Source organism: Ochotona curzoniae, unplaced genomic scaffold (genome assembly GCF_017591425.1).
Source record: "Ochotona curzoniae isolate NIBS_2020 unplaced genomic scaffold, NIBS_Ocur_1.0 contig_48, whole genome shotgun sequence".
NCBI classification, from domain to species: domain Eukaryota; kingdom Metazoa; phylum Chordata; class Mammalia; order Lagomorpha; family Ochotonidae; genus Ochotona; species Ochotona curzoniae.
The window spans coordinates 1,483,713-1,625,178 of record NW_024466391.1 but is presented as its reverse complement, the minus strand read 5'-3'; the positions used below and the strand labels follow the sequence as shown (position 1 = coordinate 1,625,178).

At 50.2% G+C, this 141,466-nt stretch overlaps 3 protein-coding genes and 1 long non-coding RNA gene across 6 annotated transcripts; 2 read left to right on the top strand and 2 right to left on the bottom strand.

Moving 5' to 3' along the window:
- Positions 1-28,791: 28,791 nt before the first annotated feature.
- Positions 28,792-29,151, bottom strand: LOC121161631. The gene is made up of 3 exons (XR_005884705.1): positions 29,118-29,151; positions 28,848-28,925; positions 28,792-28,809 (listed from the first exon to the last, which is right to left on the bottom strand). It is a non-coding gene; the product is annotated as an uncharacterized LOC121161631 (long non-coding RNA).
- A 35,715-nt stretch (positions 29,152-64,866) lies between these two features.
- FAM217B (family with sequence similarity 217 member B) lies at positions 64,867-72,688 on the bottom strand. 3 transcript variants are annotated; one of them, XR_005884709.1, is made up of 3 exons: positions 70,744-72,688; positions 66,364-69,398; positions 64,867-65,526 (listed from the first exon to the last, which is right to left on the bottom strand). XR_005884709.1 is itself a non-coding variant. In XM_040988239.1 (3 exons), exon 3 carries the CDS (start codon positions 69,392-69,394, stop codon positions 67,874-67,876), a length of 1,521 nt encoding a protein of 506 aa, XP_040844173.1. In that variant the 5' UTR covers positions 69,395-69,398; positions 70,744-70,829; positions 70,911-72,688; the 3' UTR covers positions 67,132-67,873. The 3 variants fall into 3 exon arrangements, 2 of the variants coding, with proteins under 2 accessions (XP_040844173.1, XP_040844174.1); XM_040988239.1 differs by lacking the exon at positions 64,867-65,526 and having other exon boundaries at positions 67,132-69,398; positions 70,744-70,829; positions 70,911-72,688; XM_040988240.1 differs by lacking the exon at positions 64,867-65,526 and having other exon boundaries at positions 67,132-69,398; positions 70,744-71,024; positions 72,470-72,688.
- A 193-nt stretch (positions 72,689-72,881) lies between these two features.
- PPP1R3D (protein phosphatase 1 regulatory subunit 3D) lies at positions 72,882-76,159 on the top strand. Its single transcript, XM_040988241.1, has one exon. It carries the CDS (start codon positions 73,268-73,270, stop codon positions 74,168-74,170), a length of 903 nt encoding a protein of 300 aa, XP_040844175.1. The 5' UTR covers positions 72,882-73,267; the 3' UTR covers positions 74,171-76,159.
- Positions 76,160-77,124: 965 nt separating this feature from the next.
- Positions 77,125-141,065, top strand: SYCP2 (synaptonemal complex protein 2). The gene is made up of 42 exons (XM_040988237.1): positions 77,125-77,346; positions 88,204-88,262; positions 89,452-89,595; positions 91,319-91,447; positions 92,248-92,352; positions 92,583-92,607; positions 94,607-94,692; positions 95,309-95,394; positions 95,628-95,662; positions 96,986-97,128; positions 97,211-97,263; positions 98,387-98,432; positions 99,323-99,418; positions 102,903-102,963; positions 108,506-108,654; positions 110,293-110,367; positions 110,761-110,904; positions 113,933-114,032; positions 114,761-114,912; positions 116,212-116,281; positions 116,571-116,628; positions 117,078-117,205; positions 117,314-117,720; positions 121,708-121,835; positions 123,217-123,253; positions 125,136-125,206; positions 125,297-125,354; positions 125,741-125,790; positions 126,530-126,587; positions 127,010-127,163; positions 129,274-129,323; positions 131,630-131,828; positions 134,084-134,280; positions 136,747-136,831; positions 137,029-137,166; positions 137,603-137,700; positions 138,525-138,619; positions 138,794-138,893; positions 139,227-139,285; positions 139,392-139,470; positions 139,580-139,636; positions 140,337-141,065. The coding sequence occupies exons 1-42, from the start codon at positions 77,313-77,315 to the stop codon at positions 140,403-140,405; spliced, it is 4,167 nt and encodes a 1,388-aa protein (XP_040844171.1). The 5' UTR covers positions 77,125-77,312; the 3' UTR covers positions 140,406-141,065.
- The last annotated feature ends 401 nt before the right edge of the window (positions 141,066-141,466 follow it).

Below are 141,466 nucleotides of genomic sequence, written 5' to 3'. Positions count from 1 at the left end.
GGAGCAGGCCCGGTGCCTGCGTCCCTACCTGCTTTGAAGCCCTGTGAGACAGCGATTAGGGCCCCACAGGCAGCGGGGGAGACAAGGGCCATTTCCTGTCTTCTGCCAGCAGAGTGGGCATATCCAAAGTGCACGGATTAAGCCAGCAAAGTGGAGTCTCCTGCGTCAGTGGAGGGTGTGGGGCTGGATTGAGAGCAGGGTCATGAGACGAACACTCACTTTAAAAGCCTGGGCCGATCCTCTCAGCAGCTGGCCTCAGTGGGCCCAGCTGGGAGGGCGAGGGGAAAAGCCGCCCTGGCAATGCCAGGACAACAAGGGCAAGGCCAGCTCCCAGGGTGCCCCTGCACCTGCAGACCCAGCACAGAGGGGGCCCAGCCCTGCCCTCCCCTGTGTCCTGTGTGGTTTTCCTCTTACCTCCCTCTGCACCAGGAGTCCCTGCTCTCAAAGCCGACTTTCAGGCCTGCTTGGGGCTGGGCCTGCAGGGAGCTTTAACGGGGGACTTGGGCCACCCCCAGTCCCCAGGAAGCTTCTCCCACTGTCTCCTGCTCCCAGTATCTCCCTAATCACTCGGCGGGGGGAGGTTGTTGTGAGGCCATGGGGGACTGACTTGGCCTTGTGTACTGTTCAGACCCTTCCTGTCCTCCAATCCAGCAGGGGAAGGGTGGCTGGGCCGTCCCAGGCTTCTCTGCCTGTGAACCAAGCAAGGCAAGGAACTGCTGGCCTTCTTATTCTCTCTCTTCTACCCTGCCCCTCCCTTCTGTCCCTCCTGTCCTCTCTCCCCTCCCCCTCCTCCCCTCCCCCTCCTCCCCTCCCTGCTCTTCCCTTCCCAATTGAGTCGCTGGAAAAACTTCTATGTCCTATTCCCTCCTCCCCCGCAAAACCCCTCCCTAGAGTTTATCTAACACCAAAGATATCCCCCCACTGCAAAACTCTCCCTCCCATTCTGGCGCCCTGAGGATACTGCTGTTTTTTCGAGAACGCCGGACCAACAGGCAGCCTCTGATACCCCAGGACCTCTGGACTCATTTCTGTCTTGTGCCCGCGTAAGGCTCTGTCAGAATCTGCTCCTCGGATGCCGTTTTTGCAGGCATGTGCGTCCTATGAACCCTCCCTGGGGAGGCCAGACCCTGGTCCCGAGCTGCCCACCGGGGCCTTCCTTGTCAGGTGCGTCTCAGCCTCCTCCTGCGTCTGCCTCTACCTGCTGGGGCGCAGACACTGTCTGAACCCCTCGCAGCACCCTTGTGATGGGGCCCCGGGATGTGGCTGCCACGCTCGGCTCCGCCTCAGCGCTGCACACTGGCTGGACAGCTCACCGGCTGTGGGGTGAGGTTTACCAGATGTTTACCAGAGGTGATGTTTACCTGCCGGCCTTGCCATGGATTCTGCAAGGATCAAAACTAATTACTTTGCAAAGTTCATTTCCAACTTCCGGTGTTTTCTTTGCCGCTGATTAAATATTTCGTCAGCGGAGACCTCGGAGGCCACTCGCTTATTTTGCTTTGCAAGCTGATTGCTTTTGCTTCTTCTTTTTTTTGTAATTAGCCCGCGTGCCCGTATGGCAGATGTCACCTCATAGAACAGGCGTCTCCACGGCAAGTCCAGCGAGTGTCCCCACAGAATGCTGGAGATGCACTGGCCAGAGCAGAGATGTGGCTGCACATGCTCACGTCATCATTTGTGGATCCTGGGCCGGCTGTGCCAGCCACTGGGAATCAGCATTTGTTCCTGCATTTCTGGGACCTAGTTATGGGTTCCCCAGGCAACTCAGGAGATACAAGCCCAAGTTTGCGGACTAGCTCATTAGAAAGACAGTCTGCTGAGATGGCACGTATGCCACGGGCCCGCTGAGGGCTGGCAGGGACGTCAGTGTATCAAGTGGCACCTCTACACACCCTGACTGCATGCAAACAAGCCGGGCAACTGTGGGAAGCGCCTGCCACGTTTTACCCAGCTGGCAACCCATGATGCCCACGTAAGGTAGACACTGAGGAAGTGGCCTTGGGCGCAAGGTGCCTGAAGCGGACATGCATGGCTTCTGGTTCCTGGAGCCCGGCCAGCCCACACCTTCCTGTCTGATGGACATCTAGGTGTCCTCAGGATGCCTGCCCCTTCACAGTCCACAGGGTTAGTGTGCGTCAAGCAAAGACAACAGGCTTGGGGTGCACACAGAGCAAGGGGGGACCCGAGTGGGCCAGAAATAAATACATGAAAGAGGCCAACTGAGCCCAGGGCCGGCTGGGCTGCATCCCATGCAGAATCTGCCCCAGCTGGGCTGTACCCTGTGCAGGATCTGTCCCGGCTGCCACCAAGCTGACCACAATTCATTTCCTCTGTGCTTCCCAGACATGCAATGGCTTCTGTCCACCGCGGCCAAGAACCTGCTAATGACCCTGACCTGGGAGGACCAGCATGGACCAAAGCCTCTCTCACTGGAGCTGCTCCCATCCTAGCCCTGGTGATCAGCAGACTCCTCACCCTCTGCAGTCACCACCACTGTTGGAGTGAGCACTGGTCTGGTCTTATCCATCCTCGTGGTACCCTCGCCATGTAAATTCATCCCTCTGGGAAGGAGTGTCCCAGATGGCTAGCTGGGCACCGGCCATGGGCAAGGCAGCCCTGGCTTTTAACCCGAGCCTGTGCAACAGCAGACACAGCCTGCTCAGCACCTGGAGGCAGCAGACACCATTGCTGTCCACTCAGCCTGCTCAGCACCTGGAGGAAGTGCATTTGTCTCCCTTGGAGACAGTTGTGCTCAGCGTGTCCGTGAACTGCAGTCGCGTGTTCTGCTCTGCAAAAGCACAATTTGGCATCTCGGAGCCGAAAACCTTGGAACAAGCCTGGAAGGAAGGCAAGGCTGCTCCCGGGGCCGCCTCCCCAAAAGGGGCGTCCAGCCCTGGCCACGCCCCAGGGCTCTGAATCTACAAAAGGGGCATCCAGCCCCAGCCACGCCCCAGGGCTCTGAACCTACAAAAGCTGATGCTGTGTCAAGTTAGAACCAGGGGCCCCCAGGTCCCTCAGAGGCTCAGACACCCACACACATAGCGGGGCCGCTCAGACTTGCGCCCGTATCAGCTCGCTGGCTGAGCGTTCCTGCCCATCTGCTGGGGACCTGCACACTCAGTGCAATGGGCCCTCCTCTGGGCCTCTCCAGTCCTGTCTGGGGATGCCAGGGGAAGTTTAGCACAGCTCCCTAGAGGCTCACTGTGAGCTTGGAATCCACCATGAGATTCATGTGGGAGCTGGGAGCTACGGGCAGCAGTGCTGTGCAGAGCGGCCCCTGCCCCCCAGAGGAGGCTCCTGGACTAGAACCACGATGCTGTTCAACCCTGGTGCTCACACAGCAGCCAGCTCACCAAGGGCATATGCATGACCTGGCTTCCTTTCAGAATTCTCTAAGCTGGGGCAAGCCGAGAGTTGTGGAATTTTCCCACACTTGTCCACATTGCACCCAGAGCCCATCCCAGCTCCTGTTGATGCCATTTGGGGTCGTAAATGCTGGGTGTGTCTGAAAAGCCACCACCAAGGACACCAGGAATTTGTGGTGTGTGTGTGTTTTTCTCTGAGAATCAGATGTCTTCGCGCCAACTTTGCCCACAAAGACAGAGGCAGACCACCCCTTCCTCCCTCCCACCAAGCTGGCCATAAGCTCCCGTCTGCATCCTGCCTCCAGCAGGGTCTCGGGCTGGCGGTTGGTGGGCCATTCCCTCCTGCCCTCAGAGGGTTTGGCACCTAGAGCAGGTCCTGTGCTCTCAAGGATCCAGAAAAACCATCTTGGGGCAGGCTGGGGGTTGGCCAAGGGAGACCTCGCTCAGCTCAGGGATTCTCCACTTGACCTGGGCCGTGCTGTGCTGGCAGCCTTTGGGCCTCACAGGATATCAGTAACACCCCAGCCTCCACCTGCCCTGGCCAAGATGCAACAGCCCAAGTGTCCCCAATGCCACCAGTTCATCCTCCGCCAGGCGCTCATGGTCTCTAACTGCAGCTCCCTCTGGGGCTCCCCCAGGCTCCCAGAGCCCATGGTAGAGGCCTCTCAACTCAGCTCCAAGGTCACATGGTCAGCAGGTACAGACCGAGTCAGTTCTAAAAGACAACAAAGAATGTGCATGAGGCTGCTGGGGTACAGTGACAGTCGCTGCTGCAGCACCCCCTGTCCCTGGCGCCTCCCTCTCCCCCTCCCTCCCTCTGCGCCAGCACTTCTAAGTGCACAGTCAGCGGGCCAGCGCCCATGGCTTCTAAATGCACTGTCAGCTGTCCAGCCAGAAATAAAAGGTTTATGTGGGGTTGTTGCAGGGACTCTTGCAGCCATAACATTCAAAGCCTTTTACTGGGACATAAAGTGCAAGCTAAAATGTCACCAGCTTTTATTAGACAATCTAAACTTAACTGCAAATAAGTTGATGTACTCGTAAAAGGTGATATAAGGCCGCCATCCACCCAGCCAGGCAGGGACCTGCCAGGCACACAAGACGACAGCAGTGCCACCTTGTCCTCCACCTGGACAAGCACAACTTGTCTGCAGCACAAAGAGTGAGGAATTATGCTGGCAGGAAGCGACATTATTACTTAATAACCATAACACAGGGAGCCCGGGGTGCAGGAGGTCACTGCCAACCACGCTGCAGGACCATTGGCTCGGGAATAAAATTTCCATAAAGAGTGCGTGGTCTTATTTATGGCCAGTGAGGACGTCCCTGGGAACGAAGGGTGGATCTGAAATGGTAAGGCTTTCTTCTGCGGCAGAGCGAGGCCTCTGAGCAGGTGCTGGCTGGGATGGTGCAGAGGGCTCAGGCCTCCCAGACCAGCCCCTCCCTGCTCCTCACTGGGCCCGACTCACTCTGGACAGCAGAGACCAACAGCAGTCCACTCTCACGGGCGTCTTTGGTTTTTCAGATAAAGCCTGCGTACTGTGAGCACAGCTGTCGAGACTGGGACCCTGTGTGTCAGCCAGCTTCACCCGGGACGGCGAAGCGAGGGGACTTCTCGTGGGAGTTGGCATGCTCATCACTTCGGTCTCAGGCATTTTCCTGAGTTTGATCAATGGATTTTCACCAATTTCCTAGGTTACTGTGACAAATGACAAAGACATCAAGGTTTAGATCAGCATGGCTTCTTTCTCTGAAGCGGGAAGGAGTGGGTAGAGCCACGTGCCAGCATCTGGCGACACCCGGTGCCAAGCAGGTCCAGGCCTGCCCAGGTCTGCTCAGGTCTGCCCCTCTGTCTGCAGTTCCCTCTTCTCCTCAGAACAGCAGGCGTTGTGTGCAGTGCACGGAGCCTGCAGCCCAGCAAGGCCTCCTGCGGGCTGGGGAGGAGCGGCCAGGAGCAGCCAGCTGGGACCCAGTCCTTTCCAGTCCCTGAGCCCTGCTGCTGTGAACAGCAACAGCACCACAGCTCAGGTGAGCCACCCCAGGCCCCGCAGGAGCGGATGGCATCATCAGCAACGGCGGCCCCTACAGGTGCTCCACAAGCCTGGGGCTTGCACCGTGGTCCCCAGAGGGCGAGGCCAGGACAGTGAGTCAGGTGCTAGGGCCCTCGCTGCCCAGCCTCGGGGTGGCGAATGGCTGATTGGATAAGGTCTGTTTCCAGACAGGTAATTGGATTTCGTTCCAGGATCATCATCAGCATAAATTAGTGACTTCTTTCAGCGGTGTTTATTCTCTTAGCAAGTAAATTGGGTTAAATCATCGCTAAATTCTGCTACTTGGCACATATGATATTTATGTGGTTAATGGCTTCGTTAGAGACGTTGCTGGGAGTCTATTACCAAGCAGGCCTATAGCTCACTGGGTAATAAATTTAGAGAAGTCTCCTTAGCATCCATCTAATTTGGCTGTCGCTTTAATTAAGCGCTTCAGCTAATGATTCCCATTTATGTTCAATAAAATTTATTGTGTGAAAATAAGTTATCAAACTCCAGCTTCTCCAGGTCCGAAGTGGCGAGGCCGCCCCGTGTCGGCAGAGGCCGGCTGACAAGCCGTTTTTGCTGGCAGGCTGACAGCTGCGGGGAAGCGCATGGGCAGGGTGCAGATCACTGCACACGCACGGGGCTGTGGACGCGGCCACGAAACACGGCCATGCCCGAACGCCATGGCACTTGCCCCACACTCGCTGGCACCAACATCTCCACCCCCTCCAAATCCAGCAAGCCTGCTGGCTGCTGGTTGGATCATGCTTCAAGGCCACAGGCCCAGGATGGCTGCTTGGGCTTGCTCCTTCAGTATGCAGGCCCTGGCAGCTCTGGGCTGTTCCCTCAATCCTGGAGTGCCCCTCAGAGCCTGCCCCAAGCCCAGGCTGCTGGGAAAAGCTGATGGTAGCCCCCCAAATCACCATACCCTCCACCTGTCCCCAGGAATACAGAGTCAGCCAGGGTCACACCGCTCCCCAGGCAGCCCAGTGGCCACTGCTACAGGAACCAGGCCTGAGGTCCAACCGGCCAGCTCAGACAGCCCACTTCCCAGACCGCCATGGGTGCTGCATCACAGCCAGGGCCCCTCTGTCCAGCCTCACGGCCTCCACTGCACTGAATGGGGCCGAAAGAGGATCCCAAGGTCCACCAGGCCCTGGGGAGTGGAAAGGGTGCCCGGGGCCTGTCGCCACGGAAGTCACCAGAGGGACACATTCTGGTGCCAACAGAGTGTCCTCCCCATTTCCTCGAGGGCCTCTCCTGGGCGCAGGGGTGAGCCCTGCCAGGGAGCGGGCTCACAGGCTGGAAGCCAAGGCGGCTGGAGCCCCTGCGGAAGCACTCCCTGTTAGAACACGTTTGCAGATGGACAGCTCAATGAAGCATTAATTGCCTTTCTGCAACGCGGGGCCTTCTAACATAATTTTCTCTGGAATGGATGGCTGGGGCCCGTTAGGAGGATGCGAGGAAGAAATGCCTCAGAAACCCCTGGGCCCCTCGGAGTGTCTTCTTTGCTCTTCAATTAGAGGAAAATAATTGGGTTACTTAGAAAAAGAAGGCAAGCCGCAAAACTGTGTGTAATCCACGAGGCCAAGCTGTTAGCAATTTGTGAGAACCGTCAGAAAGCGTAGCCCTAAACCTTCTGATTTTCTTATTAGAAATTTTCCATTACACTGGTGGTTGCTAAGAGATGAACAGAGCTGGGGTCCATCCGTGCCTATTCTCATTCTCGCAGACAATTTTTTTCTTTTAATTCACGGCCACTTTTAATGCCAACTTATATTTAAGAACATCACCGGGTCCAAAAACATAGCGCAAAGCACAGAATAATTTTCACAGCGGAAATGAAGCAGACACCGTGCGTCTGAGACCGGCCAAGCGCAGAGAGCGGCCTGAGGCCACCCACACAGAGGGCAGTGACGGTGCAGGGGGCGTGACGTGCGGCCAGCTCAGCCAAATTCCTTGCTAAACACAGCCGTAATGTCCTTCCGGCACCGGCCTTTGCGGCCCAGGGGCCAGTGCCCAATGGTATGAGAGCGGACAGCTTCTGTGCAGCGCACAACCAGAAGCCGAGTCCAGCCTGGGACTAGAACGCGTGACCCTGAGCTGACCCGCCAGCGCACACCTCTGCCCACTGATTGGCTCGGAGTTGGGCATCCGACCAGTGGCTTGCAGACAAGTTGCTCCTGGGACAAGTGCCGGGAATGCTGGCACCCTGCCTCTGCGTGGGCCGTGAAGCCACGGGTCCCCTCTGCGACCAGCAGCGTCCTGGTGACCGTGAGGAGAACTGTGTGAAAGACAGGAAAATGCTGCTGAGCTTGGCGCGAGAAGAAAACGGCTGCACACAGCATCTTTCATTTTTAAGATTTATTTATTTTTATTGGAAAGACAGATCAGTTTTACAGAGAGGAGAGACAGATCTTCCATCCATTTGTTCACTCTCCAAGTGGCTGCAGCAGCCAGAGCTGAGCCAATCCGAAGCCAGGATCCAGGAACTTCCTGCTTGTCTCCCACATGGGGTCAGGATCCCAAGCACTAGGCCATCCTCTGCTTCCCAGGCCACAAGCAGGGAGCTGGACGGGAAGTGGAGCAACCGGGGCTTGAACCAACAGCCAGGTGGAATCCTGGTATTTGCAAGGTGAAGATTTAGCCACTGAGCCATCATATTGGGACCTGGTATCATCTTTTTAAGCCCATGTGGCAAGATCTCCCATTTTGTGATTCCGTGTAATTTGTATTTAATCTGAGTCGGGTTTTGTCACTGCCCGCTGAGAGCCCGTCTGCCTGAAATCCCCGTGGTCACGAAGGGCTCTGCCTCTACGATGTGTATGCATGCCAATCGGTAATGACAATTACCATGTTTAAAAAGATTCCCTTATTTTTCTCAAAAGTCAGAGAGAGACCTTCCATCCAGTGTTTCGCTGTCCACAGGCCGCAGCAGCCAGTGCTCGGCCAATCCAGAGCCCAGAGCTTCTCCCAGGTCTCACGTGGGGAGAGCAGGGCCACGTACTGGGCCAGCTTCCGCTGTTTTCCCAGGCCACAAGCAGGGAGCTGGGTTGGAAAGGAAGTGGCTGGGAGTTGAGGAACCGATGCCTATGCAGCATGGTGGCATCATATGCTGCCTCTGCAACCCGCTGCACCACAGCTCTTTGAACCACTACGGAATCACTGCTCACTAAAGACTCGCTATCTTAAATGCTCGTGTCAACTGCCCCATGAACCCCATTTCTAGGAAGTTCATCCTGTAGAACACCTCACTAATCCAGCAGAGCCTCTCTCAGGGGCCTCTCAGTGCTGTGTGACAGCAAAGAGCCAGGCGGGGCCTCTCCGGCACCGTCAGCTGGGGAAGTCAGCTGTGGCCGTTTCCTCGTGTGGAGGGACAAGGCCAAGTGCAGAAGAACCCTGGGGAGGGCATGTGTGCCTTAGGGTTGAGGAAAACCAGCCAGTTGCCCAGGCATGTTCCAGCTCGGGCTCACCTGGGTAAACGGAGAGAAAACGCAGCCAGAGGTTTGGCAGATTCAACACTGACACTTTGGCCTCCCCACGTCCGGACACCCAAATGTGCGGAGAGCTGCTGAGGACGGATCGCCTCCACACTGGGAACAAAAACGGGCCTCTAGATGCTGAAGTGCACGCTTGGCCTCCAGGTGTCTGACCGTCAGTACCTCTGACACAGCATTAAATAAAGCATCCCACAGCCGCTGTCTGCTGTCCTAACCGTGCCCCTGCTGGCTCTCGCAGGATCAGGAGCCGGTGTGACGGCCTTCCCAGGCACCCCTGAGTTAACAAGCTCAGAGGGCTGGAGTGCCTCCTCAGGATCTGTTGGTAAATGGGGGCATGGCCTGTATCATTCATTTTCACATGAAGACGTCGTTGGAAAATGGAACTGAGGGATACAACAGAAGGATGCAAACACGTTGCAATGCAAGCCCAGAGCTGCCACGGCGCATTCCCCACGGCCTCGTGCACACACTGGGGCTGCAAGCCCAGAGCTGCCACGGCGCATTCCCCACGGCCTCATGCACACACTGGGGCTGCAAGCCCAGAGCTGCCACACGGCACATTCCCCACGGCCTCGTGCACACACTGGGGCTGCAAGCCCAGAGCCGCCACGGCGCATTCCCCACGGCCTCGTGCACACACTGGGGCTGCAAGCCCAGAGCCGCCACGGCGCATTCCCCACGGCCTCGTGCACACACTGGGGCTGCAAGCCCAGAGCCGCCACGGCCCATTCCCCACGGCCTCGTGCACACACTGGGGCTGCAAGCCCAGAGCCGCCACGGCACATTCCCCACGGCCTCGTGCACACACTGGGGCTGCAAGCCCAGAGCCGCCACGGCCCATTCCCCACGGCCTCGTGCACACACTGGGGCTGCAAGCCCAGAGCCGCCACGGCGCATTCCCCACGGCCTCGTGCACACACTGGGGCTGCAAGCCCAGAGCCGCCACGGCGCATTCCCCACGGCCTCGTGCACACACTGGGGCTGCAAGCCCAGAGCCGCCACGGCGCATTCCCCACGGCCTCGTGCACACACTGGGGCTGCAAGCCCAGAGCCGCCACGGCGCATTCCCCACGGCCTCGTGCACACACTGGGGCTGCAAGCCCAGAGCCGCCACGGCCCATTCCCCACGGCCTCGTGCACACACTGGGGCTGCAAGCCCAGAGCCGCCACGGCCCATTCCCCACGGCCTCGTGCACACACTGGGGCTGCAAGCCCAGAGCCGCCACGGCACATTCCCCACGGCCTCGTGCACACACTGGGGCTGCAAGCCCAGAGCCGCCACGGCACAGTTCCCCACGGCCTCGTGCACACACTGGGGCTGCAAGCCCAGAGCTGCCACGGGGCATTCCCCACGGCCTCGTGCACACACTGGGGCTGCAAGCCCAGAGCTGCCATGGTGCATTCCCCACGGCCTCGTGCACACACTGGGGCTGCAAGCCCAGAGCTGCCACGGGGCATTCCCCACGGCCTTGTGCACACACTGGGTCTGCATGCTTAGAGCTGCCACGGCGCAGGCACACTGGGCTGAGTGGCTTTACCGGGCCTGCCTGGGACACCCTTTTGGGCACGCACACCCGGGGCTGCCCTCCTGGGGCCCCACAGAGCAGAAGCAAAGGGCCTAACCCTGGGTGAGGCTGACACTGCCATCCCTGGGGGAGACGTGGTCTGGGACCTTGGCTGTAGCAGGTGGATGTACACGCCCATTTGCACCCCTGACCAGCATGGCCAGGTGGCCTGGGAGCATCTGCTGTGTCCTGCAGGCCTTGTCCCTGGGTGTGGCTGCCCCTGCCCGCTGCCAGGGCGACTGCTCTCAGCTCCCGTCCCGCTGCCCTCGGCGTGCACAGTTCAGTTTCAGGTGAATTCCATCCGGGCTTACAGGTAGCTCAGAGACCTGTTCATCTCCGCAAAGCACGTCCTGCTTTAGGGAAAGGCTCTACACTAGTTATGGTTGACAACATGCAAACATTTATAAACTTGGGCAAGAAAATGAGGCGCAGCTGCGTCTTCCTCCAACAAACAAGAGGGAGGGTGTGCTGGGCTCTAGCGTCTTCCCTCTGGGAGGACACAAAACCTTCATTTTCCACGGGGCTCTGATTTCCACGGAGATGCAGCGTTAATCAGATCACCCTCTGATCCTCGGCAAGTTAAATTTAGCCAAGCTGGTGAACAGACAGCGTGGGGTTGTCTCCATGAGTCATCTCTCAACCTGCGGGCCTCGTGCACACGGCCAGGGCAAGCTTCCTGCTCTCCGTGCCCAAACTGCAAGCTGCCAATCAATGCCCAGTGAAGGAGAAGACCTAGCTTCTCCAGCAAGCCGGCCACAAACGGAAATCACCCCAAATCCTAGTTACTCACCTGTGACCCAGCCCAGGAGCACCATGAAATTCCTAAAGCCTCAAAATTATGAACATAAAATCGCGGGCTCCTGCGAGGCGACGCGGGCCGCCAGGGCTCAGCACTGCGGACCACCTGGGACACCCCAGATGGCCGGCTCTGCTTTAATGCCCTCTTTATTTACATCTCTGAGTCCCGAGTGGAAGGAGCAGCTGGGAGCACACTGCCCATAGCCCTTAAGCCAGAGCTAATCCTTGGTCAATCAGCTACATTTGCCCTTTATGAAGCAAAGAGAAGGGTTGTGAAGTTCCTCTGTGGGCCCACCTGACCTGCAGGAGACCTTCAGCTTCCCTTCAGCTTCCCCTGAGAGCAGGCTCTTACCCGCTACAACGCAGCAAGAACTGGGACGTCCTCTCTCTTCCAGGTTCTCTTCAATTCCACACAGATCTGTCCTATGGTTCTTGAATGAAAACTCCCTTTCAGCTCCTCTGACTGGAAGAAAAAGTGCTTAATGCTCGCTGTGCAAAGCCGGTCCCAGACACAAGACTCAGCCACGCCGTGGTCTCTCGGAGCAAACGTGAGCGTGTACGGTCAAGCTCGGTGTTAACACTTCTGGGAGAGCAGCAGCTGGTGGCCCAGCATGCACACATACAGGAGACTCGGGCGGAGGCCCTGGCAGCTGGCTTTGGCCCAGGCCCTCCCAGCTGCTGTCGCCATTTGGGGAGTAAACAAGCCAAGAGATCTTTCTCCATCTCTCCCTCTCTGGATAAATCTTTACCGAATGTGCCCTCTGGGAGGCAGCAGATAATGGTCAAGTCTCCCAGGCCACTGGGAGAGCTGGATGGGAATTCCAGGTTCCTGGCTTCCATCCCAGCCCCAGCTGCTGTCGGCACCGGGGAGTGAATCAGCAGGTGGGATGCTTCTAGCTCTGTTTCTCTGCTTTCCAGATGGACCACAAACCTTTAACAAGTGTTGTATTAACTTTACAAGTCTCTTTAAAGTGACAACATAAATGATAAACTCCAAAAAATATGATATATAGAGAAAATCAAATGGAAATTTCAGAACTGAAAAATACACATGGTCATTGGATCAGGGCAAAAGCAGAATAGACAAGAGAATGATTCAGAAAAATTGAAGACAAACAGGAATGATCCAGTGTGAGAGTAAAGGGCCGAAAGGTGGAGGCCTGGGACCATCAGCAGACACCTGGGGCCAATAGCAGAAGCCTGGGGCCATCAGCAGACACCTGGGGCCATCAGCAGAGGCCTGGGGCCAACTTCAGAGGCCTGGGGCCAATAGCAGAAGCCTGGGGCCATCAACAACAGAGGCCTGGGGCCAATAGCAGAGGCCTGGGGCCAACAGCAGACACCTGGGGCCATCAGCAGAGGCCTAGGGCCATCAGCAGAGGCCTGGGACCAATAGCAGAAGCCTGGGGCCATCAACAGCAGAGGCCTGGGGCCATTAGCAGATGTCCACTCTGACTTTTACCTTGTCAGAGTGCCAAGCAAGGGCAGGAGTGCAGAGTGGAGCAATTATTCAAGGAAATGACAGAAACATCCCAAATTACAAAACCATGCTCAGACAACTGCAGATGGGATTAGGCCCAAGATATTCACACCCAGACACTTGTGGTCTAGCTGGGAGCAGCCATCCATCGTCTGCACGGGAAAGGTAAGAGTGACCACAGATCCTTGTGGGGAACCACGGAGACTGGGAGGAAGAAGTAGCTACTGGATCAGCGTGGCTGAGACAAGCAAGGATCCAGCGAGAATCCCACTCCCTGAGGAACACGCTTCAGGAATAAAGTCAACATGTCCTCCCACGCAGGAAAACTAAGAGAAATCATCAGCATATCTGCACCTTCAACAAACAGAAACGTTGGAATAAACGGGTACAAAGAAGGCTGCAGTCCGTGTAGATGCAACGGACCGCGCTTCTCTGGAGGTTTTCAATGATGCTGGAAGATAGCAGGGCAACAGTGACCACTTCCGATGGGCTTCCTGTGTTCAGTAAGGCACAAGACAAGTGCAGGCAAAGACCCGGGAGGGCCAGATGGGACAGCACAGCAGGCCGAGGACAGACCACATCAAAAGGTCGGTCCAAGGCCCAACCGATCCACTTCCAGTCCAGCTTCCTGCGAATGTGCCGGGGAGGCAGCAGAGGGTGGCCAGGATACCGACAGGCTTGCAGAGCCGACTTCGTCCTGGCAGCGCGCTGGTTATTGCGGCCAGCTGGGGGATGAGCTGGCCCATGGCAGGGCTCTCTAAACTCCCCCTGTTGTTCAAGTACATAAACAGATACTTTAAATAACGAGGGGGGAATGGACTCCGAATTCTGAGCGCATTAGATACCCTGCTCTGAGGCAAGTGCCCCGTGTGCTGCCCCGTACCCCATGCTGGGCAAGAGGGAGATGCTAACAGAGCAGGCTTGGTTCACCCAGACTCCACAGGCCGTGACTCAAAGCCCAGGCCCTACCCCAGGGATTCAGCCCAGGCACCTCCTGACTCAGGCCTCTTGGCACTGGGGAAAGTTTGGCGAGAGCCCTGTGGGGTCCCATGGGTGCAGGATGCCTGGGGCTCCTCCTGCCCTTTCAATCATTTGTGGGAGTTGGGTTTGTGCATTCTACAGCAGATTACACATTAGAGCTTCTCGTTCATAGACTGACAGAGACGCAGAGATGGGCAGTGCTACACAGAGGGGACAGGCAACGGCGCAGCCATGCGCCAGGCGCAGATGCAGTTCCTGAGGCCTCAGCCTGCTCCAGCCCCGGCTCCTGCAGCCATTTGAGGAGTGAGTCAGCAGATGAAAGATCTCTCTCCACCTCCTTTCCTCTGTCTCTCTCCTCCCTCCTTCCCTCAATAGGCAAACTATAAATAATAGTTGCTAGATGATAAGTAGACATGTGACAGAAGAGAGACCAATGTGCCTGAGACAGAGACAAGGAGAGCGTGTTTGTGGCCAGCTGTTGCTGCTCTCATGAGCCGAGCAGCACCGGGTTTGCTCTGCAGGAGCCCTGGGGCCAACCTGCTCCATTTCCAGCGGAGCCTTGGTCTTTCTCCCCACAGAAAATTTTCTCCTCGCTGAGCTAGCAGCAGCAATAAATGATGTGATTTGCAATCTCTGCTTTGCTCCTGGGACTGTAAATGCAGCTGTAGTCTATGATACAGGGCTGGGCTGTTCCCTGCCGCCCAAGCCAGCAGCTACCCAAGGCTGTAATTTCACTTTATCTCTCTCCCATTAAAAGGCAAGTGAAAGTGAACCGAGGAGAATGAGGGCTGTCTCCACTTCTGGGTCCCCTGATCAGGGCTGAGCCTCGGCTGGCGGAGAAACACGCAGCAGATGCAACAGGATCACAGCAGTGCTTCCATGGAGAGCCTGGGCTCCAGGCTTCGTGCCAAGGACCACGAGTCCATGACCTTGCTGACCCTGGGATGGGAGTTCACTTGCTGGAGGAGGAGCAGAGTGAGGTCCCAGTGCGTGAGCCTGGGAGCCAGGAGGTGACCCTGGCTCTGTCGGCCTCCCCATGAGCTGCTGCCCCGAGAGCCTGCTTCCTGCTTCTGCAGTTCCAGAGCCCCATGGGCGTTTCAGTTGCAGATGACACAGGCAGCTCAGCTGACCACGCTGTCCTTGAGCCATTCAGGGCCCACCTCTCCCTCACAAGTTCTCTCTTCACACCATGTTTGCCAAAAGCCAGGGCTCTCGGGTTTTGCTAAAGCTGGCCCTGCAGTCTCCCCACAGAGTGACCCCTGACAGACTGTGGCAACACCTGGGTTTCAGAGGCTGGGAAGGAACCATTTGAAGCTGAGGGCTGGCAGCCAGCATCAGTGTACCTGGCAGAGACAGACACGGGGCATTGGAGCTGCAGGCAGAAGCAGGAATGCCACACCCCCATCCCGTGGCCCCAGACGGGAGGACGGAGGACCATCAGGGCATCCGTGTTGGATGCAGCATGGGCGCTTCAGCTGGCGAGGCTGTGTTCTCAGTTGGAGTGAGGGCAAGTGCCCGTGCACTCAGTGGGCATTGTGAAGGCCCAAGGAAAAGCGTCCATAAAGTGTTCCACGCGGTGGATGGAAACCGCAACCCAGTGACGCAGGGTGCAGGCCATCGGTGCACCCCCGCAGGGGTAACAGGAAGGGGTGCTGGTCCCGTCCGGGGGCTCCGTCCTTCTCCCCCTCCAGGGCTTATGAAACACGGCAGTGGCCTCGCTCCCGAGGACACAGCTCCAAGTGGATTTCTTTGTGTGTGATTGAATGCAAATGCTTGCTGAACTGTTTTAACTACTCCAAGGATGGGGAGAGGTGGGGGCGCTGAGACAAGCCAGCACCGAGCACCACCACGCCTGAACTGGTATGTCCATGGGGTCCTTGATGTGTTCCTCCTGTCATGGGGCAGTGGGGGCAGACAAGTCCACTTGTCTCACTCCACAGGAGCAGGTGGCGTGTTCAAGGTGGGACAAGGCCCGTCTTCCTGCCACAACCTCCTGCTCTCCCCACAGTGCCCTGTTGCTCGAGTCATTCCTGCCTTGTGTGGGCTGTCAAAGCTGAGCCCGAACTGGTTCGTGTTTATGTGAGAAGCGGGGGTAATGGTTGGCCTGGCAGCAAATCTATTTTCAGGACGGGCAAGCCCAGATGCTGCAGCAGCAGCAGGAGCTGCTGGCCCTGTGGGTCCCACACCTGGCTGGACCAAGGGAGGCAGCATCTGCTCCATTCCAGCAAAGGACTTGAAGTTGAGTCCCCCTGTTCCTGGCGGGCTTGCTGGAATCAGCCATGGCAGCTAGGAGGGGCCTGGGGTTCTCAGACGGTGAGGCCTGGTTCACACACTCACCAGCCAGAGGCAGATCAGGCACGGGAGAGCACCTGCTGGGGAGTCCTTGCCACCTGGCTCTGGGCAGGTCCAGCTGGAGGTGAGCAGGAGTCCTCTCAAGGTTGGGCCCCTTCCCCAACACCTGTATGAAGAACCCCAGGACTAAGGAAGAAAACAGAAGAGCTGGTATCTCCAGAACACAGAAGCCAAGACCACCCTGCAGGAGACTGAGTCATGGTGGGCAGGGTGTGGGGGCGTGCCGGCTAGGAGTGCACCCTGCGGGGCAGGAGGCCAGACAAAGGCTCCCTGGCTTCTGTCCTTCTCCCTCCTCTGGCCTCCCATCATGCATTACATCAGCTAAAGACAGCTGCAAGGGATGCTGGGAGGCGTAGTTTCCTATAATGCAGATGCCAAGAAGAAGGGGAGCTGAGGGGGCACATGGCCAGAACTGCAGAGTGGGGTGCGCGTGGTCCCCAAGGCAAGCCAGGGGCTTCACCAGGAGGGCCCTGGACACAGCTCTTCCCCATCACACAGAGCCCAGCATGCTAAGAAAGTGCCAGGGCACCCCAGGGGTTCCTGTCCAGAACATAGCTCTGAGGCTTGGAGCTGGCTGTCTCTCTCAACAACCCATGTCATTGGGATGGGCCAGCTCCTCTGGCACAAGGGGCTTCAGGGAAAGGGGGAAGAGAGGGGCTCGACCCCGCTCCCCAAGCTCACGGCCCGCCTTGCCTGCCCCCATTGCCTGGACCCCTCCCCGAGCACACGGCCCGCCTTGCCTGCCCCCGTGTGACTGTGCACCTGCCCCATCACAACCCCATAGCTTGTCCTCGCCTCTCCTTGCAGGGTAACTGAAAGAACGATACCAAAGTCTGGAATCCTGTGATCTGTCTTGTCGATGACAACATCGTGTTCTATAAATAAGACCAGGCCACTGGCACAAGGCCAGCTGTGGCATGAGGAAGTGCCTGCTGCCCGTGGTCACAGCCTAGGACCCCTCAGTACCTCGCCAGAGAGATGCAGGTCAGAGGGAAGAAGACTTAGGGGCCACAGAGGGTCTCACATTTCTCAGCCTTAACACACGAAGCGGCAGCCACCGCGGCCAGAAGCCCGGCCAGCGTCTTTCCTGCAAGAGGCACAGGAACAAAGCAACCCAGAGCTGCAAGTGAGGACATCGAGTCCGGGCAGGACGTCACACAGCTCACCGTCTGCAGGGCAGGACATCACACACAGCTCACCGTCTGCAGGACAATCGCCCCGCGCTCCGCCCTGTCCCTGCTCCCCCCACCGTGCCCTGCTGAGCTCTGGGGCTGGCTGACTTGGTGGGAGGCCAAGGGCCACGAGCCCGGGTCTTGTGCCTTCTAGCAGCATCTCCTGAGCAGCACACGATGCACATAGCATCTGTGGCCCCAGTATGTTTTCTGTACAGATCTTGACAGGAAGCCAAGGATTCAACGGGAAGGGGGGAGCATCTTAGGAAATAACCAAAGGACAAGGCAAAGTGACATAACATAGTGGGCGATGAGGTGTCCAGCCCTGCTCTGGGCCACAGAGCAAGCCTGGCCTTGGGGTCATGCTGCTTGGTCGGTCAGTGCCCAGGACACACGTTTGGCATCACACAGGCGCTTGGTGCACCAAACATCAGACACAGCTGCTGGCCATGAGTCAGCTTGAACACCGGGGAGTATAACTGGCCCCATGCGGATTTCCAGGCCGCAGGCTGTACCAGCAGGAGGAGGCAGCGCCAGGTGCCCCACATGGTGAAGAAAACCCCGGCCAGAGCCTGGGACCCTGCTATCTTCCATCGTGATGGCTCCAACCCCCTCCACTGTGTCTCAGGGCTGTGGTGAGGACGGCCCTGGCTGATGAGGTTAACACGCCTGGAGGAGGGCCTGGGGAACTCTGGCACCAGGAGTTGAGCCTGCAGCTGGCGGTGCCATCTTGGGCTTTGCTGCAGGACAAACATCCTCCAAGGTCCTTGTCTGCTCTGGTCGCGTGGCACCCACAGGGCTAGCTGATCTGGTGGTTGCTTCTGGGGAGTTTGAACCTGGAGTAGTTAACACAAGAGCTGCTGAAATCCTGCTGGGCAAGGCCTCTTAGTGCTGGGTCAGCCACCACTCCAGCAGGGCCTGCTGCTAGAGACGCATGACTTCCCTGCTTTCATTAGTGTCCATTCACCAAAGCCGCCTGGTGGACGCCCCGTGAGCTTGCCGGTAGGACACTGAGCAACTTTCCTCACTTCCTGGTGTGACAGACAGATCCCATTAAAGAATCCAGAAGCCTGAAGCTGTTCCCCCCACTCCCACCACCCCCGCCAAGAAGTAAAAGAGGGTGATGATTAAAAATTACAAGCTATCCTCCACTCTCCCATCTCCCAAACTTCATTTCACAATGGCTGCTGACATCAATAATGTCAGACAGGATAATCAAGTTTGCAATAATGTGGCGGCTCTCCCAGGATCACTCTATACCAACACCCCTCCCTGCATGGAGAGAGGCGAGGCTGCCGCCCTCAGACGGAGATGAGAGGCCTGTATGCTGTGGATCGAGCCTCGCTCGTCGCAGGCCACACATGCTCCCCTCGGCCAGGAAAGCTGACTTCAGACCCACTTTGGATCCCTTCTTAGCCAGGACCACAGGCAAGCCATTCAATCAACTCAGGGGTATTATTTTTTAATGTAAATATAATATAATATAATATAATATAATATAATATAATATAATATAATATAATATAATATAATAATCAGCAGGAATGAAAAAGAGGAAGAGGGAGTAGGAGAGAGAACCTTCCATCTCCTGGCTCACCGTCCAAGTGGCTGCCACATCTAGGTCCAGAGGGAACTCGGGCACTGGGAGCTCCATCCAGGTCTCCCTCACGCATCGCATTTTCCAGGCGCATGAGCAGGGTCGTGGGGCAGCAGAGCCAGCATCCTGGGACAGGAGCCATGCATGAGCAGGGTCGTGGGGCAGCAGAGCCAGCGTCCTGGGACAGGAGCCATGCATGAGCAGGGTCGTGGGGCAGCAGAGCCAGCGTCCTGGGACAGGAGCCATGCATGAGCAGGGTCGTGGGGCAGCAGAGCCAGCGTCCTGGGACAGGAGCCATGCATGAGCAGGGTCGTGGGGCAGCAGCAGAGCCAGGGGCTCAATACAGGACGCTCGCTTTGCCAAGAGCAGCTTAACCTGTGGCACACTGGCCAACTCTGGGGTATTCTAGAAGAGTCTAGATGTTAGATGTCACATGCATGCTACATTGTTGTTGGAAAAGCAATCTTAAAACAGAGAGCTGAACAATCCCTGATCCCAAGAACAGTTCTGTGCAGGTGTGTGGACAGACTCCAAGCTCCCCTCCTCCTGCTCGGCCTGCCCCCTTCGGATGCAACCCTTTCTGTGTGTGTTACGTGAAGCCCAGGGCACTGCCCAGCCATCAAGAAGCCCATGGCCATTGTTCTTGCATCCTCGCTTCTGAGTGTCCCAGGAGGGAGCATGGCCCTGCCTGGCATCAGCCCCCTCCCCCTGCTCGGCCTGCAACAGCCCCCTCCCCCTGCTCAGCCTGGCGTCTGCCCCCTCCCCCTGCTCGGCTCTAAGGTTGACCAGGCCTTTCCTTTCCATCCCGGCTCTGCGCCTGCACCAGAATGCTCCCCCTCTGCCCACACATGTGTTGCTTTGTTCTTAACTCTTTCCCAGATGAACATATTCAGGCTCAGGTCAGTTAAAGTGACCGAGCAAGTGGGGGATAACAGTGAGACCTCCAAACAGCCTGCAGGCCTGCACTCTCACGCCAGCGCTCCTTACACAGCACACACGTGACAGTGGTTGGGCATGGCACGCTGCTAGTTTGTCCCAAGACGAAGGAGGATTTATGGGTTCTCAGGACTAAGGCCATATAAACCTGGCATTGACCCCGGTGTGATGAACTGAAATTTCCAAGTATTTAACCACTATGACAACTTCCCCCTCTATGGCAAAATAACAACAGGTGCTTCTTGCTCTCCTCTGCTTTGGGCACAGAGTTCTTGAAATATTAACAAATATTTTTAAATGTATCTGTTGCAATCCTTCTAAGCAGTGCCCGAGGACAGCGGCCTCCCCTCCGTGTGTGCATGGTTCTTTCCCGACGGCGGCCTCTCTGTACCTTGCACACTGGTGCCACTTCCTGACAGTTCCGCTGCCTGCAGCTCACAGCAGGCTGCCAGGGCACACCCTCACGTCTCCAGGTGGGAGCCACGGGCACCTGCAGCAATAACACCAAGTCAAGTTCAAGATCATGAACATTCCCAAATGGCTTCATTCTCATTTATTTTGCTAAGCCTCAGATGTACTTTGAAAAGTTCATGGGAAATGAAATGAAAAGATGAATCTATTTTGACACTAAAGATGCTGCTATCTGCACATGTGAAGGTTTTCGTAAATGTCTAGAAAATGCATACTATAAAAATACGACAGATTTCTCTTAATTTCATTTTTCCGTGCCCTTCTCTCTCATGCCCAGCTTTTTGGGGCAGCACCCCAGGCCAGGCGGTTGGGCAGTGGGTTCCCTCCCACCTCTCAGTGATGGCCCCTGGAGTTGGAAGGACCAGGGTTCAAAGCCCTGCTCTGCCCTGGTGCCCTGCCGAGCCTCAGAGCAGCTGTGCCTCTTCAAGAGGGTTTGGAGGCTGGTCTCTCGGTCAGCTGCCCCTTGCCCTCGTCAGCAGAGGCCGGCACCAAGCTCGCGGGGAATGGGGGAGGCCACTGAGCCAAATCCAAAAGTCTCCTTTGCCATGAATTGTTTCCGCATGCTTGCTTTCCTGAACGCTGTAGGCCCCTCTCAGCTCTGCTTCCCAGCGCCCCTCTCCGAGTTCCATTGTGCCTCTGCCATAGACCTCTCTGAAGAGGCAAGAACTTTCTCCTATCTGAAGGGGAGGAATGGGGGCGGGTGGGCGAGGATGTAACATCTTCAGTCCGGATGCCGCCTGCAGGGTCGCCCAGGGCACAGCCTTGGCTCTGGGACCAGGGTTCTGCATGCTAACTGGCCAAGAGGCGCTTTTCCCACACATTTGCTTGGACAAAAAGACCTTCCTTTCTCTTCTCGCCCTTTAGGAAGAAGCTAATTTTAACACACCACCAGAGATATTTAAAGAGCTGAGCAATCCACAGGCAAATGTGCCAATTATGCCTTTGGGCATTGCAGGTGACTGCATAATGAGGGGTCCTTTCATGGGGCCGAGCCCCCCCACTGTCCCTGAGGGTCGGCCTTCCTTGTTCTGGAGTTCTGAATCGTAGATACCCCACCCGTGCAGGCAGGGACCCGGAGGCTTGCAGAGCAAATTGGCACAGACAAGTAAAGTAGATGTAAAAGTGCCAGGTCTGGGGAAAAGGCAGCCCATGCTGGACCCAAATCAAGGCCCCTTCTCGGCCGCTCCCTCGTGTCTCAGCAGCCAGGGTCCCCTGCCCTGGAGCCGTGGGGCAAGGGGCAGGCTCTGGATCCCTGCCACAGACCTTGGGGAAGGGGGCTCAGGAGGGACAGGCACTGGAGGTGGAAAGGCCCTGATCTTCACCCCCACACCGACTGCATCTTCAGCTGCACTCCAGCGGCCTCTGATCCCTCATGGCTCTGCACTGGTCTCAGCTGGGGCCCCCAGTGACAGCCAGGGACAGGCACACGTTCTGGAGACGGGGAGGGGTGCTACGCATGCCCTCTGGTGCCCAGATAGTCACCGCAACAAGGACAGCAGGTTTGGGAAACCACTGAGCTGTGCACCGCATCTCTTAGGGAGGATCTGCCTTTAGTGCACTGTGGATCCGCTCCGTTCCCACAGGACAAACACGCCTCTGGTCCCAGCTAAGACTCGCAGTGAGCAGCGTGTCGGCGTCCTGACCGTCCTCTCGGCCCTCTAAGACTGGAGGGCAGGCGTTAGTGTTATATCCGCCTCACAGATGAAGAGGTTACGGACTTTATGGGGATCGCATCGCTGAACCCCCAAATGCTCTCAGTCCAGGAGCCCACAGAAACCAAGTGGAAAATGACCCAAGAGCCCTGGCCCTGCTCCCCAGGTGAGAGACCAGGGTGGCGCTCCTGGCTCCTGGCTCCGGCTCAGACCTGGCCGCTGTGGCCACATGGGGAGCAAACCAGTGAATGAGAACCAGCTCCCTGTTTCTGTATCTTTGTTTCCCAAATTAAAATATACATAAATACATATATATTTTCTCCAAAAATCCAACCAGGTTACATTCTGGATCTAAAACAACAACAAAAAATCAGTAATAGCATCAGTTGTAAACAACATACAACAATCAATTGCTTTCTCATATGTAAATTATAACAAGAACTGTGATTGAGAGAATCATTTGCGGTAGACGCTAAGCCCTGTCACTTGGATATGACTAAAACAACGTGCGGGACACTCGGCAAGGCAGACAAGGGGGAAGCTCATTCTCAGTATTTCATTAAAAAGACGGACACGAGGTTTGCTGTGATGGAGACATGGTTTTCCCTGTTAGTTTATAAATCTGTTGTGACAGTAATGTGAAGCGCTTTTTAACTTTTTGGAAAATAAAGAGAGATTCTGAAGTTTTTCTGGAAGAATAAATACCTTGTACTAGCCAGGGAAAGGTTTTAGGCGAGGGCATTGGAGAGCCTGTCTTACCTGACATCAAAAATGTATTTGATCATGACAGTTCAGAAAGCGCCATGGTTTAGCAACGGAATCAGAAGGTCGCTCAAAGCAACAGAAATTGACCTACAGGAGCAGTGCGGGCACAGATTCCGGCGCGTGGCGTAGTGGTCATCTGTACTGCATGGCGGGTGGAGGGCAAGCAGCTGAGTGGCCGCTGGGCAGCCTGGCCTCACAGGAGCAATGTGGGCACAGAGATTCCGGCGCGTGGTGCAGTGGTCATCTACTGCATGGCGGGTGGAGGGCACGCAGCTGAGTGGCCATTGGGCAGCCTGGCCTCACAGGAGCAGTGCGGGCACAGATTCCGGCGCGTGGCACAGTGGTCATCTACTGCATGGCAGGTGGAGGGCACGCAGCTGAGTGGCCGCTGGGCAGCCTGGACCCAGAGCAAAGCGAACCTGGGGAGAACAAAGGCCTGTGTGCAGAGGAAAAAGGAAGAAAACAGCATGTAGAAAAGCATGTCAGTGGCTACGCCGAGCATCCCAAAGCGGAGGCAGCGGGCCGTCCGAAGCAAAGAGATTCAGGAAGGCACGAAATGAAAGAGGCACATTTAACAATGGGAAAATTTACAGCATCTGGCTGGCTTGAAATGCCATAAATAAAACCAGAGGAAACAATTCATAGTCCATATCGTCAAAGGCTAGCATCCCTAATCCATCAAAAGCTCTTACAAGTCAATAAGAAAGCAAATTCATACCTCCAAAGAAAAATGGGAAGGAATCTGAACAGTTGTGAGAGGCTAAGTGGCCACGATCAACCCAGGAAGCCCTGAGCCAGGGAAGCCCTGAGCACCTGCCCGGAGCAGCCCCGCAGCAGGGACGGAGCTGTGCCCCACCCCCAGAAGTCCCTTCCCTGTTATTGCAGAAAACCATGAAAGGCTCTCACCTTTGGACCCAACAGTCCTGTTTCCAAGAAATCCATTTGAGAAGACACAAAACGAGACCAATGCATGCACGGGATAACTGTCTGTTTTCAGCAAGGGTGCTAGGTGAGGGAAAACGGGGCGTGAGTGGGCACGTGGAGGTGGCAATGGGACACACAGGCGTGGCTCCGTAAGGTGGCATGCAGAAAGCAGGTGCCAGCATGCACTGTCCATCCGTGACCATTATGCAAACCTATCTCTCTGTCTATGATATGCCGACGGCGTCCTGGTCTTGCTTGTTCCTGAGCCCTGCGACGTCACTCGAAGGCCTTTCCTGGTGTGGTCCGCAATGCTTGTTAGCAGCTCTTGTGAGGGGCTGCGCTTGCTTCATGTTCCTGTTGAGCCCAGCAGGAGCCTGGTGCAAAGGCTCTGCCTCGCACCTTCCTGTTGCTTCCAGGCAGTGTTTCTCAGGCTTCCGGCTCCATTAGAGGTGAGAGCTCAGGGTGTGGCCGAAGCCACGCACGGGCGGGAGCTTGGGAGACCTGGGGTTTCACGGACGCCGGATCTGTGAATGTTGTGCTTCAAGATGAGTGTGCTGCCAGAGGGCCCGGCTGCCCCATCACCCCAGCTGCCACTCACACAACAGAAAGTGGAGGCGTGTCCTGAGCCAGGAGCCTGGCCAGGAAGGCGTGCGGGAGCCCGTCACGGGGACAGTGCCACTGGCCAGGGAGGCGTGAGGGGACAGTGTCACTGGCCAGGGAGGCGTGTGGGGACAGTGCCACTGGCCAGGGAGGCGTGTGGGGACAGTGCCGCTGGCCAGGGGAGGCGTGCAGTCTCCCTCTGGCCCTGGGATCCCAAGGGCTTCATTCTCTCCTGGGAATCAGGGCCCAAGGCCAGCCGCGTCCTCTGCGTTCCACTGGAGGTTGTAGGTGGGACCAAGCCGGTCACAGAAGGAGAGGACAGGGGCCTTCGTTCTGGAGCATTCTGTGAACACCCAGGGCTTCTTCCTGCTGGAGGGAGACACCCTGATGGTGCCCTGATGGTTCCTTCCTAGGAAACAACAGGAAGAAGATCTGGGAAGCATTCCAGAAGAAGCTCAACATAAATTTCAGAGAAATTTCCTCTCTGAGCTGCCAGAAATGTGTGGTACCTGAGTGCCCGGGGCCCCACGCTGGGCTCCACAAGGCAGGTGGGGCTCTCCAGGGCAGGCAGGGCTCCAGGCTGCTCCTAGCCCACAGCAGGCAGTGCTGCAAAGGCAGAGGATGGGGGCTCTGTCTGCACCAAAGCCTCCAGCCGCACCATGGGCCAGGCATCGGTTTCCATGGCAACCCCAGACTTTCCCCTGCTCAGTCTCTTTCTTTGGGATTTAAATGGGTGGCTGAAGGATGGAGGAGGGTGGAGGGTGGTTTCCACTGACATGGATGGTAGCCCGATACTTGCACCGCTCCTCTTGAAGGTTACGCCTTCCCAGCCCCAGGGAACAGGGGCTTCCCTGCACTAGGCCAGAGCCCGGCACCCCTAACCTCCTGCCGAGAGCCCAGCTGCTCCCAGCCCCCGCAGAGCCCGGGCCTGCACAGTCCAGAGGCCCCTGGCTCCCCTGGAGCCCCTCACTCCAGAGCTGTCGTGGGACGCTGCCAGCCCCTGTCTGCCAGCACAGCAGTGCTGTGGGCCAGAAGACACACACAAGAGAAATGGCTAGGTGGATTCCAGAAGCAGCCACTCCCCCGTCGCTGCCAGCACCTCACAATGAAAAAGCTGGGGCCTGGAATGAGCCCGTGCAGAGCTGGCCGGCTGGCCGCGCTGGGCTCACAGATGCCAAGGTCAGCAAAGCTTCCTCTCCGCACTTTCAGCTTTGTCCAAGTAAGCCTCGCTTTCTCCTCCCTGCCCCTGGGCTCCAGCAGACAGATGAGGCTTCCCGCGTCCCTGCTCCGCAGCCAGGCCCCGAGTTAACTACATTAAATTACACCGAGTTCCTCTGCACTTGGCTGATCTTCCTGCTCGGCCTGATCCCTCTGACCACCTGCAAAACCAGATTTCTATTAAGGAAAATGACTTCGGGCTTTTAAAGTTTCTTCCTGCCCTGGGTCCTGGGATTTTAATTAACAGCATCACCGAGTGACCATCCTGGCAGACAGCGTGAGCAGTGCAGAGCTGCTGAGCCCAGTCGTGGAGCAGCCATGAGCCTCTGTTGCCTTCACTCTCCTGCCAGCATGGAGACTGCAGCTCCAGGCACAGGGCTGCAAAATGGGCTTTGGAGCACCTGTGGGCAGCATCATGTGGCGGCGGCAGGAGCTGCCAAGGCACACAGCAGGTGCACCTGCCAGATGCAGCAGGGGGCAGGTGGGACACAGCCACCTGGCATCCCGGGCCCCCTCGTGTCATGCAGGAAAGGCTGCGGAGTGACCTGGTTTCACACAGGACAGACAGACTACCTACTGGCTGGCTCCCGCCACCCTGGCGCCTGGCCTGAGTGCCAGCCTTGGGCAAGCCCATCAGCTGCGGCTCTAATTAATTACCAGTTCTGCTCACCCGTATCTGGCACCATGCAAGATACAAAGTGGCGCGTTCCAGCCAGGCACACCAGTAGTACGACCAGCCTTCTGTGGCAAGAGGCAGCCAAAGTCCTCTGCATGGGGCATCGGGGAGAGACAGGATTCCCAGCAGTCTCTGCTGGGGTGGGTCTGTCCCTGCTAGAGTGGGTCTGTCCCTGCTGAGGTGGGTCTGCAGTCTCTGCTGGGGTGGGTCTGTCCCTGCTAGGGTGGGTCTGTCCCTGCTGAGGTGGGTCTGTCCCTGCTGGGGTGGGTCTGCAGTCTCTGCTGGGGTGGGTCTGTCCTTTTGCTGTCAGTGGCAGGAGGATGCACAAGTTCCATCCGAAGTCCGTCCTCACCCAGGGGCAGGGAACTGTCCCCTCCCTTGCAGCTTACATGAAGCCAAATGCAGACCCCTCTTTTCCCCAGCACCTCAGTGCCCTGAGAGCAAGGTCCCAGTCCCAGGACTTCCTGCCCCTCAGACTGCCCAGAAGCCCCAGGGCGTTTCCCAGATGTCCCCAACACTGGGTAAAACACGACACAGGAAGTGTTGAAGACAGCTGCTTCCTGTGAGGGCCCAGACTGAGTCCTGGGTGGCCCTGTTTACGTCCAGGGCTAGCCTCCACTGAGCACACATCACATACAAAATGCAATTGCACAGTGAGGTCATGGCATACGTGAGGAGGGAGAGTGGACCCAGGTGGGGGGGTCTGGGCGTCCCCCCACTCCTGCACATGCCAAGAGCAACTGCAGAGCCCCCAGGAAGGGAGTGAGGGCAGGTGCAGACACTGCAGAGTGCGCCTGAGCAGTGAGCTGGGAATGGCAGGCCCCAGACGGGCTGCAGTGGCCTGTCCCTTGCCAGGACAGCACGTGCCTTGGCCTCCCCTGGCAGGGCCGTGACGGCGATGTTCCGATTCTGCGAGGGAACGGGGGTGAGAGTTGACAAGTCATTAAGAGGATGTTCAAGCCAAGGAAGCCGGGTGGCAGAGCTCAGTGCCTGGTCTCCTCTCCCGCAAGTTAATTGGGTAATAAGTCTGGGTGACAGGGACAAATGCACACGGCAGGCGCTCGTGCCGTCCTCTCCCCACACCACCAAAGAAAAGGTGACCTTCCCTGTCCCGTGTGTCTAGGGCAGAAAACAAGACCAGCCCCATATAGCATGGCCGAGCCGGGGACTTCGGGGCAGAGAGAGCAAACGGCAGGCTGGGAGAGGAGAGAGACCACACGGAGAGCGAGCTCTTTGGAGGAATTCAAGCCGTGGTTCCAAGCGGCATTTGGTGGTGGGATTGCTGTCTTAAAGCGACACTCATTTACAACACAGGCAGGCTGGGCCCCAAACACAGGCTGTGCTGGAAAATTCCTTTCCTTTTGCCCGAGTTTGCATTTCAGGTAGGGATATTTGCTTCTGAAGGGGCGACAGGTGTCGTGAGAAAAGCCAGCACTCAGAAGGTGCCATAAACAGCGTGGACTGCCACCCCGTTCCCCAACACTCAGCACCTGCTCGCCTGTCCTACCCAGCACACCTGTGCGTCTCCCCGGCCATCCTCACTCAGGGAAGCAGGCTCCCCAGTGGCAGTGCGAGCTCTCATGCATTACAAATACACCTCACCTGCTTCTTCTCGCAGTGGATGAGAAACTGGGCCCTCGGGCGCAGGCAACTCCCCAAAGGCAGTGAGGGCACCTGGGCTCGGCAGGGCCCGGCTCATCACAAGGACCTTGGATCATTTCTCACCACCAAGGTCCCCTGGCTTGCTGTACCAAGGCTGCTCACACCAACCTTTCCACCAGGACTTCCTGCTCAGACCTGGTGGCGTCCCCTTGCTGCCCTGTGAGCCCAGGCAAGCCCCTTGCCCTCTCCACACCACAGTTCCTTCCTCAGCAGATGGAGCTTGCCAAGTGGGCTGAGTCAGATATGCCCTGGGCGTGCCTGCTTGGAGCAGCAGGAGCTGCAGCACCTGGACCTGGGCCCGCCGCCAGCAGGGCAGTGTGTTGGCCCACACAGGGCAGATGCACTCGGCAGGAATTCACGCCTGCTAGCTGCCTCCAGCCAGCACAGGACAGAATGGGGTGTCCCCACCCCAGGGAGACTCACACATGAAGCAACATGACTTCACAGATCTGCATGCCGAGAAACTGAACCCCAAGGCCACTTCTTGGGCAATACGTGGGAACAAGTGCCCACACAGAGAAAGCAGAGCACAGCACTTGACGCTACTACCAAGGACTCAGCAAGCTGGGGTGGTGGGAGACACCGAGAGAAAAGATGCCACAGCCTGTATGTGAGTATGCACATGGGGGCACCTGCCCTCAGCAGGCAGATGTGCTCAGACACGTGGGCACCTGCCCTCAGCAGGCAGATGTGCTCAGACACGTGGGCACCTGCCCTCAGCAGGCAGATGTGCTCAGACACGTGGGCACCTGCCCTCAGCAGGCAGATGTGCTCAGACACGTGGTCACCTGCCCTCAGCAGGCAGATGTGCTCAGACACGTGGGCACCTGCCCTCAGCAGGCAGATGTGCTCAGACACGTGGGCACCTGCCCTCAGCAGGCAGATGTGCTCAGACACGTGGGCACCTGCCCTCAGCAGGCAGATGTGCTCAGACACGTGGGCACCTGCCCTCAGCAGGCAGATGTGCACAGACTATGGGCACCTGCCCACAGCAGGCAGATGTGCACAGACTATGGGCACCTGCCCTCAGCAGGCAGATGTGCTCAGACACGTGGGCACCTGCCCTCAGCAGGCAGATGTGCACAGACTATGGGCACCTGCCCTCAGCAGGCAGATGTGCTCAGACACGTGGGCACCTGCCCTCAGCAGGCAGATGTGCTCAGACACGTGGGCACCTGCCCTCAGCAGGCAGATGTGCACAGACTATGGGCACCTGCCCACAGCAGGCAGATGTGCACAGACTATGGGCACCTGCCCTCAGCAGGCAGATGTGCTCAGACACGTGGGCACCTGCCCTCAGCAGGCAGATGTGCACAGACTATGGGCACCTGCCCTCAGCAGGCAGATGTGCTCAGACACGTGGGCACCTGTCAAGCTGTGTCTCTCAGGTCCTCTTTGCTGAAGGAGCAGGAAGCCCCAGCTAGGTACTTAGCACAGAAGACGTTCTCATGCTTCTGGGGTGCCGGCAGGCACAGTGCCTGGTGGAGGGCCTGTTCCGCCTCCAAGGTGATCCTTTAGCTGCATCCCCTAGAGGGGACAAAGGCTGCGTCCTCTCAGACTCAGCTGGTTCCCTGCATGAGGTCACTCCCACGCCTCGGAATGGTCCCTCCTTAATAGGATCAGCCCAGTGACCTACAAAGGGCCACTTACCACACGGCGCATGCACGCACACATTGTGTGTGTGTCTGCTCACTTGCATGGACACAGCCATGCCTGTTGAGACAGGCCTCTGTCTACACGTGCTGTGTTCCTTACATGTACGTGAAAGTCAACACATGAGCTGCGTGTGCACACACATGCCCAAGCTCCCGGGATTGCAGAGGTCACTCTGGATCGCTTCTGCCATCTGCTGGCCACTTGTCCTCACGCACCTGAGGAGGGAAGGGCTCCAGCTCGTGGGCAGTGCCAGGGCAGACCTGAGGTCCCAGGAGGCCCACACCCCGGCACCCATCACCTGACCTGTGAGCTAGGGGCTCTGTCATCTCTCTTCACAGACAGAGCTGTGAGCACAGAGAGGTCAAACAGGTTGTCCAAAGTCTCACAACTGCACAGTGGTACGGCCAAGGGTTGGACCTATGAAATAACATGTATGAGGCCACACTGCACCGTGAACCCTGCCAATGGCCCGTGCTTCTTCCGCTCTCACCCAGGACCCCTGGAGCGTGAGAGACAGGGATGGGAGATGGGCAGAGAGAGATGAGGTCAAGGTAGGGGGAGCTCATTTCCACTGTGAGCCTCTACTTTCCAGCATGGGAAGTGGGTGCATGGACTGCCCTCACTCCACCCACGCCTCCAGTCAGTGTGGGCAGCGGAGGGCAGGACAGTGTTCAACGCTGAGCTCTGGCTGCCCATGTTGGGCATGTGGATGGCACCCAACAAGGTCAAGTGCACAGCTTCTGGCACTAGAGCTGGAAGCACTGAGAAGCATCCGTCACTGCAACACGTCAAAGGCTCTGAGCCGTCCTGCAGGAAGGAAGCTGGCCTCCATGGTGCCCAGCCTTCTCCAAGCAGGGCGGCCCTGCCTCGTTGCACCCCAGCCTTCCCGTGGAAGAGCCCCTCACCTCTCTGAGTGTGGAGTCCAGCTTCTGCTGTACACCGACTGCCTGAAGGCAGTGTCACCGACCACACGCCCAGGGCCCGCCTTCCCCAGGCTCCAAGTTGGCACATTCGGATTCCACAGTGCTCATTTGTCAGTTCTCCACACCCGAGGCAATTAGGAGTCCAGGCTGCGCAGCCTGCTGTTAATAATCCCATCATCTCCATTTTCAGCACCACCATGCGTAGAAAACCCACTCCCAGCAGCAGCTTCCGCACAGGGCCGAGCAGCTGCCGAGTGGGCCTGTGGGTGCCCGGGCCCGAGCGGCTGCCGAGTGGGCCCGTGGGCTTGGGCCTGGCCATCCCAGGGATGTGCTATCACCAACATCTTGCGACAGGTGGCCTGCATGGCCATGGCTTTGGGACAGATGCCTAGTGCTGCTGGCTGCTGCGGCCCAGAACAATTTTGCAAGCTTGTGGCCCATGGCCTGCCCTTTGCTTAGGCCTAGCCGGAACCGGAAACCACGCTTTCCTGCTGGGTCATTTCCCCAAAGCTGATGAGGAAAGCTTGCGGCCAGGGAGCAGTCAGAGCGGAAGTGAGTGGGCATCTGAGGCTATGCCTGCAGGTCAAGTCCAGGGACAGCCAGGACTAAAACAGAGGGCAAGGAGACATTGGTGCCCGGGCACTGAAGGCCTGGACCCAGCACCTGTGGCTTGTAGGATGGGTAGTGTGACCCAAGTGGGTGGGAAGCCTCTGCCCGTCATGGCCACAGCAGGAACGAAGACAGAGCAGGAAAGCTGAGCACTGACCATCTGCCTGCCCTTGCTCACGGCAGCCTTGAGAGTCCTGCCTTTTCGCTGGTGTGGCCTGCACATCCTGGGTGTAGCCAGGACACGCTGCATTCGCCTCCCCAAGGTCACGCAGGGAGCCCGCAGATCTGCGGTCCGGGGATGGACAAGACGAGAGGCCTCTGGTCTCAAGCAGCTCTTCTGTGGGGACGTGGACATGGAGTAGCCAGTCCTGGGTGTGAAGTAGCAGCCTGCTACAGAGAGGTGGCGCACCACGCACAGAGCGGCCTGAGAGGAAGGCGTGGTCCCACTGACAGGTGTGAGGCGTGACCCCGGGCTCCACACACCTGCCTCGTAGACCGTGTGTGGGAGGGGGCCATGAATGACCACAGTTCTAGACAGAAACCCCCTAACAGGCACCCACATGGTCACACACACATGCACACTTCCTGCGGCCCAGTCAGCCAGCATGGCGAGGGCGCAACCTCCATTCCAACAGGAGCCAGAGCCTGTGGGTGGGGAGTGGCCAGGGCAAGGCCCCCTGGAGGAGGTGGCTCCCGACGCCTGCTGGGCTTTGCCAGGGCAGGAGGCCATGCCTGGCTCTGGATTTCAATCGGAGGGGAGTGAGCGGAGCCGGCCAGACTGCACTGGTTACAGCGGTGCCGACTTCCTCCTCGCCACGCCGCTATCCTGACACGGACAGTGTCTTTTCCACAAAGTTTAGGAAACGCGAGAGGATCCTATTGGAGAGTTCCTGAAAATGCCCTTGTCACTGTGAACCAATGGGGAAGGCGTCTGACCTTTGATGGCATCTTACTCCGCCGTCACTCTGGTGCGACTCATTCGGGGGCCTTTCTGATCCCACCCGCGGGAGACCGGGTTGGGTAGAGTGAGGTTTCGCCCCACTCCTCATGCCCGAATTCACACTGTTACCCAGGGCGTGGGTAGTGGAGAGGCGACCCCCAGCAATGCACTATGTGCCCGTGGCCTCCCTGCAGGCCCCGGGCCTCACCGCATGCGTGCCTTGGTGCTGGACCCTCTGACATCCCTCCACCCCGCGATGGGGGGTGGTCTTCCTTCTGCACTCACGCGGTTCCTGCAGCTGCCACAGCTCAGCGCTGGCCGTACCCCTTGGGCCGGAAGCCGCCTTGGCCAGCAGTGCCAGTCTGACTACCATGCCTCCTCAGAGGCCACATGCCCAGCAAGGGCTCCAGCAGCTCAGCAAGCCCTCAGGAAGGGACAGGGGACAGTGACCGCTGCCCTCATGGCACAGAGGGGAAGCCCCGTCAGTGGCAGTGAGTGTCACTGGCCCAAGGTGGCATGGGCTGGAGTAACTGGGCCTGGATTCAAACCCCAGATACTTAACTTACAAAACCAAGTCCTTGATCCCCAACCGATTCTTCAGCCCAGGCGCTGGTTGCTAAAGAAATGCGGCACGTTGTGTCTTTCATCCGCCCGTTATGTCCTGGGACCTGAAGCCTGTTCCCAGGGACATCCTCCATTCCTCCCTGGCAGAGATTCAATGTCTGACCACTCTCCCTCTGGACCACTGCGATAGCCATGGATATGACAGCTTCTTGCAAGCCCTGGAAACTGCAGTGTGACCGTGATGGGAGGACATCTCTGCCCCACAGAGGGAAACCCGGCTTTCCACAAAGCCACGATGAGGCGCCATTGCGCTGTGCTCATGTGGAGTGGCCGGCTGGTGCCCGACTCTGTTAGGGCCCTTGTCCTCAATCAGGTGCGTCGGCCTGCAGGAAGAGAAGGTGGTGCTGCTTGGGGCAGGGGAAGGGCTGAAGGCAGGTTTTCCCCAAGTGGAGGCCATGTCCACCCTGTACAAGAGGCAGATCCCCGTGGCCACAGGCGTGGACTGCACTGGGCAGCCTCAAGCCCACAAGCAGCTCCCGCTAGGTGTTGCCACTGGCTGCAGCGAGCCATGTACCCTGGAGCCCACACCAAGTACGACTGCTCACAGCAGTCCTGCCCGACCTCTTTTCCACCAGCTACGGGTCAGCCCTGCGGCTCGGCTCGGCAGTCACACGCAGAACCACCATCAGCTTGACTGCTAGACACCATGCTCTTCTGAATCAAAGTTCATCAGCGTTCACTAGCCCACACCACTGCCGGCCCTTGGGCCACAGGATGCCCCCTGGCACCAGGGATTTGAGATGTACCTGGAGCAGTGAGGCCAGTCTCCCCACTGTCGGCATGGAGACTGCCTGGGACCCACAGGAGCCACAGCACCAGGGACTGTCAGCAGCTCAGGCCAAGAGTGTGAGTCAGGTCTGCTTTGTAAGGAAGACCCCCAGAGTGGCCTGTGGGCTGTGAAGTCTCGGGAGCACGGCCAAGGACACTTGTCAGAGCTGGCATCTGAAATCCATGTCCCCATGAGACTGCCTCAGTCCAGTCCCAGCTCTTGCTCCTGACCCAGCCTCCTGCTAACGTGGACACTAGATCAGTGTGGATGGCTCCAGCTGTTGGTTCTGGCCACTCGTGGGGCACTTTGAGGTTGAGTACCCAGCTTCAGCCTGGCCGAGGGCTGTGGGGCAATTAGGCAGTGAACTAACTGATGTGAGCTTGCCTCTCTTTCATTCTTTCTAACAGGTGTTTCCAAAAAACACAATTTTAAACAAATTAGGCAATAAATGCTGCTCTCATTCTGCTTCTGGTCCGGCTTCCTGCTAACGTCGACCCTGGGCCGCGGTAGTGCTGGATCAAGTACTCGGTCCCTGACACTGCCCGTGGGGTCCAGCATGGAGGTTGCGGATGTCGGCTTCAAGCTGGCCTAGCTCTGGTTGTCACCGGAAGACTGAGGCTCTCGCTCTCCCACTTTCTTTCTATTCCTCCCCCTCCCCTCTCTCTCCCTCTCTATTTCTCTCCTTCTCTCTCTCACTCTACCTTTCAAATAAATAAATCTTCACAGAAATTAAGATCCCAGTTCTCAGAACACTGTGCAATCAAACCCTCCCGAGAAACATTCTAAATGCAGGTTCCTAGGCCCCTGCCCAGCCCTGCTGAGCCCAGAATGGGTCCCACTGCCCGGTGTCTGCAGCTGGCTGTGCAGAGCTCGGCCTGCTCGTCCATCACCGTGACCGTCCCTCAGCACGGGCAGCAGTGAGGCGGCGTCTGTTCACACAGTCTTCAGTTGCACACACAGAGGAAGCTCTGCCCCGAGGCTTGGCGCTGTGCTAAGTGTGACGATGACAAGAGAAGGAGCGACACGCTTTCCAGGGGCAAAGGCACCTGCAGTGGAGAGAAGCAAAGGCAAGCGAGCAAGAGGAGGCTGTCTGCCCAGGACCACCAAGAGGCTAGTGGAAGGTGAGACCTGGCTGGGGGCACGGTGGCCCCTGAGGGCTGCCAGGGACAGGGGCAGACGTGAAACTACCCAGAAACCAGGACATAGACTTGCAGGCAACAGCGGGAGGGGATGCTCAGAGTCTGGCCTTGCCCTTGGAGGGCCAGGGGAGGCTGGGACATCAGTCCCTCACACTTAGGCTCTGATGCAATGGGTGTGAGTTGCCGACAGAGCGTGAACAAGGCGTGAGTGCCCCGGGAGACACTGGACAATCATAAACGCTACGTGGAGCTTAAATGAATATCAGCATCCAAAGACAGTTTGCAATGCAACAGGCAGGACAGTCATGGACCTTGCCGGGTCCTGCCATCCTCCACGCTTGATTTAAAATCCATCCGTCTGGAATTACCAGTTAAGGGCAGTTTATCAAAGCAGAGATGGATGGGGTAAGCAGATTTCACTGCTGGCTTTCAGAAAAACATGTTATCCCCTGCCATTCAGCAAAAGTTCTTTAATCACGGTTGATTGAAGGTTACCAACCTTGAAGTATTAGTTAATGGCATCTCTGCAAAGAAATGATTTATTGGGTGAGTAAACTTTGCAAATGAACGCAGATCTGGAACTGCCGGCTCTCCCGGCTGAGGCTGAAGTGTGCATTTTCTGCACTATCCATCTTCACAATGGGAGCAAAGTCCAAAGCAGAGGCCAATACTTGATGGTTGAGATGTTAAGCAGGAGTCCCCAAACGCCTTGGGTCCCTAGTTCACTGGGAGGGCTGGCTCGCTCACTGCACGGACAGCAACCCCTAACCCCAGCCCTGCCAGGCCCTCCAGTCTGGAAGGGTTCACACGACGGGGTGGGCTTTGCAGCCACTGCCCACACCACCGTGCGTCGTCCACACCACCATGCGTTGTCCACAGCACCACACGCTTCCCTCAAGCTACCTCTGAAAAGTGGTTCTTGCAATGCGATCTCTGGGCCGCTGACCAGGGTATTTTTAGCCACTCCTTGGTGGTCACGGCTCACAGGCCGCCAGCAGGGCCAGGGAATGTTCCTGAACTCTGGCCTTGGCCTAGTCCCATGGCTAATTTAGGACTTTCCTGGCCATCTCTGTGACCTATTGCCTGGTGACCTTTCCCCAGAGTGCAAAGCTCTTCCCCGAGCAGTCCTGGGACAGAAGTGGTGCCGCAGCTGCTAACCCTGACAGCGTACTCTCTTTCTGGATAAGCAGCAGCCCAGGGCCACGGCTGTGTGTGCATCCTGCCTTGCTCACTTCCTCCCTGCCTAACCCGAGCAAGCTACTCAAGGTTTTCCTCTAAGCCTTACTTTCGATAGAACAGAATTAAACTGTAGGAAAAGCATTTACCATAGGCAAGGCACTCAACAAAAGTTCACTACAGACTTGCGGAGTGCCTCAGTGAAGGCAATTTGTACACAAGATGGAGCCTAGACAGTAACCTTCACTTAAGAGCCAGTGACAATTTTATTAAAATGCAGGTTCCCAGGTTCCAGTTAGTTTTTCTACATCAGGCCCAGAATCTGCGTGAAGACCATGCCTTCCAAGGACCTGGGACTACCCAGTCAAACCCCGTTTCTCCCAGACGGACAACACTCAACAGCTGACTGCCCTGACCAATCTGTGACACAAGATCCCAGGGCCAGGCATGTCCCCCAGCCACCCTGGGCGCGGAGGCACTGGGACAGGAGGTAGCATGGGGTGGCCTGTCACAAGAACATTTTTTCTAAACAGTGAATATCCTGCTGAGAACCTGAAGATACCCAGTGTGCTGGTGTTGGGAAGATGTTCATGGTGGTGATGGTGGCAATGGTGATGGTGATGGCGATGGTGGTGCTGATGGTGGCAGTGGTCATGGTGGTTGTGGTGGCAATGTTGATAATGACAATAGCAATGATTTTCCTTACATTACCTGTAAGGGAACCCATCGGAGACCTCAGCAGGTGAACAAGGAGATGGTTTCAGGCTCAGCTTCCAAGCCGACACCACCTCTCTGACCGACCCTGTGTCTCGCACCTATGTCCTCATCCTCTGGGAGCTCGGGGACACATTCCGCTTGCTTGTGAGTCAGTCTTGATCTGCCTTCTGAACAACAAGCACAACAGTGGGGATCCCCGTGATGGAACAGGGGGAGTGATTCCCCATCTCCCGCCTTTGCACACACATGCTTAGTAGCTACACAGCCAGTTCTGGGCCAAGAACATGTAAGAACCCCAGTACTCTCTTCCTCTTTTTGGCTATAAACTTAGAGGCGGAAACTGCATGTCCTGGGGATCATCTTATGACAAGTAAAGTTTTGTTGGGTTCTGGGCCTCAGTGGATGCCCCTGGCCCAACAGATGGCCGCAATGTCCTGACACACAGCCCAGCTTCAGGGCCACGTCTCAGCCAACCTCTGTCGTGCATTGCAAGCTTGGGCCTTGAAGTGACCATTGTAGCAGTTGTTGCTGCTGAACTATACCATGGCGACATCTTCTCATTTTCTTGTCCTTCTTAGCCATTTGGCCTTTGAGGACCAACTCGGTGTGATTTCTCATAAGAAGCTGGCTTAGAGCAAAGAGCAGACCAAGCTCGCCGTGCCTCCAGTGCCATTCCAGCAAGCGGAAGCCACCAGAAGCGTCTGGGCCCTTCGTTTCTACATTGTGGGATGGATTAAGTCAACGAGATTCCAAAGAAAGAGGATAAGAGCATCGTGAGACAAGCCCAGTGGCGAGCAATGACGGCGGTGCTTCCGCTTGGCTCTGTGTCCACACGCACAGGGGCCAAGAGCCAGGGCGGGACGAGATCACCTCCTTCCGCTGCCCCTTCCAGTGCCCCAGCCTCTCTGAAGAGCTGTCTACATCTCAGAAAGCTCTTCAGCAAAACGCACCGGAACAGTATCGATGGCTGTGGGAATCACGGATATCCCACTCGCTCCACCGAGGGAATTTGAGAGCACTTGCAAATAGCCAGCTCATTTTGTTCTCCAGCATTAAGTGTAAGATGCCTAAACACATAGTTGAATCTTTCTCAGGAGGAGGAATTTAGTGCCCAGAAACACACAGAGACTTCAGCCCCTCATCACCACGCTCGCTTACCCAGTAAGGGCCCACCCGTCTCCCGGCAGTGTCCAAAAAATGAAACCCAAGCTCAAAGGACACTCGGGCTGGAGCAAAAGACGTTGTAGATGCTACACCGCGGAGAAGTGCAGCTGGACTTGGAAAGCTCAGAGAGATACGGGCAGCAGTGCAGCGTGGTGTCAGTATGGCTTCATTCTGATGTCCAGTTCATCACTCCGCAAATACTTGCTTCAACATAACAGAAAAAATCTGCTCAAAAAATAAGGTCAGCTTACCAAGGTCATTACTCTGACAAAAACATGCATGTGTATGCTAATGGTGTTTCTACCCATTGGTTTGTTCCTTAACATAACTTGGGTTAATTAATATAAACTTTAGCTGAGAAATACAGAACACATCCTCTGTTACAGTCAGTGGAATCTGATTCCATCTTCATGAAAGTGGCATGCGGGATGCAGCCCCTTCCGGCCATCAGCGGGAGGGATGCACCCAGCAGGTGTGTGGGGGGGGGTGTGTGTGTGTGGGTGTGTGGGTGGGTGTGGGTGTGTGGGTGTCAGGGTGTGTGTGTGTGTGGGTGTGTGTGTGTGTGGGTGTGTGGGGTGTGTGTGTGGGTGTGTAGGGTGTGTGTGTGGGGGGTGTGTGTGTGTGGGTGTGGGTGTGTGTGTGTGTGTGTGTGTGTGTGTGTGTGATTCCTTTCAGTAAAGCAAGGAGGGACCTCTCTGCTGCGTTCACCCCTTGGGCCCCCGAATATCCTCACATGCCCTTCTTGCCAAGCACCTCCAGCTGCCCAGAATGTCATCTGCTCACTGCCACTGATCCAAACCTGAGACTGACGAGCGCCTGATGGCCGACGACCTGCGGACGCAAGAGCAAGCCTCCATGTTCTCAGCACAACTGCACGGGGAGGCTGCAAGGAACCTCCCTGACGGCTGCACTCAGTCCCCAACTCAGAGGCCCCACCTGTGGCCCTGGAGGTTCTCAGCCACTGCCCCCTCTGCAGCTGGCCTGGGTGTCAGAGCACGTGGCCTTCCAAGGGCTGTGGGGTCCCCAGCCTGCCTCTTGCTCATCAGGGATGGCTTTGGAGCCTGAGCAAATACAGGCTTGTGCAGCTGGGACCTCTGGTGTCTTTGGAAAGCTTTTTTCGAAAACCTAAAGACTTCTGGTGGATGTGTTTGCAGCTAGCTGCATCTGATAAGACACGCTTTATAACCATGGAGATTCTAGCCTTCTCCTCAGCTGCCTCCGTGTTCTGCTGGCAGCTCCTCCTCCCTCTCCTCCCCTCTCATCACGGCAGCGTCTACCTTGAGCTGTCTGAAGCAATGGGCTTGGCTGGGAAGGCCATCTGCTCAAAACAACTTGGGACACGAGGTCCCGAATTGGTGCGGCGGAGCACTCGTTTTATTTTCTGCTAAGTGTGCGGCTTTGCCGAAACCACTTCTGCGACTGATGTCGCTCCAGACGCAGCGGTCGCTTTTATCCACCCTGCAAGGCTCCAAATTACCAGGCTCCCAGTCAAGTTCCACCGCAGTCTGCGGGCAGAGAGCGTCTCCATTAGCACGGCTGTGTTGCCTTTCATCCTCGCTTGTGGACTGGCCGGCTGTAGCCGGAGTCCCTCTCTCCCCAGCAGAATGGTGCGGAAAGCAGCAGCAGACGCCTCCCCTCGTCGTGACTCCCTCCTTCCATTTCTGCAACGCTTGTTGCGAGGTGGACTGCTCTTCAGAGAGCCACAGGGGACAGTTTTTATCAAACGCTCTGTTTCTGTGTGACAAGGGTCACCAGTTCTCCTGCCCACAGTATTTGCTTCCAGAACACCTGCACACAACCAACGCCACAGATGTGGTTCTGCCGCTGCGGCTCACTTCTCTTGGGTCTGTAATTTGTGACAGTTATGATTCGATTTGGTCATGACTGTCAGAAAAATCCAAAACAGTGATGGCTTAAACAAGACACACTCAACTCCCCCTGGTTTTGAGTCATTCTGAGAAAGATGGTCCAGGGATGATTGGGACAGCCCACTGTCAGGGATCTGTCCTAGCCAACACCTGGCCCTCGCGGCCATGCCCAGGATGGCTATTCCGGCTCCTACCATCCCCATTCAGCTGGTACAAGGAGACAGGAGAGCAGAGGGACACACCTGCCACCTTTAAGGACACACCTGAGGACTGCCACGCACTGTCCAGAACAGGCATGGGCCGCACGGAGCTGCAGGGTGACAGGCCACGGAGCCCCCATTCTGCTGGAAGCTGCACAGTGGAGACTCGGGGTCCCTTTTCTGAGGATGAGGAGGCCACACAGATGGGGCGAGCCTCAGGTGTGCACCAGAGTCAGCACAAGTCAGCAGTGGTGGCTTCATGCTGTGGGGTTCTCTATCCCCGTCCTGTTTGCCCTGCTGGCCTAGCTCTTGATGCCCGCCCCCCAGGAAGCAATGCCTTGGGAAGGGGGAGCAGCTGCTGCCACCCAGAAACTCTGCAGGCCTGAGGCGTCTGCACCCCACCCTGCCTTGGCCCACTCCACGGCCCTGTAGGTCTTCTTCAGGGGAGTGGTGATGGCCACTCCCCGGAGATGCAAAATGAGCCCTCCCTGCTCCATCTTTGGTAAGGTCAAAGCAAGCAGAACAAACACTGCCGGTGACAACATCCACACAGCTGACGGGGCTGCCCTGTGCATGGGAAAGCAGCATGTGTGACAGGCAACAGACGCCACCCCTTCCCAACCTGCAGCTGGGGGTATCACCGAGCAGGCTGGGCGCCAGTGTTCTTCACGGAATCGGGGGCCCCTGAAAATGTTACTGTCTGCTGCGTCACCCGCAGGGAGGGTGGCTTCAATTCACAAGGGTATGCAGACTCCCCTGGAGGATCGAAATTTTCTTTTTTAAACATTTCTTTATTTTTATTGGAAAAAAAAAGATCAGATTTATGGAGAAAAAGAAAGAAAGATCTTTCATCCACTGGTTCACTTCCCAAGTGGCCACTGTGGCCAGGGCTGAGCTGATTCGAAGCCAGGAGCCAGGAGGCTCCGGGTCTCCTACACAGTTACGGGGTCCCAAAGCTTTGGATCATCCTCACTGCTTTCCCAGGCCACAAGCAGGGAGCCGGGTGGGAAGTGGAGCAGCTGGGACACAAACCAGCGCCCATGTGGGATCCCAGCACTTTCCAGGATTCAGCAACTGAGCGATCACACAGACCCCGATGGCATCAACGTCCACTACATTCTGCTGGTGCTGGGACCTTTGAGCTTGTGGTCACCCGGGCTCATGCCTGCCATCCTCAGCCAGCGAGGGCCTGCCATCCCCAGCCAGGGAGGGCCTGCCATCCCCAGCCAGGAGGGCCTGCCATCCTCAGCCAGGAGGGCCTGCCATCCCCAGCCAGGAGGGTCCTGCCATCCCCAGCCAGGAGGTCCTGCCATCCTCAGCCAGGGAGGTCCTGCCATCCTCAGCCAGGAGGGCCTGCCATCCCCAGCCAGGAGGGTCCTGCCATCCCCAGCCAGGAGGTCCTGCCATCCCCAGCCAGGAGGGCCTGCCATCGTCACCCGGGCTCGTGCCTGCCAGGCTGTTCAGGCCGGGAGTGCTTGTCACTAAACACTGCCATGTCTGTGTTGACCGCCATGATCCCAAGAAAGGCTTCAGTCAAAACCCGAAGCAACAACAACAAAAAATCTTCATTGGCTTTGAAATACGCAAAGGAAATAGCAAAATCAAAATTAATAAACACTAATTAAATACCTACAAAACATAGCATTTTGTTTTCTTTCTGAATTGTTGAATTTGGCATGCATGAATATTACATGAGCATTTTATTACTGCTGAAAACCATTTGTAGGAGAGCGTCTGTCTCCTAATGCAAGAATCCACCAATCTGCAGAGCAACTGCCAACATTTCACAGCCAGCAGGAAATGTGATGCGTTCCTCGCAGCCGCACACAGCTCTACAGAGCCCTTCGCAGTGCGCCAGGCAGGTGTCTGTGCTCTGGGTCTGGGCCTCTTCACGAGCCTGCTATGATGTGCAGCCACACGCTGCTTCCTGAGGGGCCACAAAGCGGTGTGCTGGCCCCGAGGGACCCTTTGTCACTGCTGCAGCACCAGGGTAACGCAGGAGCTCAGCTCGGGAGCTGGACCCCTGCCGCCCACAGGGAGACCAGGGCGTGGTCCTGCCTCCGACCTCAGCCTGACCAGGCCCAAACTGGGCCACACACAACACCTGCATGAATGAGCACTTTAAATTGGGGCCAATTTCTTGACTATTATTTAAACAAGAAAACTGCAGGCTGCAGGCCCTTCAATATGATTTGTGTTTAATTTTTAAAGGAAACCATCCTGTAGCTACTTGGGGAGTGAACACTGGCTACAAATGGACAGGTAAAAACCAATTATAGCTCAATGTTTTTTTTTTTAAACATAAAATCTTATCAAAACTTCTTCATTCAAAAGCTCCTAAATTATGTTTCTTACATATCGCTTGCAAATTAAATTATACCATTTTCCCATTTTAAAATAGCCTGTACCGTTCATAAAGTTTTAAGCGTAATTATTTCTCTCAAGATAACATTTTATCTACTTATCCAAATCAAAAAGTGAAAATGGACTGATATTTGGTTCGTTTTAGAAAATCATGAAAACTTTGATTATAAAATGTTCTAGAAAACATTTCCCAAGTTACCTAATTTTCTCACTTAAAGGGAAACAGAATCATAATTATAGAAATGTAAATAACCTTTTCAAAATCTATTTTCCTTTTCCCCAGAGTTACCTACTGTTGCCAAATAGCTAGGTAATCTACGGATTACATTGTCATTTGCCCGCGTAGCCAGGCCACTAATGGAAGCAAAGAATAATGCAATTAACGTGAGCTTCTCTCAAAATTGACAAATTGCACTTAAAAGAAAGCAGAGCCCCTGCCTTGCTTTGGGCCAAGGCAGCTGCTCTGAGGCCCAAGGCATTGGCTGCCAGCTGGCCACCTGTGCTGGTCCCGGGATGGGAAGTGACCATGTCTTACCGCCAACAAGGAAGACAAGGAAAGAGGGGGAGGGGGAGGGAGAACAGACTCACAGGGAGTGACTCTGCTCCAGGCATCAGCCCAGTGCTCCAACAGGCCCAGTGCTCCAACAGGCCCAGTGCTCCAACAGGCCCGGTGTTCCAACAGGCCCAGTGCTCCAACAGGCCCGGTGCTCCAACAGGCCCAGTGCTCCAACAGGCCCAGTGCTCCAGGCATCAGCCCAGTGCTCCAACAGGCCTGGTGCTCCAACAGGCCGAGTGCTCCAACAGGCCCAGTGCTCCAACAGGCCCGGTGTTCCAACAGGCCCCGTGCTCCAACAGGCCCGGTGCTCCAACAGGCCCAGTGCTCCAACAGGCCCGGTGCTCCAACAGGCCCGGTGTTCCAACAGGCCCCGTGCTCCAACAGGCCCGGTGTTCCAACAGGCCCAGTGCTCCAACAGGCCTGGTGCTCCAGCACACAGGGCCCCGATTCAGAATTCAGGCAGATCTCTCCCGGTGGAGTAGCTCTGAGCTCAGCGTCCAGCATGTCAGCATGGGAGAAGCAGCACAGGGAGGATCTCGGTGCCTTCCCACGCTCCCTCCTCTCCACAGGTGTGGGGCAGATAGCTGGTGGCCTTCCAGGAGGGCCACCCCACAGAGCGGCTGCACAAAGCCAGTGAGAGGGTCACGGGGCTCGCTTTCTGTTTGATCTGAGGATTGCTCCACTGCGATGCTGATGACAGGCAGGGCCCTGCAGCCGCAGCATGCCACGAGGTCCGCGGGCCCGGTAAGGCAGCCAAGCTGAGGGAAAGGACTTTCACACCCCCAGTGGGTTTGCAGGAGGGAACAGTGATGAGAGCAGAAGCTGTGCTGGGCGGTCTGAGTCTGGCAGGGCTGGATGTCCCCCCTCTTGCTTGGGGTTCACCCCTCCACCTCTGGGCCTTGACTAGGCAGCTGGCCCCTTTCTGCTTCTTTCCTGTATCTTTGACCCTGCCCTACTTCCTCTCCATTCACAGACGAGCTCAACTCTGTCCCTGCGCTCTGCCCACACATTGCAGCATCTCTTTTCAAGACAGGATGGGCTCCAACCTGTGGCTGCTCTTCCCTCTCCCACCACATTCTTCAAACCACTGCCCTCTGGCTTGCCGGCTCAATGGTCGGCTTCATCTGCCCCTTAACCAGTGGTGGTGTCCCATTGGCCAGTGGCGTGCCAGATGCCCTCTGCTGAACCCTGGCTGACCACCACATGCCTCTGACTCCACATCCTGGAAACCTTTGCGTTTTCCCAAGCTGATCTTTCTCCCCAGCCTGGTCTCAATACTCCCCAAGCACCTGTGCGTGCCCGAGTACAGAGGCTGCTATGCACTGGCCCCACGAGCAAATCTAGGCCACCACCTCTCACGGGGAATTATGTCTTGGAGCACAGCCGAGACCTTGATTCGGGTACAGTCTGGCTGCTTCATGCTGCAAGGGCATAGCGGGGCTGGGGGCTGACCCTCCAGTCCTCAGCCACTGGCTGGCCCTCACCACCTAGCCAGCTTTCAATGGCGCCAGGCTGCACAGACAGCCAGGCAGAACCCACATGAATGCACATGTGGAAACACAAGCGATGAGCACGCCACCTCTGCGAGTTCACACATTCTGTGCTTTAGCTGACAAGAGCAAAAGCTCATGAAAATGTGTGCTGACTTGCAGAAATACTTAAGCCAACAGTAGCAAGAGTGTAAGAGAACTAAGGAGAGAGCAGGAGAGCCAAAGTCTGCAAAACTCCAGCCTGGCTCAGGGCAGCGACCACCCCAAAGCCTCGTGTTGTCCTTCGCACCCCTCCCACGCTCTGTCCAGCCACCTTCCAACAAGTCCCCGCAGCTGAGGGGGGCAGGGAGCTAACCACCCTGTTCCTTGTTCTTCCCTGTCCTGGGAAGATGAGGTCATGTGACTGAGTACAGCCAATGAGTTATAGGGACAGGGACACTCACTGGGCTATAGGCCCGTTTCCTCGCCATCTACTGCCTCTCATGTCTCCAGGTCCTGGAGGAACCTGCAGCTCTCAGAAGTAAGGGGCAGCCCCAGGACCCCAGTGCCACTCCAGTGCAAGGAGGGGTCCTCAGCCTGCAGGACCCCAACGCCCAACTCCAGTGCAAGAAGGGGCCCTCAACCCCCAGGACCCCAACACCCCACTCCAGTGCAAGGAGCAGCCCTCAGCCTGGCAGCCTGTGCTTCCTCTCCACACCTCTGCAGAGCCCTTCACCAGATGAAAACAGCCAAGACCACCGAGCTCAAAGCCAGCTGCGGGAGCTGGAAGGCCCCCGTATCTGCTCTTGGCTGGGATCGCGTGGTGTTCTCCGCATGCTTCGCCCAGGGCCTGTAGTGTCCCCCACTTCCCAGAAGGCGCCCCTTCTAGGCCTGCACTTAGTGGAAACACTGTCTCCCAGGCCTGTGTCTACCACAGGGGTACTCACCCACATGTCTGCCACACAACCAACTCTACTTGCTGGGGGTGGTGGCTGGGGTGGGCTGGCTGAGATGAAAGGACTCTCCGGCCAGCTAACGTGCTCTGGGCCAGGTGTTAGGAACCCTGTCACGTCCCTTCAGTGCAGCTGAATATATAATTAATGACAGGCAGTTCCTTTGGGGAGGGCGGTATGTGCTGCTTAGACTAAAAACCCCTGAGGCTGGCAGCAGAGCGGCTGGTCCGCACCCTGATTCAGCGGTTTTGGAGGCTGCGGGAGATCAATCATTCACAAACCTCCAGCTGGGCTGGCAGGCTCTGCCGGGAGAACGGACCTTCTAATCTGTCTCTCCTCCGCCAAGTACAGAGCCCTGGGCTTGCACTGCCCGTCCCCTGGCCAGCTGTGTGTGCAACACCACGGCCGCTGGTACCCTAGGCAACAACGCCATCTCTCCTTGGCCTGCATCATCCCTGAGAACACAGTCCCTCTGCTCCAGCCCCAGTTCATGGATGGGAAACTGAGGCACAACGAGGCTCAGAGAGAGAGGCTTCCCGGACACTGCTCTCGGGATCGGGACAACAGCATCTCGGCCGAGCTCCACCCCATATGGGATGCTGGCATTAGAACACCGTGCTGCCCCCAGCGATCGTGAATGTTTTAAAGATTTCGTTCTCTGCCACCATGGAGCTTTACCTTGGGTACGGTCTTTGAGCTCTGTGTAACGGCGCTGGGCCGGGTCTCCCGCGTGAGAACAGGATCCCAGGATCTTCAGACTTGAGTGCCATGGTGTGCGCCTGTAAGATGTGAGCGTGGGGAGTCTGAGGAACTGTGCAGCTTCTTCTGAGTCCAAAACAATTCCGGAAAAGTCACCCTAGAAAGCAAGGCATTTGTACCGAGAGGACACGTGGCCTGATGAGCAGCCTCGTGTGGAATCAGGCTGAAGCCGCACGCTCGCAACCTGCTCAGGGCCCCTTCACCCTGAGGGGCACAGGAGGCGCACCCGTTGGCATGTCCTGGCGACGTGTCGCATTTGCTCAGACTGACAAACAACCTGGAGAACAAGGAGTCCCATGAGCAGCCATGCCAGGCGGCTCGGAGGAGGGGCGGTGAGCAGTGCGAGCTATGGAGACAGCGCCGTGCCTCAGATGAGAGTTGGGTGTACCTTTGTCCTGACAGTACCACAGAAGCTTCTAGAAGGGCCCGTCTCAGTTACTGCGATGTCCACGGCAGGGAGTACTTTCTGTGCCTCATTGGAGTTGTCAGAGTGGCCTGTCCTTGGGCTAACGCCCACAGGGACCTCCGGCCCTTGGGGAGGTTTAAGGGAAGGCATGACACCGTGGGCAGTTTTCTGCTTGTGTTTCTATTCTTTTAATATAGGCTCTTTGATAACTAAGTCGAATTTCAAAGAAAATAAAACAGGCAGTGGACCTTGACAATGGTATTATTTAATAGATTTCACGCTTTGCAGCAGATGTTAACTATCAGGCTCCCAGATAAATCATAAATGACAACTCCTGGAAAGCGCAAGGATGGTAGCTAGTTCAGCCAGCTCGTGTCCGTGGGACACAGAGAGCCACCGGCAGACAGCCGCCTTGGCTTCCTTACCCGTAAAACCCCCATCACCACCCAAGGGCTTTGGTGAGATTCAGTACTGGGCAGCGTGAGGAAGTCCGCTGGGCCCAGCAGCTCAGCAAGCTTCCTTGTACCAGTGGAGAAGGGCAGCCTTGACCAAGGGCAGGGACTGGCCAGTCGCGATGCCATGATTTATGGCAGCCCTGGTTCCGCTTTCTGTCTCTAGACTGGGGCCGCCTGCCCGCTAGGGGAGGAAGATTCAGCCGGTTTGGAGACACAGCTTCTAATCACACTGAGCACACACTGAGAAATTCATTCCCTTTCATTTTCCATTGCCTAATAACATCAGCGAGAAAGCCTGGCCCGGTGCTGGCTGGGGGGCTGCTGTTCTCCTGCGCGCAAGAGGCCACAGGCGCACAAGAGCCTTTGGTTGCCAGTTCCAGCCACCTAAAGCTATCGTGTCCATTTTTTGGTGTCTATTTTCACTCCTTGTTTACAATACAACTGGCTTTTGACTTACACTTATAATACGTGTCCTGTTTCAACAGACATATTTCCCTGGGGCCCAGGCCACAGAGAGGAGCTTTACAGAAGAGGCAGCGGTAGGCTGGAGCTCCCGGCTTGGCCAGGGAAGGAGCACCGCAGGGTTCTCCGTCGCAGAGACCATCAGCAAAGGCTCGCTTCAGAGAGACGCAGATGGGCGGTGGCTGCCGTGCCGAGAAGCTCAGGTCTGCTTTCCAGATCTGACTGTGCCTGTGCAATGCAGAGAGAACCAGCACAGGAGCTGGACTTAGAGATGGCCACCCTAAAACCAGACAGCAAGGAGACACACTCTCTCCAGACGGGTGCGCCTATGCTGTCGCAGCAGCACCCCAGGCTGGGAAAAACACGCATGCAGAAAAGCTGGACGGTGCCTTTGCTGAGCTGCCGGCTTCATGGTTGCGGCGGGGTGGGGCTTGGCTCAGCATCTCGAGGTAGCTTAGAGGCCTTGACATCTGCAAGGTCACCCTCAGCCAAGGCTGCAAGTGACAGCTCCTGGGTCACGGCTGTAGTGCTCTGTGCAGTGTCATTCCTCACCAAAGAAACCTGTGCACTGAGGGCTGGCAGGCAGCAGTGCTGGGTTCCCACCAGGCGCTCGCCAGCTTCCTGTGCCAGCCACGGCATCTGCCCAGAGATCATCTCCATCGGGAGTCTGCACTGCAGGTGACAATGAGGTGGCACCAGTGATGGCATCTTAGAAGGGCTCTTCGCAAGGGCACAGGCATGCATCAACGGGTGGCTAGCTTCATGGGAGGAGCAAAGGATGGTTTCAAAGATGGTTTGAACCAATGGTTCAAAGGAAGGAACCGCTAATGAAGAGCACACCGTTAGTTGCATGCCCATCTGTGCCCCAACCCACTCACAGCAAAGCCAAACAGGGACCAGGCACTGCCCAGTATCCCCTGGCTAGGAACCCTAATCTAAGACACAAACCCACTCAATTGAGTTGGATGCGTTTTGTAAGGGTTAGGCAGCAGCGCTCTCACCGATGAGGTGGAGCAAGGAATCATTATGTAAATGAACACGGCGGTCCTGCCAGCTGTGCGGGAGGAGGCACGTGGGACAGCTACAGGAGGGTCTCCTTGGGATGTGGTGCTCAGCGTCTCATCCCCCGGCCCCCTCCAGCCCCACGGCTCTGCCTGCGACGTTGTACTGTTGCCTTTTTCAATGTTTTGTTTTAAAATGTATTTCAGACACAGAGCATGCCCGTCTGCTGGTTCAGTCCCCAAGTGCCTACTGTGGCTGAGGCTGTGCCGGGGCCGGCCCGGGAGCCAGGATCTCAGTCTCCCACGTGGCCTGGCACCATCACCAGTGCCTCTCCGGGCTGGCCTTGACAGGAAGTGGCGTCAGGGTCCGGAGCCAGGTGCCCAACGCGGCACTGCGTGTGGGAGACAGGCCTCTCTGCTGCTCAGTTCAGGCCAGGCTTCCGGCACTGCAGCTGTGCAAGGCCACACGTGCGTGGAAGCCAGGCAGAGATGCTCACAAGCCACTGCATTATTTCTTAAAAGTGCGAGTGGATCTACATTAGCTAAAAACACACTTTTTTCCTAATTAAGAAAATGCCAATCATGAAGCCGCCCGTAACAGACGCAAGGAAGTCTGGGCCAGTGACCCGCTTTCTCCTCCTCGCGGAATGCGGAGCGTGACTTTTCCATATTTCCATCGCCAACATTCTGCTGGTTAATTAGGCAAGTGGGATACACAGTCACATTTGACTTAGAATCTGAGTTTTGGTTCAAGGACTTTCTTAAATCCAATTTTTAAAGTTACTTGAACATTCTTATTTATTCGACTTCATGTTTGGATGCATTTCAAATTTCAGCCTTGGCAGATTGCAGCAAAAAGTTCAGCAATACGTTCATAGCATCACGTGTCCTGGTTACTGGCAAGTGGTTTATTTTTTATTTTGTTTTTGTTTTTCTCCCAGTCATGTCTACCTGGGCTTATGTAGCAGTGCAAGCAGGAGAACGCCGTGGTCCAGGTTTACTGTGCACCGCTGGCTCTGACGTGGAGTGAGAGCCATCATGAGAACAGATGAAAAACAGGGGCTTGATTGCAGCTCCTCGTGGCTCTGATCGCCTCTGCTGGATGCGCACCGCCCCTTCTCGATGGGATTGGTCCCCAGTTTGCCATCTCAAGAGTCATCATCAAGAATAACCACCAGCATGGATGAAAAGTGACAACAAGGTTTATTTTTGATGTTTCCCTGTTGTGCTGAAAGCCTCACCACTGTTATTTTCCCTTAGGAAACAGGACCAAGCACCTTGCTCCCGCTCCAGTGTCGGGTAAATACTCACCAGGTCCGTGGAGTGAGCAGAGACGGACTGAAAGCCGCCAGGCCGTGCGGAGACGCCCGCTGATTTGCTCCTCGGTGATAACCACTGCTGAGCGTCCCTCTGCGGTGACCCAGCCTGGCCCTTCAGGAGCCGCTTTACAGCTCAGGACAGAAAAACACAGATAATCACTTTTAACTAAAAAGTTCCGTAAGAGAGCGAATCAGTCACCAGTGTTTCACAGCGACTCGGGAAGGCCGAGAATACTCACGCTCCAGGATGTGTCCCACACGGATGGCGGGCACAGGGCTTCCGTCGGAAGCCTCTTCATGTGTCACACTGACAATCAGGGCAACCCTGCCACCTCCTTGTTGTCTGCCTTGGGAAAGCACCTGTCTGTGGGAACCCGCAGTGATGGACAACAGCAGGTTCAAGACAAAGCTGGTGTCACAGCAGAGACAGGGCTCACCTGCCCCGGTGTCCCAGCCCATCAGAGCACTTCCAACACCCCTGCTCTAACGAGTGGCCATGCGGCGCCCTTGGAAAGCCTAGGGCCGCGTTCGGCCACCAGAGGCGTCCGTCGGCCCCATGCCAGGCTGCCAGCCAGAGCTAAGCCCTGAGGAGCCTTAGAGACAGCTCTTCTAAGCACTGCGGATGCCCTGCCACGATGCCACCAGTGCCCGCTGCTCTCACAGCCTGAGCCATCATCGCAGCCCCTGAGCTTGTGGCACTTGCACTTCATCTATTATTGACACTGTCTTTGATAATGATCAAAAGACAGTCTTCCGCTCATTTTCAAATGATTTCAAATCATTTATGGATTCTTTACTGTTTTTTTTTCTTCCCTCCTCTCCTGGTTAAAAAGAGCCACCTTCCATCAGAGGGTAATGAAAAATGTAACAAAACTGTAACTTAATGCAACATTTATGTGACATTCCTGCTGCAAGCAGGGAGGGAGGGAGGGAGGGGTGGGGAGAGCTCAGCCACTGAGGACCCTCACTCATTCCTCAGGCTACAAAGTGGCCAGCGAGTTTAAAGGACTGAAGACAGGAACGCTCACCTGTGAGGCGTGGTGACAGTCTTGCTGCTTGCACTGTGATCCACAGGTGTCACCTGGGAACTCTGCAAGGTGACAGGCTGAGTCCTGGGCACACCTGGAAACACGCCTCCTCTGCTGATGGTCCTTGCTGCTCTAGAGGCCTGGCAGTCGCTCCCGCTGAGAGCAAGTTCGTCCAGAGGCACCAAGTCAGCCTGCTCCACCTGGAACCTGCAAACCCCCCCACGGGGCAAGGTGCACAGCTTCACACACACACACACACACACACACCCACACACATACCCAGGCCTGCTCCACCTGGAACCTGCAAACCCTCCCACGGGGCAAGGTGCACACTTCACACACACACACACACACACACCCAGGCCTGCTCCACCTGGAACCTGCAACCCCCCCACGGGGCAAGGTGCACACTTCACACACACACACACACACACCCAGGCCTGCTCCACCTGGAACCTGCAAACCCCCCACGGGGCAAGGTGCACAGCTTCACACACACACACACACACACACACACACACACACACACACACACACACACAGACATGCTCTTGCAACTTTGCTTTCCCTATCAGGAAAACGCAGTGGGAATGGCAGTCATTGTGGCAGAGGCTCATGTCAGTTTACACTATTAAATGTTTAAAATGTACAAAAGTGAGAGAACTGTCGGCATTAAAGAGAACATGTCATTTTTAGCACAAACAAGAAACGAAAACTCAGGGGACGCATGTGAATCCGTACGTGTTGCCTGGAACAATCTCTGAACATAAACGCTCGAGTAGGTGGTCGCTTCAAAGCAAACGTGCAACACTGGTGTCATCTGTGTGGGAGGCACACTTGGCCCACTCGGGAGCTGCGGCCATGGCAGGCCCCAGGGGCGGGCAGCCTTGGTGGCCATTATCCCTCTGCAGAAAAGGGCCTTGGTGCCCACAATTCCCTGGAGGGGTCGTCTTAGTTAAGGCGTTATCTTGACAGCGTGCAAACTTCCCCTCATTGGTCAGTGGGAACGGTGAAGAGACCCCCCATTGCCATCTGCTGTGCTGTTTCATTGTCCACACTGAGGTGACCGGTATGTCGCAGTCTTGAACCAAAAGAAAGAGCACGCCTTGGCTGACTTAGCCTTCAGAAAGAGACAGCCGCCATCCTGTGTCACGAAGCCCACATTTGAAGGCCAGGGTAGAGGGGAAGGAGGCACAGGGCTGTGGGCCCAAGGGTGGCTGTCCGCAGCCCCTCGCTGGGTCGGGGAGGATGGAGAGGCTCTTCCGGGAGGGGAAGAGGGAGTCTAACCTCGGGGATGCTCAGGGACCGGTGCTCAGGGACCGGGAACTCTTCTGCCCCACAATGTGGGCTCCAGGCCTGCACAGCTCCACCAACACCATCCATCCACAAGCTACTTTCTTTCCGTGTCGGTGATCAAGAAACCATGAAATGATGAACCCGGGAAAGAAACCATGGATGCCGGCAGATAATCTTCAGAAGGAGGAACTTAAGCTGAAGACAGAAAACACCAAACATAGTAGCAGACTGGTTGACAAAAGAAAATCATAAGCAACAGATGAAAAAAAGCAGAAATGGCCCCAAAATACATCAGAGTGTTCGAGCACACCCTATGAACGAGGAAGCAGCCGCTGAGTGCTCCGGGGTGTTGCTGGAGATGGACGAGTCAGAGTCCTTAGCTCAGGTGCGCTTGGACTCAGCAAGCATACCTCTCGGTACTTACACTGAGTCCTCAGCTCAGATGTGCTTATTGAAGCACCTTGGATAAAAATGACAAACAAAGAGTAGCAACAACACATAAACGCTCAGCCACACAGGATGGACCCACTGTTGGGCGTGGAGCCACCAAGCAGGATTCACACAACAGGATGTGCCGGGTCGCAGTCCGTAAAAGCTCATTTGCAGAGAAGGAAATTCACAAACACACACGAAAACAAGCACATCTAGTAGACGCATTTATTTTAATATTTGATGTATGCACCTGCAGTGTACTACGGTGAAGAAAACCGGATGCATATATGAACACTCATATGCAATTACATGTAGATTCTCTGAATCCCTATGCGAACTTGTCTCTCAGTGCACACGCACACACACATACACACACACGCACCAGCTGGAAACAACAGCTAGCATGGCCATGAGCCTCGGCTCTGTGGTAGCAAAGATGCTTCTATTTTAGTCTTATTTCTTGGAGTTTTCTGTTTTTCTTATTTCAGCATACAAAACAAGTGATGCTCTCGGTCCTGAGACAGGTGTGGTCTGATCAGGGTCCCTTGGACCTGCCAGGTTTGTAATCTCAACACGTCAGCCGTCTCCTGCTGCCACTGCAGGGAGGCATATGCCATGTGTTGGCAGTGAAAATCTGGGCGTACGGAGACTCCAAGGTGAACTGTGTCAGCCAGTGGATTCTGCAGAGATTTTGTCATGCTTGGGATGGCGAAACCGGCAGCAATTCAGAACTGTTGAACTATCAAAACCACTTGAGCAGGACCCTCGGAGCATGCCTCACATCAGAGACCTGGGATGGGTGGGAGACTGGGTGGGGCTTCTCCCTTTATCTACCCCTTTACCCCAGATACAGAAAAAAATAATAATATTAATATGGAAACAATAGTCTTACCCATTTCCCTGTAGCCCTTGAGCCTTTGTGCCTTACTCAACTATGTAAAGAGTATCAAAATAAAAGAACTAAAAAAAAGGAAAAAAGGAAAGAAGGAAGGAAAGGAAGGAAGGAAGGAAGGAAGGAAGGAAGGAAGGAAGGAAGGAAGGAAGAAAGAAAGAAAGAAAGAAAGAAAGAAAGAAAGAAAGAAAGAAAGAAAGAAAGAAAGAAAGAAAGAAAGAAAGAAAGAAAGAAAGAAAGAAGGTAACTGCGGAGACAGGAAGGTGGCCCGTGGTGCCAGTGTGGGGTGGTCGGGAGGGATGAACCGTGGGCAATGGAGCCGTTCTGTGCTATTCTGTGCACGGCACAGGAGACATTCTGCATTTGTCCAAACTCAGAACCCAAGGTAAACCACAGGCTTTAGTTAATAATATATCAATACCAGCTCATCAATTATCACAACTGCACCACACCACTCTGCCATGTTAATGATAGAGGAAACCGCGGGGGGGATGGAGACTGTGCCGAAAGCAGGTCTAATCTGACTTGTGGCTGAACCTCCCAGAGCTGCAGGATGAGTAGCCATTTCCTCTGTAGAAACAGACCGGGGAAGGAGGCAGGGCTGGAGGAGAAGTGAGCCTGACATTGTGGACTAACGTGCTCTCCAGGCAGAGGACGGCTGCGCCATGGGACCACAGAGCGGGCCTGGAGGGCACACCTGCTCCTGCAGCGGGGTGTCAGGAGGCCAGGAAGGGTGATGCAGACCCGCTCCTTTTGGGCAAGGGAGCCCCCTTACGGACCTCTGTGCTCCAGAGGAGGGCGAGTGGCCGGCCGGCTCCGCACAGGAGGCAGAGGAGCCCAGGTGAGGGAGCAGCAGAAGGCGGAGGCTGCCGGACAGTGGTTCTTCCCACTGTCCTTGCTGCTCACTGCAGGACCCTCTCGGAGCAGCCTGAGCCCCACGTGGGGTCCAGACCAGTTCTCCTCCTCCTCTCTGTGACAACCAGGAAAGCTGCAGGGCTCCGCGGGCCGGACGAGCTTGCTTCGGGGATTCTAACATACATTTTTAAATTTTTGTGCAAGTAAATTGGCTCTCTCGCACAGCATCGCAACATTCCTCTCCATAATTTATGATGGCGCTGGCAAGTCTCTGCTCCTTAATCACTCTGACTTCTGGCTCTAAAGCTGGCCCACTGTAATCCTTCCACTTGAACAAAAAGCACATGTTTGCTTTATGTTTATTATTTTAGATTCCATTTATTATCCTAAAAGCTGCATCTGAGGCCGTTAGTCCCATCACATGCCTGGGAAGCTGAGTGTTAGTTTTTGGCAGTAAGATGGGAAGGGCTTCCGGGGGAGTGTGGATTACAGCCGGCGAGCAAGCCTCACGTCCGTGTTCACGGCTTGCAAAGGGCTGCGGCTCCGAGATTCACGCCCTCAGACCAACCGCGCAGGCACGAGGAGGCCCGCCAGCTGGGATCTGGGATCGCACACCATCAAGAACCTCACGCACACGGGCGTGTGGAAGCACTTTACATGCCGAACACAACACGGCATCACCTGTGTGCACAGGTCGGACGCAGCCGAAGATGACTGCGTAAATCAGAGGGCAACAAAGGATCATTTCCAGAACTAAGCAAGGCTGGGGTTTTGAGCGTCTCTGAGTCTTATGAAATCGAGCCTGTGTTGACTTCCACAGATCAGGGGAAAGGTCAGGCATTTTCCCTTCCAGCACTGTCTTGGATCTTACAGCACTTCTGATCTGGTATACGGCTTTCATGTGAATTTGTTGAATTAAACCCAAGTTAGGCTCCACTCTGCCACCTCAGTACTGCGGCTCCTCTTAGCTACTGCTTCGGGACCCCCACCGCAGGCAGCCTGATGGGAACTGCTCTGTCTGCACAAACTGACACATCCCACAGCCAGCTTGCGTCTGCAGAGTGAGCGGTTATGCCGCGACACGCCGGAGCAGCCACGTGACATGGTGCTCACGGTGTCCAGGAAGGGGTTTCCGTAGGAAATATTGTGGGCACCAATGCTTGGTATGTCATGGCAAATCCTAGGGGCGGGGGCCGGCAGTGTGGTACAGCAGGCTCAGCCACTGCCTGGGGCGTGAGTACCAGGTTCAAGTCCCAGCAAATCTGCCTGTGATACAGTTTTCTGTTGATTCACCAGAGGAGGCAGCAGCTGGTGGCTCAAGTGTGTGGGCGCCTGGACCCGTAAGGAGGAGCTGGACAGAGCACCAGGCTCCTGGCTTCCTCCTGGACCAGCTCTGGTTGTTGTGCATGTCGAGAGAGCAAAGAAGGGACAGAAGATCTCCCTCTGTGTATCTGTCTGTCTCTTTCAGCCTTTCAAATAAATAAAAATATAAATAACTAAGTAAATAGTATTGCCACCACTCGCGGGCTGACACCAGCCCCCCGTGAACAGTGCTCACTGGAGGCCCGCCTACTCCACTTCTGACTGAGCTACCTGTGGGTGTGTCAGCAGGCAGGGCAAGGTGGTTCAAGGACTCGGGTCCCTGCCGCCCACCTGGGAGGCTAGAGTGGGGTTCCTACAGCAGCCACAGAGGAAGTGAATGAGGGCATAAAAATCAAAGATGCAGTTATTGGGCCTGGCACAATAGCATAGTGGTTGAAGTCCTCGCCTTGAACATGCCCGTATCCCATATGGGTGCTGGTTCGTGTCCTGGCAGCCCCACTTCCCATCCAGCTCCCTGCTTGTGGCCTGGGAAAGCAGTCGAGGATGGCCCAAAGCCTTGGGACCCTGCACCCATGTGGGAGACGCGGAAGAAGCTCCTGGCTCCTGGCTTGTGGCCACTTGGGGAGCAAACCATCAGACGGAAGCTCTTCCTTCGTCCTGCCAGTACATGTCTCCTCAGGTCTGGGCGTTTTCTTCATACTTTTATTTCCTGGCTTAGAACCTGGATTGCAGCTTTATAGATGAGCATGGCGCTGGGTGACGGAATCATAAAGAACACACGGCTCCCAGCAGGTGCGCAATCCCCCACTCATCACGTCGTAGGTAACACGGGGCCTCTTTGTAGCTTGTCTCCATATTTCAAGTGTCACACATCCAAAACTAAATCCGTGCAATTCATGGGCGTTCTGTGCCTCTCCCTCTCTCTTTCCCTCTTTCTGTCTCTTTGTCTCGCCCCCCCCCCTTTTCCTCTCCCTTTCTCTCCCCCTTGCTCTCTCTCTCTCTCTCTCTCTCTCTCTTTCTCTCATGTGGAGTTCAGGATCCACAGGGGATGGACATACATTTTCCAGTCTCATGATTATCTATAGAAAACAAACCAATGTCAGGAGGCTCATCCGCAGCAGGTGCACGATCTAACGCGTCAACGGCGCATCCTCAGACAGCGGTGAACAGCTGGAAAGTGAAAGATGAGAAGGAGCCTCTGTGAGTGCTAAGGCTGAGAATGGGAGACCCTGTCCCGGAAGGAGAGCCACCTCTGAGAGTGAAGAAGCACACGGCAGCCCCAAGACAGGGGAACAAGAATTCAGACTGCAGTGTGGTCCCTGATGGAAGTCCTTGGTATGCAGCGGCTCCCACACCCCCTGCCGCTGCATGTGGTGCGCTGCAGCCTTGAAAGATTCATGTGCAATGCCAGGGCGCCTCATCGAGCCAGGGAGGCAGGGCTGCACGGGGCGGAGCTCTGGGATAGAGGCACAGGAGAGTAAATCTACAGAGAAATAATCTGCAAGATTACACCCCAGTTTTAGTACCGACTTCTCCTGTGGGAAGCAAGGATCAGGCAGCTAGCATGGCCAGGCCACTCCTCACCTACAAACCTCTGCCACCCAAGCGGTGCTGGGCCTCACCCGCTAAGCCCCCGAAACAGGCCTTCTGCCTGGTCTCCTCACTGAGCCCAGGCCGGGGGACCCGACCAGGACAGGGCCCCCTTCTCGGGGAGAACACACTTCCAACACTGAACCGGTGACGTGTTCTGTGTCTTTCACAGTAGACTTGCACAAGGGTATTTTCATAAATATTGTAAACATTTTCTAAACTATTATGTTTTTCTAAGGATCGCAGAGAGCCACAGCTGCAGAGGTGTAACCCCGAAGCTTTGTTGTCGGGGCAGGGAAGGTTCTGGCACGCTAGGCTGGGTCTGGGCCCTGTCAGGGCCATGCAGCTGCGGAGGGACTCCACGGAGTAAGACTCTTTTTAAAAGCCTCTAGGACTGCACAATTCTCGGTGTATTCCCTCACTCTGGCACTCCGACTCTCGGCCTCCCCAGTACCTGCTTGTTCTCGGGCTTCCCGTGGACAGACTCCAGGGACAGGGAGCCCCCGAGCATGGCCCCTGTGTCTGTATTCCTCACTCTCTGTTCACTGCCTGGGCGGGACAGTGCAGATAGCAATGCTAAGATGCTCTGTATTTCTAGTGTGTGTGCTGTCGGGAGTTCCAGGAGCGGTGAGGCCAAGCAGTGATGGAATGTGGACAGGGAAGCCAGGGAAGGGTGAGTGTCTGCAGCTTTGTAGGTGTGCCCGGGTTGTTCACTGCACGTCTCTTAGGATGACTGGCATTGCTGGGGAAGCAGGACACAGGTCTGCAGTTGAGCGGTCAGATTTCACAGTAATGACCGTTTGTTCCTCTCGGGGTTTCGATTCCCCTGGACAGCCATGATGACTTTGCGTTTTCTGATTTCCAGTGGGCCCTGCCATGGCCAGGCTTGGTCCATAAAGACTCCTTAGCACATCCGAGACTTGTCTGGGGTGACCTCTCTTGCGCCCAGCAGCAGGTTCTAGAACAAAGGCTTCCTGAGTTCACACCCAGGGCTCACCGGGGCACCTGCCAAGACTCAGCTGTGCTGCTCAGTCCTGGATGATGTCCTGCCCAGCCCGTCGAGACCAGGTCCTGACCTTGACAATGTCCTTCGTCACAGTCACTTTCCTTTCTAACTGTCTGTGTTGCCGTACACGTAATGCTGTCAAAATGAGAAGCTCAGCCCTAAGATTCTTGATAAGCACAGTGAAAGGGAAAGCATCCATTAATTGTGATGCCATGGGCCTAGCACAGCAGCCTAGCAGCAAAAGTCCTTGCCTTGCATGTGCCCGGATCCCATATGGGTGCTCGTTCGTGTCCCAGCAGTCCCGCTTCTCATCCAGCTCCCTGCCTGTGGCCCGGGAAAGCAGTCAAGGACGGCCCAAAGCCTTGAGATCCTGCACCCACGGGGGGACCTGGAACAATCTCCTGGCTCCTGGCTTCAGATCAGCGCAACACTGGCCGCTGTGGTCACTTGGGGAGTGAATCAGTGGACGGAAGATCATCTGCTCTGTCTCTCTTCATCTCTGTATATCTGACTTTGCAATAAAAATGAATAAGTCTTTTAAAAAAAGAATTGCTTTTCATTTTTGAGTTCCCAAATCTGAAACATTGATTTCTTCTGACAATGAGTGATTCTTGATTAATCTCAGTATTTTTCATTTGAGACGCTAACCAAGCATATGATCTTTTAAATGAAGAAATTTTCAATTCTTGCAAAAGCATGGATAAATCAATTCAGTTTCTAGAAACAGCATATTTGCAGGTGGCCAAGCGCACTAACAGGGAGCGTGCTGAGGTTGCAGGGCTCTCGGAGCCACCCTTTTCCCAGCTGCGAGGCGAGGCTGCCACGGGAGATGCTTGCAAGGGCCCTTGCAGCACTAGAGCTCTGTAAGTCCACTTCAGCGTGCCACGCTGTGAGCGGCACAGCGGCCGGCAGCCGGGGCAGTGCGAGGGCCGGGAGGGGCGAGTGTTCAGATCCGGCCCTGGAGACGCCTTCCCGCACGCCTTCGAAATCAACTTGAGATATCTCCTCTGGGCGACGCCAGGGGCCTGGAAATTGTTTTATGCACTGAAATGGTTTGGTAAGTGCTCTTGTTATAGTTTCCATGCCTGTCAATTTGAGGCAGTTTGTCCGAAGAAAGTATCCTTCAAAAGGATTTACATAACGCTTTCTGGGGTTTGGGTGGGGGAGGGGCAGCTGCATCCCTCCAGCAACACAGTGTAGGTGGCAGCCCCCGTGTCCTCACCCCCTCATCCCCCCAGCGACACAGTATAGGTGGCCACATGTCCTTGCACCCCCCTCCCTCCAGTGGCACACTGAGGTGGCAGCCCCCATGTCCTTGCCCACTCCTCCCTGGCGACACAGTCTAGGTGGCCACATGTCCTCGCCCCCTCCTCCCTCCTTGCATCTCCTGGGTGCTTTGGGGGTGGGACATGTCCGTGCCGAGCAGCCGAGGCAGCTTTCATGGGAAGGTCATCTGAATCAATGAAGGTTTGTGTCAACATCGGGTACCACAGGGCTCCGGGGGCCCATAGGGGAGCCCCCTCCCCCCGCCCCTTTTTTACAAGAATGCTGATCTTTGATTTTTAGAAGGCCAGCTCTGATTCAAGGAGAACCACGAGTTTCATCCAGTCTCCCAGATGGGGGAGGAGCTCAGAAATCCAAGCCATATCCCCATGCATCAGCACAGAGCTGGACTGAAGTGGCGTAGCCAGGACCCAATCCTTTGCTCACATGGAATGCTGGTGTCAGGTGGCAGTTGAGCTGGCTACGCCACAGTGCTGCCCCTATTATCTCATCCGAATATGCAACATGGACACGCCCAGTGCCGGGTACGCCAGAGTTGAGGCCACGCTGCTTCTGTGCAGGCTCCACAAGTTTGCCTGCATCTATCCCAGGCAACTCGAGCCCACCATGTCCCAGCCTGGCTCTGTGCCTTCTCGTTCACACACCTGCCCTCCCCTTCTTCAGGACCCCCTACCTACCTGCAGAGGCCACTCTGGTCTGCCTCCCCGCTCTTCCCTCAGGTTCAAGTCCAGCCCAGCCCCTCCCTGAGGTTCTGGCAAGTCCCCAGCTCTCACCTGTTGTGCCTCTGCCGGCCACGATGGTCTCCCACCCCTCGCTGAGCCCTCCAGCCCACTGTTCTCCTGTTGCAGAGTGAATTGTAACCTGGAAGCCACGTTCAAGTTCTAATCCCAGTTCCCGGGACGTGGCCTTGAAGACAATGTTAAGATGAAGCCACCCAGGAGTAGGGTGTCTGTTCCAGTGGCAGGGACACAATAGCACAGGGAGATGACTAGCTAGCCAGGGCCAGCAAGGGGCGAGCTGCTCCCGTGAGGCCAGGAGCGACTGTGGTGGCAATGGCCACAGCCCACGCCAAGGAGTGGTGAGCTCTCAGAACCAAAGACGTCCAAGGCTCCTACCCTCTGACTTCCCCTGAATCTGGGACAAAGACCAAAACTTTTAGTCCCCACTTTGTCATCTGGCTCCATGCAAGAATAACAAAGCAAAATGGTGAGGATTTTTCTCAAAACAACAGCAACCCAGTGAGACACAACCACTTTACCACAGTGTGTGTGCTAGCCTGGAAAGGTGGGGCTCACAGCGAGGGGAGCCAGGAGCCTGATGGGGACGTCAGAGCTGAAGACAAGCCGGCCTGGGGCAAGCAGCTTCCTCTCCACCAGCCTGTCGAGCTACAGAGCAGCTGTCGGGTATAAAGCTCTTTGGCCAATTACTGGTCTAGTGTTCTCATTGCTTAACACTTCTGACACCTGTTGGCTCAAGTTCCCTTCCCTTGCCTTGATTCCCCGCATCCACACAAAGCTGCCTGCCCTGAAGCCCTGAAGCCCAGCACCTGGCCACACCCAGCCCAAGGCCCTCAGCAGAATGTCCTTCTCAGGCGCCGGCAGGAGGATCAGACCGCTGGGCTTCCTGCAAAAGCTGGTCATGGGCAGGGGCTGGCCATGAGAGAAGAGGCAGACCAGCCCTCACACAGGCGGCTGAAGCAGGACTCCCAAGGGCAGACCAGGGCACTCACCTGCTGAGTGTGAGCACACACAACTCCAGATACAGCAAATGGGACAGGAAAGGCCCTGCTCTCCACGCAGCTGCTGCCAACCAGGCCGCCCCGAGGCACCGAGTCCCACCAGAGTGGGTCCTACAGTCCACCGTGGTCCCGGAGCTGTGGAGGATCTGCTCCAAGGAAGGTGACAGCTGCTAGGAACAGCCGGGACCAGGCCAAAGCCAGGAGCCAGGAACTCCATGCAGGCTTCATAGCTGGGTGGCAGAAGACCGTCTGCTATGAGCAGGAAGCTGGGTCGGAAGGGATGCAAGCGGGACACGAGCCATTTCTCTGACACGGGAGATGCCCAGCCACTGGGTCGCACACCGACTGCTCCATCTGCCCTTCGGGCCCTTCCTGTCTCACAGCCAACAGTCAACACAAATTTTAGCCCCCGTTTTCAAGGGAAGAAAAAGAGCTCTACAAACGTGAGAACGTAAAGCCCCTCTTGCCCAGCTTGTATGGCAGGTCAATTCCATCTGAACCTCGGAGGTCGCTCCCTAGAACTGGGATTGGCTGAAGATCCCAGGGAAGTCACCGTCAGCCAAGGTGAGGATGAAAGTCAAGTCCAACCCCAGTCCCCCTTGGCAGGTGGATGAGCTGGGACGACGGCCCGGAGCAGCACAATCTACCCGTGGCTCCTGTGACGCCCCTTGGGTGCTGTGAAAGGGAGTAAGTGATTCTCTCTGCCTGCCTGGAGAAAGTAAATCTAGCATTTTGGCCCCAACAAGCATGTCCACCATCATCTACCCCTGCGAGTGTGAGCAGAACAGGCGTGTGTCGTAAATCTGATCCTGCCACCACAGTAAAGGTGCCTTCCCTTCTTAGGGTTTGGGTGACAAGGGCTACCTGCTGGTTGTGACTAAATACTAGTCATCAGCTTTATAATTCTGTGCTTTTTTCCAAAATGGAGAGCCCTGTGATGGCAGGAAGTTAGAATTCCTAATTCAGGATGTATAGGGCAGGTGAGCATGGCTAGGGAAGTTGCAGGTGCAGCCCAGCCCACGGGAGACCCGAGGAAGATGGGATCCTGTGGATCCAGAAGGCCTCGGGCTGGGGCGGCCCTGGAAACACCACAAAAGGCCCCGTTTTTATAACTATTTTAATGCCTTTTTAAATTTACAGCTACAAGTATGTGCATTACATGTAACACATTGCTATTTGTCTACATATTATAGAGAGCTAAAATATCAACATTCTAAAGCATTTCTAAACACAGAGCAAAACCTGAGCTCCCTAGAAGGCAAACGTGCCCACCCAGGCCGTGGGGCCTCGGCCAGGGATCCCGCACTGCACCTGCTCCTCAGCTGGGTGGGATGAACCGGAAGATGGCGGTTTCTGACAATCCAGCGGTCCCCTGGGCGTGCTGGGAGGTGCAGTAGCACTCCGCAGCCGCACGGTGGCAGCTCCCGGCTGCCTGTGAGCTGAACGAAGACCTGGGAGTGCTTGTCAGAGAAGGGGCTAATGATTAAAAGGAAGACCTGGGCGACAATTCATTACCCAGACTCAACAGTCTGCCCGTGGGTGCCGAGGGCGGCCACTCCACCCTCAGGTTCTCAGTGTATCGTTTCAATGATAAATGCATTATGAGGTTCCCAAGAAAGGATTAATTGAGTTGTCCATGTCAACAAAAGTTCCTGCAAACGTCAGGCGCTTGCTGAGTTCCATTTCCAGGGCTGTCAGTCAAGACAGCTTGAACATGTGCATTCGCTGTCCTTCGGGAAGAGTGACACGTGGGAGGATGCTGCTTGTCCGGGAACTGCTGACAAGCGCCGAGAGCTTGAGAATCAAGAAACAATAAATTCATGACGTTCTGGAGAGCCACCACCAGCCAGATTGTCCAGAGTACGGCGGGTCTGATCCCGTGACCCCCGAGCCCGGCTCAGCCCCACACACAGCAACCGACAGGAAGTGCTGGCAGCTTGGCTGTGTGCACTTAATTCAGGAGCTCGGGGGGCGGCGTGGGGAGCCAGAGGGGTCCATCAAGAAAATGCTGGTAAAAAGTAACGGTGACAGGGGCCAACACTGTGGATAGCTGCCACGTCCTCTGCTAGCCACAGCACCATCCCACATGGGCAAGCAGTCCAAGTCTCTGCTGCTCTGCTTCCCGTCCGGCTCCCCGCTGAGAAATGTAGTAGAAGATGGACCAAGTGCTTGGGCCCCTGCCACCCACAAGGGAGACCCTGATGAAGCCCCTGGCTCCTTGCTTGGCCATCGTGACCACTATGGAGTGAGCCAGTGACCGGAAGAGCTGTGTGTGTGTGTGCGCACGTGTTTCTTCCAAACAATAGTCATAAATGGGGTGCGATGACAGCAGGAACTGCCTCCCCAAGCCCAGCTGGAACTCCCTATGACACTGTGCTCTCATCACACCCGTGCTCCCAGGAGGCCAGAAGAGGCAAGACACGAGGGCCTGTTCCGGAGGAAACATGGCAGCGTTTTCTGAGTCTCCTTTCTGTTCCAGCACGTGAGGATGCAGAGCCCAGGAGTGTGCAGAGCTTCCGGGGGGAACCACAGCGAGAAGGAACAGAGGTGTCCTGGGGGAACCAGAGCAGGTCCCTCCTCCCACAGGGCTTAGCCAAGAGTCCAGCTGCCCCGGGAGCAGGGACAGCTCAGCTCTCAATCAAAACATGGGGGGAAATGTGCTGCAGGTGTAAGCAAGAGACTGAGAGAGTGTGGGGGGAGACTCAGACAGGCCCAAAACATCGGGCCTGGCCCGGGTGCCACTGAGCCCAGCAGGCCTGGCCCAGGTGCCACTGAGTCAGCGGGCCACCGAGGTGGCCACTGAGCCAACATTTGGCCTGGATGTGCACGGAATCAGGACCCCTTCATGGGCACCCACTCATATGAAATTTGTTCCTAAGTAATTCTGACTCTTTAAAGTCACAGACAAGTTTAACTTCTCAGGCGGCTCAGAAACTATGCTTTTGTTTTTTGAGTAACCGTGGGGCAGGCATTTGGCCTCATGGCTGGGACACACATCCCACAGTGATCCCCGGGCCCCACCCCAGACCTGGCTGCGGATCCCAACGTCTTGCCCACACACACCCTGGGACACAGCAGGGTGCTCCAGGGACTGGCTCCCTGCCACCGCAGGGCAGGCTCCGGCCTCGCACGGGCAGGCGGGCAGCGATCGAGCTCAAGCTGCCCGGGAATGTGACCCAGAGACAGGAGTGTGCCCTCAGGGCCTCTTCTCTGTACCCCTCCGCTCTGTTTCCAAGAATCCAGAGAGTTCCAGCGAGCCCAAGACGGCCCAACACGACAACCCTCACCCACACACACACACGGGACACCTTGGGTGAAGGCACAGGGCGGCCAAAGGCAGGTCGCCAGGCCGGCAGCCGCTAGGGTCCTCGAGGACAAAGCTGGGCTGCAGGCAGACCACAAGGCGATGTGATCTCAGCAGTGCGCCTGGGGGTGGTGAGCACCCAGCCCCCTCCCTCCAACTCCAGTGTCCCCTACATGCTGCCAAAAAGCACTTTGATTCAACAGGTCTGGGGAGGTGCCCCAGCTTGAGTACCAAGCATCGCACCGTAGTGGCATAGAGGCGCCTTGCCAGGACACAGGGCTGGTCACGGCTGGCACCCCGGTAACAGAAGCCAGCAGGACACAGGCATGTGATGTGTAAACCACGCTCATGGTGACACGGGAGTCTTCAGAAACGAAGACCCCAAGACCAGGAAAGCTGCCCCTCTGCTTGCCTGGGTTAGCTGAAGGGCTGCGCAGGGTCGTGACCGGGCAGCCAGGCGTGGCCCACGGCCACGTGGCGCACGCAGCGAGCTGTGCGGGAGCCCGGGAAGCCCCCTGCCCACACTCTTCCCCCTTCCTCCCACGGCTGGAGCAGGAACCGTCCGAGATGGGGATCCGTGACCCACGGGCCACATCAGCTTTACACCCAGCTCTTACAAAGCGACGGAGGGGAGGTGGGCGTCACACCTGTGGGCTCCAAGCCCGGCTCGGAAGGAGACTGAGCACGGAGCAGCACCGGCTCAGAGACCCCCAGAACGGACTTGCTCCTAAGCCCCCCACTCCAGGATGAGCGATTCCTGCTTTGTTAAATCCTGTGATTCCAGATGTGTGGCTGGTGATGTGGGAGTGATCAGCGGGGAAAGATCCCACACACGAGACTGTGTAATAACCCGTTTAATTATTTGATGGCGAGTGAAGCTAAAGAAAGAGCACGCTTCGTGTCTGGCGTCAGCCCTGTCCTCTCCCATTCCATCAGATCTCAGCAAAAACCCTTCCGACAAGCTCACGCTGACGGCCCAAGTCACTGCTGTCTGGAAAGGCTTGGTTGCCATCTTGTGGACAACAAAATTATAACAGCCCAAAAATGCATTTTCTGTAAAAACCAGTGGTTCATTTTCAGGCCACACCAAAAACGGCTTTTAAATGCTCCCCTTCATCACCATCGCCATCACTGCTTCCACCACCGGGAGATGATATGTGGAGTACAGCACGTGGCGCAGAGGGTCCTGCACCATGCTTGGAATACGAGTGCCATCTGTAGACCAGGCAGCTTCCCGAAAGGTGAGACTCGGGCCCAAGACGCAAGCGCAGACATGAGTTCTCTCTCTCACCCGCTAGGCTTATGCTTCCTGAGTCTGCACGCCACTCGCCTGACTTTGTCTTAACACCTGCTGGGGGCCGTACGGGGGACAGCGCTGCAGCAATGCAGAGCCGCGCTCCGCAGGCGTCCTCAGAGGTACAGCTCTCTCACTTGCTCACCACACGATCCTCACACAGGTGCTGGGGCAGAATTTCATTCTGAGCAGTTCTTTGATACAACTGAAAATGAAGAGAAAATTCTAAAGAGAACTGCATAAAACAGAGCCACGGGGAAGGAGTAATTCACGGAACATGAAGTTTTATTCCACGTAAAACCAAACGGTCCCAAAGTGTCACAAAAGGAGACACGCCGTGACCTTCGCGGCCGTCCGGGTTCCCGGTCATGCACACACAGCGCTACGGGGGGTTCACGTCTACGCAACCACCCAAGTGAGCACACAGGCCTGAGGAAGTGGGCAGGGCGGAGTGCGTAAGGTGGAGGCTGCTCCTCAAGAAGGTGGAACAGCGCAAGAGCCGCTACAGGCCACGTTGCTTGTAGCTGCTGGCCACTCCAGGGCCTCCAGCCCCTCTCCCCGTCCTGTTGTCACAGGCCTCCAGCCCCTCTCCCCGTCCTGTTGTCACAGGCCTCCAGCCCCTCTCCCCGTCCTGTTGTCACAGGCCTCCAGCCCCTCTCCCCGTCCTGTTGTCACAGGCCTCCAGCCCCTCTCCAGGGTCACGCTGTCACAGGCCTCCAGCCCCTCTCCCCGTCCTGTTGTCACAGGCCTCCAGCCCCTCTCCCCGTCCTGTTGTCACAGGCCTCCAGCCCCTCTCCAGGGTCACGCTGTCACAGGCCGCCACTCCTATTGCAGCCAGGCCAGGGGCTTCAGGCCCGGACGCATTCCAAGATGCGGGGTTGTACACGGCGAAGCAGTCGCAACGCGAACGGGGACATTCCTGTCATTCAGTCCACAGTTCTCTGTGAGGCCCACTGATTCTAAGCCTGAAATATTATTTACTGTTAGAGTCTCTCTCCGTGTTCCCGCGGATTGCTTTAATTGGTTTGAATGCAAGGCTTACATAAAAACTCCTGAGATGGGGCACCCCTTGGGATCACGGCGACTTGCGTCATGCGGCTCCTGGACATGCGGGGGTTTCCCCTGAACCCCTGAAGGAGCCGATGATCCACTGGAAGACAATGAGACGTTAGCTGCAGACGGAGCGCGTGGCGGCGTGCTAGATGCGCCTAGCCGAGGTGGTACTGTGCCCACGTTAAGCCTAACTTTAAAAAAACGGAAAATTCACCCACTCTCCATACTGATTCAAATAAGCAACCAAACCCAAGACAAAAGTGTAAACCATGTTTGGCCCAAGACAAATGTAAATTTTGTCAGGCCTTTAACACTGAACATGGGAAGACTTCTCCATGAAGAGCCGTGACCCAGCAGATGAGGCTCTGTCTCCACGCTTCATCAAGGTGGTCTTCAAGCCGGACATGCAGAGACAAGGAAGCACAGCCCCTTGGCCCGGCCCCTCGAGGGTGCCTCAAAGTTCCCACATGGACACGCCACCGGGAAAGGCAACCCAGCCCAAACCCTGTAGCCTTGGTATAAATGTGTGTGTGTACCTAGCATAACACACTGGCAATCAAACTGCATGATCAGTACATAAAAATCGAGCTGACAAGGAACCTGAGGGAGGCACTCAGCTGCGGGAGCGTGCTGACTTCTGAAGCGTGTCCTCCACTCCCGCACGGCCCGAGCCAGGCGCTAAGATCCTGTGCTTACACCGAACACAGCTTCGTTTCTGACTCAAGGACCAAGTGGCTTCCTATTCACACGCTCAGTACAGTTTCACGTGCTTTTATTACGAATCCTTCATTGATTTGCAGATTCTGCAAGGTGACTTTCTTGGGGTGCCTCTGGGAAGGAGGCCTCGAACCCCAAGCCTAAGCCCCCAGAGTTTTACATCAAGAAAGTCAGCCAAGTGTTTTAACCTTGGCCTTGGGAACTGAAATGGACTTCTCCACCACGTGCGTGTATACACCACCATTTCAGAACCAGGGAGAAAGTGTCCAGCGGCAGACTCCGGATCTCTGAAGAGCAAGAGGCTCAGTCACAGAGGCCTGCTGAGAATCAGCTCCAAAGCTGAGAACCCGAGCCTACGAAGCCAAACGCCTCCTGAGAGCTCGGTCCGGAAGCAGAAGACAGCCGTGAGAAGGGCCCACTTCGAGCCCGCTGCGTTCGCTGCTCTGCAGGCCGCGTGCAGGTGCAAGCGTGGAGCTAGCCGAGGCTCTCCGGTCCACGGAGGCTGCCTGCGGGTGGTTCCTGGGCTCTTCCTCTGAGGAGCTGCTGGTCTGTGCCACTTTTTAAATTAAAGGGCTCTGATGTGCTTAAAAGTGTCAGTACAGAGACAGGCTTTCAGAAAGACAGCTCTCTCTGAAAATACACCTGCCAGAGATAGAGCTGGCGGCAGGGCGGAGTGGACAACACAGCTGACCAACTACCTGTGCGTCCCCCAGATCTGCCGAGTCACAGAGCAGCTGACTTTGGGAACAGCCCCACCGAGATGCCCGAGGCTCCACACCATTTCAAAGAGTTTTTAACCTGTGTGTGCTTTGCTTTGCTCTATTTGTTCTGAGCTTTTTCTCGCCGGACATGGTGGCATTCCCACAATTGTTTGCACTTCCATTTTTCTTGAGGTTTGCAGGTGTCTGTGACTTGGGGGTCTTACAGGGGTCTGCTGAGTCCAGAGTCGCGGCTGAGTGTCTGGGAATTCGAATGTTACCGCTGGCTTCCACCTTGGGGCTGCGCCCGCTGCGGGACGCGGCCCGGCACTGCAGCCTGGCGCTCTCGCTCGGCTCCTTACTCTTCTCTTCTGACCTGACTTGGGGCTTTTGCTTCTGAGAACATGAGCTCGAACCACGGAGCGCATCAGCAGGTCTGAGGCAAGCCTCGAACACATAACACGATGGGCGGACTTCTTCCCGGCGGAAAACTTGCTTTCGGGATGGGCCCGACTTTGAAGCCACTTCCTGGTGAAGCGGTGGCTTGGACAGTGCACTGGCCAAGAACTTGCTTCGCCCTGGGCTTTTCGGGGCCCCGGGTATGCCCAGGCCGGGGGGGAGCCTCGCTTTGGCCCCCTTGCTTTTCTCACACTGCACCGTCTGGATCTGCAGCCACTCGAGCTGAAGAAGTCTGTCCAGGTACTTGCCGAGCAGTCCTCCGACACGCGGCACCGCCTCGGCTCGGTGCTCTGCGTGCAGGAGCCAGGCCATGTGCCGCAGGTCCCAGGAGCTGTAAGGGCGCGGAAGGAAGCTGGAGTACGCGTGTTCGGGCTGCGTCTGGTCCTGCGCTAGGTGGAGATCAAAGGAATGCGGGTCAATCTCCTCAGCGCGGAGCTCGAGGAGCGGCGGTGTGAGGGGGGAGGGAGGGAAGGGGACTCTCTCGGAATCAGACAGATCACTCGCACTGTCCTCCTCCGCATCTTCCTTCTGCATCTTCACAGACTCAGGAACCAGAAATGAGGTGCTCCCGCAGGCGTCCTGACGCCCCGCACCCAGGCCGCTCCCCGAGGTGTCCTGACGCCCAGCACCCAGGCCGCTGCTCCCCGAGGCCTCCTGACGCCCAGCGCCCATGCCGCTCCACAAGGGCTCCTGACGCCCAGCACCCATGCCGCTCCCCGAGGCCTCCTGACCCTCAGCACCCAGGCCGCTGCTCCCGGAAGCCTCCTGACGCCCAGCACCCGGACCGCTCCCCAAAGGCTCCCAAGGCCCAGAACCCAGGCTGTGCCCTGACGCCTCCCGACACCCGGCACCCGGGCTGCTCCCTGAGGCCTGCCAATGCCCAGTACCCGGGCTGCTCCCCCAGGCACCCCTAGGTCCAGCACCCGGGCTGCTCCCCAAGGCCCCCTGATGCCCAGAACCCGCCAGCTTCCTCCTGGGTCTTCCTCCTCCTGGGGAAATGCTTCCTTTATCCTCGGTCGGTTGGGAGACACTGGCAGGGCTGCCCGTGGTCCAGGGATCAACGCGGGGCTCCTGGGCCTGCCTCTGCCCTCTGCCCGAAGACCTCCTGGGACGCTGCCCTGTGCTCCAGCAGGGGCCACCATTCATGCTTCTGTGGAAAATAAAGCCAGGACTCAATACAGCTGGCAAAAGAAGGCTGGGCTATGAGGAAACAGACACGGTGTGCCTTCAGCTGCACGGGGTGTCCTGGCACTGCCAGGCATCAGGCCCCGCCCCCTGAGAGAAGTGGTTTTCCATAACATTTACATAATGGTACTCTATTTAAGGAAGATTACATAATCCATGTGCCAAAGTAGATGCATGGATTCTGCTTTGCATAAATCATTAGTCTGTATGGAAAACATTACCGTCTCCCTAAGGGCTTGTTTATCACGTTAGACCAACTGCACACACTGTAAGAAAAACCTTACTTTGCTCAAAATTTGTCATACAATTTTCACAATAATCAGTGTTCCATAACATTCAGAAGGGAAACACACAGTACTGCACACCCAGTCCAGATTCAGTGTGATACAATGGAGGACGTAAGCTTGCAGAGCTCGCGCCTGAGCGGCCGTGCTTGAGCCAAGTACAGGACGGTGAGCAGACGTGACCGGCAGCTCACCCCAGAGGCCGAGCCAAACTCGTGCTTTACAGCCGGGTCGGCCGTGTCCGGCCCGTGGGACACAGAAGGCCTGGGAAACCACTTGGTCTGGCCCTGCCGAGCCACCTGCAGATCAAACCCGATGTGCCACAAGTCCACAGCGGCTTAGCTTTTACATCAATAACTTTGTACAGCCTGCAAATGAAGTTACAAATATGCAAATGGAACCTTGGAAAGGTTTCCCACACCTGCAAAAAGGACATAGAAATAAAATCTTATGGCGCCCTACGATACAAAACGAATGAAGAAACAGGGCTGAAGTCTCTCGTGTGAGTGGCGAGTATGTGTCACTTCATGGGAGTCACTCGGTAACTGCTGCCAGGCAGAACCTCGCGTGGGAGCTGTACCTACTTGTTGTTTTGTTGCTATCACATATTTAGCATGTGACTAAAGTTTATCCATTTCTACATGATAGAAGTCAGATTAAGCAGAATCGGGGACTGGCGAGCCTTCCCGCTAACAGTGTGAGCTCCACAGATGCTGGCAAAGAAACGGTCATGATGCAGGATTCATGAGTTAACTGTTAACGTGGCTGACAGCCGGCTGGTGTGCCGGCTTCCGTAAGTCGTCGTCAGCATCCCTTACGTACAGAAAGAGGCCGACGCAGCAAGGCAAATGCACACAGCTCGCCGGCATCATGGGCCTGGAGAGCCTTAACAACCAGTCACGCTTAAAATCACCTGAGCCGCTCATTTCTGATAGAGCAGTGGCTTCTTATCTCAGACATGACCTAGACCCACACTGAATCTGGACGCGTGAGACCACACGCCACAGTCACGGGAGAATGACTTACTTGCTCTCCCGGCGCCCTCCATTCACCCTATTCCTTCTCTGCTGGCCATCACGGGACTGACCATCTCCTGCAGCCCGACGGACAGTCTGCAAGACAGAGCCACAGTGACAGTTGCACGCAGGAAACAGCCACCCCGCCACAGACGGCGCCCGGCTAGTTCACGTCACCTCTGCCCCGGGGCTCACAGCACTCTTGCTCAACTTGCTGATGGATGTGACAGCCGGTGGGGGGAGGGGGTCCGTGCCCCTCTCGTGCTCTGCAGGGTCTCCTCAGCCCCGGAGCTAGAAGCGAGAGGACACGGTAAGGACACGGTGAGGACACGGAAAGCACCGGCCACGAGCGCTCCCAGCAACAGCACATGCTCTGCCTCCCACTCTGGTTTTGAACATCTGTTGGTACGACATGCCGGGCTGTCAGCACACGGCTGCTGCTGCCCGGGACTGTGGGGTGGACACGGAGGCCTTTTCTCTTATTCCTCGCGGGCTATTAGACACAAGATGGCAGCGTGGGAAGGGCTGTGACGGACTCCTTCCCTCTTCCTATGGTCTCCTTGGAAAATCCGTTCTTGAGGAATGCGAGGCCAGCTCCAAGGCCCCATCCCTTCACTCACTCACTCACACGCCCCTGTTCTCAGGGAAAGGAGACTCCAGTTTGACGGAAGCGGCCTTTCTCTTCTTCAGCTGCCCCCACTGGAATGGTCTGACATTGTGCGCCCTGAGGTCATGCTTCTGAAATCTCACGGAGCAAAGCTCCGTCCCCTGAACCCTTTTTATTTTGAGTGCCCTGTTAAAAATGTAATACTTCCCTTTGCTACAGTTGCCCTTGCCTGTCTAAAGTGGAAAAGAGACAAGACTACAGATTTTAATGTTCTTTCTGAAACGCTCAGGTTTTGTCCACCACAACCACGTAAGCCTGTGGCAGCAGCTCACCCAGGGCAGTACTAACGCCAGCCATGGGCGCTCAGAGGTCACGAGCTCCCCACGCCCACAGGCCTGGCCCTCACACCTGCCCACGGCCTCCATCGCTCTGCTTTCTCGCCACTTTGTTTCCCTGGACAGGAAAAAGCAATGTTCTCACTTCATTTCACGGACAGAACTGGGGCCCAGGCTGCCAGCCACAGGCGCGTGGGACGCACAGTTCCTGTGGGAGAGAGACCAATACCCGCAGACTCCTGGGGGTGCAGAACGCAAACTGCCCGTGGCCCTGGTGCTGCTCACACAGAATCCGGTCTCTCAGTCAGAGTCTGACTTTAACAGTGCTGCCCAGGTGCTGGTGACCCCTGATGGGCAGCCGCCTAACGCATCCCGGGTGCCCATCCTGTGCCCAGGCCTGCACTTGCAGTATCGCTCCAGGTGCACTTGGCGGGGAGCAGCCCCTTCCCAGCCCCGTGGCAATACGCAGCCCCTGGGCCTGCAAGACACAGAGGGGGTCACAGGAAGCCCTCTGCTCCTTACCGAGGCTCAGGAGGACCCCGCCGCTGCCCCTTCCCCGCCCTCAGCTCAGGTGCCGCACACCTGTGCTAGGCGCCAGGCAGGTGAGCTCTCAGAAGCAGCGGGGGAACCAGCTCCTGGCAATGTAGGTCCGGCCCTCCCCTCGCCACTTCTCCACCCACAGACACCAGGACCCGCACGCAGCGCGCACTGGCCCTTCCCTTCTCGGCGCTCACACACGCTCTAGGACCGAGGGTGCGCGAGGCGGCGCCGCCGCGCACAGCAATCGATCAGACCTGTCCGGCGACCGCCAAGGGCACGTGATGCCGCTGCTCGCTTCCTTCCTCCCCGGCGCCCGGGCGCACTGCGGCGCGCTGCGGCAGGCCGGGGAGGAGGCAGGGCCCGGAGGAGGCAGGGGCCGGAGGAGGCAAGGCCCGGAGGAGGCAGGGGCCGGAGAAGGCAGGGCCCGGAGAAGGTAGGGCCCGAGGAGGCAGGGGCCGGAGGAGGCAGGGCCGGGGAGGAGGCAGGCCAGGGAGGAGGCAGGGCCCGGAGAAGGCAGGGCCCGGAGGAGGCGGCAGGGCCGGGGAGGAGGTGGCTGGGCCCGGGAGGAGGCGGCGCGCCGCTGGCCACGGCGGCTTCCCGGCTGCGCGGGGCGGCGTCACCGGGGCGGGGCGGCGGCTCGCCGGGAAGTTGCGCGCCGCCAAGTTGCTGCCTTGTAAGTAGGGCGACCGAGACGGCCAGGGCAGGTGGGAGGGGCCGCTCGTGGAACGCCACTGCCTTCGGATGAGAAGCTCCGGGGAAGCCTGGCGGCGCCCCCCGCGCTCCCCGCTGGCCCCGGGCAGCCTCCTCCAACGGGGCCTCTCTCCGCAAACCTAGCCCTCCACCGCCACCACCTTGCTGGCTGCTAGGAGAGAAGGAGCTGGGCGTGGGCTCCAGGAAAAGGTGGGCGACGCAGGGAGGGCGGCGCCGACCCAACGGGTGCCCTGCAGGTGGCAGATCCAGCGGACCCCCAGCAGCTTCTGAGCACGATCCGGGTGCCGCGTCTCCAAGCCGCCCTTCGCTCCGCCTCCCATCTCCCGACGGCAGCCTACAACATGTCCAGAGGCCTGGACTCCGCCGTCCTACCCTCCGCGCCGGGCACCCGGAGGGCCGCCCCCCGAAGCCTCAGCTGCCTCTCGGACCTGGACGGTGGTGTCTCAGCCCCAGAGCCGCGGGCCTGTCGGCCCCCTGGAAGCCCTGGCCGCGCGCCACCACTTGCGCCGGCGCCATCGGGCTGCGACCCCCGCCTGCGGCCCATCATCTTGCGACGGGCACGCTCCCTGCCCAGCTCCCCCGAGCGCCGCCAGAAGGCCGGGGGCACGGCGGGCGCAGCATGTCGGCCCGGCTGCAGCCGGCAGCTCCGCGTGCGCTTCGCCGACGCGCTGGGCCTGGAGCTGGCGCAGGTCAAGGTGTTCAACGCTGGCGAAGACCCAGCCGTGCCGCTGCACGTGCTGTCGCGCCTCGCCATCAACTCGGACCTGTGCTGCAGCAGCCAGGACTTGGAGTTCACGATGCAGTGTCTGGTACCCGACTTCCCGCCACCCATCGAATCGGCCGACTTTGGTGAGCGCCTGCAGCGGCAGCTTGTGTGCCTGGAGCGTGTCACCTGCTCCGACCTGGGCATCACCGGCACGGTGCGCGTGCGCAACGTGGCCTTCGAGAAGCAGGTGGCAGTGCGCTACACCTTCACGGGCTGGCGCAGCACACTCGAGGCGGTGGCGCGGTGGCGCGGGCCTGCGGGCGCCGAGGGCACGGAGGACGTTTTCACCTTCGGCTTCCCGGTGCCGCCCTTTCTGCTGCAGCTCGGCTCGCTCGTGCAATTCGCCCTGCGCTACCGCGTGGCCGGCGCCGAGTACTGGGACAACAACGACGGTCACAACTACAGCCTCGCCTGTCGCAACCACGCGCTGCACATGCCGCGCGGGGAGTGTGAGGAGAGCTGGATCCACTTCATCTGAGCCCGCGGAGCCTGGAGTCTGGAGCTGCGCACCCAAGCTGCGGTGCTTCCTGGCGCTGGACGCCCACCTCTAGGCCGCTGCGCTCCCATACCTCTCCCCGTAGGCTGTTTGACCTTTCGTGCTGAACCGGGAGGCCACCAGTCTTCTACTTGAAATGTGTATGCTGTTCTAAAATGTAGCCTGTGGGGCATGGGGGGGGGTGGGGCAAGGTGTATAACGTGTTGCTAAGCATGACAGTCAGGACCCCCCGGGGAGGGCAGCTCTCCCGGCCTCCTGCTCGGAAGGCCTGGCGCATGTGTGTCCGTTAACGTAGGTGTTACTACCGTGATGCTGCGACCACTCGCCCGAGGTGAATGTCTTCTCAGGAATACTCGGGATTTGCTAAGGTCTGTTTCTTAAACCTTGTCCCATTTGTGCTGGTGCCCCTTGTAGTGCGCTGTACGTGCAGTGCCCTCGAGGCATGCCTGCCCAGGGACAAGAAGAACCCGAGACCCCGTTTGCTTGCCAATGCCTGTAGCCTTCTAACAGTGGGAAACTATTAATAGGCAGGAAAAATGTGTGTCTCATCAGTCAGCGCGCAAGCCAGAGGCTGTGAGCCCTGGGATCGGCACGGCCCGGTCTGCCGCACGGCTGCCACGCATTTAGCAATTACGCATCTGCATATTGCCAGGCCACTCTGTGTAGGTCGGAAACTACCCAAACATTCTCCGAAACACTGCCTTAAGTAGTTGGGGTTTTCACTGCCTACAGGATTTCAGGCAACACTGTTCTTTGAAATCACATTTCTGGTGACCAAAGGGACTCTAGTCCTTAAGCATCGACAGATCCTGATGTTCAGCTTTCGGAAGTCCAGCGATTGAGTGCAACTAGAAGGTGCTTTCAGCAATGCCCAGGGCACTGGGGGAAAAACCCAACTGTTCTATTTTATGTGGTTTTAAATCGCATTTATGTGTCAGGTTTTATCAGCTACCTGCCAAGGTAACCCTTTGTGCCTTCACAGAGTTCCTATCTGGCCTTTCCTGGGGTTATTTCCAAGTTTTGAAATATTAAATGTTTAAAAAAAAAAAGCCCCTGCATCCAACAAGCAGGTCATGTTCCCTGCGGAGTGCCAGGGTCACTCAGCACTCCCAGCAGTGGTCTGTTGTTCTCACGGTGCTCTGACGGCAGGGGCAGGGGCTGGGGCGGGGGCGGGGGCTGGGGCTGGGGCAGGGGCTGGGGCGCAGGTGTTCCAGGGAAAAGCTAGTGGACACTCTCTGGTGTGTGGAGTTTGTATTTGAAGTCTCTAGAACCAGTGAGATCAACGTTGTGGCAGCTAACACAGTGAGGTAAGCACATTTTTAAACATCTGTTGAAATGTGTCAAGGCAGTGTTAGAGATAGATGTCGGTCTTTAAACTACTAAGTCAAATGATTTCCACCTGTAAGTTTTGGAGCTTGGAGACCAGGAATGGCTTTCTTTAGGAACTTGTGACCTAATACCGTGTTTTGATTTACAATACTGTGGTTCAATGGCAGATTGGGATCACGCACCACATTGATATGCAAGAGAGAGATGCCCAGTTGCATTTCCTGTGAACAAACTGTCCCAGTAGGGCAGTACTCCAGCGAGGGCCCTGGCTGCCTTGCACTTGGCCGCAGCCCAGGGTGCAAGCAATGGCCCCGAGCGTGCAGCTATGCATTGTAACTGCCAATCGTTTCCTGCTTTGAGGCATGTGGGGGGACGTTATCACCTGTTGTCACTTGCGGGGCGCTCCGGCCATGGACACAAGGCAGCTGTCATACCCTCAATAAGAACCTCAAGGTGCCTTTAAAGACATCAACGCCTTGTGAGATCTGGAAGCGTAACTGCCCTGCCTGCTTGGTGAGGAAGCTGTGGGACGCTGGAGCCTTCAGACCCTGAGACAGTGACGCTGCTCAACTGTGAACATCCTGTGGTGGATTGTGCAGTTGCTGGATTGTCTCGAAGTATTAAAGTGTGTGTGCACCAGGAGCTGTGGGTGTGTGTGCTTCGTGTGGTCCAGCCACAGAGGGCGAAAACTTCCTGCTTAAATCACTACCCGGCTTCAGAAGGCACTGGCAGAAACAGGGCCTGCTTAAAGCACACGGTGATGCCACCTCGCTTCAGGAGCGGGGTTGTGTCTGTGTGTGTCTCACATCAGGTCAGCGTGACGGCTGAGAACAGCTGTGGAGGCTCCTCACAGCAACAGTCGGGTTTCTCGTAGTGCTGTCGACATGGGGGTGGGATGAGGGGTCTGCTTACCATCCCCCCAGGCTGTGACCCTCATCAAAATCTATCATGTAGGGCAGAAGAAAGTTAACACTTCCTGTGACTCCTTGGTTGGCCAGTGGGCGGGGTGCTTTGTATGTCTGATTTCATGTATTGTGAAAGAGGCTGCCTGGCACATGGTAGTCCTGGTTACTTGGCTGAAGGTCCTTAGCTGCTGAGGCTATGCATCCAGACCCACCGTCAGGTTCTGCAGGGTGGTACTGCCCGGAGCCTGTTCCCACAGCGCCAGCCCGCTGGGTGGTGTGGCCGGGAGCTTCCAGGTTCTTCCAGGAAATGCTGCTGAAATTTAATCCAAAGCCAACTTTTTATTAAAATTGATACGAATTTCCCCCATCAAGCTCCATGAATTAAAACCTTATAAAGGGCTTGGCGCAACAGTGTATTAAGGTCCTCACCTTGAACACGTTGGAATGCCATATAGGCACCGGTTCTAATTCCGGCAGCTCCGCTTCCCATCCAGCTCCCTGCTTGTGGCCTGGGAAAGCAGTTGTGGTCGGCCCAAAGCCTTGAGACCCTGCACCCATGTGGGAGACCCGGAAAGAAGTTCCTGGCTCCTGGGTTCGACTGGCACAGCACCGGCCACTGCGCTCACTTGGGGAGTGAATCATCGGATGGAAGATCTTCCTCTCTGTCTCTCCTCCTCCCTGTACATCTGCCTTTCCAATAAAAATAAATAAATCTTTGAGAAAAAAAATAAGGTTATAGGGACAAATAAGGTTCAGATGAGTGATCCTTGCTCTGCCATGTTGTAGGCTGTACTGTTTGCTGAGGAATCCCAGGCCTTCTGGACACAGGACATACTACAGCTACATGCAAAGAGGAACTGTTGCTCTCAGTGTTGAAATCCATTGGTGAAATGCAGTGTATTCACAGCTTCGGGCTCACCCAAGGTAAGGGTGGAAGCGCTATGTGAGAAGGATCCACATTGTTCATGAAACCGCCGCAAACACCTGCCCATCATCAACAGGCACTGTAAGAACCCGAGACGCCTTGGGATATGTACAAGCTCCAAATCCTGAGTAACAGACCAGCGAGGCGCTAGAGAGCTGGCGTGTGTGTGTGCGTGTGCGTGTGTGTGCGTGCGTTGTGTGCGTGTGTGTGTGCGTGTGTGTGTGTGCGTGTGTGTGTGTGGCAGAGAATCCTATGTCTACCTTCCAATGGCCACGACAGTTGGGCTCAGAGCCAGAAGCCAAAAACTCCACCTGGGTCTTCCTGCAGGGCGGCAGCCCAGGCGCCTGGGCCATCTTCCCGTCATTAGCAGGGAGCTGCATGGGAAGCGGAATGGCCAGGCCTGGATTCAGTGTTCTGATACCGGCTGCCAGCGTCACACCCGCCAGTAACTCCGGGTGCCACATGCTGGCCCCCAGAAGTTTGCAATTCTAGGGCAGCAGAATATTAAAACCACCGTTGACCCTTTGCATTATTCCATTGTGTGATGTGGTCTGGTCCTGACACCCTGGCAGCTACGGCGGCCGCTCGCCCACCCCACGGCCTGAAGGCCGGACACGCTGGTGGCAGTACCCTACGAGCGATGCCCAGGAAGCCAGGCTCCGCCCGCGGCGCCCGCCTGTCCCCCCGCCCGTGTCCCGGCGGCGTCTCCGCTTTGTGCCCGGCTCGCCCAGGGCAGCGTCGGGGCCAGGCCTCGGCGGGCGCAGCTCGCCCCTCGCCCACGCCCTCACCCACGCCCTCGCCCCTCACCCACGCCCCTACCCACGCCCTCGCCCCTCACCCACGCCCCTCACCCTCGCCCTCGCCCCTCACTCCGCCCCGCCCTCCTCAGGCCTCGTGCGGGGGCGGGCCCCAGCCGGCGGGCGGCACCGATTGGATGCACTGCCAAGCGAGCGCGGCGCTGATTGGACAGCCGTTGCGGCCGGGCGGCGTGAAAAGCCCGCGCGTTGCGTGAGGCTCGGGCGCTCGACGGCCGGCGGCGGGGCACGCTGAGGGGCGCGGCGGGGCCGGCGCTTCCGGGCCCAGGTAGACGCGGGGGCCGGGGTCGTGCGGGGAGGCGCGGGGCGAGGCCGGGCCGGGTCGTGCGGGGCGAGGCCGGGGGGCGCGGGGAGGCGCCGGGCCGCCGCGGCTGAGGTGAAGGCCGGCCCGGGGCGTCGCGTCAGGGTGGGCCGCGGGCGTCAGGGTGGGCCCGGCCCGGGCGGCGGGCGGCGGGCGGCGGGCGGCGGTTGGCGGTTGGCGAGCTCCGGGCCGGCTGGCGTCGGGCGCCGAGCGGCCTGCTTGGGGGGCGCCGGGCGGCCCCGTGGCTACCCGCGTGTGCGCCCCGCGGGCGGCCCAGGCTCGCGGCCGGACCTCAGGGAGCGCGGCCCGTGGGTCCTCGAGGAAAGGGCAAATGGACGCCGACTCTCACGTGATTATGGCTCTCTTCAGAAAACCCGTGGTTCCAATCAAGATTTTTATTTAATATGGAGAATCTAGGGATTCAAAGTTTTACGTAAGATTTAAGAAAGTTGAGCAGTTTTTCACCAAAAAATATGAAAGTATGTGTTTATAGTTATGTGAGAAGTTTGTAATTGTGAACTTGAGAGCTAGCTGCCAGGCAGTTGCGCGCTGGCCAGCAGCCGGGATGGAGACCAGGCCGGGGTGGCCGTTGGCAGCGCCTCCTCGTGCTGCTGACCGGTGCCACCTGCGGCCGCGCCTTCACCCGCGCACCTGGCACGGCCCGCCCGCCCGAGCGCTTCGCTGATTGATTGATAATCTTAGGTGGTTGATTAGGGCTGCAGGGAAGCGGGTGAGACTGTTGTTTCTGTTATTATTATTACTTCTGTATCTGGGGTACAGGGAGAGATAAAGGGAGAAGCCCCCCAGCCCCCCACCCAGCCCGGGTCCCCGATTGCGGCCTGCGCCCAGGGCACTGCTCAGGCTTGATAGTTTATCAGTCCTGAATGGCTGCCAGTCTCGCCATCCCAAGCACAATGAAATCTCTCCAGAATCCACTGGCTGACACAGTTCACCTCGGAGTCTCCGTACGCCCAGATTTTCGCAGATGATTGATTTGTTCTGTCCTCTGTCCTCTGTTGTGATACCAGGCGTCCTCAGAGGAGGCTCAGCCTTGACACATGCACTCCATGGTCAGTCCGTAGAACCTGCACTTCTCTTCATGGTTGGGGCTCTGAGAGCAGCAGTTCAGTTGGAGGAATCCCAAAGAAACTTTGTCTGAGGTGATCCCATACCTGATTCGTGGGTGTGTGTGACAGTTCGTGGTGCCAATTTTTTTTTTTTTTTTAACGTGAGATTTGTAATACAAAGTAAACAGTAGTGCCTGTCTTCCCCGGAAACCTTTCCTGGGCCCGGTGTGTGAATTATTCTCATACAAGACTTGTTAGGGGAGCACTGAATACTGGGTGCTGAGAAGCTAGATGTGCTCCGTCCTAGTACAGGGTGAGGGCCCCTGTGCAGACCCCGAGCCCTGCCCCACGGTGGCGGGTACACAGGAGCGCCCTGCCTCGGGGTGGTGGGGTACAGAGGAGCGCTCTGCCCCAGGGTGGCGGGTACACAGGAGCGCCCTGCCTCGGGGTGATGGGGTACAGAGGAGCGCTCTGCCCCAGGGTGGCGGGTACACAGGAGCGCCCTGCCTCGGGGTGATGGGGTACACAGGAGCGCCCTGCCTCGGGGTGATGGGGTACACAGGAGCGCTCTGCCCCAGGGTGGTGGGGTACAGAAGATGCCCTGTCCCAGGGTGGCGATGAAGGAGAGCTGCACTCTGGGCTGGGTTTTATGGGTGTTAATCCATCCCCAGACATACTTACCTAGAATAAGTTTGTAAATTTGTTACAATAACAATATCACATATTCCCTTTTTACTTTTGACTTTGTCCAAAGTGTGAACCTAGAAGTGGAATTACTCTATGATTTTACTAGTTTTACTAGTTACTTCTAACTGGAAGGAGAAGCTGGTTTGGTACTTGCCATGTGCTTTGAGGCTGGGTGGTGGCAGGCTGTGTGCTCGGTGCCTCTCTAGGCATGTCGGTTATTGTATTTAGTGTTTGTGTGGGGGCAACATCCACTCCTTACTAGTCAGCTGTTTCATTTACGAATGAATTGTTAGGTTTTTGTTGGATAATTTATTCTCCTTCATTTATAATTTCTTAGCATTCATGCTAATCTTTAATCTGTTGTAATAGACAAAAAATGTACACAGGTTCGATTCCATTACTTTTATGCTTTGTGCTTAAAAAACTGTTAATTTAAAAGGCAGAGTTGGATATTCTGGATATGCTGGTTCACTGCCCAGATGGCTGGAATGACCAGGGCCGGGTCAGGCCTGGAGCTGCTTCTTGGTCTCCCATGTGGGCTGCGTGGGCCACACACTTGAGCTGTCTTCAGCGTTTCCAAGTTCATTAGCGGGGGCAGGTTTGGAGGTGGAGCAGCTAGAATCTGAACTGCCACACATGGGCTGCCCGCACCGCAGGCGGTGACTGCTCCGTGCCAGGCGTGGACTGCCCGCACCGCAGGCGGTGACTGCTCCATGCCAGGCGTGGGCTGCCCGCACCGCAGGCGGTGACTGCTCCATGCCAGGCGTGGGCTGCCCGCACCGCAGGCGGTGACTGCTCCGTGCCAGGCGTGGGCTGCCCGCACCGCAGGCATTGACTGCACTACGGCACAGTGCTGGCCTCCGTGCTTGGTGCTTCTTCATGTCTTCCCTTGCAAGGTCACAGAGAAGTTTCTGGGTTTTTGTTCTCATTTTTGAGCTTTTCCCTTTTACATTTAGTTAGTAGTACCATTTTGAATTTGTTAACAGAAGAGGATAGAAGTCTGATTTTCTTTCATATGATGAGTTAATTTCCTTAATACTATTTGTTGATATCTTTGCCTCATCTGATCTTATATGTACTTTCAAGTGTATATTCTTAGATGTAAAATTATAATCTGTTTTGTTTTACTGATCTATTTTCCATTCTTAATATCTCACTATATATAGTAATGCAACTTTTTAATGTACTAAGTTTGCATATCAAAGGGGATAATTCTTTGAGATTTTTCTGAGTTTTTCAGGTATAACAGCAGTATTATTCATAAAAATTTTAAGTTAACAAAATTGCTTAAAATACTCTTATGATTTTTTAAAAAGAATATTTATTTTTATTGGAAGTCAGATATATAGAGAGGAAGAGAGACAGAGAGAAAGATTTTCCATCTGCTGGTTCACTCCCCGATTGGCTGCCACGGAAGGAGCTGAGCTGATACAAAGTCAGGGGCCAGGAGCCTCTTCTGGGTCTCCCATGTGGGTGCTGGGGCCCGCGCTGCTGGGAGTGACGCGAGTGTCTCAGGCTCCTGAGTTCAGGCATTTGGCTATCAGAGTGTAGAGCTCTCTGTCTCTGCCTTTCGTAGAAAAGTCCCAAAGTAAAAATAAAAGTTATACTTTAAATTGGATTCCTGCCAGATATGTTTTTAAAAATCTGTTTTCAGAGTATTACTGATATAAAGGAACAGCATTGATACTTACGCTGAACCTTGCTGGAGTCTGATATGATAAGCAGCACCCTTTGTCTTTTTAATTTTTATTTTATTTTTTCTAAAGAGTTATTCTTAGTGGAGTGGCAGCTTTACAGAAAGAGACCGAGGGGAAAGGTCTTTCATCTACTGGTTCACTCCACAAATGGCCACAGTGGCCAGAGCTGAGCCTGTCTCAAACCAGGATCCAAGAACCGCCTCCTCTGGGACTCCCATGTGGGTGCAGGTCCCCACAACTTGGGCCATCCTCTGCTGCTTTCCCAGCCACAGGCAGGGGGATGTTCTGGCTGAGGAAAAATGCAGTGATGGAACTGTGGCTTTAACCCTGTGTTGGCTAGGTTAGTGAATTTGAACCTTAGTTTTGGTCTGCTGAATTTGTCAGTACTGAGCTCCAGCATCCTCCCTTGGGCAACACGCGCCTTGAGACAGGCCTTTCCTGTCAAGAGGGAAGTTGCCCAACTCCAGAGTGAGGCATACCGGGTGGGACCGTCCAGGAAGAGGACAGCTGAGCGCAGCAGTAAGTCTTGGTTGGAGTAAAACAAGGGTGGAACCAAGTTGACCTGACACTCAATTCTCCCCTACCAACCCATAAATTCCACTCTATCTGAGATGGCAAGAGATGAACCAACAGAGTTCAAGAGTGTACTCAATTGTTTTCTCCTAAGAACTGGGATTAGGGAAAAAAATGCTGTTCTCTAACATACCCTAGCATTGTTTACTTACTCATAACCGATTTTCGGAGTGAGGCATTGCCTGCTCTTGAGTGTGTTCTTTGGGCTGTGAAAGGATCTTAGGTTTTCATCCTGGAAAGCCCTGCTTTGGGATAGAACAGAAAAAGTCTAACGTAAAAGTCTGATGTAAATTTATTTTAGTGCCAAAAAAACTGAGTCATGGCGCAGGTTTCTCATACCTTTTTCATTAACTTTTTGAAGACTAATCTGAATCAAATATCCGAGTTCTTATTACACTTGCAAATTATATCTAGGTATGTGGCCATACCTTGAACAAAGACTTCTGTTAAATGTTTAATGAAGTATGTAAAATACATATGCAAAATACATAAAAATGTTTCAGTAGTAAAATGCCAAAAGAACAGTTATTCCTAATTTGAATATAAAATTCCATTTTTCTTAAGATTTTTATTTGAAAGACATATGTACAGAGAGGGATCTTCCATCTGCTAGTTCACTCTCCAGATGGCCCCAGTGGCCAGAGCTGAGCTGACCCAAAGCCAGGAGCCAGGAGCGTCTTCTGGGTGCAGAGGTAAGGCCATAAGCAGGCAGCTGGATGGGAAGTGGAGCAGCCAGGACGCAAATCAGTTCCCATTAAGAGAGGCCAGCATTACAGGCGGAGGATTAGCCTCTCTGCCACTGCACTGGCCCTTTGCTTTAATTTTAGGGAACATTCAAGTTGAATGATTAGAGTACTTGACAAGTTGAAGCTCAAAGACTGAAGGAATTACAAACACAAAATAAAAAGTCCTGTGTGTTTGATTTAAAATATCTAAAACTTAAAATTCTTCAGTTAGGGCCTGGTGCGGTGGCGCAGTGGTTAAGGTCCTCGCCTTGCACGCCCAAGATCCCATATGGGCACCGGTTCTATCCCGGCAGCCCGGCTTCCCTTCCAGCTCCCTGCCTGTGGCCAGGGAAAGCAGTCGAGGACGGCCCAAAGCTTTGGGACCCTGCACCCGCGTGGGAGACCCAGAAGAGGTTCCTGGCTTCGGATTGGCATAGCATCGGCCGGTGCGCTCACTTGGGGAGTGAATCATCAGACGGGAGATCTTCCTCTCTGTCTCTCCTCTCTGTATATCCGCCTTTCCAATAAAAGAAATAATAAAAATAAATCTTTTAAAAAAATTCTTCAGTTAAATCCCCAAGTATCCATATGCAGTCGCCTGGCTGAGATGCAGTCGCCTGGCTGAGATGCAGTCAGATTCATGGAGTTGGGATTTTTATATGACTCTCCTTCATGGAGAGAAAATCCTTGTGGTGAAGCTGCTGCCTGCTCTGCAGGCATCCCATATGGGTACCTGTTGGAGTACCAGAAGCTCCATGTCCGGGTAGCACTCAGACCTAATGGCCAGCAGATCAAGAACTCTAGTAGTGGCACATCAGATGCCATTTCTTACAGTGTGGCAAAGAATTTAAGACTGCAGAGGCAACAGTGAGCTGCGCATGTGCTGAGCTGGGAGCAAACTCACTAAACTCAGTGCATTGCACAGGTCCCACAGGAAAATATGCCAACTATAGCATTGTATGTGTGGCCCTCAGACCTCACAGCCAACAGGTTCTGGCAAGATCAGCACCACCAACAACCTAGTTGTATAAGACATCTGCTGTCTCCCGAATCCTGGAACCTGCTCCAACCAGAAGAGGGAGAAAGGTTGTACAGGCAACAGTACAGCCTCAGCACGGTATAACAGGAAGTGGAGAGCGGTGAGCCAGAAACTGGGGCTACGGAGACCATGGCGGAAATCTAACATAAGAACCCAGACCTGGAACTTGAATTATAGACCTCTGGGTGATACAGCTTAGAAACCTGCCCACAGGAGAAGAATCTAACCAGAAGTACAATGACCAAGAGCAAAAGAAGAGACAGAGGCACAATAAATAACACTGAAGACTCTTCTGCAAAGGAGCAAAAGCCTTAGAGTTCACTGAGGAATACATCAACAAGAGGCACGTAATGCTGAGTTAAGGAATTTAAGGAATATGTCACACAGGAAATGAATGAAATCAAAGTTGATATATCAGAAGTTCAGAATAGAGTGGAGCAAATTAAAAGTACACTGGTGAGTTTCCAAAATAGAATGAGTGAAGCAGAATAAAGAATCTCAGAATTGGCAGATGTTTTTTGGTCACCAGGGAGAAACAAACCAAAAGCTGGAAACAGAGCTGGGTCAAGCTAAAAATAAGTATTCAAGAATTGGAAGACACTATTAAAGGGCCAAATATAAGAGTTATGGGAGTCCCAGAAGGTGCAGAAAGAGAAACTGGGATTGAAAGTGTATTCTATGAAATAATAAAGGAAAATTTCTCTAATTTGGAAACAGAATCGGGCCACAGCTTCCAGTAGAGGCACAGAACTCCCAGCAGTGTTAACCCAAGGTGATCTTCACCACAACACATGATAACTCTTCAAACGAACATAAGGAAAAGATCCTCAAATGTGCACGTGAAAAAAGCCAACTTACATATAAAGGAATGCTAGTTAAACTCACAGGAGATCTCTCGCAGGAAATACTACAGGCCAGAAGAGAATGGAGCAACAGTTTCCAAAAAGCAAAAAATTGTCAGCCCAGGATAATATACCCAGCAAAGCTTTCCTTTGTCTTTCAAAATTAAATTCTTCAACAGCAAATAAAAGTTAAAGGAATACGCCTCTTCCAAGCCTGCCCTAAAAATAACACTTAAAAATGTTCTCTTGACTGAAGAGGAATAGCACTCACCAAAACCAAAGGCAAATGTGAAGAACATCCCAGTGAAATAACAGAAGACTAAATCAATGAACAACCCATTGCTAAAATGACAGAACCAAATTGTCGCCCATTCGTATTAACTGTGAATGTAAATGGCTTAAAACTCATTAATCAAACATAAAGTAGTAGACTGGATTAAAAAATAAAACCTATCTATTTGTTGCCTACAAGAGACACATCTTACCAACAAGATCAGTGGAAACTGTATCTCATGGATTTTGATTTTTTTTTTTCAGGTTTATCTCTTCAAAACATTTTCTCATTAAAATCTTCATTGACTCATAGATCATACAGTAGCATCATTTTTTTCAAGAAGGTTCTTGATTTTCATTTCTTCAGTGACACATTAATCATTCAGTAGCATGTTTAATTTCATGGCATATTTAATTTTTCTTCCTGTTGATTTTATATTGTGGCTTTTAATTTAAGGGGATGTACAGTAACTGTAATGGGGACTATCATATCTAGTAGCATGTTGCTTAGCTTCATGGCATTATAAATTTCTGTTTCTCTTCCTGTTGATATTGTGTTGTGGCTTTTAATTTAAGGGGATGTACAGTAATTGTACTGGGGACTATCCTATCCAGATGTGAGGACACAATGCAGTATGCAGCTCTACTTCCAGACAAAGATGGACTCCCAGTGAAGCTGATAACTGTATCTTGACATTAGGATGCTGGACTCTGCCATTGTCCATGGCCACAGTGATGGGCATATGACTGTTTATGAAGAACTATAATAATGATATAGGAGAATTCGGGGAGGGAATTGGGGAGAGTATGGGGGAAATTCCGGGGCCCATGGAATTGTGTCACAAAGTGATAATAATATTGAAAAAGTAAAAAATTATTTTCAGACTAATATAAAGAGCATGTTTCCTTAGTTCATAGATCTACTTCCAGTAATATATTATCTTAAGAATATACTTTTGGACAGCATATATGTAGTTTTACAAAATTATGACTCTGCCCAACAATCTGATTTTCAGTTGAAATTGTAGGAGGGTGCAGAATTCTTCTTTTAGGAGTTTTTAAGTTGGGTCTGAGAATTAAATTTACATAAAACATTAAAAGGATCTGGTAAGGAAATGAATGCCAAGAGCGAGTCACTGAATCACGTGTAGATGAAATATGTGAAATATGATAAAACAGAGGCTTGAGTTAATGTATTTAACTCAGAAAAGTGTCCAGAAAGGTAAGAATTTCCTTGTATAAGTTTTTTCTTTGCTTTGTCATGCTGTATATTTTTTTAAAGATATATTTATTTATTTCAGAGTTAGGGCTAGAGAGAGAATGCCACATAGCAGGTCATCAGTTGGCTCACTCCGCAGATGAACACAGAGGTCGGGGCTGGGCCAGGTGGAAGCGGAGCCAGGCTGTCCGTCCTCGTTTATCCTGTGGGTGGCAGAGCCCTAACACTTGGCCCAGCCATTAGCAGGGCACTAATTTGGAAGAGGAGCAGCTGGGACATGAACCAGTGCCCAGTGGGATAGTGGCGTCACAGGCTTGATTTGCCAGCTTTGCCACAGTGCTGGCCTCAACTTGCCATCCTGGATGATAGGAAGGCTACTTTCCCTTGCTTTAAAGAGGACAGCTTTGGTAAGGAGATTTGAGGATTATTTATTATTTATTTGAATGCAGAGTGACAGGAGAGAAAGGAGAGAAGCAGTGCGAGTGAAGGGAGCGAGGGAAGGAGAGCGCCCTTCCTCACTCGCCCTGGTTCACTCCCCAGATGACTAACAGGCAGTGCGCGGGAGGCTGATGTGAGGAGCCAGCAAGGCTGTTCCAGTTCCCATGGAAGGGCCAGAAGCTTAAGGACACCTTCCACTGGCTAAGTGTGTTTCACCGTTTTGGAAGAGTTAGATTTTTATTGGAAAGGCAGTTAGAGAAATAAGAGTGGAGGAGCTCTTCCAACCACTGGTTCATGCTCCTGAAGGCTGCAGCAAAGGCAGGCCGACCCAGAGCCAGGAGCCAGGAGCTTCCCGCAGGCGCCTGAGCAGGAGCCATGCGCGGCCGCTCCCCCAGGCCTTCGTGAGCAGGGAGCTGGCCTGGAAGTGTGCAGCAGGGACAGCAACTAGTGGCAAGATCAGCACCAGTGGCAAGATCTTGCCGCGGTGCTGGTCCTTGTGTTTCCGTTCTTGCTTTATTGATGATTGTTTAAGTAATACTCTAAACCTGCCAAGCATTGCGAATCTCTGTGTTGTACCAATATGAAACATTTTATATACTTGGATAAATTATCTTCGCACTTTCCTCCAGAAACTTCTTTGTCGTTTGGGGCCTGCATTGTGGCTAAGCAGGCTGATGCTCCACCCTCAAGTGCCAGCATCCTCTGGGGCACTGGTTTGTATCCCAGATGCTCCACTTCCAATCCAGCTCCCTGCTTATGGGCCTGGGCAAGGTAGCAGAGGATGGCCCGTGTCATTGGGACCGTGCATGCATGTGGGAGACTTGAAGGAAGCTCCTAGATCCTGGCTTCAGATCAACGCCGTTCTAGCCGTTAAGGCCGTTTGGGGAGTGAACTGGGGCTGGAAGATCTCATTTCTAATTTGGCTATTCCGTGTTGAACAGCGGGCAGTATTTTTAGAAATTCCCTTAAGTAAGCGTTTAAACAAGCGAAAAGATAAGAAATGAGACTTCTTTGTATGTGTAACTTGATAAAGAAATGTGGAAAATATCCAGTGAAAATATTAAGGAAATAACACTGCCTTGGTATTTAGAAATACTTATATAAGAGGTTAAAGGCTTTAAACTGTAAATGCATGGAACAGATTGTAAGACACAGTCAATGCGTGTGTTTTCTTTTATAGGTATTTCTTTTCCTGCTGCTTTTAATGTAGCCAAAATGCCAGTAAGACCAGATCTCCAGGTATGTGGGCCTAGACCCCAAGGAAGCAGTTTAATTCCTAAAATCACATTTTGTTTAATTACGGGCAATCAGTGTTTCCAGTTTATCGGTGATAAAGCTTACAAAATTTAATGAAATGTTTAAGTGTAGACGAACTTGAATAAAAATGCCATTTGATTTATTCAGTAGATATATTTTCAGAAGCTATATTAAGAATATTAAGTTTAAAACATCCTGTTTTTTATAATACTTTTTACATTGAAAAAATTCTGTAGTGATTAATGTGTATGTACATTGATTTTAAGTTTTTAAAATTCTCAAATAAGAAATGAAGAGTACATAGAGAGTAGGTTCTAATATTTATTTACCAGGTGTGTAGTGTGAACATTCGTACTAATGAAGTTGTGCTTTAATATCAGGAGTGGCAAATTGTTGTAATGTTATGAATGTTACAGAGCACGTGGTCATGTTCGTTAGCTCTTTCCCATGGGTGTGGGCTTTCCCTGCGTGTTGGTTCCTGTGTGTTGGTTCCTGCGTGTTGGTTCCTGCGTGTTGGTCAGCTCTTTCCCATGGGTGCTCCTGCGTGTTGGTTCCTGCGTGTTGGTTCCTGCGTGTTGGTCAGCTCTTTCCCACGGGTGCTCCTGCGTGTTGGTTCCTGCGTGTTGGTCAGCTCTTTCCCATGGGTGCTCCTGCGTGTTGGTTCCTGTGTGTTGGTTCCTGCGTGTTGGTCAGCTCTTTCCCACGGGTGCTCCTGCGTGTTGGTTCCTGCGTGTTGGTTCCTGTGTGTTGGTTCCTGCGTGTTGGCCAGCTCTTTCCCACGGGTGCTCCCACCTGCTGCCTCACTGTTTAAGCACTGTTCGCAACCGTGCAGTCTGATAGGTTCGGTTTCTTCCATGGTGTTAAGTATGAATTTAGGATCATGTCTTTTTTTATCCAGTTTTTACATTTAACATGACTTTAACAATAAAAGTAATGAATTGGGAATCTTAATATTTTTTCTATTTAGAGAGTCTTATTTTTTTAACCAAAGCCTCTTACTGTGTAACCTGGCTGCTCCCTGTTTAGCAGCAGGCAGTATTTTTAGAAATGTAAGTGAACCCATAGTTTGTGAACTTGTTTGAGTTTTCCTGTGGAAACATCTCAAACGCTGACTTCAGGTTACGACTGATCTGGGCTTTGATTCCATACATACGCTGTTCTTTTTCTCCAGCAGTTGGAAAAATGCATCGATGATGCTTTAAGGAAAAACAATTTCAAGCCTTTGGACACACTTTTGCAAATTGATATTTCTGAAGATGTGAAGATTAAATGCAGCAAACAGTTTTTTCACAAGTTGGATGACCTTATATGCAGGGTGAATACTGATTTTTGCTTAATGATCTTTATAATTATTACATGGGATTCGCTCTTCTAGAAAGTACTCCTTTAGAAAAAATAAAAACTTGAGTATGCTTAAATAGAGTTATGTTAAGAAACCTTTTTTTGTAGCTTGGCTACATCTTGAAACATTGGACTTTGTTTCCACAATAAGATCCGCAGAAAGCTGTTTTTACATAGGGTTAGTGTCAGCAGTGTCACGGGAACTGCAGGAGAGGAGTTTTTGTGAGATTTAGTAACGCCCTCTGCTGTAGGGAGAAGGCACAGGAGCCTGACCAAGTGCCCGTCACCTGAGGGAGCTTTGCTTAGTGATTTTTAAAAGGACAAATTACCTAAGTCTTGCATTTGGGTCACAAATATAAAATACTTGTGTAGACTAGGAAAGGCAGTTACAGTGAGATCTGTGACTCATTGTGATTCATTCATATTCTAGACTAATTTTTTGAATTTGTAAAGATCTTAATTTTGCCCTGAGTTTGCTATTCAGTGGGCTGGACATTTTAGGAAAAAAAAAATTTTTTTTTAAGATTTACTTATATTATTTTTTTTATTGGAAAGGCGGATATACAGAGAGGAGAGACAGAGAGGAAGATCTCCCGTCTGATGATTCACTCCCCAAGTGAGCGCAACGGCCGATGCTATGCCGGTCCGAAGCCAGGAGCCTCTTCTGGGTCTCCCACGTGGGTGCAGGGTCCCAAAGCTTTGGGCCGTCCTCAACTGCTCTCCCGGGCCACAGGCAGGGAGCTGGAAGGGAAGCGGGGCTGCCGGGATAGAACCGGCGCCCATATGGGATCCTGGGCGTGCAAGGCGAGGACCTTAACCACTTGCGCCACCACGCTGGGCCTGGAAAAAAATTTTTTTAAAGATTTATTTATCTTTAAATTTTTATTGGAAAATCAGATATACAGAGAGAAGGAGAAACAGAGGAAGATCTTCCGTCTGTTGATTCACTGCCTAAGTGGCCACAATGGCTGGAGCTGAGCCAATATGAAGCCAGGAGCCTGCAGCCTCTTCTGGGTCTCCCAGGAGTGTGAAGGGTATCAAGGCTTTGGCTCATCCTTGACTGCTTTCCCAGGCCACAGCAGCAAGCTGGTTGAGAAGTGGGGCCACCAGGACAGCAACGGGTGCCCATTCCCAGGGTGTGCAAGGCAAGGATGTCAGCCACTAGGCTACTGCTCTGGGCCCAGAACCAGAAGAAGTTTGTTTGTTTCTTTCTTTCTTTTCCTTCTTTTTCCTTTTTTTCCATTTTTTTTTCTTTCTTTCCTTCTTTTTCTTTAAAGCCAGAAACCCTCCATCTGCTGGCACCCCCACCCCAGATGGCTGCCATGGCCAGATCTGAGTAGTTGGAAGCTGGGAACCAGGAGCTGCTTTAAAGTCTTCCACATAGGCACAGGGGCCCAAGGACTTGTGCCATCCCCCATTGCTTGCCCAGGTCATAAACAGGGAGCTGGGTCAGACATGGAACAACAGGGACTAGAACTGGTACCCATATGGTATGCCAGCATCATGAGCGGAGGGCTAGCTTGCTTGCCACCTAGCGGGCCCAGAAAGTTTCTTTTTAAGCTACGCAGTTTTCCTTAGCAGTGTAGAGGTGGCGGTCATGGCCCTGTTTGAGACTGGTGAGGCTTAGAAAGAGCAGGGTGAAGCTGTTAGCATATTCTTGTGTTTGCAGAAGGTTGAATGTCTACTTTCCTTTGCAGGAGCTTAATAAAAAGGACGTCCAAATGGTTTCGGCCATTTTGGCTTCTGTGGCAAAATGTGGCAAAAATATCACTATATTGGGACAATGTGGCCTCCTCACTATGATGAAACAAGGACTAGTCCAGAAGATAAGTATAGACCCTGTGAGGGAAGCGTACGGTAAAATGCACGCTTTCTACTGAAGAAATGCTCAGGATTACTGAAAAATGAGTTTGGGAGCTTTAAGTAAAAGTTTGAGGAAAAAAAAATATTTTTATAACTTGTGGTATGTATTTTAAGGATAAAATTCACAAGGAATGTCTGGACAGTTGCTGGTAATCCTGCTCCTTTAAGCTGCCAGACCCTGCAGGGTTCCCACGCCCGCCCTCCCTCCCTCCTGCCTGCCCTCCCCCCTCCTGCCCGCCCTCCCTCCTGCCCGCCCTCCCTCCTCCTGCCCGCCCTCCTCCTAAGCTCTCCTGGGTTACTGCTGAGCTTTCTGTTGGTTTCTCTGCAACGCTGGATATTGGCTGTTCTTTTTTGTGTAGTTCGTTGTTACCTGACCAGCATCTAGCACGGTACTTGTGTCCTAGTATGACTCACATAGTTGAATTAAGGAAAAGTTAATACAAAATTGGCAAGCTAATGATTCCAGAATAATCCAAATTTCAACAATAACTTACTTTCATCTATTATAATAAGTATACTTAACTAGGGATTAGAAAGGAAAATGACAATCTACTGGAATTAAGATGAACTTTATCCTTATCTTAACTGTGGGAAAATTTAATGAGTGAATAAAGTACAGGGAATGTTTAAAAAAATTTATTTTGATACTATCATTGTTGATGTATCTTTATGCTTACGTTAACTGTTTATACAAATATAAATACATTCTTATGAATTAAAGTGCAATTCCAAATGATATGTGTGTTCTTTTTTGTGTTTATACATGGTTACCTGGTTTGAAAAGTGCAAGGAGATTATTTTAAGCCGAGGAAAGTCAAAGGATGACGCTGTCCTAAACATGATGGAAGACTTGTTTGATCTCTTGACGGTAAAGCTCATGGTTTAACTTGGTTGTGTGTAAGAATCGAGTCGTGTTCTTTGTCCTGAGCCTGAACATCATCGGTAGATTGATCACTGACTTGGTTGGATTAGTTTCTTCAGATTGTGGGAGAAATTTATACAGATTAATATAATTGCATGCTTAATGTTAAAACACAATCTGTATTTCAGTGTTAGTTATAATAGAAGATAATAACTGGTAAATATTATTTTTTTCAGATAACATTTGACATCAGTGATGAAGGTATAGTGAATGTATCTTTGTTTTTAAGCACTTGTTTGTTTGGATGACAGGGTGACAGGGAGGGAGAGACCAAGGTAGAAATTGCATCCTGTGGTTCACTCACCAAATGACTGACGTCAGGAGTTCAAAACTGCCTCTGGGTCTCCCACGGGTGGCAGGAACCTGCCACCTGCCTGGGCGTATTTGAAGCAACCTGGGTCAGAAGCAGAAAAGCTGGGTTCCTGGGCCTGTGCTCCAAATTGTGGTGCTGGCGTTGCACTTGGCGGCTTGATGTGCTGTGCCGAGAAGCCAGGCCTGAATACAGTATTTCTGTTAAAGACTTAGGACTTTAGTACACGGGTAGTGTACTTCAGCACTGTCCTTTTCTCAAAGCTCTAGGTAAGGGATTAAGAAACCTATTTTTAAAAGGGCCATACAATAGTATTTTAAACTGCAGACATTTTTATGTAATCAGAATTATCTTTTTGAATCTTGACATATTCAAAAATCTTTTTTCCTATATAATGCAGAAAATAACTTAGCTGCTGCAGATTCGTGAGAAGGATTGTCATTGAACATATCTGACTGCCCGGGTGGGCTTTGATAGAGTTCTGTTAGGGTTTGTTTGTTTTAATATTTGCGGTTAGAATGTCTGCCTTATAGAAATGAAGGTTACATGAAGTTCTTCAGTTGTACAGTTTGATGAACTTTGAAATAAGTTTCCTTTGCATTCAAAACAAGGTTCTGAAATGATCACGGCTCTGTAGTTGGAAACGTACCTGCTGTAAGTTTATAAGGGGATGGAGACGACCAGCTTAGTCTAGGTTGTGGCTCAAGCTAACTTGGTTATCTAAATTAGTGAATTTATCCCATTACTCTGGTGTGCAGTTTGAGGTTCAGTTCCCCAAAGCCCACTGTCAACTCTGCAGCCACATCTGAGGACTGGAGTGGCTCATCAGTCAGCAGTGTTGGCGCAGGATGGGGCCTGTCCCCGAACGTCAGAGAGTCACAGTTCTCCTCGGGCACTGCTGAGCAGCTGGCCTGCTGCATTAGAGGGCAACTCGGACCTCAGTGCCCATTTCTGACAAGTTCATGTAACCTTCGTTAACTTCACCAGAGCCGGTGTTGATTCAGTGAAACATCAATTCGGATGGTTTTCATGGAGCACCTGCTGATGAGTGACTCAGGCGCCTCGCGGGGCCCGGAGCCCGGGAAGCGTGCGCTAGTCTAGTGGGGGGCATGTCAGTAACGGGCCAGGATGCAGCTCTGTGACACTGGCGGCCAGCAGGAGCACCGTGCCACACGGCCAGGCCCAGGTCACTCTGTCCCCTGGGGATTGCTCACTGAGATCCCCGGATGGACTAGAGAGAAAACCATTTGCTGCCTTCAAAGCAAAAACATTTTGCTTTTAAAAATGTCAGTTAATGCTACTTTCTCAATGAATTTTTTTTAGAGGAGAAAATAGTCCTGAAGAACCACCGATTCACAAGTGACTAACAGCTTTTAGAAGTAAATAGTATCATTTATTTATTTATTTATTTTTAAGTTTCAGTGCAATTATTTTTGGAAACTCATACATTTGCTGCTGAAGTATATTCATTGTTTAAAGTTATTAGAATTTTTCAATGTGAACTAGAAAGTAGCAAATTTCTCTGAATATATTTAGTATTACTAAAGCATCATTTGAAAGTGAGGTAATTTAAAGCTAAGTGGAATCATGTGGTTAGGGAGACAGAATGATAAGTCTCAGGGCAGAGGTTTCTTGAGGTGTGACTGAAAGTGAGAGGCCAGATTTTGTAAAAGCCCAAAAATGAAGATTTCTACTTGTGATCTGTGTGATCCAAAAACTAGTACTTGCTGTGTGTCAAATGAGAAAGTGGGAGGGCTTTATCTGTGCTCGTGAGGTCAAGGTCAGTGAGTCACCTCAGAGCTGCTAGTGCCTTTTTTCTGTTAATTCATGTAAGAAAATAACCAGGAGGTTTAAAATGAACATTTATCAATAATTAACACTTTTATTCAGGTAAAAGGCTTGTAGCAGAAAGTTTCATCCCTCAAATCTGTGCCCTCATTGCCGACTCGGGAGTGAATATTTGTGTTCAGCAGGAGGTAAAGCCGTCTGCTTCATTATCATGTTTGCAAAAAACGATTAAGAAGCTCTTCCTATCTCAGACTAGCTTGTCTGGTTAAGGGCTTCTGTTTGGATGATTATTGATGTAATGAATGTATTTTTAAGCATTTATTACACTTAATCATACAGACTTAGGTATACATATAGCTATAGGAAAAGAAAATTCGTCAACCAGGGGTCTTGAAACATGTATGTGAAAATGTACATGTGTGCACGTGTGGACAGCTGGACAGTACAGGACCACCCTGCGGTGTCTAGAGCTCAGGGAACAGTCAGCGTGTGTGTTCAGACTAGAATCATGGAGTTGGGGGTCTTGAAGCACGTATGTGTACATGTGTGCACGTGTGGACAGCTGGACATAGTACAGTAACACCCTGCGGTGTCTAGAGCGCAGGGAACAGTCAGCGTGTATGTTTAGACTAGAACTGTGCACGTGCTGCCTGGCGGTCTGCACTTCCTGCTGTTTTGTGTTTTGTATATTCTGTGTTCTTTTCTTCATTCTGCTTCATTCTCTGCATAAAAATAGTGATTAAGAAAAAGTAGGCTTTAAGTTGGTATGAAATTTTCCCTGAATTTGTTGTCTTTTTTTTCTAGACCTTGAAGAAGATGAATGCTCTGATTGACAAAATGCCTAAGGAGGCCAGGAAGATATTCTCTAAACAAGAAATGTTAATCCTCATGTAATAAGTTATATTGCTTTACTTCGAGTTAAGAATTTTAAGAATACTTTTAAGGCAAAGCCCTGACTTGTGCTAGTAATTGAAACTGATAAGCCTTTTAAATTGTTAATGTATTCTTTGTCCGACTCATTGATACTAGGCAGTTGTTAACGTCAGTGAAGGTTTTTCCTCCAAAAGAGGTTTTCTGTTCATTGATACTAGCTTGCTGTGTAATCTGTCATTTTCATCCACAGGAGTGGTATGGGAGAAAGGATTTTAGATGCTGGAGGTAAGAATGACTTGTAATCATTTCAAATTTTTAAATAATCAGAATAATATATTTTGGTAAAAATATTAGCCTTATAATGGTATAATATGAGATTGTGACAAAATTATAAATAGTGTTTGTACACTGACACAATTAAGAAATATAAATGAAAGTGTCTTGGGCCCGGCGTGGTAGCCTAAGTCCTCGCTTTGCATCTGCCGAGATCCCACGTGAGCGCTGATTAGTAAGTGTCCCAGCTGCTTCACTTCCTATCCAGCTCCCTGCCTGTGGCCTGGGAAAGCAGTCAAGGACGGCCCAAACTCTTGGGACTCTGCACATGGGAGACCTGGAAGAAGTTCCTGGCTCCTGACTTCAGCTCAGCTCAGCTCCAGCCGTTGCAGCCATCTGGGGAGTGAACCAGTGTGGAAGATCTTTCTGCATCTCCTTCTCTTTGTAGATCTGCCTTTCCAGTTAAACAAATAATAAATCTTTTTTTAAAGTGTTTTTATGACAAAAGTAATTTACAAAGGAAAGAGGGAGATTAGTATAATTTGTGCCTAATGGTGTATTTATTAAGAAATTTTCAAATAGAGCTAAATTACTGATATTAAACTATTCAGGTAATGTTTTATAAAATTGAGAGCCGGTACGGCATCTGGAACAGGCATGGTCTGTAGCCCTGCTGCTGTACTTCAGTTCCTTTACCTATGGCCTGAGCTAGGCAGCGGAGGCGAGCCTAAGTGTATGGCCCCTGCCACCCCCGTGGGAAACCCAGACAAACCAGGGCCTCCGTCTGGCCCAGTTCTGGCTGTTGGAGCCTGACTAGCCAGCGGATTGAAGATCTCTGTCTCTCTAGCTCTGAATTTCAAAATAAAAAACAAATTAAGTCCTCTGACAATATCGAGTTTTATGTATTACTCTTAAGTGCTATTTATTAAAGAGCTCGGTTTGTTTTTCCCAAGTTTGCTATAAGCAAATTGTGATATGATAGTTTACATATAAAATAAAGCATGATTTAATGCACTCTGGAAGAGCTGCATCTCATTACACAGTAAGAAACAAACTGACTTATAAATGGCTTGAGTTCCTTTGCATTTTAGCACTAATAGTGATGATGAAATGGAAGCGTTTGAATATTTAGGCATGTGAAGGCTTTTTAAATTTCTGCGCATTTTTTTATTAATAAGTATTTGGACTGTATTAGTTTCTGTACTATCAAACCGTATGAAGAATAGCAAAAGAGAAGTAAATTACATTCCTGGTTTCCTCATTTTCTTAAATGTATAATATAGGCACTTTTATGAATGTTTATAATTTTCTATCATTTTTATAATATTTTTATAGATTACGACTTACAAGTAGGCATTGTGGAGGCTTTATGTAGAATGACCACAAGAAAACAAAGGCAAGAACTGGCGTGTCAGTGGTTTTCAATGGATTTCATTGTTACTGCATTTAAAGGAATTAAAGAATCTGAATTTGAAACTGTAAGTTTTATTTTTGAAAAGAAAATCTACTGGAGTAATAGAAAAATTATGATTTTAAAAAATCTTTCTCTTTTTAAAATAGGATTGTAGGATATTTCTCAACCTTGTCAATGGCATGCTTGGAGATAAAAGAAGGTAAACTTGAGTACCATAAGCAAGCATTTACCGATAGAGATGGAGCGTAAGAAGGGGGCCTGGTATGGGATTTTATATGTGGTGTAACTTTGTAAGTAAAATGTGCATGGGTGTTTGATTAAAGCCATATCTTAATCACAAAATCATTTAGTAAATTATTGTACTGGTAGCTAGGAATAATCTCTGCCTAGCCTTGATTTATTTGTCCTTCTTAGCAGAGTGTGCATTTCTGTTCATATTAATTAATAACTTAAATGGCCAGAATTGGTTTTCTCTATTCCAGACTTGCGTATGCATTATTATTTAGCTTGTGAGGAATGATAGGAACCTAAGTGTGTATTTATTGACGTGAACTGCCACATCCTGGATTTGAAGGCTGCAGCCTTCATAAGTAATGAGTTCATTCATTCATTCATAAGTAATGAACTCTAAGGAGGATCCTGGGTTCTTACCCCCAAGGGAGCGTGGAAGTAGATGAGTGTGAGCTCCTAGGAGTTTGTGATGCACAGCTGGGTGTCTGCACTGCCTGGCTCCTCAGTGCTAAGGACATTATCGGATGAATGAGTAAACACTCACTTAATAAGATCGAGTTGACGGATCAGTGCAAGGTGCCATATGGCTTAAATTTGAATCATAACTTCCATTCTTTACTCAAACATGGGAAAAATCACTGAAGTCTTGCTTGCCTTAGTTTTCTTACCTATGCTTAAGAATATTCATGCTCACTTTGTCTGTTTCGAAAAGATAATGACATAATATGTGAAGTGTGTATCTGACTGTGAAAGTACTCCATGAATTTAGCCATATTTTGTAGCAGAATCAATTTATTCTTTTTCCTCATAAATTTCATGGAGACTTCATTATTTTAGCCTAAAATTGGAACTTGTCCAGATTTCATAGTACAAAACCTTTGGTTCTGTTACTCTCGTCAGAAAGGTACATTCAGTAACATTCTTGAAGTGATAATGCTTTTCTTTGCATGAATTTCCGTTAGACACTTAGTTTGGAAAGTAGCACAGGAGATATGATTCTGTTGAGGTTGCTATGGCTCTTGCCTTTTGATTCTGGGCCGAACACGCATGTCCTCTGAAGGCTGAACTTCCTTCCTAAATTGCTCTTTCAGAGTCTTCACGTTCCCTTGTTTGGCAGCATTTCTTGATAAATATGAGGTAAGGCTTAAATTTAATGCCTTTCAGTTACTCAATGAATTTTGATGCAAGGGTCAAGTAGATTATGAGTTACAAAATAAAAGCATTAAAATTGTTCATAATTCAATCGTAAATATAGCGGGCTATTGTATATGTGACGGAAACACCAGGAGACATTTTATAGAAGAGCACTGTCCGTAGCCAAGCTGTAACGGACGTTTAGGCCGGCTCTCCAGATTGTCCAGGCTCCTGCGTCCAGCCCATGAGTGGTGTATTATTCATGAGTATGTTGAAGTATTTCACCTGTACTAGCACTTGATGGAATGTGTGTCATTGCTTGAAGCCACGTAATTTCTGTGTGCAATATTGGAGTTTGTTCCTTGTGTTTGAAAATTCACTTAAGTGCCGACACCTGTCTTCCGTTTTTTAGCCCTTCTCAACTTTTCTCTTGAGTCAAGGAACACTTGTTTACCGTTTGTTAATCCAGTAGTGCTGCTGGGTGCTGAGACTTAAAAATAGAGCCAGAAAGAATCATTGAGCTAAATGTTTTAATTTTGTGCATTGAAAGATCTGGTGAGCATGAAGGGCCTTTAGAAGGCTGTTGGTAACTTCTGGGACCCCTTGGCGAGTAGGGCGCAGCTTGCAGTGGTCCCCTTGAGGCCCCCCATCTTCCTCGCAGAGCCCCAAGGTTAAGTTCTTCTCAGGCTAGATGCTGATCTTTTGGCATCAAGCCCCTGACCTCTGACTTTTTCTGGCACCAGGATTAGTTGTGAGTGTATCCCGAGACGGGACTTTGAGCTTTTGGGGGCAGGTGGCGCCACAATGAAGAACGAAGTTCAGCCATTAGTCTAAGCTTAGTGTGCTTTTCTGTTGTCATATTTAAAAGTACAGTAATAAGTCTGTTTCATTAGCTGAAAATGCCATCAGATGAAAAGCTGGAAGAATTCTGGATGGATTTCAACACAGAGAGCCAGTCTCTCTCCTTCTACGTTGCCGAAGACAGTGATGTAAGCTCTATCTCCTCGGCGTAAAAATCGGGGAGAGTTCAGAAAGTTCCTGGGGAAAGGGCATGAAAAGTTTATTTTGGTGAAAATGTTTTCAGTTAAAAAGTTCAGGGACTCCAATAATTGGTAAAAAAAAATATATATTATGAAAAACTGTGCATAGGTTTTTTTTGAAATCTGCACCAAAATAGACATATTTTAATTCTGTACCCCATGAGCATTGAAGTACTCTTATGTGAGTATATACATTTTTAAATTCACTTTAGAATATGAATGTTATGAATGATTTCTGCTGTCTTAACAGAAAAAATAGTGATAAATTTTTAAACAACTTCTTGGCATAAAACTTTCAGAAATGGATTACATGCTGATGACTAGTAAAACTTCACACAAGCAAAGTGAGTCAAACACATTGGCAAGCATTCTATTAAGTTTACCATTAACAGGAAATCACGAATGGCCTCACTCTCATGAAACCCCTCTGAGCACAGCACGGGATTGTTCCTTGCGGTAGCACTTGAAAGCGAGGCTCAGTTCTCCTGGGTGTTTGCTGTAGAATGTTCCACACCTGTGGAGCTCCCAGGGCTGCTGTGACTCCCGCAGGCTTTGGCAGTTTTCATTAGGGAGAGCTGCATGATTCTGAGAAGTATTTTTAACTGAATTTTCTTTTAATAACTTTGACTTTAGAATGATGTTGGTATAGTCCATGCCTTTGTCTAATAAGTAATTCAGACAAAATAAGCAATTGCCCTGCTCTATGATAGAGAAAATGTCAGATATATTCAGGTATATTAATTACTGTGTTAACCAAGATGCTAGGAAATTCTTCTTTGAAAAATCTTATTTATTTTTTAAAGATTTATTTATTTTTATTGGAAAGGCGGGTATACACAGAAGAGGAGAGAGAGAGAGAGGAAGGTCTTCTGTCCGATGGTTCACTCCCCAAGCGGCCGCAACGGCTGGAGCTGAGGCAGTCTGAAGCCAGGAACCAGGAGCTCTTCCAGATCTCCCACATGGGTGCAGGGTCCCAAGGCTTTGGGCCGTCCTCGATTGCTTTCCCAGGACACACACAGGGAGCTGGATGAGAAGTGGGGCTGCTGGGATTAGAACTGGCATCCATATGGGATCCTGGCACATTCAAGGCGAGGACTTTAACTGCTATGCTATCATGCCAGCCGCGCCCCGCCCCTCCAAAACATATTTTAAATCATCTCCTGGATTTCTGTAGCAGTGGCATGTTCTCCATGGGGTTCATCTTTTTTACAAAGTAATCTTTCTTGAAAATTACTTTATTTGGAAGGCAAATATGTGGAGAAATGGATCTTCTGTTCACTGGTTCATTGTCCAAACGGTCCCAGTGGTACCCAGAGCCAGGAGCCTGCACCTTCATCCAGGCCACCCAAATGGCTGGCAGGAACCCATGTACTTGGACCGTCCCCTGCGTGTGCAGGCTCACGAGCAGCTAGCTGGCCGGGACGTGGAGCTGCCAGGGCTCAGACTAGTGTTGTAGCTGGCACTGCAGGCAACAGGTTAACGTGCTGTGTCCTAACTGTGCCTCCCGCTCTGTGCAGAATCCCGTCTCCACAGAATGACTGTCCGTCTCTCTCGTGTCTTCAGCGTGCACTGCCAGCCTGGCCCACACACTGCCTAGTTATTTCACAGCATTTTCTATGATTACTATGTCCAAACAGATCATGCTTATGGTCACCTTAGGTCTTTCTGCATTTCTAATTGCTTAGAACACCTAATCTGTGTTCATGAAAATGCCTTAAAAAAGAGAAACGTTTTAACCTATTCTTCACGTGCATGCAGTCTTTGGATCTAAGAATGATTGGATGATTAGCAGTGTGATTACAGGACCTGGCATAGGTAGCGGATTTATATGCTGAGGAAAGAGTATGACAATGTATTTCAAAGGAAAAGGAGTGTAACATTTTTAGAAGGGAAAACTTTGGGGCAGATGTGGTGGCATAGCTGGTTAATCCCACATGGATGGCAGTTTGTGTCCTGGCTGCTGCATTTCTGATCTAGTGCTCTGCCTGTGCCGGAGATCGTGGGCCCCTGCAGTCACATGGGCGATCAGGAAGAACCTCCCAGCTTCAGAGCTGCTCAGCTGTCACCACTGCAGCCATCTGGGGAGTGGACCAGGAGGTGGAAGACCTTTCTCTCTCTGTAAAAATCTGCTTTTCTAATAAAATTAAATCTTAAAATATAGAAAAATAAACTATTACCTCTTAAAGATTAACAGGTCATTCTTGTTAAGAGTAATAGAGTAAAATTAATGCTCTTGATGTGGGCAATGAATATATTAATTTTTGATCCAGGTTCTTGTGGTAGTGAGGGAATAGGCATATACTGGTAAACAAGTGTCGGCCACCCCACACAGAGAGATAACTAGAACGAGTGGGGCAAGCTGTTGCCAGAATACAGGGAAGAACCTGCACACTGCCTCTGCATGAGCTGAGAGGTGTGCCCTGTCCACAATAGGCAGCACACTCAAGTGCATTCCTTGGGCAGAGGAGAAAAGAGTCAATCCTTGTAAGTGCTGGCCTGGTGATCAGACAGTTCTCCCGTGCCCTCCTCTTCCTATCACTGAGTATGCAGGTTGTTTGGGGGGATGGCTGTGTGCCCTTGTCTGTCCTAGAAAGCTGAGAATGAAACCACATAGCAGCAGTTTGCAGGATATGTGAGTTCCAGCCGGGAGTTGTGCCACCGTGGGTTAAGCCATCACCTGTGGTACTGGAATCTCATGGATGCTTCACTTCCCACCCACTTCCTTGCCAGTAGCCTGGGCAAGGCAGTACAGGCTGCTGCCGCCTGCGTAGGAGACCCAGCGGAAGCTGCTGGCTTCAGCTCTGTGGAGCCCTGGCTATTGCCGCACCATTTGGAGAGTAAATCAGCAGATGAAAGCTCTTGCTGTGTCTCCCTCTGTCTCTGCAAGTCAATCTTTATGGTGCCAGTGCTGTGGCATAGCATGTGACAGCCTATCGCAGTGCTGACATACCCTGTAAGTGCAATGCAAGTCCCGGCTGCTCCACTTTTGGTCAAGCTCCCTGCTAATCTGCCTGGAGCAGCAGTGAGAAATGGCCCAAGTGCTTGAACTCTGAACCCCCATAGGGCACCCAGGAGGAACTCCTGGCTCCTGCCTGTTCCAGATTGTGGTTGTGCAGCCGTTGGGGAGTGTACCAGCATATGGAGGACCCGGTCTATGTTGGGCAGTGTCTGTCTGTCCGTCCCTCCCTCCCTCTCTGCCATTCAAAAGATCAAAATCTTTAAAAAATTTTTTGAGAGTTTGTCTGCCTAATCTTTAACAAGTTAGGCTTGTTCATCCCCTTTAAAAAGTGAATGGATAAACATGTAGCATACAGCTAATGGAGATTACTGAATACTAGTTTAAAAATGTAGATTTGTATAGCTTAGAAATTGGTGTTTTAGAGTGTTTTTAATTAGAAAAACTGTTTGGTCACAACCTGTTTTTAAATCTAAGGATCATCAGTGGGAGCCAGTCACTGTGTCAGAGGACAAAGTACAAACGTACAATATTGAAGGTATTCACTTGTTTTGTTCGTAAAATATTTTCTTGATTGGAAAGCATTTGCCATGTGGAGTGAGTGTTGTGTTTTCTGTGGAATGACATATGCTAATGAAATATTTTTTTCAGCTGCTGACTTCCATATTTCTCAAATCCGATTCCCAACCTCGGTGACCCCTCTCCTAATTCCCCTTTTCTTGTTTATTTACCTAGTGGGAAAACTGAGTTAAGTGAGTTTCACTTCTTAGCAATACGTTTATGTCTCCTGACTTTCCATTTTCATTTTTTGGGCTAAATCCAAATATGAAATTACTTTGTAATTGGAATTGAATAGTGCTGATAGACAAAACATCCTAACTGGTAGGTGGGAGCCCTTGAGATCAGACAGGATGATGTTCTGATCAGGGAGCAGCCTGTGCTGGCGCCTCGCTGGGATTCGCCTTGTCCTGGTCACCAGTGGCTCCAGCGCGTCCGTGTGCTTCATGCCGCTCGACGCTAGGTGATGCGCTTCTTGGCCGTTCCCACTCAGTAGTTCTCAGGTATTCCGGACACCAGTCCTCAACGGAGCTTCTGTACTTTTCCCAGCCTGTAACTTATTTATTCATTTTTCATGTTTTGAAATTTAAAGTCACAATACAAGTTTCATTGCTTTTATTTATTTATTTATTATTTATTTTTTTAATAACATTGTATTATGTGACACAGTTTCGTAGGTACTGGGATTCCCACTAACCCTTCCATAACCCTCCCCCCATGGAGGATTCCTCCACCTTGTTGCGTGACCACAGTTCATTTCTTTTTTTTGATTCTATTCTGTGACCTAAGAAATTTTTACATGCTCCTAAGCTACAAAGATTTTTCTCTTGTTTTTGTAGAAAATATTATGGCTTAACTTTAATGTTTCTTATGCTGCATCTCATTACTGTCTGGTTAGGGTGAAATGTGTGTGATTATAGGTTCATCTTTTGGGTATGGAAATACAGTTACTTCACGATTATCTGTTAAAATAATTTTTCAAGTGGGGGTTTTAGTTCCTTTGAGTTGAGAACCTGCATGGTGGTCTGCAGCAAGATCTTTTTCTCATGCTGTGCTGCATCGCATTAGTCCTAAGTCCCACAGGGCTGTGATTGTGGTGATGTCGTTAGTATCAGTCAGCTACAGCGGCTTTCCCACTCTGGGTTTTATTGAAGATTGCTTTGGAAATTTTAGACCTTTTGAATTTTCAGTTTAAGTTTTGGTATTTAACACTCAGAAACACGCAAAAAACCTTGCTAAAGTTATGTGGCTATCGATTAACATGAGAGAAATAACATGTTGACATCAGGCGTTCAGCCCATAGATGCAGTCTACGCTCCATTTAGGTCTTTGATTTCTCTAAACATTTTGTAGTTTTAATTGTAAAAGTCTCAGCACTTTCTGAAGAATTCATTTATAAATATCCAGTCTTGTGTAGTTGTAAATATAATTGATCTTTAACTTCATTTATAAATATTTTACTGGTATATAAAACTGGGATTATTTTTCAGATATTTATCTTGTGTTGTACCTTGCCAAATTGCCCCTGTTAGCGGAGAAGCGGTGGTTTTTGAGGATAGTCTGAAAGTGTAGCTGCAAGGTGACCACTTCACGTTCCTTACACACTCTGCCATTGTCCTTCCCTGCCTCCTCACACTCCCACCGTCCTTTGCACCTCGTTATGGATGGAGCCTCTAGTGTACTGTTCACAGAAGTGATGGAGGTGAGCCTCTGGCTACTGTGCAGTTTTTTAAAAAATAATTATTTTGATAATCTTTACATAGTTGATTAAGGCACAAAGGGTCAAGGGCTACAGGAAAGTGGACCATGGAACCTGCACTTCTCTTGGTTGGGATTCTGAGATCAGCAGTTCAGTCAGAGCAATCCCAAAGAAACTTCATCTGAGGTGATCCCAGACCTGATTCTTAGGTGTGCGTGCCAGTACAGGGTCTGGGACAGTCCATCGCCCAGTCAGCTTATGCACATGCTGGTGGTTGCAATTGCTGGATCAGTTCTGTTTCCAGCCCTGTCTTCCACACAAACCAGTGGGTGTTGCAGTCCAGCCTGATGCTGCCCAGCACACACTCGGTCCTCACACAAACCAGTGGGAGCTGCAGCCTAGTCTGAGTGACCTGCAATAGCCCCACCAGGCCTACCCCCTGCCCTGGTTCCCGTGCTTGCCAGTATGTGTGGCAGACTGGTCCAGTCTGTCTCACATCCCATTCAGCAATCACACATGTCAATGGGCATTGAAGCCTAGCTCCACCCAACCAGCCTCCCTATCCAGCTGGCGGGTGCCGTTCTGTCTAGCTGCAGCTGCCCCAGTCCTGGTTTTCATATTCTCCAGTGGGAGTGATAAGCCAAGAGGGAGGTGCCCACTATTTCCCTGTTGAGCCACTCCCACTCCTGGAACATGCACACTCCAGGTGATTCTGCAGTTTAACTTGACAGAATTAGTCCCCAGTGCCAGCATCTGCCAGCTAATGCTGCAGCAAAACCAAAGCAACCTTTACCCACAGTCACCTCAGCGTGGCCTTTCCCTAATCTAGCTCACATAAAGCCAGCAGGTGTTTTAACTGTGCCTGGTCTGGTCTGCCCTCATCCCAACTCATGCTCTCCAGTGGGAGTGGCTATCCAGCAGGGGAGCCTTCCTCATTCCCCCAACCGGCTTTTCACTCTCCCCTGCTGGTTCTCACGTGTGCTGGTTGGGTGCTGTGGCCCAGTCTGGCATACCTCCCTCCCCACACCTCGGCATTTGCCAGTGGGTGCTGTAGCCTAGCCAGGCCCAGCCCACCCCCGACTCCAGCTCACGCTCGTGAGGATTACAGCCTGGCCCATCCCAGCCTTAATGTGCACTGGTATGTGTTGTGGCCAAACCTGACCCAACCTACACTCTGTTCTGGTGCTTGGACTCACCAGCAGGTGGTGTGAACTGCTTTAGCCTGGTTGGCACCTGACTTGTGCCAAATATATGCTGGTGGTACCTTTCCCTGGTCTTGTCAGGGCTGCTCCCTTTCTTGTTTTTTGCGCTCACTGCAGGGACTGTGTCCTGCCAGAGGAGTTGCCCAGGCTCCTCCATCAGAACCTCTCCCCATGCCAGATCTCGTGCATACCAGTGGGCCCATGAGCCAGCTCTACTTAATCCAACTCCTGTCGTGGCAGGAACGGTGGCCTTTCCTGACTGGCCTTCAGTCCATTCAGGTTCTTACTGTTGGATGTTTCATCCCAACCAAGGCTCGTCCATACCCAGACACAACTCACACATGGTCGGTAGGGACAGAGATCTAGGCTAGTCCGTCCTGCCTCCAGGTAGTGCTGGAGTCTAGCGGGCTTGGTACGCCCAGTCCCAGTCCACACTTGTGCCAAGGGACAGTGCAGCTATATCCAGACCAGAACACAACCCCCACTCCGGCCCCCGCACTCACCAGTGGGAACCCCAACCCAGCCGGGGTGTTGTCTTAGCTCCCCAACCAGGCCTGTTCCTAGCCATGGATTGCTCGCGTGCCAGTAGTTGCTCTGCCCTAGCTTAGCATAACTCCTCTATTGTCTTGGCCTTTGCCTTAGATGCTGTGGCCTAGTTTTTCTGACTCATGCAGACCAGTAGGTGTAAGATCCTAGCTTGGCATGACCTGTGCTCCAGCCTGATTTCTGATTTTTACTTGTGAGCTAAGCTTTGCTCAGCCCTGCCTGGTCCATCCCCTTTCATCACCAACTCACACATTAGCCACACACTTTCTTCAGCTTGCCCGACCCCCAGGCCTGGACCATGTGATGATCAGTGAGAGTTGTGACCCACTAGAGGGTTTCCCCAAGTTCCCCCGCTTGACCCACTCTCAGACCCAGATCTCATACATGCCAGAGGGTGTTAGGCCAGTGCCCTGCCTAGTCTGCCCTTCCATGTTGGCCTTGTATGAGCGGGTGAACTTTGCAGCCCGGCCTACTTCGCACCCTGTTTCAGGGTGCACATTCAGCTGCTGCTGCCTTGATCTGCCCAGGTTGTTGTCAGTTCCTTTACCCGTGAGTGATGGCAGGGTCCATGGTCACACCTAGCTCAGCTCGTCACCACCTCAACTCTTGAGCTAACCAGCAGGACTAGTATTTCTACAGGGTTTGGCCCACACATCCCTCACAGAATCTACAGCCAGACGTGGTTCTCTCATGGGCTGGTTAGTGTCATGGCCCTGCCTAATGTGACGCGTCCCCTGATGGAACATTCTGTCAGGTACTAGGATCTAGCCCTGCTAGACAAGTCCCCAGCCTTAGCTTTGGCATGGACTTGTGTGGTCAGCATTGTTTGGTGATACCAAGTTCTACACAGGACTCACAAGTGGGCTGGTGTATCAAGCTGACCCATACAGATCGTCTGGTCTCTCTCCTCCAAACCACCATGTTTCAGTACCCTGGCTTACCTTCAAGGAAAAGTTACCCTGTTGTTGGGTGTCCCTCAGGATTGATTCCAACCCACACGCACAGTGGCCTCAACATGGACATACCTAGGCAGCAATTCCATGACTCCAGAGCTCGCTGCTGGGTGGTCAGCAAGCGGAGCCTGGTGCCGAATGGTTCATTGGCTGCTTGGGCCCAGCACACCATGTTGTCATGGTGGCTGGAGCCAAGACCCCATGCCTGGAGTCTGACCCAGCCTGGGACCCCCAGTAGTCAACCAGTGTAATCTTAACTTAGGGGAAAAACAGTCAGCATATTACTGTAAGGATGTTAGCTGAAGGGGTTTGGGGCAGCTGCATTCATCAGGTGGATGAGTATACATACATAAAACTGTCATGGGAACATAGGAGCATATTCTTTGCAAGATGTACCTGTTTCTTATAATCCGTGTATTCCATCTCATACTGACCCTGCAGGCAATCACTGATTGCTTCACCTTAGATCAGCTTGTATTTTGTAGAATTTATAAACATTGATTCAGACAATACGTAGCAGTTTTTGTGTTCTTATTTTGCATAGACAGTGGCTTTGCCTTTTCCTGGGTAGCTTTCCATCGTATGAGCATGATTCAATTTGTTTATCCCTATAGCTGTCAGTGGGCATTTGCAGTGTTACTTTTAGCTATTATAAATACTGATATAAATATTCGTGTAAACAGAAGGGATGGAGCGGCTGCTGTTGGAGGCTGATTTCTGAGTATTCCATTTGTGTTTCATGTGCTCTATCCATATCTGTGAATTTGAGAGAAACGCCTGATAGCTCTACATAGAAATGTAGTAATTATATGGACTTAAAGCTACCTTTTTGCCGTTTGAAGAAAATAGGTTTCTAATATGTGTTCAAGGAATATTTTGTTAAGAATGTTTTAGAGTCTAGAACTTACTTGGGACTCGTTACTATTTCACAGATGAAGACACTGAGTCTTAAAGGTAAATTGATGTGATTAAGTAGATAATACTGGAACCAATTAAGCATTCAGTTCTGAAAGTTTGAATGTTAAATAATTTGAATGAGTGTTTTGCATGCTTTCTTACATATTCACAGAATGATATGATAGAAATCAGTATGCACTAATCAATATGATTCTGTTTGTGCAGTGAGAGAATCAAAGAAACTACTGAATATAATCCTGAAAAACACAATAAAAATTAGTAAAAGAGAAGGAAAAGAATTGTTTTTATATTTTGATGAATCACTAGAAATCAGTGATGTAACTAAAAAAATTTTTGGTGCAAATAAAAATGGGGTAAGTGTTTAAACTCTTACGTACTTCCAACGTTTCTGCTGCTTTTTACTCCTAGAATTATTTCAGAAATATGTGCATTTTTTTTTAGTTTGTACTGCTGAATAACTGTGAGTTAGCCATATCCTCTGAGATACCTGTGAGAGAGTTATCTCCAATGAAAAAGTTAGCATTAGCTGTTTTAACATTCAGTGATTTTCTTCAGGTTGTTTCACGAAGTAAAATGAGGTAAAGCACTATTTCCAGTGATTTAGACGTTGTGAGAATTATACAGATGAAAGCCCCCCAAAAAGTAAATATTTGGCCTAAGGAAAAGGAACTATAGAAATTGAAGAAAGAATTCTCAGAAGAGTCAGGTTTTTGAAGTAAAAAAAAAAAAAGATTTGCTTTATTGTGAAGATGGGGCTTGAAATGGCAAGAGCAGGTTCACACAGTGGTGTCACAGATTAAGCCTTTGGCTGCAGGGCCGGCATCCTCTAGATGCTCTGGTTCGAGTCCTGACTGGTCTACTTATGCCCCAGCTCCCTGCTGTGTACCTGGGTGTGCAGCAGAGTGTCCCTGCACCCACATGGGAGGCTAGAGGAAGCTCCTGACCCTGGCTTTGGCCCCACACAGCGCTGGTGCTGCACTGTCTGGGTAATGAATTGGTGGATGGAAGATCTCTCACTCCGTTTCTGAACTCTGCTTTTCAATAAATAAAATCTATAAAAAGTGTTTGATAAAGAAGTGGCAAGAATAGGGTTTAAATAAGATACTCTCCAGGTTGCAGAAAATATTTTAAGAAAATATTATTTGAGAATCTAAGGTAATGATGTTTTAGGGACATTCTCTTATGGACAAGTTTGTGTAATATAAGACTTATGCTCAAGAACATCAGATGATATTTAAGGGTTCTTCAAAAAGTTCATGGAAGGAAACTGTTCACTGGCCTGGTGTTCAGGATGTCTCCTATCCCATTTCAGAATGTTGGGGTTAAACCCTAAGCTCTAGCTCCTGCCTCCAACCTCCTGCTGATGGCTCAGGTAACTGTATGCCTGTCCCGCTGTGGGAAAGCCACAGCGAGCTCATGGCTTTCTGCACAAACAGGGTCATCTGGTTATAAATCAGTGGATAGTTTTATTTGTTTTATCTATTCCTGGCATAAAGTTTCATGGAAAAAAAATGTTTACTTTGGTGTAGAAAATTGAAATTCCTGTTTCCAGAGTAAAGGGTAAAGCCATCACCTGTGATACCAACATCCCATATGGGATCTGGTGTGTACATGTCCCCACTGCCCCACTTCTCGTCCAGCTCCGTGGCCACGTGACTGGAGGGAAGAGCCCAGAAGATAGCCCTGCATCCACGTGGCACTGGGGGAAGCTGTCACTCCAGCCTCTGGCCTGGCACAGTGCTCACCTTGGCAGCCATCTGAAGAATGAACTGCACATGAAAGATCTCTTGTCTCTCCCTGGCTCTTGGTAGCTGTGACTTTCAAAGAAACTTTAAAAAAATTGAAATTCATACTGTTTACTGACACACCTCCATGAGCTTTTTGAAGATTTCTTTGATTTGTAAAGATGATATGGGAAGAAAGGTGGTAAATAAGTGCATTAAATGGAAAGAAAATACAAACTATATCACTTTGGATTTACTTAATTTTAGGAATTTACCAGAAAGCAAGGCATTTCGGTTGCCAAGACATCAGTGCATATACTCTTTGATGCAAGTGGATCGCAGGTATATCTCTAACGTAACTGTTATGAAGTTTTACCCTAAATACTGACACAGCAATAAAGTTGATGTTGGAAAGTGAATGTACTAAAAACAGTTGGCTCAGAGCTCTGAGAAAATACATGTGACTCTGGAACAGGCTTTTAGTGGCAGTTAATTTTAGTACAAAGGTTAGGACTGTGAATGCCAATTGGGCTACCTAAAATTTGGACATGTAGGCTAATCAGTGGTGACTTGTGTGTGCTAACACGTGCAGTCAGTGGCTTTTGTGGGATCACTCTGCAATGTAGAGTCCGTAGATACAGAGAGAATGAACATCTGCAGGTGTAAGATGTGGCTCAGTGATCTCTGAGGTCTCCTGTGCTGTTCAGTTGTAAATACTTAGTCTGACTTCCACAGATTCTAGTGCCAGAAAGTCAGATCTCCTCAGTGGAGGAAGAACTCCCTAAAGCACACGGGGAGCCTCGGCCGGAATGTGCTAACCCGCCGAAACCTGTCGGAGACCCTTACCAACAAGACAGGAGGAAAAAGAGTCATCTCAAGGTAAGTGCTTAGATCAGTGTAGATCAAATTATTTCTGTGTAAGTACAGAAGGCATTTATAATTTATTAATGCCCTTTATTAGTCATATTTCTGAAGTTTTCCCTGCCTTTTACAAATGTAAACAAAACATAGCACTTTAGCAAACTGTCTACGTATGTAGGCACTAGGGATTAGGACAAACTACATACGTGTGAATTCCAAATCAGATACATAGGAGGATAATCGTTGCTTTTTGCATTGTTTGCACTTATAGTGTGCAAGCAAAATACAAATTTGTAATCTTTATTTGCATGAAGAAAGGAAGAAAAATAGGTCCCAGTGCGGTGGCCTAGTGGCTAAAGTCCTCATCTTCACCATGCCCGGATCCCATATGGGCGCCAGTTCTAATCCTGGCTCACCCAGCTCCCTGCTTGTGGCCTGGGAAAGCAGCCGAGGACGGCCCAAAGCCTTGGGACCCTGCACCCAAGTGGGAGACCTGGAACTAGCTCCTAGCTTCAAATCTGCGCAGCACTGGCCATTGCAGTCACTTGGGGAGTGAATCATCAGACAGAAGATCTTCCTCTCTGTCTCTCCTCCTCTCTATATCTGACTTTGCAACAAAAATTAAAAAAAGAAAATCTTAAAGAAACAAAAATAGTAGCTTCCTTTTCTTACTAATTTTCCTCCTCTTCCATTGAAGATCTATCTGCAGGCCATATCTGATGTAACTGTTACTGAACCTTCTCTCCATTCCCATTGTGACCTTGACATTTGCCTTTGTTGACAAGCTTAGTCCTCTCCTTCTTGGACTGCCATTTTAGCACACTAAATTTCTTCCTTATTACAGTTAAAAGAGTTCTTTCCTCACCTTTATTTATGCCTATTCTAAAAACTCCAGCTTAAATGTCTTTGTGTAATTTGAGCTCTTACAAATTAGCACCAGAATTCAAAGTTGTGTAAACCTCTCCTTCATTATGATTCCCTTTTGTGTCCCTCTTGAGTTCTTTGCTGAAGTCTAAGGCATTCTGGGCTTTGCCTGCGTCCTTCCTGCAGTGCTCCAGTCCCGGCTTGGTGACATTGCTGATTCCCTTCTTGACACTGTTCTTCCTCGTGTCTCAGAGCCAAGGCGCCTAGGGTGTCCTTCGCGTCTCGCATCCTTGCCTGCCCACTGCTGCTCACTCAGCATTCGAGTTCACTTGACCTGTTGCTTTTCTGTTACACCGGGAATTGTTTCTCTGAAATAACAGTATCTAGATGATCCCCATGTTTACCCCATTAAATAATTTACATTCTGTGTTTTTATTTCTTCTATTTAAAGTCATAGTACAGGTAAGTCTCCTCTTTGATCCTTTCTTTTGCTGCTTGCATGGCATGCTCATCCTTGCCTCCTGACTGCTACACTTGCTGTCTCCTGCATTTATTTAATCTTATGTAGAGCATGTGTATATTTGTAAATCTTAATTTTCCTTTTTTCATAGCTCTCATTTATCTTATTCTTATGAATCTTCTACTGTTTGGCTGTTATACTCTCACGGGTGCTTAAACACCTTGGCCCCTTTCTGTTACCAGTTTCTTTCAGTTAAATTAATAAGTCATTTTTAATTTCCATTACATCATGATAGCTAGCTCTGTGTATTATCAGTGTGATACTGAGGGTTCATTCAGATGCTGATTCTTAGACACTGCCTTGAGCCTGCTGAAGCAGAAGGATTCGGAAAAGCTCCTCAGCACACTGCAGTGGGAGAAGCCCAAGCCACTGTTGCACACGGTGATTTCAGTAAGGATCAACTGTTTGAGGCATCGTTGTGAATAAGTAATTTTTCAAGTTCTATTCATTCTGCCACCAGGAACTATAATTTCTTAATCTAATTGAGAAGCTTAATTTTTTATTAGTCTTATTGTTCTCTTTCCTCTTAGCCTGCATACACTCTCCGTTACCCTACACATATTTACTCCAAACTTCCTCATTTTTGGTTTAAGTTCAAAGTAGGTGCATTCTATTGAAAAGCAGGTCTCTTGTGTCTTTATCCAGGATGTGACTTACCTACCGCTTTAGATGATATTCTCTGACAGTCTTACCATTTATAGTTCATCTCTTTGTAATGATTTACTTATTTTTATTTGAAAGGCAGATTAAAAAAAAAAAGATGTATTTATCTTTATTGCAAAATCAGATATAAAGAGAGGAGGAAAGACAGAGAGGAAGATCTTCCGTCCGATGATTCATTCCCCAAGTGACTGCAATGGCTGGTGCTGATCCAATCCGAAGCCAGGAGCCAGGAGCTAGTTCCAGGTCTCCCACTTGGGTGCAGGGTCCCAAGGCTTTGGGCCGTCCTCGGCTGCTTTCCCAGGCCACAGGCAGGGAGCTGGATGGGAAGTGGAGCTGCCAGGATTAGAACTGGCGCCCATTTGGGATCCGGACACTTCAAGATAAGGACCTTAGGTGCTAGGCGACCATACTGGGCCCGAAAAGGTAGATTTTACCTGGAGAGAAAAGGAGAGACCCAAGTTCTTCATTTGCTGGTTCACTCACCAGTGGCTGCAACTGAGCTGATCGTGAGCTGAAGCCAAGGATTTCTGTGTCTGCCACGTGGTTGTAGGGTCCTAGGACTTTGATCATCCACTGCTGCTTTCCCAGATCATAAGCAGCCAGAACATGGACTGGTGGCCACCATATGGATGGCAGTGCCACAGGTTGGAGGATTAGCCTTCTACACCACTGTGCTGGCCCCTGTAGTTCATAATTGTGCTTATAGACTTTCGTCACTCTTACAAATCATTTGGGATGATTTGGGTGAGAGGGTAAACCCTGAGCCTATGGAACTGTATTATGCAAAATAAACATTAAAATGCTCACTTGCTTTGGCTACTGGTTGACTATAAAACAAAGACAGAGCCCTTCAAATCAGGCTGAAACAGAAATTTCTGTACCTGCCATTGTTTGTAAGGGAAAAAACTATGTGTGTGATCAAGGCAATGAGTTAAACGTGTAAATTGTTTAAAAGGGAATCTTTGGTTTACTGCGGTGTTGTTTTCCTCACGGTTTAAGGTAATGACTCCTAACAAAATGAAAGTGTCTGAAGCCTCGATGGTTGTTCCCGGTGCAGACAGATACACTGTGCGGAGTCCAATGCTCTTAACCAATGCAAGTAAGTTGTATAGTTTTTAAAGAGTTTTTATATATATTATCTTTTCTAAAGGAGGCATTTTTATTTCTAATTCAAGGAAAACTCTGAACCTGATTTACCTAGGAATAATTTGGGGATGTAAACTTTGATCAGATATCATTCCCAAATGTCTTAATGAGAAGGAAAGAATGCTAGATACTAATGTGTAAGCAGTTGCCAAAAGAGTGCTATTCGATACGAAGACTGTCACATTGGAACAGAGTCAGGCCTGGACAGCCGATCCTCTGGCTAAGTCCAGGACCACTTTGTGTCATATAGAATAAAACTAACCTGTCAACGTCATGAAGGAGTTGATAAGATTGAATACAAATTTTAACAAAAAAATGCTGTAAAATAGGAACATGGCACACATTAAGACTTAACTTTAAAAATTGATACTGTATATACTGTTTGCTCTTAATAAAGTCTGATTGAGTCCTTCCAAAAATCAGGTTGGCTGTTGGGACAACTACCTGATATATTACGGTCTCATCAAATGGATAGGTCCAAGGCTATATTCATCTTTGCCTTCTCTGCCATTTTCCCCAAATTCTTACACAGGCAGATGGCTTCCATATGCACTGATTCATCTAACGCAGAAACCTGGGTGGTGTCCCAGAGCCTCCTTCTCTTGCCTTTTCATTGGAAAAATTACCTCAAAAGCAGAAATAAGTTTAACAAGTTCAGTTTTCCTCTTTCCTCCTTTTTAGCACCACGAAGAGGAAGATGTAAGCCACCCCTGCACGTGGTTCCTTCTGCAGAAAAAGCTGGTGTTTCCAGAACGGCAAAGGATGGACTGGATGTCATGTCACTTATGTCTAGACCATCTCAAGAAAGAAATGGAGGAGACAGCACAGACAAAGTAACTTCTTTGGAAGTAGTTTTAAGTGAATTTTTACAAGCTGCTGTAGAAATGCATGCTGAGTTCATTCCTCTTGCAGGCAGATGTCATGCTTTGTTAAACGTTTTTTTTTCGCAGATGCCACTTACTGTTCATGAAAGCAGAGTCCCTCTAACGTGGCTCGTTAATGTGATAACAATTATGTACATTCGTTTACTGTAACTGATAAAATGCTTAGAAAAAAATGAAGCTTGCCATTAAGGTGGTGAGTTTACCCTGGAGCCCTGGCAAGCAGTGCTAAGGGACAGGACGGTGGGGAATGGCTGCTACGGGGAGGGGGCACACGGAAACGCCTAGGAATGTGCATTACATGTAGTCAATTTTGAGGGACCAAATTAAGGCTGATAATACCATGGCCTCAGTTCATTACCATGGCCAACAGTTTCCTCAAAGCTTGCTAGCTTTAATGATACAGGAAAAAGCAATTGGTGTATTTTTTAATTAATGATATAACAGTGATACAAAGTTATTTTTAATTCAAAAGTATATGTAGCAGAATGATAAAAGATAAGAATTTAATATACTCCACTGGGAAAAAGTAGTCAGTTATGATCTGAAAGGTCTGCCTGAATGTTGTGTGTATAAAGTGTGTTGTAGGTTGTTGAGTGTCCCAGCGAGGGCTATGCTACTCACTGTCGAGAGCCCTGTGTCCTTGCAGCCATCAAAAACGTGTCTGCGTACTTGATAATGTTCGCTTACAGTATAGAGAAATACTGGATAGAATAATTTTACAAAGAGGGAGAAAGAATGAGGTTAACTGTCTTAGGCTAAATGGTGTGTTTTCCTAAAACAGACAAGGATTTTATTTGACTTAAGGTGAGTCTGCAGCTGTAGGAAGAGAGAAGCTTGGTGCAGGCAAGATATTACCTGGGCAATAGCCGAAGTTTTAGAATCATTAAATATTACGTAGATTTCAAGTCTCTACTTCAGTTAAAAAGAAAAAAAAGAATGTATGAGAGCTGCAGGAACAGATCTGCCACAAAAATTCTAGAAATTACCAGTCATGAAAATGATAACACTGTTGTGGACATAATGAGAACATTTGTAAGACTTCCTCCGCATCTACAGTGCATGTTATTATCTTGTAGTTTTGGATAAACAGTATTCTAGTGTGGGCATGATGTTTATGAAATGGGCATAGATACTACCCAGCTTTGCTTAGCAAAGCAGACTCGCCCAGTATTCATATCTGACTTAAAATTTGCTTTCATTTAATAGCCTCAGTTTGATTTCACATTAACATATTTTCTGTGTTTGTAGTATATCAAAACTGCTACAACTGTAGAAAAGACAAAAAATAAGGATATTGAATTCACAAAGCAAAATTTTAGTAAGTATTTATTGGTTTAATTTGTTACTCTTTAAATATAATACAGGTCCCTTTAATCGTTGGTTTTCATTAGTTTGAAAAAAGTTTATAGTGAATGTGTTTGGCTTTGTCAAAGAACGTCTGATACTACAAGGCAGTGTACAGCTGTATGCCCAGGGAATCGGGGTCTGAGCGAGATGTAGTCAGCCTCTTAAACCCAAAGGGTGAACCTTGCAGAATGTGTGGGAACTCCCATTTCACTTTGCCAATTATGGACAAATGAAAATACCGAAAGTTTTGCTTTCTTTAGATGAGCTCCAGGGTGGTGTTCCTGATTCACAGGCAGGGGGAAGAGGAGATGAATCTATGTGAGTATAAGGAGCCCACTGGGTAACGTAGTGTGTGAGTGCTGTTCTAGACAAATAGGCCAGATTTGGAAGAAAAGACCTGTATGTTGTTATAGTATTGTAGCATTAATAATACCTCAAGCAGTATGAAAATATAATGAGAAACAGCGTATACTTTTTTCCATTTAAACCAGTATAACTTTTTGAGAGAGTTAAAATGAATGTTATTTTTTCTAAGTGATAATATGGATGGAAAGAAAGTAGAGAAATGTGTGTTGAGATGGGTACCAGAGCAGTAGCAGTACGTTCTCTTATGCTTCTATATGGTCAATTATATAATTTTAGTTTTTATCATGACTTATAAATATCACCCTATTTGTTAGGTTGTTTTAAATATTGGCTAAATTTTGAAAATCAAAGTCTTAGAGTCTTATGATAGCATTTTATAACCAGATGAATTCATTTTCTAGATTTTCTGGTATTTCTGACATATATGGAGATAAGATGTGCTCCAAGTTGGCGTGTTGGACACCTGTAACAAACATTAAAATCTGTAATAAACAGAGAGCAAGCACTTTATCAAACATGTCTAATGAAGGTAAAATGTAATAATACTTCAGAGAAGCATTCATTTTTTAGCATTTACCTTTACATTAAATTTTAGCAAATTTCATAGTTTACATTTATGAATTACTTCTCTTTATAGATGTTGTTAATGAGACATTTCCTAAACGAAGATCATCCTCTTCGGTGTCTGAGGATTCTGTAGAAACAGAGAAAGTGAAATGCAAGAAAGATGTTGTGAAACACAGAAGAGGTAGAGCAGAAGTCGGCGTTTGCAGCAGCCAGCAGCAACAAACTCATGCTAAGTACTCAGAGCGAAGTAATTCTGAAACTACGAAGCAGGGTGATTGGCGTATTGAATCTGCAACTACTTTTAAATCCGTTCTCCTGAATAAGACAGTTGAAGAATCTTTGATTTATAGGAAGAAATACACACTGTCTAAAGACGTGCACACTGCCGTTTGTGGCAGAAGCCCTTCTAGAAAAAACGTGAAAAGTCGAAGAAAATCAGAGAAAGATTTGACTTCCTTGGATTTGAAACAAAAACAGGTGAGCTTTTGGTTCTTTGGACCTGCGTCTCCCCATGCGAATGTTACCTGAGGCGTGGAGAGCCTGATTGGAGCCACGGATGTAAACTGTGTCATCCTTGTTGTTTGTTCAGAGCCTGGGGGTGCAGACTGTGTTCCTCCTGAAGGGACACATATCCTTCTCGAATCCCAGGCAAACACCAGGCGTGACAAGATGTATAGAATAAATGAGTCTTACAGTTCCTTTCTCCCTGTACTTTATTATAATCAGAGTGCTTACAGAAATATTGACTCTTGGATACTTGGCTTTCTTTTATAAGTGAGGCTGTATATGTCCCCTTTGTAATAGTAACCTGTTAAGAGTAAGGACTGGGCCCAGCACTGTAGGCTAGTGGCTAAAGTCCGCCTTGCACACACTGGGCCACATGTGAGTGCTGGTTCTAATCCTGGCCACCCTGCTTTCCGTCTAGCTCATGCCTTGTGGCCTGAGAAAGCAGTCAAGGACAGCCGGAGGCCTTGGGACCTGCACCCGCGTGGCAGACCCAGAGCTGGCTCCTGGCTTCGGATCAGCTGAGCTCCAGCTTTTGTGGCCACTTGGGGAGTGATCGGCAGAAGAAAGATCCTCTCTGTCTCTTCTCTCTGTATCTGACTTTCCAATAAAAATAAATGAGTAAATCTGAAAAAAGACAGTAAGGACTGTGTTCAACATTTGCTTTCCTGCATGTCCTGGCACAGTTCTGTTACGTTTTAGTGCACGATCCTTGATTGAGTGCATTAAACCTTGATCTGGTTTTTCAGGTGCAGGGGTCTATTTTCAGCCCGTAGCTGTTGCTCTCCCTTGTTGAAGCCCCCTTCTCTTCCATTGTAGATACTTTGCTTCACAATGCTCTGTGTAATAGTTGTCATTGCTATCAAGATGGAGTAAGAAAAGTTTTCAATCAGAATACATATCCACTTCCAATAATGTAACTTGCTTTTGCTGTTCCGAAGAGTCCTGTTTTACGAGGCTCTTATCGGTCCATCTTCTGCGATGTTGATAATAACCTAGGTATACTAGAGTACTATGAAATGCTCATGCTTTAGGGCATCTTAGTGTGTGAATATTTAAAGAAAATTTATAATGTATAATTGGACATTATTTATCTTGCCCAGTCTCCTTTAAAAGAAATGTGTTTTGTAATCTGCAGCTCACTTTTTGTTCCTGATATGTAAGGACATCCTTTTAAACCATTTTTTCTTGTTCCTGGTATGCTATTCTTTTTGAGGTTTTGCTCTCCATTTTTTTTTTTCCTTCTTAAAGAGGAGGAAAAGGGATACACTGAATCTCCACCTGCTGGTTTAGTCGGCCAGTGTTCACAAAAGCTAGGCTGGGTGAGGCAGGAGCCAGGAGCTTGGCCTGCATCTCCCTGGTCACCTGAACCGCCATCTGCATCCCCAGAACTGGCGGGAAGGTGGATCAGAAGCACGGGTAGCCAGGACACACGAGGCGCTCCCAGGCAGGGTGCAGGTGTCAGTCGCTTTATCCTTGCTGCACCACAGTGCCTACCCTTTTTCTGTTTTAGCTATTAAATTTACTTAGTCTTAAGTAAGATTCTTTTTGTCTAAACACAAGAATATCCTTAAATTTTAATTTAACATTTTTTCTACTTGTATTTTTTTAAATTTTGTTGTATCATTTCCAATAGAAAAGATGCTGAAATGTTTTACATATCTTTTTAAAATTATTAATTACATTGCATTATGTGACACAGTTTTATAGGTATTGGGATTCCCCCCACCCCTCTCCAAACCCTCCCCCCATGGTGGATTCCTCCACCTTGTTGCATTACCACAGTTCAAGTTCAGTTGAGATTCTTTCATTGCAAGCATATACCAAGCATAGAGTCCAGCATCTTATTGTCCAGATAAGTTCAACGGCTTGTTGGGGAGACCATCTCTGGTCTGAGTATCATCCCGATCAATTAAAAGCCCCAACATAACATCAGCAACAATTTATAACGTTATGGAATTAATTGACATAGTATTGAGTAACCAATATGTTAAAAAAAAATGCAAGTTCTTAACCACATCCCGTGACGACTTCATTGACATTTCAATTTTAGTTTATATACAAACGGGTCCTAAACACCTTAAAATGGCTATAGATTACTATTCAGCTGAATAGTAATTTAACATTATTTACTTTAGAGTTTAGAACTATTCCAGAAAATTTGCCTGAACTAGTCATTTCTTTCTCTGGAAGCACAGAAACCTAACCTCTTACAAGCTGTACTCTGATGTTTTGAAAGTTAAACTTACTCTGCTTGGACATCAGCATCCCGCAGGAGCGCTGCTCTGAGGCGCTGGCTGCTCCGGTTCTGATCCAGCTCCCTGCTGAGCTGCCAGGAAGGGCCAAGGGGATGGATCAAGTGGTTGGGCTTCTGCATTCAACTAAGAGACCTGGAAGGGGCTCCTGGCTCCTGACTGGCCCCGCTGTGGCCATTGTGGCCATTTGGCAGTGACCAGAGCATGCAGATTTTTCTGTCTCTTTCTTTGTAACTCAGCTTTACAAATAAATAAGAATAAATCTTGAAAAAAATTGCAGACGTTCTCTTCATACCATAAATTTCCCAGCTGAATCCATAGTAGTATTAGACATTCATTTTTGTTATTTTTTTTATCAAGCCAAGTACTGTCTTAACCCTGCCCTGATAATCTTAAGCAGGGACAGTCAACAAAAATGTACCATATACATATATATATATCTCCCATAGGGGCTATATATATTATATATAATAGGTATATTATAGGGGCTATATATATTTTATATGATAGCTACATTATATACATATATGTACATTATATATATTAATATGAATTTAGAATGTTTCAGAATATAGACTTTGTTCGGTATCTGTGTTACTACAAACATAGAACATGTCTGATACTGAGAAAAAACACATCAATTCAGGAGCCCTTATATCTTCAAGTACTGTTGAAACTTGTAAAAACTAAATTGCTTTAAATTACACTGATAATTCTTTGTAATTACCATTTAAAAATCAGAATTTTAATTTTTAGAGCAGTTTGAGGTTTAAGTGCAAAGTATGCAGACATATGTTGTACTCTTTCAACCATTCCCATATTCTTGCATTTGTGTGTGATCTTTGTTAAATGTGTTGTTATTCACTTAAGGCCACAGTTTACATTAAAATTCACTCTCCTTGTTGTATGTTCTGTGTTGTGACACACACCTGTAACATATGCCCACCATTGAAGTATCATACAGCACAGTTTTACTTGCCCAGGATCGCCTCGTGTTTCATGGCTCTGTCCCTTCCACCAAACTCGTACGAAGATCCATCCTTTCAGTCCGTTTCTCTAGGATGGTGTGGTTGGGGTCCCGCGGGAGAATCTTCAGCTTGGCCTCTTGTATCTGCTCACCAGGGAGTGTGGAATTGGTCTGATCAGTAGGTCAGCGATGCTGGCTCCAGAGGTTGAGTCGGGAGGTATTTCCTCTGCGCTGGCTGGGGGAGCGTTGCAGATTGACAGACCTGCCCCTTCACTGCTGGCTCCGGGGCCTGGTGCCTGCAGCTCTGGGAGGCGGCTCAGTGAGTCAGTGTCTGTAATAGATGAAAGAGTGAAATGATTTTTGTCAGACTATATCTTTTTCAAGGAGTATGTCCATCTCACTGTGGAAAGGGGAAAGTTAGCATAGTCCTTTGTTTTCGTACCTAGTCTGTTACCAACCATGTCCCTGTTTTGCGTCTGGTTTTCCTGATTGTCGTTTTCCCCTGAGTTAACCTGGTTAGAAGTTTGTCAGTTTTACGTTTGTTTTGAAGGAACCGGGTTGTGTGTGCCTTACCTGCTGCGGAGCACCCTGAGGCGCTCTGAGCTGTCGGCTTATCACATCGGTTCTCCTCATTCATCCTTCTGCGGCTGCAAACAGCCAGTTTGCTTATTTAATGTTGGGAGTCTGCTTTCCTTTGAAGGGTGACCAGTAAGATTGTATGTAACTAAATCATTTCAGAGACGAAAGTCAAAAGGCCAAGGATTGGCTGATGTGGCAGAATCCCTAATAAGCCAGATTAACAGGAGGTACAAGCCACAAGACGGCACGGGGTCCGCAGGAAAGCGGAAGGCGGCTTTGCCTGGCAGGTATGTTCGTAGATTTTAGAAATAGATATTTTTTGACAGACGAACTAAAGTATTTTATAGTTCCTACAAGGTTGTGTACAGTTTTTATGTCAGTTAAAATAATAAAATTAAAGGTTAATTTTAAATATATGTTCAAGTAGTGTAACTTCCCAATAGAAAACAGTTACTTATTACTCTCATAAACAGGAAGTGAGGTAAATTTGAAGTTTGTTGGAACCAGTGCTATGGTGGAGTAATATGCTCAGCCTCTGCCTTAGGACCTGCATCCCATGTGGCTGCCACTTCGAGTCCTTGTGGCTCCATTTCCACCCCAGCGCCCTGCCTAGGGCCTAGGAAGGCAGCAGGGGGTGGCTGTAGTTCCTGGGACCCCGAACCCGTGTGGGAGACCCAGAAAAGCCTCTGGACTCCACAGGCTCAGCTCCAGTCAGAGTGGTCATTGGTGGAAAACCTCTTTCCTCTCTGTAACTGCCTTCAAATAGAAATATATAAATCTTAAAAAAAAAAAAGAAGAAGAAATTTGCTATTTAGGTATTTTGAATGCATTTTATGAAATATTAAAACAGATTGATAAAACATGCTGTTGCAGAAATCGTTAGGGTCTATAGACATTTTAGAATTGTGTTATTAGGGCCCGGTGTGGTAGCCTAGTGGCTAAAGTCCTCACCTTGTACTCACTGGGATCCCATATGGGTGCCAGTTCTAATCATGGCAGCTCCACTTCCCATTCAGCTCCCTGCTTGTGGCCTGGGAAAGCAGTGGAGGACGGCCCAAAACCTTGGGACCCTGCACCCACATGGGAGACCCAGAAGAGCTCCTGGCTCCTGGCTTTGGATTGGCTCAGCTCCAGCTATTGCAGCCCCTTGGGGAGTGAATCATCGGATGGAAATGTACCTCTCTGTCTCTCCTCCTCTCTGTATATCTGACTTTCCAATAAAAACAAATCTTTAAAAAAATTGTGCTATTAAATCTGAGGGATAAGTATATTTAAATTAACTAATGAAACAATATTTAGATGAGCTGAAATGAGTTATTTTGTATGGCAAGTGTTTCTTAATTGTAATATTTCTAAATGTTAATTCTTAGTAACAATGTCTTTGTGGGCTTGTTCATGCAGATTTAATCTGGCCTCATTATATGATTTGGAAAATGACTCCTGACAGAACCATTCCTTTTCATTTGGCATACCTGCTGAATTAATAATGCAGCTTATCTTTCATAGGTGAATAAAGTTTCAGGAGTATTAGTCTGTCGCACTGTAACTTTGCTGCCGCAGCATGTGCGTGTAGAGGCAGTGAGCTGACGGCCTCACCCTGCACTGTGGCTTTTGTGAGGGCTACGCTGCTATTTAATTGCTTTATACATTTTGTCAATCTCGTTGTAGTGATTTTGCAAGCACGTCTGCTGTGCAGCACCATAAGGTGAGTGTCGGTTACTGCTTCATGAAGCTTGCGGTCAGCATTCGGGTGTTGACACTGCAATGGAATCACAGTAAAATGCAGTTAGATTACTGTTTTCATAGTACTGTGTACCCTCTTAACCTCTCTTTTCAGAGGAAATGCTACATATGTGAGCCCAGCCATTTTTGGTACATGATTTGTAAGTTCTTACCACCTTACTTTTTCTGGACAATCCCATCTTTTCTGACAATGATATCCTTCAAAAGTTCTAATTTTGTCTTTAAAATCACTGTTCATGTTACTGTTACAGGATTATATTAAGTTAGATTTATTTCTCTGAAGGGCTTCCTGTGCCCACTTAATTTAGAAGTTTTGAATTTCACTCTATGCCAGTTCCTTCTGTCATGATTTCAGTTCTAATTTCTAATAACTGGATCGTTAGTTACCTTTCTGTAATTCGTTTTACGTCTAGTATTTTCTACTATGTCACTGTGCCGGTTCATTCAGTACATTCAGTTTCAGTTTTTTTCTTTATGAAGCATATAGCATTCTCTTACTCTGAAGTTTTAATTAGTCCAAGCTGCTCACAGATTTAAATAGGGACTCACAAATCCCTCTGAAAGACTGTCTTATTTTTTAATATTAATTTGCTAGAAAAGTCTCATAGTAATTGGAAGTTCCATAAAGTGTCCTTAATTTTTTATATTCTCTCTTTTGCTTTTTGGGAAGAACTTTGAACTGAGTTGGCAAACCCTCCTGTTGTTTTTTTCTGACCATCATAACCATATTCCTCCTTGCAAACCTTGTTTCAGAGTTTGCCTACTTTAGGAAAACTAGCAGCACAGACTGCACTGCTTCTTCTTCCCTCCTGGGGGCGTGTGCCACTGCAGGCTTCCTCCTGCTGCTCACTAGCACGGAGCTGCTCTGACTCCTCTCGGGGTGTCTGTGACATCCTCACCGGTCTCGGGGTGTCTGTGACGTTCTCTGGGTTGATGTTCCCTAGAATAACTTCACTTTCATCGACATGCTGCTCATTTCTGCGTGTTCTCTAACAGTTAGTACACTGGGCGAATTATATTGTGAAGGATGTGCCGGAGAAGTGACTAAAGAAATCTCGCTAGCCTGAGGGATAAACTTTTTTAGAATAGTGTAAATAATTATCAAAAGCAAAAAATAAACAGAAGGTAAATCACAAATTAAAATTTTAAGTTTTACTCTTTCTACTTTACTGGGTATTAAATAAACCTGATTTTTTTTTATCGGTAATTCATGACATTTTCTAAAAAATTAAATTTAAGTTCTGGCATCAGTATTTTATGGTTAGGTTGCATATATCTCTAACTGTAGCCTACATAAAACGTTTTCTATTTTAGAGTTTAAAGGAAGTGAAAATACCAAGCATACTTGTTTGATAATTCTGTTACAACAGAAATGCAGCTTTTATGGAATACTAAAAGATCAATGAACGCTTAATAATATAACCAGTATACGTTAGACTTGCAATATTTTGTTTTTTGTTAGCATGTGTATATAAATCATCAGTATTTTTTAAAAGTAGATTTTAGGTCTGTAGTATGATAATATGCATTAATAAAATGATTAGTTGAGAATGGCAAAAACTGTTTTTAACTCTGGATAATATTACACTGTAGTGGTAGTTGTCACAATTTGTTGTAGGTTGTCGTTATGTGAATAATGCTAAATTAACATGGAAATAATCAATAATGGTGGTTTCTTTGGGGTGTGTTTTCATTTAGCTTACATCTAAGGTAAATGTTAGAAATGCTAGATTTATATTGGGGGAAATAGAATTGGAAAACACTTGAAAAAATTAATTGCATATCATTTGTCACAAATAATAATCAAGAGTTTTAAAAGTCATGTAAACATCTTTTATACTTAGGAAAAGGTTCAGAAAAAAAGTTACAGAAAACTGGAGACTACCTTTGTTAATGTCACTTCCGAATGCCCATTGTAAGTGTTTTTTGTTCATTTTTGTTCCCATTTGAAGAGATTGACATTTATTCTGTATACTGGAGCTAATAATTGCCTTAATTTTCACAGGAATGATGTTTACAGTTTTAATTTGTGTGGCGCTGATGAACCTATTATAAAACTTGGAGTAAGCTATAAATCAATAGTTATTTTAAGTTATTCAGTAAATTGTATTTGTAATAGTAATTAGAGTATTTCTATGTCCGACCCTTGCAGGTGCGTTACCATATTTAAAACCTGTAATAACTGATTAAATAGCCAGCCAGGTGCATGTGGGTGTTGTTGTTGCTGTTTGTGGGGAAGGGTAGTTGGATTTAGACTACTGTAGTCAGACAATCACTTTCCTTACTGACACTAAATCTAAAACAATATTTGTCTTCAATAAATTTTGCTAGTTTCTTAAAAGTATTATAAGAATGTTATAAAATCATATTTTTTAAAAGATTTCATATTTTACATACCTTATCTTGGCACTAGAAACTTTGTTATTTTTAATGTTTATTCTCAATATAGGTCCAAGAGTTCCAAGCTAGAGAAACCTGTGTGGATAATGCAACAGAACTGTAGGTGTTTCTGTTACGATTGGATAGGACAAATCCAATCTGCATGTCCGTGTTTTCTTTGTATTTGTCTCTTCCCAGTCTTACCGGTTTTTTAAATTGGGACTTGTTTGTTTTTATTGGAAAAGCAGATTTACAGAGACCAGGTGGCAGAGCTGCCATTGGCTGATGCACTTCCCAGGTGGCTGCAGTGGCTGGGACTGAGCTGATCCCAGCCAGAGCCAGGAGCTCCTGCAGGATCTCTGAGATGGGCAGAGGGTCCTAAAGCTCTGGGCCATCGTCCCCTGCTTTCCCAGCCACAGGCAGAGAGCAGCTGGATGGGAAACTGAGTCAGCCTGGAAGTGAACCTGTGCCCATATGGATGCCAGCACTTAGAGGAGGAGGGTTAGCCTGCTGTGCCACAACCTGGCTCCTAGAGTTTTTTAACAGAGAAGTCGGGAAAAAGTTTTTGTTTCAGTCCACTCCCATGATCTCTTCTTCTGAACTTCTAAAACTAGTGTGTCAGTTCTCTTCACTTTGGATGTTAGTTGTGTATATTTTATCATAAAACTCAGAAGACTTTAGTCTTTTAGCCCAACCATATTATTGCTATAATTGAGGTCTAAATGTTAAATGACCGGGACTAAATTACATGGTAATTATTTGTAAGAGTTTAAGCAAAACTCAGACTTCACTGTCCAGTACCTGCTGTCATCACAATCAGAATGAATTACGTTTTCAAATTAAAACATTTTTGTTTCAGGGGAACTTTGAGGAATGATGAGGAACTTGAACCTTCTATCAAAGCAAAAGATAGAAGAGTAAGTTATAATATTCTGATGTGTTTATGTAAAAACCATATTTCTTTTTATAATTTTGAATGCCAAATCATACTAATGAATAGAAAACAGAATTCAGTGCTTTTTTTAATTTTGTGGTCATCTGTGTTCTGATGGAATCCCTGCTGGAAGGGAAATGGCAGTGTTGACTTTCTTGCATGGTTGTGCTTGGTTCTGTCTGGTTCTTTCTGGTTATACCTAGGAGGAAGGAAGCTCTTGACCTTTCAAAACACTGACATCACAATGCAAATTTCACTAATGATTCAACACCATGTGCATTTATGGATTCAGTTATAAAAGATGACAAATTTATCAATTTGGGAGTTTTGAGGGGGCTTTTTTGTGTGATGTGTAAGACACATGCATGTCTTCATATATTGCAAGGATTTTTTTTTTAAACATAGGTTGTAAGAAATCAAGAAAAGAAAAGTCTCTTTAGTGATACTGACACAGAATACAGGTGGGATGACAGCAAGACCGATATTAGCTGGCTGAAAGAACCGAAGTCCAAACCACAGCTGCTAGACTACAGCAGGACTAAAAAGAGTCGGAAATCAAGTAAGAAATGACCTGTTAGAGGGATGGTCTAAGTCATTTGCTCTAATGAACTGCTCCGTTGGTGCGTGCGACTGTGTCTACTTGTAGAAGCACCCTCAGGACGAGGGCAAGGGCCGCGGTGAGCTGTGGGGAACTAGTGTGGCGGTATGGCTAGACTCATCTCGAAGTTACTTTATTTAGGAGGTTAGAAAAAAGTGATTTATCACTTGTGAAATAGTCTCATCACTGTGTATTCACAGCACACCATTTATAGCTCAGCTAGTGTATGTGGATAATGTACTAAATACTCACAAATTCACACACTGCAGCCACAGTCTGGACTTGTACATTTTGTGTGCCTTTACATGCACGACACTTCCACTTCTCCACACCCCATAACCCTGCACGTGCAACTCTAGATGCAGTAAAATGCATCAAAGGGAAGCTAGTTGCCTTTTTCCCTATATATTCCACAGTTTTCCTGCAATATGGCTTCTACTTTCTTTTTGTGAAAGTGAATCATTTGTGAGCTGGTGTTGTGGCATAGTGACTAAAGTTGCCAGCTTGATATCCACTTCTATTTGGATGCCAGCTTGCGTTCCAACTGCTCTGTTTCCTATCCAGCTCCCTGCCAATGCCCTGGGAGAGCAGCTGACAATGTAGGAGAGCCGGGTGCAGTCCCCACGCCTAGCTTCAGGCTGACCCAGCCCTAGTCAACCTGTGGGTAGAAGATCTGCTCACTCTCCAACTCTTTGAAGTAAATTAATAATCTTCTTGAAAGTGAATCTTTTGTGGTTGGATAAGAGGTTGAATATAAATCACGGTTAGAAATAATCACAATTTTCATAGATTCACATCAGTCTCAGCAGTTGATAGGATGTTATATATTTCATTTTTAAGAGACACAAGATAGTTTTGTGCTTTAAAATTAATATTTAATGAAGCAAACTTATTTTAGGATAAAAATAACCACTAGTGGTGTGTGTGTGCGCGCGCACGCTGGGAGAGGGGTGCAGGGGAGGGTGGTGTGGAATAGAACGAAATACAAATAGAACAGATTAAAATGTTCGTGAGTGTTTAAAAATGAGCCTAAATATTGAAAACAGGTGAGTTCACCCAGATACGTGAGAAGAAATCAGTAGGAATATCACATTAAAGATAGAGAAATATGAAGTAGCATAGTGAGTGCAGGAAGGCAGCACAGTGCTGAGCTAGTTGGAGCACAGAGGAAAGCTGGCTCTTGTCCTGTGTCACAAATCAAGGGGAAAAAGAGGATTGACACGGAGAAGTGTAAGGAGAGCCATAGCATTAAGCAGGTTAGAGGTTAAGATAATCAGTAACTTGTTATAAAAGTGTACTTCTGTATCAATTACTTCAGTAACTGTAGAATCAGTTAATGCATGTGCTTAAGGCCAGGGTCAGGAACCAGCACCATTATGGGATCTTGGTGGTTAAAACATGAGAATTTAACCGCTGAGCCATTGCGTTGGGCCCAACTCTTTTCTAAACAGGCTGGAAGGGAATGAGACTAACACGACTATCAGTAGTTCAGAGAAATCTTAGAAATTGAATGATGTGTAGAAAAACAAATCATAGCAGTACATGATATATTAAAGTTTAGTGTTTAGAGAGGTATTTGTTTGAAGCATAACATTTTAAAAAGCATGCGAGTTGAGTAAAGAAACGTTTCAGAATAGTTACTACCGTTGAGCAGGAGTATAAAGGATGCTCTAATTATGTAAGTAGCTTGAGCATTATTCATGACTAGTTCTTAAGCTGAGTGATAAATTCATAGGTATTGACTAATGTCAGATTATCTTTAAAGAGCTTTAGAGCATAAAGAAGAAAGTGAATTGGTAATGAACTCAGGCTACATCCTACTGCCCAGTGGTAGCTGCCAGTTCTCCGCTCCCTTTGAGAGACTCAGAGACGCTGTGGTCTGAGGATGCTGGAACATCGCGTCCCTGTGGCTTGAAGCCAGGGAAAGGGAATCGCAGTCAGTGAGAACACAGCTTTTCACACACATTATTTTGTAGTTTTTACGAATGAACTGTGATACATGCAGGAATGTTGTGAAAAATTTAATGCTTGTTCTTATCTGAAAATTTTAGCCATATTTTCCTAATTGCAGGACCATCATTGGATAAAAGACAAGCACGTTCTAAAATGATAAACCAACAAGTATGTATTTGAATGTTCTTTATTTTTATGATAATCTGTAAACAATGGTGTCCTCGCAGTTCTTCCCCATGACTGCCCTGGCTCTTGTGCACTCACTCCTGGCCTGGTGGGCCACTGCGTTCAGTGGTGCTGGGAGTGTCATGGTTACTTAGGTTAGACAATACACAGCAGGCCTCTCAGGGCTAATGGTGGGAAAAGTTAAAGGGAGTGGGAAGACAAAGTGCAATCACTTTTTTAAAAAAAATTAAGGGCCATTTTATTCTAACAAGTATTTGGTTGTACCACCTACAGATTTCTAATGAGTTAAATGTCTTGTGTGTCAAATACTGATAACAATAATACCAGCACTTGGGAATTTTTCTTCTAAAGGAATCCAGTAAAAACATCACCAGAAAGGTAGATTTGACCGTCACAGATGGGAGAATTAGACTTCCACGAAGAGCAACAAGAAACAAAAATTATAAAGACCTCTCCAATTCAGAGTCAGAAAGTGAACAAGAACTGCCACACTCAGTTAAAGAGAAATTACAAGGAAAGGTAAATGGAATTCAAATTAATAATTTCTAAGAGACTTATAATATTTTAATAAAATAAATTATTTTGCAGCTTTTAAAACTGTCTTCTATATGAGAAAATTTGATCAGGCAATATTTTTTAAGTTAGTAAGTTGACATTAGTGTTATAAAACATCTTAATCTAGCATAATTATAACTTTGATGGGATCTTTGAAACATTAAAATAATTGATCTTTCTAAAAATTTTGTTTCAGTGAAGCCTACCCTGATAGGAAGTATGATCTTTATCTTGACAAAAGCAGAAAGTGTTTGATTTCTTCCCACACAATTCCCCACCTGTGCCCATCTCTGATTTCTTGGGTCTCCTAATATTACTTATTTCTAACCTCTTGGTCATAAAATCTTTTAAAATAATGTTTACAAAATTTATTTGCACACACATGGTGCTTGCAATATGCCAGCTGCTATTTTTAAGCACTTTATAGATTTAATGTCTTAAAATTTCATTAGTGGAGCTGGCATGGTGGCACGTCAAGTTAATACTTAGCCCTACAGTGCCAGCATCCCGTGCTGGCTCCAGTGCCAGCAGCTGGACATCGCACCCAGCTCCCCGCTCGAGGGTGGGGGACGCAGCAGAGGGTGGCTGCACCCGTGTGGGAGACCCCGGAGCAACTCGTGGCTCCCAGCTTCTCATGAGCTCAGCTCCCTAGCTGGCTGTTGCTGCCATTTAAGGAGGAAAGCAGTGGTGCAACACTACTCTGTCAAATCTGCCTTTCAAATAAAATAATCTCATCAGTAATGTATCTAACTAGTACTATTCTTGCCATCCCATCATACAATGAGGAACTTGAAACTCCGTGAGATGCATTTTCCTGAGGTCACACGCTCAGGACCCAGAGAATGGTTCTAAAGGGAGGGCTCTGTCCTGATGTTTCCCTGTTCCTCCTTTTTTTTTTTTTTTCCAGATTTATTATTTGAGAGACAGACAGCTTCCCTCTGCTGGTTCAGTCCTCCAGTGGCACAGCACTGGCCTGGGCCAGACAAAAGCCACAAACCTGGACCTCCATCCTGCTCCCCTGCTGGGGTGGCTGGAGCCCTCTTCAGTGGCTTTCCCAGCTATGCTGGCAGGGAGCTGGATCAGAAGTGGCACAAAAGGGACTAGAACCAGTGCTCTATAGGATGTTGGCATCCCAGGCAGTGAGCTAGCCCGCTGTACCACAGCTGTAACGCCTCTGTGCTGGTTTTAAGTCATGAAACCCCCTTCTCTCCTTGTTTTTATCTTGGTTGTCTCTTACATGGCAAATATAAGGACTTTAGAACTGATCTTGGATTTTCTGTCATTTTGTTTGACTTTGTCATACATACCATCAGGTCAGTCTAAGCCTCCTTTCATGGCATCCTTCATCAAACAAAAACCCTGCCAACGCTCCCTGTTGTCAGACACTCAGTGCATAAAAGTGCCGCAGGACCCTCACTCTTCCAGCACAGCCTGGAACTGTGAAGACTTAAGGCAAAGAGCTGTGCTCCTTAACTCCCTGTGCTGCCGCCGGATTGCTTCCCAAACTCCTCAGTGTCTCAGGTTCTGTGAAATCTAGGAACTCTGTGGTTTCCTCAAAGTGGATACAGTGCTCTTTGAACCCTCGGGGTATTCCCATGGTTTTAATAATGCTTATTAGTCTAATAAGTGGTAAATTTGCCCTATGCATTCTAAGTCTTTCAGTTACACTGCTTACTGTCCCAAGAGTAAAGTTTTGTATTCCAGCTTATTTGAAAAGTTACCGATTTATTTAGGAGGCGAGTATCCATTCAGGAGCCCAAAGCAGGAAGGTGCCGAGGAAGCAGCAGCAAGTCTCCTCTGCTGAAACACGAAAGAAAAGATCAAAAGGACAGAGAGCCTCGGCTGGACCTAAGCTGCCCAGAGGAGAGCCCGGCCTGCACTCGGCGCCGGCTGCACGGTCTGGGAGCCCGTCATCTATAGAAGTAATGAGATGTCAGTGTCGCTGTGTTCTCCTTGAATGGTGATTTTCTGTAATTGTGTGAAAAGACAGTCTGAAGACTAACTTGGGTGCACTGTATCTTAAGGTTATAGGTAAACTTCATTTTTGCTCTTCAAATGTCAACACGACCAACAGTTAAAAAGATGGGCACTTGATCCCTGTCTCCACACGGGGAGCAGTTCCTTGAGGTGGCATCCTTGTGCCCAGGGTCCTCATTAAGAGGGGCTGGGTGTGGAGCCGGAGCCAGGAGTGAGAGCCAGGCCCTGCACGGTGGGGTGTGGCTCCTCAGCAGCTGCACCACCTCTTCTGATGATTTAATTCTAGTAACTTGGTTTTTAGTACTTTGGGAACAATTTTACTAGGATAGTGAAATTTTTTGTGACTAGAAGTTAAAGAGCAAATGCCACAGTATGGAAAATGTAACTTATAAGATGAAAGTTCAAAAAAGGTGTGTGATTTCAATATGCATTTGATTTCAATATGCACTTGACTTAACATAATTAGGGAGATTTCTATTTTTCCTTTTAAGATTTATATATTGTTATTGGAACGTCAGATATGCAGAGAGGAGAGACAGAGAGGAAGATCTTCCATCCACTGGTTCACTGCCCTAGTGGCCACAATGGCCAGGGCTGAGCCAACCCAAAACCAGGAGCCCGCAGCCGCCTCCGGGTCTCCCATGTGGATGCAAGGTCCCAAGGCTTTGGGCCATTGTCCACTGCTTTCCCAGGCCTTGGGCAGGGCGCTGGATGGGAAACGGGGCTGCTGGGATATGAACTAACGCCCATATGGGATCCTGGCACATGCAAGGCAAGGACTTTAGCCAATAGGCTATAGTGCTGGGCCCCTCTGTACATAACCATTGTGTACAATTGCACAAAATGTACAAAAATGTTCATTATGTACAAAGACATAATGATTGTGGATCCACAGGGGGTTATCCTCAAACAATTGACATTTTACTTTATATAGAGTAAAATTCATATTCTTTGGAACTCTGACTTATATGTATCTTTCTGGTATACAAACTATACAGATAAGCTTGTACGTTTATGTCATTTGAAATGATTTTTTTAAGTTTATTTTTATTGGATAGGCAGATTTACTGACAGGAGAGAAAGAAAAAAGATCTTCCATCTGCTGATTTACTGCTCGAATGGCCACAGTGGCCAGAGCTGAGCTCATTCAAAGCCAGGAGCTTCTTCCAGGTCTCCCAAATGGGTGCAGGATCCCAATGCTTTGGGTCAACCTCTACTGCTTTCCCAGGCCACAAACAAGGGAGCTGGAACAAGTGCTTGCAGAAGGAGGATTAGCCAGTTGATCCATCAGACCAGTCCCTTCAATATTTTAAAGCATTTTTTAAAAAAGAAAAAAATTATCATAAAGGCAGATTTAGAGAGAGACATAGAGAAAGGTCTTCCATCTGCTGGTTCACTCCCCAAGTGTCCACAGTGGCAAGACCTGAGCTGATCCAAAGCCAGAAGCTTCATCTGGGTCTCACACACAGGTGCAGGGTCCGGAGGCTTTGGGCTAGCCTCTATTGCTTTCCCAGGCCACAAGCAGGGAGCTGGGTGAGAACTGGAGCAGCTGGGACATGAACAGGTGCTCATGTGTGTTTGCAGTGCCTGCAAAGCAAGTATTTAGCCACAGGGCCATTGCACCAGGCCCTTAAAACATTTCTAAAGTTCAGTGATCTAAATGAAAGCTCAAGCCTTAACACAGATATTTCTTTTAAAGTAACTGTATTATTTCATTTTCATAACGTTCGCTGTCGCTTCATACACACACAATCAGAAGACGGATGTACAAGCCCTGATTTGGTCTGAAAAGTGTCAGACTTTTAACAAATCTTATTTCAGCAGTAAATTTTCTTATTTTTATATGAGGAAGTTAGACCATGTGATTTCCCAACCCTTTGCCGATCATACAATCTTGGACTTCAGTATATAACAATTGCCTGAGATTTCATTATACTCAAGATAATACTTAGGGTTGATCAATATAGTTCAGTTTTTACTGTGATGCTTTTACTCTAAATGTTGTATATGTTGTTACGGGTACATTTTAAATCCATCTTTCAGAGTCATAAAAATTCTTAAACATAATTTCCTCTTAATATTTTGAAAGTTTTATATTTAAAATATAGGCAAAATTCAAGACTTTGATAGATCTTAGTATTGCTATTTCTAAGCAGACATTAATTATAACGTGACATCTGTTTTCTTCTTTGTTTCCTGGGGCAATGTAGGTGATGAGAACGAAGCAGAAAGGGATTTCACTAAGGATTGTGACTACATAACAAATTCTGTGTCACCTTGTCCAAAAATGTCCTCATCTGAGTCCTTCAACAGTAACAGTGGAGTTGGGGTTTCAGCAAACTCAGCCAAAAAAACTTTGCTATGTACAAATCACAGCAGCTCACCACTTCCACAACCATCATTTTTGGTAAGAGCGTGTGTGTGTCTGTGTATATGTCTGCACGTGTGATAGGTACATATGTGTATCTGTGTATATAGGTGCATGTGTATATCTGTGCATGTACGTATATGTGTGTATATAGGTGCATGTGTGATAGGTACATATGTGTATCTGTGTATATAGGTGCATGTGTATATCTGTGCATGTACGTATATGTGTGTATATAGGTGCATGCATGTATCTGTGCATGTACGTGCATGTGTGATAGGTACAATGTGTGTATATAGGTGCATGTATGATAGGTACATATGTGTGTATAGGTGCATGTGTGTATCTGCGCATATGTGTAGGTGTTTATATACACACATGTGTGTACATGTGCATGTAGTTTTTTCCTTGATCAGATACATCAGAAGATGGTAACTGCTTAGCCTATAATGTTAAATAAGCATTGCTTCCCTACTTAAGGTTTTGTATTTGATTTTTTAATTTGGGAGGAGAGAAAAATAAGATAGCATGCCCAGCCTCAGTGGACCTAATGAACCCCATCTTCCATGTGGAAGGAGCAATAAGGTGGTGTGGCAATCCATTGTTCCAGAATGTCATTATATCCTTAGAATTGTATCTGAACTGGAAAGAGTTGTGTTATAAGTTACAGCACGTTAGCATGAAGCAGTCTGAGAATAGGAAAGCGTGTGAGCAGTGAGCTCTTCCAGACCAGCCCTGGGTGTGGGGCTGGCTTAGAGCAGCCTAGCCTTCCCGGCAGTAAGCAGGCATCCACCTGAGATGACTCATTCACAGCCTGCAGCTTTTAGGTACTGAAACCACATTGGGCAAAGTGCATTCCAACAACATGCTGAAAACAGTTTTCACTAATATCTTCATAAAAATTTGGTGTAGTGAAGCTATTTGTATGTATTGAGTTATATGCCATTTATTAATAAAATATTGTAAGTATGTTTGAAAGTTCCAGGACTTGATATAGGACTCAGGGTTCCAAGAGAGGGAAGAGCTAGTTAAAATCTGTTATGAGTAATTTTGCATTTCGAGTTCTGTCTTTTAGAGTGAATTTTAACAGAGTATATTGTAACAGTCTAGCTCAAAGTGTGTTGTGTTAGACAAAACTGTATTTGAATCCTGGCTTCACTATCTGTGCAGTTCAATGTACTCCTGTCTGAAATGAGGCAAGGAAACATTAAATAGGCTGACATTTATACCTGAAACATGATAGATCCTCAGTTATTTCCTTCTCTTGACATAGGTTAACTTCTGTGTAAAAATATGGAATTAATGATGGTTTAGTAAGCCAATGACAGATCTGAATAGCTAACCATTCTGAGGTCCAAGGAAACAAAGAGTTAATTTGGGTGCAAATTTACAATCTTATAATACTCATTTTCCATGAACCTTTTGAATACTCTTGTATTTCTAGGGTTTTAATATTTTATTCTTTCAAGTTGTTAGTCTTCACAGAAAATATTTCAATGAAAGCGTCAGTGAAACTTTTAAGGCAGGTCGAAATGGAACTATGGTTTTTTTTTTTTTAAGATTTATTTGTTTTTATCGCAAAGACAGATATATAGAGAGGAGGTGAGACAGAGAGGAAGATTTTCCGTCCTTTGATTCACTCCCCAAGTGACCACAACGGCCGGATCTGTGACGACCCAGAAACAGGAGCCCAGACCCTCTTCTGGGTCTCCCATGCAGAGGCAGGGTCCCAAGGCTTTGGGCCGTCCTCCATTGCTTTCCCAGGCCACAGGACGGAGCTGGATGGGAAGTTCTAGGATTAGAACTCCAGATGGGATCCCGGCCTGTAGCAGCCGGGGTTGGGTCATGCTCCATCCAGGTCTTCTGGGGTCACACTGAGCCAACCACAGGACCATCATGTAGCACTTAGGGTGCACTTTAGCAAGAAAGCTGGAGTTGGGAGCAGAGCTGGTCTCCAACCCAGGCACAAGGGGGTGGCCATCCCAAGCTGTATCTTTATTGCTATGCCAAATGGCCATCCCCTGGTTTCATTTGATCCAAGTACATTGGTCTGTTAATAAAATCAATAAAGTTTAAAAGCTACAAAGTGTCAAGGTAGATTTTTACAGTTTGGAGAAAACCTGTGTTTGAGCTGGCTTTAAGTGAAGGAAAGAGTGGTAATCTAAGTAGAGGTCACTACAAATCAGCTAAAGAAAATACACAGTGAACAAAGAGGATATGAAAATGTGGCTTGAAAAGAGTTTAAACTTTTTATAGTTCCTATTTATGAACTAAGAAATGAAAAGACATTGAAAAATTGAAAAGCATAAATAGTTCAAAAAGCTACATTGAAATTACTATATTAGAGTTGAAATTAAACATAGAAATCTAGGCGTTATAGATGACAAGAAAGAAAAAAAATAAAATTTGGGGTAAAAGGGCAAGATTTAAAACTTAGGAGTTTAGAGATAGCCAAAGGTGAAACAGCCCTTGCCGTAGTTCCTGATTAATTTCTTGTGTTTTTAGGAAAACCATTCGTCATCTCCACCATCCATGTCTGGTGAAGGAGGAGAGAAAACGGACACTCCCTGTGGCACCGCCCACACAGCTGGTTTGTAGTCTGTGAAATCTGATCTCAAGTAATTCTGTATTTGAAGTCATTCAGATACAAAAGCTTAAACAATATACCAGAAAGACTGAATAGAATGCAGTGCAGCTGCCTAAAAAGTAACACAATAGGTAACTGAACAGGATTTTTAACAAACTAAGAGTTATTAAACTAAGAGTATTATGTCTTAACTTCCTAAGGTCCCATTCAACCACTTAGTCGCAAACGAACACACACAGATTATCTGGATAATTCTAATGAAGAACTGGAAGAGAGAGAGAACCTGCTTCCCAAAAAATTGTGTAAAATTGAAAGTGCAAATCGTCGCTCCTGCAAAAGTAAGCAGATCCAAATCCTTTGTCAGATGCAAGTGTGTGGAAGGGAAGGTCTTGGATTTTGAATGAGTGCTTCTATAAAGCAGATTGTATAGACAACATGAAATAAGCACAGAACCGAGTTCCCTTTAGATGGATAATTTAAGATGTTGTGTATTCAGAGATGTCCTTCAGCATCATGCCATCACCACTTCCCAAAGCGTTAGTAGACTAGACTGCTGCTGTGTTGTGTGTCTAGCTGCATGTGTGAACGCGCGGAAGCAGTCAGTGGCAGAGTCTGGTGGAGTAAAAGCGTCTGCCTCGATGGTGTAAATCGGAATAATCTGCTTTACATTAGTGTTGCCGTCTCAAAATTGTGTTATCCAAATAATCTGAAAGTGAGCATATGTTCTCAGCTTAATTACAAGGTTAAGTTTGTAATAGCTGATCTTCTGTTTAGAGTCTGACAATTCATCTCCATCAGTAAATGGCTTTTTTATTCCTGTGGAAAACTGGGAAGGATTAAGGAAAATGGATTCAGAATGTAAGAAGATTAATGTGAGTTACCATTCTTTTAAACTGTGGTTTATGCCCAGGACTAGTGTGCCACTTCCTGTGAGGTTATTGGCTTGTTAAATCCATTAGTCACTGGAATTCGTCTCTACTGAGCTATTTTTTGGCTCTTACTCTACATTTTGCAGTGTCTCGTTTTCTCTAGAGGGCTAGTTTTAGTCTGCATTTAATGTTTTCACTTTGATGACTCGTCTTTTTCCCCAAGCTTTTATTATCTTGTCTTTCTGCCAGAGGTGACGGTGCGGGAGAGTAGTATGACAAAGGGCAGGCAGATGCATTCAGACACTCGTGTTCACCAAGTTTTATTTTGCGTACTTAGTTTTTGATGCTCCAGTGAGATAATTTATGCAAAAACATGTTATAAAGCAACTTTATAAAGCACATTCTTTGCAGTGGCTTTTCACCTATCTTCATATTTGGAAAGCTAGTTCCTTTATATCCTGTCATGGGATTTTTTTTTCCAGGACTGATTATTAACCCTAGCTCATGCACTTCTGTTCAGGAGTAAGATCTGAAATTATTTAATGTTGTGTATATATATATATATATATATTTTTTTGTCTCAGGTCTACCTAATCTAGCCCTGATCTACTACCTTGTTATGCATCTTAATAAATGTGGATTTAAAAGTAAATTCGTTTTGGTGGGAAAATGACAAAAATCTTAGTGTGACCTTATGGGGAATTATCACTAACATTTAAAAAAATATGGTAGAATGTATTTTATGAAAATAATTTAGCCTTTTGTCAAAGCCACACTGATAGTTAGAACAGTGTCTTTCTATGTCTTATAAAGTGTGTATTTTTCAGATCCGAAATAGAAAAATGGATTTTTTTGCTAAGCATTCTTGGAAAATCATCCAGCAGCACCTGAAAACCATGAGCCGTCAGCTGCAGGAGCACAGGTGTGTGGCAGGGCTGCCCGACGCCGTGTCCAGACCCACGCCCCGTCCAGACCCACGCCCCGTCCAGACCCACGCCCCCTCCAGACCCACGCCCCGTCCAGACCCACGCCCCCAGCGCTGTTCAAACTCCACATGCTGAGGCCTGCTGAAAGGCTCATTTCTGTTCTCCAACAGGCTGAAAAAAATTGATAAATTCCAAGTCATCATCACTGAAGAGCTGAAGAGTTTTGAGAAAGATTCACAATCTTTAAAAGATTTCGAGAAAGAATTTGTGGTTTGTGCTCCTAAGAATTGATTTTAAAGTCTTGTTTTGAAAGACCTCTACCTAGCAGGACATCCATTTTCTCTTGATCACATCCCGAAGCTTTCTGTTCTTGAACATTGTTTTATTTTAGCTTGGCATTTTGATGAGCTTAACTTGTAAATACTTAAAAATTTATGTTGAATATCATTCATGGTGGAAAATTCTGAGTTTACTTAATGTTTTTAATCTGCAAAAATGCATAGTATCGAATATTCTTAGCATTGTGGCTAAATTGTTAGAATATCGGGTTTTAGTTTTAAATTTTACGATAGAATAACTGATTTTTTGTTTCTGAAAATTTAGGTATTTTGGGAGAAGTTACTTCAGAAGTACAGAACATATAGAAAAAGTGAACAGCAGAGGTTAGTGTTGAATCTTGAGTGACAAATCTGTCGATCCATTGCTAAATGATCAATACACTATTGTAGATTCTTGATAAGTATGAAGGTGACTTTATTTACTTGTTAGATTTCAGCTTCTGAAAGCTTCACTGGACAAACACGTCTTCCACAGCCCTGATTATGAAGAAACTATTTTTACATCAGAGGTGAAAAAGTTTATAATTTTAAATGTAATCTTTCTTGATAATGTGGTTAGTCTAGCTTGCCTTTACTATAAAAACTGAAAATTTCATGGAGGAAATTATATTTTTGCAGATGTGTTTGATGAAAGAAAACATGAAAATTGTGCAAGACAGACTTCTCCAGGAAATGGCAAGTCAGCTAACTGTTGTTCAAGTGGGATAATCGTACTTTTTTATCTTGTGATGAAATATTCTTTCACAGGGCTCTTCCTGTTTGAGTTGGGAGAAGGCAACTTTAGACCTGGGACTTGTAGGTTTGGTTAAATAATGGGATGTTTATAATCACTAAGAGGTGAGGGTGGAAAATGTAAGTTTTCAGCTGGAAACATTGCCTTGTGTTCTGCAGCCAGCATCCTCAGAAGGCAGGGCAAGAGAGCGATCCAGAAAGACCCTTAGTCAGCGGGAACTCTGTCCATTTCACTTAGGGATGGAGCTTACTCACCTGCCCCTGCTCGCAGCTGCTAGCTTGTAGGCCTGTGGAAAGTGAGCCAGGAGGTACTAAGATGCGGCTCTGCGAGGATTTTGGTGTTTAATCGTACTTTAATAGAACAGCAGCATGCTGAAATAGTATATACCAGTATGTTGTGGCTGGGTTAGTTGAGCTATCTGACCAGGCTGACCTCATAGAAATTCATTTCTGGGCTCCTTTTGTGGTGCTCACTTCCTTTACAACTAAATGTGCATTTCATTTTGGGTTCCAGAGTCCAGAGGCATTTCTCCCTTGAATGTCATGGACAAACGGGCACTGGTACAGCAGATCTGTGAGGTGAAGTTTCTAACGGAAGTTTCTTTCTTGTATGGTGCTAATGTTTTGCTTTTTTTAACCACAGCAAGAAGAGGAGCTTCTTCATGTGCGCAGAGGGCTGATGTCATTATTCATGACTCATGACAAATATTAATGTGTGAGATCTGATTATTGGCATCTGTTTATTTTCTCTGTAAGGCTATTCTGATAAAGGAAATAAAGTCTACCTTATGGGACCCTGGGAACTCAAATGTTACAGTGTATCTTTTTCATCTCTATCAGCTCTCCAAGCCCAGTATTAATTTGATAGGGAGAAAATTGTCAAACCAAACAGTAAAAGGAGTTTGCTGACTTTTGTAGTAATATTTGTTAAACAATTTAAAAATACATTTTATGTAATAACATTCGTTTGTATATTAAAAGTTCTTTAATAATTCAGAATATACAAGTAACAGTGTGTAGCCCCATCTAAAAAGGGATGAGGAGACCCCCGACTTGAAATGCTTACCTGAGGCGTAAGGGGCTTCAACCACGGGGCAGACAGGAGTCAGTCATGGTTCCTAGTGTTAGAAGGCACTAAATAGACATTGCTGTATTTCCTGGATATTTTAAATCAGTGTAGAAGTCTTAACTTATAACCAGACTGTTTGGGAAGTACTTTGTAAGCCCCTAATACTCATTGAAACATTAGTTTATAAAGATGAGTACATACTTGATTTGCTTTTGATATACTAAAGCTTAAATGCTAACATCACCTGACTAAACACAAGATTGTTTCATAAAACATTTTACCTTTTTGGACCCGGAGTGGTAGCCTAGTGAGGCTACTTTAGCAAGTCCTCACCTTGCATGCACCAGGATCCCACATGAGCGCTGGTTCGAATTCCAGCTGCTCTACTTCCCATCCAGCTCCCTGCTGTTGCCTGGGAAAAGCAGTGGAGGACTGCCCCAAAGCCTTGGGACCCTGGAAGAAATTCCTGGCTTCAGATTGGCTCAGCTCCGGCCATTGCAACTTGGGGAGTGAACCATTGGAAGGAAGATCTTTCTGTCTGTCCTCCTCTCTGTAGAATGATTTGCCGATAAGAATTAAAAAAAAAAAAAAGTACTGTTTATGAACATTGGAACAAGGAAAAATCCTCCTCCAGGCAGACACTTGAAATGTAATACTAAGTAGCCTTACCATCTGTGACCTGTTTAATGGTAGCAGTATATAAA

Coding starts and splice junctions, on each gene's coding strand:
- SYCP2 (XM_040988237.1), top strand. CDS start 77,313: ATGCAGTGTATTCACAGCTTCGGGCTCACCCAAG. Junction 102,964..108,505: donor ACAAACGTACAATATTGAAG/GTATTCACTTGT, acceptor CTGTTTGTGCAG/TGAGAGAATCAAAGAAACTA. Junction 114,913..116,211: donor GAGGAGACAGCACAGACAAA/GTAACTTCTTTG, acceptor CTGTGTTTGTAG/TATATCAAAACTGCTACAAC.
- PPP1R3D (XM_040988241.1), top strand. CDS start 73,268: ATGTCCAGAGGCCTGGACTCCGCCGTCCTACCCTCCGCGCCGGGCACC.
- FAM217B (XM_040988239.1), bottom strand. CDS start 69,394: ATGAATGGTGGCCCCTGCTGGAGCACAGGGCAGCGTCCCAGGAGGTCT.